This window comes from Passer montanus, unplaced genomic scaffold (assembly GCF_014805655.1).
Source record: "Passer montanus isolate IOZ18808 unplaced genomic scaffold, ASM1480565v1 scaffold5, whole genome shotgun sequence".
Classification (NCBI taxonomy): Eukaryota; Metazoa; Chordata; class Aves; order Passeriformes; family Passeridae; genus Passer; species Passer montanus.
Window position 1 is genome coordinate 10,504,429 of NW_024369929.1, and position 140,925 is coordinate 10,645,353.

The 140,925-nt window shown below is 48.8% G+C and overlaps 4 protein-coding genes across 6 annotated transcripts; 2 read left to right on the forward strand and 2 right to left on the reverse strand.

Moving 5' to 3' along the window:
* Positions 1 to 1,540: 1,540 nt before the first annotated feature.
* Positions 1,541 to 30,360, reverse strand: ABHD2 (abhydrolase domain containing 2, acylglycerol lipase). The gene is made up of 10 exons (XM_039723617.1): positions 30,275 to 30,360; positions 29,285 to 29,485; positions 19,445 to 19,620; positions 18,385 to 18,552; positions 15,425 to 15,608; positions 11,853 to 11,945; positions 10,081 to 10,194; positions 8,801 to 8,870; positions 7,989 to 8,073; positions 1,541 to 7,035 (listed from the first exon to the last, which is right to left on the reverse strand). Exons 2-10 carry the CDS (start codon positions 29,476 to 29,478, stop codon positions 6,839 to 6,841), a joined length of 1,281 nt encoding a protein of 426 aa, XP_039579551.1. The 5' UTR covers positions 29,479 to 29,485; positions 30,275 to 30,360; the 3' UTR covers positions 1,541 to 6,838.
* Positions 30,361 to 53,822: 23,462 nt separating this feature from the next.
* MFGE8 (milk fat globule EGF and factor V/VIII domain containing) lies at positions 53,823 to 65,085 on the forward strand. Of its 3 annotated transcripts, none has more exons than XM_039723247.1 (10): positions 53,823 to 54,200; positions 57,692 to 57,817; positions 58,031 to 58,156; positions 58,661 to 58,774; positions 59,190 to 59,371; positions 59,777 to 59,932; positions 60,821 to 60,965; positions 61,783 to 61,985; positions 63,243 to 63,398; positions 63,679 to 65,085. In XM_039723247.1, exons 1-10 carry the CDS (start codon positions 53,834 to 53,836, stop codon positions 63,820 to 63,822), a joined length of 1,719 nt encoding a protein of 572 aa, XP_039579181.1. In that variant the 5' UTR covers positions 53,823 to 53,833; the 3' UTR covers positions 63,823 to 65,085. The 3 variants fall into 3 exon arrangements, with proteins under 3 accessions (XP_039579181.1, XP_039579182.1, XP_039579183.1); XM_039723248.1 differs by having other exon boundaries at positions 61,801 to 61,985; XM_039723249.1 differs by lacking the exon at positions 57,692 to 57,817.
* A 3,537-nt stretch (positions 65,086 to 68,622) lies between these two features.
* Positions 68,623 to 73,496, forward strand: HAPLN3 (hyaluronan and proteoglycan link protein 3). Its single transcript, XM_039723603.1, has 5 exons — positions 68,623 to 68,722; positions 70,254 to 70,400; positions 70,643 to 71,023; positions 72,120 to 72,422; positions 72,574 to 73,496. Exons 2-5 carry the CDS (start codon positions 70,274 to 70,276, stop codon positions 72,852 to 72,854), a joined length of 1,092 nt encoding a protein of 363 aa, XP_039579537.1. The 5' UTR covers positions 68,623 to 68,722; positions 70,254 to 70,273; the 3' UTR covers positions 72,855 to 73,496.
* A 1,020-nt stretch (positions 73,497 to 74,516) lies between these two features.
* ACAN (aggrecan) lies at positions 74,517 to 120,964 on the reverse strand. The gene is made up of 17 exons (XM_039723171.1): positions 120,804 to 120,964; positions 99,764 to 99,840; positions 98,865 to 99,236; positions 98,032 to 98,206; positions 97,375 to 97,502; positions 96,499 to 96,792; positions 93,901 to 94,440; positions 93,223 to 93,397; positions 92,675 to 92,802; positions 92,271 to 92,564; positions 91,918 to 92,109; positions 88,612 to 91,797; positions 77,808 to 77,966; positions 77,381 to 77,463; positions 76,932 to 77,076; positions 76,217 to 76,399; positions 74,517 to 74,825 (listed from the first exon to the last, which is right to left on the reverse strand). Exons 2-17 carry the CDS (start codon positions 99,831 to 99,833, stop codon positions 74,737 to 74,739), a joined length of 6,213 nt encoding a protein of 2,070 aa, XP_039579105.1. The 5' UTR covers positions 99,834 to 99,840; positions 120,804 to 120,964; the 3' UTR covers positions 74,517 to 74,736.
* Positions 120,965 to 140,925: the final 19,961 nt, after the last annotated feature.

The window sequence follows — 140,925 nt, forward strand, 5'->3', positions numbered from 1 at the left end:
TCCTAAATCCTTCAAAAGCCTCAGCAAGGTTGTTTCTCCTAGCACTGCACTGTGAAAGGGATTTCATTCAGGGAAGCCCTACCAAAAGTCACCATGGAGGGCAAAGGCTGGCAGCTGTGCAGCAAACAGGCTGCACCTGACACTAAGTGCACCTTGCTCAGGTGGGGAGGAGGGAGGCATGAGTAGCTGTCCCAAGCAAGGGAGTCTGCTCTGATTCATGAGCCAGGCCTCTCCTCCAAAGAGCCAACTGGACACCTATTCCCAACTATCTCCTCCCTTGGCCAGCAGCAGGGCTCAGACAGGAACAAGTTCCCAGTCTGTGCCCAGGTTACCTTCTCCCTGAGCCTGTCCCCCCTCCCAGCTCCACATGGGCCCTTTTCATCAGCCAGGTCAGCCCCCCACCCGAGGCTGGCCGAGGTGGAGGGTGCTGACAAGAGCCACATTCATCAGGGCACTGGCTCAGGCTCAAACCAAACAGGACAGAGGCTCTGAAGCCGCAGGGAGGACAGGGCCTGTCTGGGGTTAGATGTTTGCTGCAGCCTCAGCTGCTTGGCGAGTCCATGCATGGAGAGCCCCAAAGCCTGAGGCTGTGCCAACCTTGTGCATGAGTCCAGAGACAGAGCAAAAGGCACTTCTGCACCTCCTTTGGCTCCTTTCTGTACCTGGAGCCATCCCAAGGAAACCACGTGTGACAACCCTGCAAGCATCAGGCCAGTGCAAACCCAACAGCACAGCTTGCCTGAGAGGCAGAGCAATTGCAGCTTGTGAAACAGAACAAGGGAAAAAAAAAACCATCCACACAGACAGGAGTATCACATTTGTGCCTCTGGGGTTTGGATTGGGATAGCCACAGCTCTTGGGAGGTGCCCCTGGCTGCTCACCACTCCTGTGACAAACTGTCAGCTTGCTTTGATGGGGAGACAGAGAGCAGCACAGCAGAGCTGGGAGCTGTGACTGAGCAAGGCAGGAAGGAGTTCTGAAGTGGATCTAACAGCTAATTCACAATGGCCCATAAATTACAGATGAAGGCCATTGTGTCCCACAGAGCACCCAGTCCAGCTGCCCCAGCAGGTCACCAGTGCCAGCGACCCTCCACAACTCCCTCCCTGGGCTGGAGGTAATAAATCACACAGTGGAGAGGTGCTAGGGTCAGGTGAGTAGTGCTTTTGTACACCCCAGGCTCGAAGATGTCACTGTCCTGGCCAGAGATGCTGGTTTGTGTTTCTTCTGCCAGCAGCTGAAAGCTTAGGAAATGCACTTGCTCTCACATAGGGAGAAATAACAGATGCTCTATTCCACTGGCAAAATCACTCTTTTTCAGTAGTTTCATGGCAGATGTGTTTTTTTAAAGCTGATGCTATACCCATTCTCCACCAGAGTGGCATCAAAGACCTCTTCTTGCCCAGAAGAGAAAAAGCAACCAGGACAGACCTGAGCACCATGAGTGCTTGTATCACCTTCCCCCCAGCCAGCTCCCCAAGCTGGGCCTCAGGGAAGACTAAGAGTCTCTGCCAACATATGGAACTTCACACACAGGCACTAGCTGTAGCACTGACTTCAATAAGTCCTTTATTTTTAAATAAAGAAACCCCACTGAATCAAAGATAACAAAATTACATTTTGTTTTGCAATGACTTCCATTTTACACCACACAAGAACAAAAATTAAAGAAAAAAATCAAAGACAGTTTAATATATATTTATATATAATTTTAAAGGTAAACATCAGCAGATATAGAAAAATTGCATTGCTAGTTGCAAATCATCTCCCCTGCAGCTCTCAGCTCCAGAGAATCTGACTCAGAACATGGCAGCAGGGAGGGTGTCTCAATATACAGGCTTCTTCAGGGCAGCATTTAGAGATAGTTACAGAATATAATTTTGCCAAATTGAAAATATTTTCATAGTCAACTGCTCACCAAGAACACTGGAAGTCACTCTGCCTGTTCTAACACAGCTGCATGAGAGAAACAAGGGCACAGGTCTCCTCTTCCCAAGCTCTTTACACACCTTTTTGGCTAGGAACTGTCAGAGAAAGAGGTTATGCTTTCTCTAGAAGAATGGCTAGAGATCTGTCACTGGGAATTGCAGTCAAGCTGTCATGTAACAATGAGACAATATGCCCCTTTGGAAAGTTGTTGACTTGGGCAAAGGAATAGGATTGGGTTATAACAAATACAAATGGGTTTTATTTGGCTTTTTTTTTTTGTATTTTAAAGACTTTTTAGTTGGCAGGGACCATGAGATGGGTCAACATCCCAGCAGAACTATAGTGGAGATCCAAGAAGAAAATTCTGTATCTCCTCTCTGGTCATGCAAGAACTTTGATTACAACAGGAGCTTGTCAGTCAGACCAAAGCAAGGGGGCTTTGTGCCACCTTGTACAGATGTTCAGGATAACTCCAGAAACCTTTCCAGCACAGCATGGGAAGCTGACAGCTACTTTGACTCATTGATGGCACTTGTGCCTAAGCTGCCCTGACAGCTGAGGAAGTCCAGGCCAGTGTCACTCCCACTGCCAGTGAGAAGAGGGTACAGTAACAGGGCACCCTCCCTTGGGCTGGTGCTGCTCTGAGGCATTCTAAGCTTGGAGAAAAATTCATAAAGTCCTCACACCAAGAAGGGCTGTTTGCTTTTCACCTAGAAGCCATAGGAGAGACACTGCTTTGAGTCACTGTGGCTCCAGCATCTTCCCAAATGAACCAACCCCCAGAAGGGATAGGGACACATGGAGTATGACTCAAGCCAGAAACAAGATGTTCTTTACAACAAGTGACTTACACAGGCAGCACTAGGCTCAGGCCTTCTCTGGTCTCACAAAAAAAGATTGAAGAATTTCATTAAGATCCAGAGAAGCATAGCATTTCCAGAAAAACTTGGAAGCAGTCCAGGTGACTAAACTGGCAATTAAGTCCTGAAGATGGTACTCTCTGCTCTTTCCTTTGAGATGTAGCCACTTGAGCAATTTACCTCCAGCTATGCCGCTGGAGTGTTAACAGACAAAAACTTTGGGATTGCAGGATAACAAGTCACACATTAAGCAAAGCAAACCCTGCTTCTATGACTCAACTCCTACTGCAAAAGGAGCAGAGAGTTGAAAGTGATCCACTGCCTATATACATTGTTATTTTCAGCCTTGAAACTGACTGTAGCCAGGTGTAGGCTGCCCACAAAGGTCCTTTAAGTCAGCACTCAGTTGTGCCCTGTGCATCACTGGTGTGCCTCAGTGTCTGAAAACTCATTTACCAAAAAGCAAAGCCCCAAAAGCTCTGACAGAGCTGTCACTGAAGTCTCTAGATATGCTGATGTCAGGGGAGGAGGAGGAAAAGGGCAAGGCACCACGTGTCAAAGGGCTGTGGTCTAGGAATTGTGACAGACCCAGGACAGATGACACACAGGTAACTTGGCTAAATTCAGTACTGGAGTTAATAGTTCCCAACATTTTTACTTAATGCCCTGTCTTTGTAACCCATACCTTCATAAACAGGAACTGCAGAAAAACACTCAGGAAAAGGATTGCAGGGAAGTTCACTGTTTGCCTTTATAGTGCAACTGCAACACTGCCAGACCCATCTGAAAACACCTTGATTTAGAACAAAGGGACTATTAAAAATGCTGGCAGAGCTCGTGTAGTGAAAGCTGAAGTTCCTTGTGCTCAGTCAGAGCAAGTCTGAGTTGCTTATTTACCATCTTCAGATATCTCCAGAAAAATGGCAAAGGTGATGGCTGGACCAGCCTAACCATCAAAGAGTAATTGTTCAGCAACTTGCTGTCTGATTGAGAGGGTCCTCAGGGCTCATGTTCAAGTGCTACTTACATTCAGTGATGGGGAAGGTGTGTTTACCATGAGACTACCCATGGAGGAGCTCTCCTAATGATTTTTCTAATCCCAGTTTGAAACTAAGCAGAGCACATGTCAGATTCACCAAGCTGTGATCTTGAACTGCTCTATCAGACCACACTGCAATGATCTTCAAGTGCACACTTCAGCAGCCTCATGTGTTTTGACAAGAGATGAAAGACTTCACCTCTACGACTGAAAAATTCAGACTGCATTTAAGGCTGGGTTCACTGGGCAAATAAAGACCACCTGCCCACATAACAAGAGTAGTATTGCCTTATTTTGGGAGGTAAGAGTATTTCAGATTAGGACTGGACAGTCTCATGTGTCACTAGGTATCAATTATCCATCATTGTCAGTAGCAAGATTTAATACATAATTTAGATAACATGAACTGCAGCTAAATTCTCTCCTCTCCTAGTTCCTCAAGACTTCTAAGTGACTGCTGCAAGTCTGACTACAAGTCTTGCTTTGAAAGAAGCATCAAATTTATTGAGATGGAGAGAACAGTTGTTTTTTTCACACTGCTTCCACCTACAGGCTTAAGCTGAACCTCAAGCTCCAGAAACCTTGCACAAAAAAGCCACAACAAAAGTTGTCCTTCCCCAAATAAGCCAGACTCAGTTAAGTCACAAGTGATTTGAACAGTTTTAGATTCAAGTGCAAAACCAGGGCAAAAGAGCAAGACAGAGACCCTCTTCTGTAGTGGAGAGTTTCAGAAAGTCCACAGCATTGGCACTTCTGCAGTATGAAGGCTTGGGTTGTGGGTAGGAAGGAGTACTCCTCAGAAAGGCTCTCCAAGTTTAAAGAAAAATCTCCACTTGATTAGAGAAAGCTACAGCTCCTGCTGCTTTGAGAATTGCCCAGTTGCTCACCTCATTTTGGGAGACTTAGACACCTAAATTTATACTGTATCTATTTGATGTGTACATGTGTTGTTTACACTTCACTTCTGCTAAAGCGAGGAGATATTTAAGTCATACCCAATGAATATTACATGAACACTACTTAAGCAAAAAAACTGAAATGTCTTTTATGACATACTTTAGTGATGCAGTATGAATAAGAACATAACACAGAGACAAGATATCCATCAGCTAAGAATATCCTTGCTAACTGATGCCCTAAAATAGTTCTTAAGGAACAGCCACAAGCACAGCCAAATCTTGCTGTAGCTTTACTTAGTTTCATCTTCTCTTTGAAGAAAAAAGAAGCCCAGATTTACTGACTAGGAGAATGTGCAGCTATCCACAGTTCATCATAGATCACAGGCCAAGGTGTTTGGCCTAAGGCAAATGAAAGGAATTTCCTGATATGACAAAGCATCTTTGCTACAAGAGTTAATTATTGCTTTATTAAAATGAAACTCCACCTACTAAACCTACTGAAGTTCAGGGACAGGGCAGTCCAGGAGGCTTGTTCCCCAGGTTTGTTGTTACCAGACTGAAGACTTGCAGCTTGTTTCACCCTTAAGCTATAAATTAAAGTGCCTGGAACACAGACCAAGGCTGAAGCAATAAAGTGCTGATGAGGGAAGTTGTGACAGGAAAAGAACTTCACTGACACTGCGATAAAGAAACCCTATGGATGGATTAATGACCCTACAATATTGAAAGAACAAACAATAAGGAAAAAAAAAAAGATTTTTACCACTAGTTTCAGTCTCCAGATTGTCATGGGACAACTTTCCTTTAATAACTATCTTGGCACAGACCACAGCTGCCACTTGAGGGAAAAGCACAGGTGAGTAGCCAGCTTTCCTGCAAACAGCTTTCACACTTCACTTTGCACATTAAAACTAGAAGGGGATGTCTGGTTGTAGAAAAGAAATTCTAGTGAGAAAGAGCCCAGTGTCTGACTGGAGCCAGTAATCCTACAGCATTACACAGATCTGGAAGTAGTCAGCCATGCAAAGATGTCATTTCATTTGCACAGGGCTGGGGACACCAGTTCCACATCAACTGTAAGGCAAGTCACATGTCTCAAACCCACCTGGAGCTCTGAAAACCAATGGGAAGCATTTTGGTATTATTTACCCTGACATAAGGGGAATAAATCTAAATAGATATACCCTACTCCTCACCAATTAATGCCTAAGAAAGCACAATAGCTCTCAATAAAATATTCTTTCAAGCAAATTGAGTTCACAGAAACAATCCTGCAGATTCTTAATCATGGGTTTCCATTTGGAAGCCAGAGCCAGCTTTAAAAAGACCCAGGTCAAACAAAGAATCCAGTACTGAAAAGATAACAGTATTTAAAAAGAGGCAAAGATGACAAGAAGATGACTGATCAGGTCCTGAAGTGAGAACATGTTTACATAGAAACATTAACTGGCATTACCAGGCTGCAGCTTTTCTCTACTTGGAGACGCAGCATAAAGCCACCCCAATCCACTCACGGCTCAAGCATGGAAAAATTGAATATTTTTAAAGTGATTCACTTGTGCAAGTGCATTCCTAGGTACTAAAAGGTTTCCCTTGAGATGGTGCAAAGCTGACACTACACTTGCAGTCAAGCATCTGTTTTTCTAAGCCACACTGTAGTGGCTTACAGACTGAACCACATGCTGGCTTGTGGCTTGGTACAGGGATTTTCCAGCACCCAGAGAGAGAAGAGAGCCACAGTTATCCCATCATCTACACCTAAACAAATGCTGCAGATCAAGTTTTTGACCAGCAGGTAAAGAGATTTTGACATGTGAAACTTCTGCTATATTAAAGCAAGCAGTCTTTAGCTCAGTAGCCCTGTAACAAGCTACAGACAGCAACCCAATTCTTCAAGCAGAGCAGTAAATTACAAATCCACGTGACTGGATATCCAAAGAGGCTCTGACCAGATGTTAACCTTTGCTTTAACTCAATTTTGGAAAAAAACACATGGTGATCAAACCCCAGCCATAGGATATCAAGGAGAATGGAAACCTGAAGCAGCAGGTGAGGGAACAAGATGTTCCCAAACAGAGATATACTGAAGTGATCCAGAGTCTTTGGGTTGATTACTCCTGGCCAGACACAGCCTGCTCAGCCTCTGAGCAGTGAGGCTTTGTCTTCTCCCACTGGCAGATGGCATTGGCATACTGCACCACGAGCTTATCCATCCAGGTAAGAGGTTCTGGGAACAGCACAGACCCCTCAAAAAATCCCAGGTGGCCTCCATGAAGGGGCAGCACATGCATGACATTCTCTTTTTTCTCTGTAAAAGAAAAAGAGGCAGAAAGTTCCAGGATAACATCTTCAAGCTGAGAATGAAAGCATCTTGAGCTGCCAGGACAAAGGCTGCCCAAGAGTAAAAAGAGGCAGAAAGTTCCAGGATAACTGAAGCTGAGAATGAAAGCATCTTGAGCTGCCAGGACAAAGGCTGCCCAAGAGATGCTGCTGACAGGGCCCTAAGAGCAATACCTGTACTGCTGTAAGAATGGTCATTCTTTAACAAATGATCACCTTTAACTCACATTCCCTGGAGCTAGGACTGTTTGCATCATGTCAAGCTGCACTAAGCTCTGACAGTGCATCAGCCATCTTGTTGTATGGACAGTGAAAAACTCTCTGTGCTTGTTCTGTCTGAAAGCAGCTCAAATTCTCTGCTCACAACCTCTGACCAGGAAAAGAATGAACCCTGTTTTCCCACCCTGTGCACCCACTCTCTGTGTGATGAAGCAGCAGCAGCTCCCTCTTCTGAGCTTCTAAGTGCAATTTATCTTTTTCCTTTTTTGAAGACAGACAGCTCCACTCCTTTCAAGGGAGAGATCCCAATTCCGTGCCAAGTGACAGAGCCATGCATGCACTGTCCCCATTTCATCAGCAAAGGGGGAGTTCATCTGTGCTTCATCCAGACTGTCACCACCACCCATCTTCCTACTAAATCCCAGTGAGCAAAGGAGCTGTGAGGAAATCTTTTTCATTCAAGAATGTAACCTGCTGCTATCAGCACAAGCAACAGGTGCCTGAAAGGACTGAAGCTCTTCCTGCTCAGGGTTAGCCTTGTTAGTTCTAGCAATTGGTGACTTAAAGAGGCTTAGCACACCTCCCACAGCATTACAGATGTAAGGAGGCAAGTCAAGCTGCTTTGAAATCAGGAATTGTGATGTGATAAGCAAGCTGTAGGTACATAAATGTGCCCAGCTGGAGGAGACTGTTTCAGCATACCTGAAAGAGCTCTTGGAATTGATAGAAGACTCTCATGAACAAGAGGGTCATCAGCAGCATTAACCAACAGAAGAGGAACATAGATCTGCATCAGGAAACATGACATGAAATGAAAAAACCAAAACAGAAAGGGGTTAGTATTTGAATGTCAATCTACCAACTGTAAAAGTATCTAAGCATAATTCAATTAAGATCTTATTTTAGAGTTAATTTTTTCCTCTAATCCAATTGTAAGAAAGAGGCAGACAGTAAACAGACTGAGTCCCCACTCTTAGAATTGAAACAACTGCACCCTTTTTTCGCTCTGCACTGCTTTGCACATCAGGCAGCTACTGCCAGCTCTGTTATGGACACCTTGGTTGAAGTCCAGGAAACTCCCTTGGAACATCTCCATTCTCTGGTTCAGTAGAAAAAGGAGAAATTGATCTCAGTTACACTTTGGCAAAACTTTGCTCAAGCATCTGCCTGTCAGTGTCCTGAGTCTCTTCCACAGAATCCAGCCAGCCTTTCTTGAAAGTACAGGCTCCATGCAGGCATGCATTTCCCACTTTATCCTTGTACACTCAGACCAGTTCAGCTGAGTGTGTGGCTTTGTCTCCATCTCTTGGGTGCTATCACCTGCCAGTGTTATATGCACTTAAGAGCCCAGAGAATTTAGCCCCAGTGTTTGAGGTAGCAAGATCTGAAATCCCACTCCAATATACTGTGCCTGATTATTTCTGAAAATCCCCTAAAGCATCTGCAGGTATCAACAAAAGAAACCACAGAGTATTCTCCTTCCAGTGCAAGAGCAGTCTGCTGCAAGGGCTTACCCTGTGCAAGTAATGCAGGCAACTTTCCTCTTCATAGTACTCCTTCAGTGAGCTGTAGCCATGGAATTTCCTGAAATAGACAGATTGTCATTAATATCAACTGTTTCAGCCATTACTGAAACATTACAGTCACTATTAAGTGAGGACACATGCAGAAACAGGAATGATGACTCAATTTCCATAGACAATTTTTTAATACCCAGTCTCTTTGCAAAACCCTTTGGCAGCACATGCCTCGATGGTTTCTGTGCCTTCTCAAACATTCTGAGAGCATGGGCAAGTCAAACATGCAAACTGAAGACCAGCAGCCCTCAGGGTGTTTCTTTTAAAACACCCCACTTCACTTAACTGTACACGTGGATGAAAGAAAGTTAGGATCTTGCTCATCTTTCCCTAAAAGTCTTTTCAAATACAAACCCAGCACAGCTTATAAAGCTCAAATTTACTGGACCAGTTCCCCAGAATTCACTGTGGTTCTACTTCTTTGCCAAATCCCTTCACACCATCCCAAACCAAGAATTGAGTAAGCCTATATTCAAGTGCCTTTTCTTTAATATAAGGGACAATATAGCTGTTGGTCCAAACTAGAAAGGTCTCCGTGAAGAGGGACAAGCAGGGAGATTTCCCAAAGAATGGTTTTATTATAAGCAGCCAATCATACTCCCACTTGGCCAAAAGTGTCACAGCTTTTTAGCTAACACTTTACAGCTTTATTTTGGAAAGGGGTCAGTGCCTGATATGGAACATGCCATGATATGAACACTGCCACTTAAAGTGCCATGTTGTTGTCAAGGACACAGGCAGTAACAGGCTACTGCTTATTAAAGCAGAGCACTTAATTAGGTGTTAGTATGACAAATAAGAAAGGTTACATTATCTCAGCCAGCCCTATTGTGTATTGAGAAAGCAGAAGTGTTTCATGGGGAGAAGATTTTTCAAACAGAGTTAAGGAAATCCATGAGCAGTTCTGAGTTTCTTTCCACATTCCCCTTTTTTTGTTGCTAGAATTTGGCCTCTTTCTACCTTAGTGAAGGCTTCAGGTTCAGGTGTTACCAATAAATGCCTCCTGGATGATTTTAAAGAAGATTTGACTGTAAACAGTAAGTTTGTTTTTCCCCATGTTCTAAGTTTTTTTTAATGTGGAGGCAAGTAAGAATTTCAAGTTGTGTTCACTGTATTTCAGCAGACTCCTGCAGGCACATCAAGGGGCATGCAAGAGCAACACTGGGAAGAGAAGGTACTTGGAGTTCTATAGGGGAGCAGAGAATTGCCCTTCATACCTCATAATGTTATCATCAATCTGCATAAGTGATGTTGCTGTATAGAGCTTGCCCAGATCAGCATCTGACAGGCTTTGTGGCTTCTTCATGTTGTTATCTCCAAAAAGAACTTGCCTGCAAGAGTGACATCAAGAATTACATCCAAATAACACAAGGGCAGCAAAACCATGATCTGTTCAAGGACAGCTGAGTTTACCAAATCTGACAAGATAAGATTAGAAGTGGGTTACATAAACATGAGGCTTCCTTGGGAGCCAGAACAGCTTGTTTGTCCACTTACCTTTGCAACAAGACATAACAAACCCCAGCAGCCTCCTTGTAGGAAAAAATGTTTTCCTTATCTACTGAAAAACTGCATGAGAGGGCCCTCTTAAAAGAAACTTTCCAGAACAGAGGGCACTAAGGGTATTTGGACTTGAGGCTACATGTTAGAGGGAGAGTTTTTTGGCTTCAGACCAAACCTGTGGGTGGTTTGGGTGAGAGCATTAGCAATGCTGGGCATAGCATCTCCTGCACCATCTGGTTCTAAAGCCCCCAGCACAGACTTAAGGCTACCCCACACACAGAAATTACTCAGGGTACTACCTCAGCAGAAAGCTATTTACTATGGACACTTGTCATCACTGGTTATTGCCCTCAGGGGAGGATGTGTTTCTTTACCAGAACAAACTTCTTCCCAAACAAACAGAACAAAAGCCACAAGTTGGACAGGGGTTTTTATTCCCTTTGAGAGGCAGCTGCAGGGCAGAGCAGGTTTGATTTGGGCAAGGTAGAGCACAAGTGATTATGGGAAAAGTTTGCTTAACACACTTCCCTTCAAGTCAGCACCAGCCTTCTCTGGGTTAAGAATTTAAGTAGCCTTTAATAGGAGCTTACCTAACTTCACTGGTCAAATTTGTTTAAGTTGTCTAAATATTTGTAAACCTGGAATGAATTACGTGGATCATCCTACACTGGCTACCCTCCTTCTACAAGTGTTTCATACTGCACAGGAATGTAAACAAAGAACCAGAAGTCTGAAGTGATACATGTTCCTTCAATGAAATAGGTCATAAGATATTCCCCTCAGTCAGGCATCTTCCAATACACACAGATGAGGCACTTTCTTGCCTACAAAGTACCACCCAGAGAACTTCTGATGGGGAAAACACCAACATCGAGCATGTCACCTGTTTAACACACAAATTTCTTTTGTTATGCAAGAGCCACGGATCAGCAACAGCAGCACAGGGATCCTACAGCACACTTGCACTCCAGAAACAGCAATGTTAAGTATTTTGCTGGCTACATGCTATTTCTAGAGGAACAGCTAGAAGCCAGAGCTACAGGTTTGACTATTTGCTTATTTGATAGGCAGCAACTCCATACAGCAGATCTGGAAGATCAGTCCTACCTCAGGTAGGTGGCAGAACAAGAGGCTCCTTCAATAGGGAATTCTTTGGCTAGAAGTGAAACAGATGCAGAATACTCCACTTTGAAGTCTAATTGCAATGTTTTCCTGTGCATGTCTTGTTTGTTCATTAAACAAGTTTCCACAGAACACAAAAAGACAACAATGTCTTTCTTCTAACAAAATGGCCAAAGCATATTTGTCTATTTTACAGCATAATGAGCTTGACAAGTGCTCACCTTCTCTGTTAGTTCATCTAAAGATCTACCAAGGAACTTGTGCTAAACCCTTCAGGAGTCCTGTATTAAAGGACCAGGCAGACAAATCCAATACAGCAATTGACCCAATCAATACTGTCAGTGTGAGTGATGTACTGCAGTACCTGTGAGAAAGGATGATCTTCTTCATGTTGTCTGCCATGAGGAAGTTATAAAATCTTCTACAATGATCCCACTGCATGAAGGTTTCCTGTGCCCTAGAAAAAACACAACAGAACAAACAAAGCTGTTAATGGAGCCCTTGAAAGATCAGATTAATACACTGTTAACATCTTATGGCAGTCTGGGGGCTGTGTAAACAAACCTCCAGGCCTTCTCTGCCACAGCTTAACCTTTTCCAGGAAATGACTTCCACTTTGATGAAGTTTGCTAGTATCAGAAAACAGATCTGCAGTCTCATCTTGCACAATGCAATTAGCAGTTTTGATCAGCGCATTTAAGAGCCATCAATCAAGATCCATAACACTGACAAGAGGATTTTAGTATCCCTTTGCAGAAGTTGAATGTAATTTACATAATGGGGCTTTCAAGGAAAGGGCTAAAACCTGTTGCTCAACAGTGTTGTCTATTGTGTAATACAGCTCTGCAGAGGAAATAATTTGTGCAGATGTTTCCAATATGTACAGATACTATTATTGCTTCAGTTCATTGGCAGGAACTGTAGGAATAAATACTAGTTGCAGCTGCAAGTGGCATCTGAGTTGAAGCCTTTACCTATTCTCAAAGCAGAAGAGCACTTCTCAGCTTATCTGCTGTTAAAACAGAATTTAAGCCATCCAGAGCTGTGTGAGCTCTGCCAGATACCAGCACTCCTTTGCTATGCAGGGTCATGGGCAGGTTAGAGCTTTACTCCTAGCAGGGTTTGCTGTTGCTGAGGGAACACACTATCATTTACTGGAGACTGAAGAATGCTGGGAGCAGTTTCAGCTACTGAAGCTCTCCTACCACTTAAACATTAACATACCATGAGAACTACTGTAGATTTAGCATGACCTTCCAAGCTACAGGCTGCAAAGTCCCCTACCAGGCAGGAGCAAGCTGTTTTCTTGTAATTAGCCATGCTGGAGAGTATGGATTTAAAAAAAAAGAAAAATCCATTACCTTTTTGTCTAGCCAGGCTATACCTACCACATTTATGCCAGGGCAGGGGAATGAAAGAAGATAGCACATTTCTTTCTTTATAAAGTTATCACAAGATGTTTGAAGTTAAAGCTACTACATTTCCCTGCAGTTCCTGTGGTGTACAGCAATACTCCTCATATGAAAAGCTGCAAGTATTAAAAAAAAACCAACACAGGCAACTTCCAGTATTTTGAGGACTGCCCAGGTTTCAGAGCTGAGGTCTCCCCACAGCCTGTAGCTATGATGAAGATGCATTCCACAAGATCAAGAAGCAGAATCAAGCCTATGCAGGCAGAGATTAAGGAATAAGGAGACCTGTCCCTGTTTGGCCTCAGGGAACACATTCCCTAGACTGTGTTAATTCATTAAAGAGTCTCTTTCCTCTGGCAGATCCTAGTATTGCTGCTGCTCTGGAAAGGCTTTCGGATTTGAAATCCTTGGTTCACCTTGCTCACTAAAGCTTTTTCCTTTGCTTATTAAAGTTATTTGGGGAATAAATGCTGGACAAGCCGATATAAAAAAATAGAACTGCAAACTAATTGGTCCTGGTAGTAATCCACTTCCATGTAGCCCTGAAGGCTGAAGCCAGCAATTTTCATGTACCAGACCAAGCCCAGGAAGGCAGTGGCTTCACCATTCTACCTGGAGGTGCTTTACACCTCCTCCCTCCCACTTCTATAACCAGGGCACAAGGCCCTCTCTCCTCCTGTCTTTTGCTCAGTAGATGTTGCTTTCCCCTAATTCTTCAGCTAATTAGCACTTACAGCAGATGTGGGTATTAGGAAGGGAGACACAAGACCTGAAAATCCTTCCTGCTGGCTGTCCAGTAATACAGAGCAGATGTTTTGTGGCAGGAGCTTTGCTAGGAGATGTTTACCCAGCAGGTGGAGGCAAGAGCTCAATAATCCACACAGCCCACACCATGGGGTGCATTAAACTCAGGGAAAAAAAGACCCAGTGAGTTGTTTTTCCACACAAATATCCAAGTGGAGAATTGTTAATCAGGTTGTCCTTGCCATGCAAGCATAACAGCATTACTCACAACAGCATTTTGGAGACCAGGAATACAATATTGCATAATTGTAGAAGATGAACCAAGTGGACCTCAGCCAGATATTATCCCTGCAAACCCTCTCTGATGGTTGCAATTAAGGATCTGGCTTCAAAAGGATGCTCTGTGCTCTATGCCAGAATCCCAGGACAGCTAAGAACATTTTACTTGAAACAAAACAGAACAGCTGTTCCTGTAGCATCTGTTCAGATTTTAAGGGTGTGAACTAGCAGCAGATTATACACTTTCTTAGCAGTAGTCACATCTGACCTCAAAAGGGATTAGATAGCTGGAATATTACAAACATATCAAGATTTACTCACATCTTAGTGCTTCCAGAAAAGCTTTTTGCTTTTACCTGTAAGAGCCTGATTCATAAAAGGTGTCTTCAGACTGCTGAGTAACAAACTGGTCCCTACACAGGCAGGGCATCATCAGCATCAAGAGTTCCAGCTATGCTGACCAGGCTGTGAGGCTGAATTCCATAGCAAGCCCCTCACAGACCTGCCACAGTTTCACCATTCATATCTGCCCAAGGGATCTTGACCCAAACACCTGAGTCTCAGCAGTCCCTTCTGGCTTGTAAATAGTCTCACAGCTCAAAACTGCAGGTAAATTACTGCAGAGTCAGCTGCACCTTAGTAATTGTCCATATGTACAGACAGAAGAAACTGAAAACAGCAGCTCAGCCAGTTAGAGTTTTAATCTCCATTACCTGTGCATATATGGCAAGGTTAAGTACATTAGTTGAGTCCAGTTTTCAAGCAGCATTGCTGTGCCTCAACCCTCCATCAGTACATGCAAATGAAGCCATCACAGCTCCTAAAGTGCCACAACCTTGTCTTCCAGGTGGGGAGACATTAATGTTTTCAGACTTTAGGGTTGTAATACTTTTCTCCCTCATCTTCCCCACTCCTATAACACAGCTGTGAGCACCTCTCCATCCCTTGATCACCCACAGCACTGTTTCAGTGACACACACTAAGAGAGAAGCACACACTGACAGAGACTGTGCTGTGCCTTTCCAGCCTCCCTGGGTAAGAGCTGCCAGATGAAACTGCACACTGAAGCCAAACAAGCCATTACAAACCATGGGATATTTCTCAGAGTGATGAGACTGTGTAAACTATTGCTTGCAGACCTGGCATCAGCTCAGCAGCTGGTCAGGCTGCCCAGCCTGCCTGGTTAATTACACCAGGACTGCACAGGGAATGCCTCCTCTTCAGACACTTCAGCATGAGACAGCATCACATGCACAGTCCAGAAGCTGCCAGCATGTACCTGGCCAGGTACACAAAACCTGTTTGCACTGCTGACAAAGTTTACTTGTGCTTGCAAATCAACAAAGCTTCAGGTGCTCCTTCAGGAGGTGCCATCCTGCACACTCAGTGTGCCAGACCAGTTCAGTGCAAGAGAAACACCCATCTTCACCTTGCCCTTGCAAAGTTCTGCTCCCTCCTGCACTCCCAGAAGAGAGCAGCACAGAGAAGGCTCCAGACCCACCTCAGTGCACTGTACCCCTGGCACAAGCTGACACAGCACAGGACTCGCTCCTGGTTGGCCTGGCTCTCTCCCAGGTATTTGCACACTATGTTTCCACCCAGGCTGAAGCCCACAACGATCAGCTGGGTCTGAGGGTAGGTCTTCTTGATGTAATTCACCATGGCACCAAATTCCCAGGTACATCCTAAAAAAAAGAACAAAGTTAAAAAACATATTTTAATATGTTTAAATTCTCATTTGAAGCTTCAGTTGTGTGCTTTGAATTCAGCTTCTAACCCTTTCTGACTTTTCAATAGCCTTAAGGTTTTAACAGCCCTGATTCACATGTGTTCATACGTCTGAGTCCTGTGGAGCTTAGCTCATGCTTAGTTCTGACAGAATGCCAAAGCAAGATGACATTTAGTTGCTTAGAAGTCGTGGTGACAGTTAACGTGACAATCAAAACGCTTTGTTTCTAAAACAGCTTTCAAAAGCAAAGTCCAGCAATTCTGGGCTTGACATGACCATGCAAGAGCAGCACACATCATTACTTTCCTGAGGCAGTTTGCCACTTCTAAAGTGAAGTGAGGTATTTGGAATGCAGTTTGCTCCTTTGTTTTTAGCAAGACCAATAGGATCCCTAAATCCACGTGGGGAGGGGGAAGGAGTGGCTTGTCAGGAAGAGCTCCCAGCAGACTGCTGCAGAGCCTGACTGAGCAGGTGATCTCTGGAATCAGGGAGAAGGGTTTAAGCAGAGACATTTAACCCTTTGTAACCACTGAAAAGGTGAAGATACTGGAGCTCCCTGAAAGACACATGGGTATCCCCACATCAAGAGAACAGTCAAGTGTCTCTAGAGAGATGTGTTCCACTGTCAGCAAATGCCCACTTGCATCCCACAGGCTGCAGGCACTGAGGGATCCAGTTTCTGGCAGTGCTGGCATCCTCCAACTGTTTGACAGACTTGAAGGCCTCCACATATAGAACAATCTGAGTACCTATAACCATTTCTCCTGCTTGTGAGTATGGGAAAAGGAGACACAGAGAAGCAGCTGCAATAGTGATGGCATTAGTACACTGGTTTCAAGTGTTTATGCAACTTGTTAACCTCCCCTTAGGGTTTAAGGCTGCAAACCACAGAAAGCATCACATGAACAACAGAAATAGAACTCCAGATGTTTCTTCTTGTCCAGAGGCAGAGACTCAGCTCTATTCTGTGGAACTTGTCCAGGGAGATAAATCCTAGGATTCCAGCATTCCACTCTGTACTAACCTGACACTGCTCCACTGTGCCCCCACCCCAGCTGTAGCATCCTCAGCAGACATCAGACTCCAACTTTACCTAGCTCTGGAGTAAACTCTGAGCGCCAGGGCTTGTTTGCTTCAGTGGAACATCAGCTCCTGTCTGAGTTTTTCAGCAGGGTTTGGGCACTTCCTTGTGAATATTCTTAATTCAAGACAACAAATTCTGCACTGCTCTGGTTTCCTCTGGAAGAAGCCAGTGGTCAAAACACTTTAGTGTTTGACCTTCATGATTTCAGGGCCAGCTCAGAAACCCAAAACTAGAAAAGCAACAGGTCAAGCTTGATATAGAGGCTGGGCTTCAGAGAATCCCAAATTTAGGCTACTTGCTCCTCAACAAGTATGCCTGGCATACAGCAAAGCTGAAAGGACACTGAGTTATTTGAGAAGGAGGCAGAGTAAAGTCTACTGGACTTGCTGGCACTTTACTTAACAAGCAACTCTGCCAAGTGATTTACTGTCTTACTCAAAGAAAGTGCTAGGCATTCTTTGCCCTTTCCAAGGCTATAAGAGACTCAGAAATGTCTCAAGAGATGCACTACAGAATAACACCCTAAGGCCTAAGCTCCATGAAAGCAAACCCTTAACTTCTATCAAAACAGCAAATGCTTTAACATTAAAATTTAGTTTTCAAGACATGGCAGTCTTGCACCCATAACAGCCCAGGGCCTCACTACAAATGAGGGTATTTGGTATTCCAGAAGTGTTTCCCAAAGAGGAGTATAATAATTCTAAAACAAGCAACAAAGCATTATTATTTGCCTGCCAGACTGTGGCATCTCAAAGCACAGTATTTCTGTTTTGACAGTTTAACTGTTCAAGATAACTACTCTGTTAATCCAAAATCGAAGCAGTAGCTCAGCTAACTTTTTAAAAATAAAGCCTATCACAAGTCTGCTAAACACACAATTGGCAGGGTACCTATAGATACTTACAGTACAGAGGGAGATGAGGGCTCAAAAGAGCTCAGGAACAAGCAGATTAGGTCACAGGCAAAGAGGCCCCATTTTACAAGGATCACATTACTCACCAAAAGGGCAATTAAGGCTGGAGTCACCCTTCACACAGTTTCAGATCATTTATTCCTTTTAATTTCTAGGTTAAGAAAGACTTCCTTATACTCAAGGTGAGAGCCATAATCATGGCTGTTTAGCACTACTCAGTTCTGCAGCTTTACTGTCACACTCCTGAGCTGTTCCTGTTGCTGACTTGTGTTACATCCAGGAGCAAATCCTCACATGTCCCTCCTAAGACATAAATGTACTTTCTGGATGGGCTAGTACAAACTCCTCTCAGGTTGCACTTTACAAAGCCTCAGAAGTGGCATTTATCCTTCAGAGACAGGTTTGTTTCACATTCCATCAAACTGGCAAATTCAGTATCTCTAAAATCATTTGAACATGCTCTGGGTAGGCACAAAAGGGCTTTTTTTCCCCAAATTTTTTTTATAAAAAAACTGCCTCCTTGATGAGAATACATGTGTAAGAGCTGGCAGAAGAGACAAAAGTGAATTTAGTATTAGCCTCCTCTCTTCCTCCCATCTAAGTTCAGTTTAGCTCCTAAGAAACAGCACAAAACTGTTTTACCCCCACCGGGGTACAGCACTTCTGTTATTCTGAAGGAGGCTGATCAATCCATAGAAGTTCCATGAGCTTGAAAATAAGTTCCCCAGTACCTACCATACGTGAACATCCGTGGTGAAGTGAGCTCAATGTTTGGCAGGGCTCCCAGGTGATTCAGGACAGCACATCTGTACCCATTTTTCTGGGCATAGTCAACAAAGGTGCGGATGTACTGCTTCTCACTGTGGTTAGCAATCCCCGGGCAGATCACCATCGTGACATCCTCTGTGCTCAGAGAGAGAGAGGGAAGTTAAGTAAATGTCCCTTCATGCAAATTAAGAGAGTCAGAAGGTTTCCATTTCAGATCCGTGGGAAATCACCTACCACAAGCAAGTCAGAATTCCTACTAGTCTGCCAAAAATCCCGTATGGGACAGGAGACCAGCAGCTCTAGTGCTTCAGATGTGAAAAAGTAATTCATGCTATGGGAGATGAACAGTTTTTAACTTCAGGAAAAGCTGTGCAAACAGTCCTCCAGGCACTGCCAAGAGACCCAGAGTACATTCTTCTGTTTGAAGGACACTTTTAATGTTACACATGTTCTGCCTCCTGACTGTGATGAGTGTGGAAGCTGTGGAGCCCAGCACTCCAAGGAGACTGGTTATGCTATTTCCCCCTCATTTCCCCTCCAGAGCTGGGTGTAATGCAGATGTTCCAAATGCAGCACTGCTAAGCACAGACATTCTGATCAGCTGACATTAACCATCATCTGCTTTGTGGCTAATCTAATGATATTTGATCTGCTGACACTGTTCACTAGTTTAACAAGATATCATTTCATCAACCAAGAAAGTAATTGCTGTAATTCAAGTAAGCACAGTAAATTACATTCAGGATTATCATATGCACTTCAAATTAACTGTAACTCTCTTGTGCAAAGCTCCAACATTACCAGCTCTAGCCACTGAATTTTTATCTCATTAGAAAAGCACTGCTCACAGCAATAAAGAGTCACTGTCCTAGTGCAGCATTGTACCATGAAGATCTCAACACTGACAGTTTTAAAAAAGAAATCTGCTTTTCCTGAGGGCCAAATGGAGGCCATGGGCTCTACCCTTATCCCCAGAGCACAGAATCAAGGTTAGCAGGTAGATGCAGCCAGCAGCTGTTGGACTGACCTCCAGTGCAGTGCTCAGAGCGGGGCTCAAAGAGATCAAAGGTGGCTGTTGCTCCATCTGGCATTGTCAGGTACTTGCGAAGTCCATTTGGATGTGGTGATCTCACTCTCCCCATTTTTCCATAAAGAGCTGTCTGGATATGTCCACTCTTTCCCCAGATGAGGGGTGGAATGTACCTGAAAGGCAGTAATTTAATTGCTTACCCCTGCTGTGTTAATGAGCCCTTGAGAACACATCAGCACTCCCATAACAAATCTCACCAGCTCCCAAACAGAGTAACAAATATGGAATTGTTTCTGCTCTGACTGAACTGGCAGCAGTGATCTTTGCAGCCTTACATAAAAGGAGAGACCAAAACACTCTCAAAGCTTAAAAATCAGCACTGATAGCAGCAGCAGAAGCCAAAACCCAAATATCCCCTGTATTGAGATGTTAGAGGAACAAATGCTTCTCACTAAATACACAGAAGCCTTGTGCCTGGGTGAGACTGGGAGTGCATGTTGCCAACCAACCAAAGTGACCTCCAGAACTGTATAGTGCTGTAAATCTGTTTTAATTGAAACACTGAAGCCTCCTGGGTTGAGCCACATGAACTTGTGTAAGCACTTGACTGTACAAGCCAGTTTCAGAAACAACAGGATTCACACCAAGTTCCAGAAAATGCAAAGCCCTAAGACTTGACAGCTGGGACCATTTTACACAGAACTGTTTCACTAAGTTAAGCAAAGAGCACAGTACAGGTTGATTTTGCCTTTCACAATTAGGTAGAAGTTGGGACAGTGTTAAGAGAATCAGTCAGAGCTGACCAAACTTCATTAAATAACAAATCTCTTTCAGTAAGAGGGGTGACTCTACCAATTACTTATGTTTATCAAGGATATATTTAAAGCTATGTGACAAAGCAGATTGTCTCTCTTTTCCTGGCTTACAGGGCCTCAAAAAAGATATGTGAGAAACACAGCTATGAGCTGGAAAGCATTAAAGGCTTAGTTATCAGATTTTTTTAGCACAAGCAGAGCTGCAAGTGGTTTAACAGGAAACATACTGTGCCCTAGCACCACCACCATGTGGGCAAGTCACCTGGTCACTCAGCAAAGGAGACTGAGCCAATGCCTTGAAAAAGAGAGTTACATCAGCTCTGAACAGGAAAGCATGAATGATTTATTGTTGAGGAGAACAGCAGGCTCAAGGGACACACTTCCAATTAAAGAACTGTGGTCTCTATGAACAGACCAGGGTACCCAGAAGAAGCTTGAGAGCTTCTAACTTCACCTTGGATCCTGAGGGATTAGCAACGCCCTCCCTGTTGTGTTTAGGGCTTCCTGCAATTATTCCTTTGGACTTTGAGAGAGCATATGAAGCAGAGATCGTGTTCTTCCCTGTTCACAAAAAAACTAGGCAGCTCAGCCCCCAAACTTACTACTTAAGCCCATAATCCACTAGAATGTGACAGAAACCCTATCTCTGTGCTCTGACACTACTTCTTCATACAGCTGGACCTTTCCCCATGCAGCTCTTATGTGTCATATCCGCAACTCCCTCCTCCCCCACACACTCCTTAAAAATGCTTCCTATCAAATAAAAACTACTTAGGGTTGTTTAGCAAGACAAGAGCAGCAGTATACTCTCTCTCCGTTCTTTTCCCTCATCTGTGAGGGGCACTTCTTACAGTCAAAGCAACACAACAACTGGCTGTAGTGTCACTCATTCTTGCACTTCCCAAAGAGATCTAAAACAGATTTCTGGAGAAGCAGATATTGCCTCAATAAAGGCTGCAAAAGCTGCCAGCTGATGCTCACAACCTTGTAAATCAGCCCTCAGTGCATTTTGGATTTGACCACTCAACCATAAAGCTTCTCAAAGGATCCAGGCAAGGCCAGGGGCAGCACCCCTCTTCTGTCAGGTCAGAATCTCTGCACTGGGTCTTGCCAGGCACAAAGTACAGTGTGCAGATTCCCAGCAGCGACAGAGGCTGGACGAGCTCATCCTCTGCAACAGCTGCCAGAGGTGGAAAGCAGTCAGTGGGTCCATTCTCACCATTCAGGGCAGATACCCACTGGCATAGGGCAGTCAGACTAAACCAGGCTGCACAGGAACTACACCTGGCCCTTCTCAAGTCACATACAGCTCAGTGCAAGGGTTTGGAACACAACTGTTATGCCAGATGGAAGGGACACTGCTCTCCTAACATAAGGAAAAACAGCTGGCTTCACACCAGTCATTTACTGTACCACCAGTTCATAGCAGTAGCCATACTCCACACCAGACTGTCCTGGACTGGTTTTTTGTCTTTTTTCTTTCACAAACATCCTTTACAGATAGGGTTTGCTAGCACCTTCTGAGGGGAGGTGACAAATACAAACTATAATAAGAATTTGCAGCTCTTTTAGAAGAGACTCAGATGTCAACATTGCTTCAGGGTTTCTAGTCTTGGGTGAGAGCATGCACTGGAAAGTTTTGGTGATTCTGCTTCCACATTTAGTGCTTTTCAAATCAAAGACTATCCCCAAATCATACCCTACAGGGCTAACAGGAGAGCAATTTGTCCAGCTATAGCAGCTAAGTTATACAGCTATTACTGATTACTGCTACCATGAAAAACACCCAAAAATCAAGGATCTCTGCAAGCACCAATCCTATCCTCATGTTTAACCTACAGTTCAGTTTCCAGCTATAGGTTACAGCCATCCACTGGAAGAGATGCAGCAGCACATACCACAGGATCTTGTTAGAGATGAATTAGAATAGTCTTCAAAGGCCTCACCACTACTGCCAGAGTTTAAACAAAGGCAAAAGGTTTAAAGCACACTGCTTCCCACAGCCTGCCTCTTTGGGTCACTGATGGTTCCTCCGGGGAAAGAAACCCCCAGACCCATCTTTGCATAACCCAGCTGGAGGTTACCCAAGTATTGCTCTGCAATAAATCAAACATTTATACTGCTTTTACAGGCAAACAGCACATGCAGTTTCCTTGACATGTTTTTTATTTAAGGCAGGAATCCCTTTTGCTCCGTCCATGATGATGGTCAAGTGACAAGTACAGTTTCCACATTTCCCTCAAAGCTGAAACTGTGTGGAACCCTGCAGAAGGCACAATGTTTGAGCATCCTATGGACCCAGCAAAATGCTCAGCTTATCTTTTATGATGCTAACTCCAATCAGCTGCTCAAGCATCACTGCCTGCAGCAAAGATGGCTCGTGTTAGTCACTCTGAATGTAGCTGCATTCTTTTAGATAAACATTCAAAGGCCAAGCTTCAGCATGAGTAATGTACATGGTACTCTGATGCAGAGATTTGTAACTTCATTACATGTATTTCTAGTTTGCACATAAGTTTTAAAGCAGCTGAAGCTCTGAAATACATGCAAGTGTTCAGGCAGAAGCTTGTTATCTCACCAGTCTTTCTGTTTAGGCCCATCAGCCTTCAAGCAACAGACTTGTGAGGCAAAATACATCCCTTAAGTATCCAGGCTCAGGAGACTGAACACCACAACACTTTAACAGGGAAGAAAAATGCCCAGATAGCACAGATCTTGTATTATCAGTGAAAAAACTAAGATTAGAATTTACCTTACCAGACTGATGCAAAACCAAGCAGTTAAAAATATTACTTCAGTTTACCAAGACAAGTTGCCAATCTAATCTACTAAAAAACTCTAAAGCCTTTAGAGTAAGAGTGATTCCTCTTTTACTGAATTCAGGTAAAATCTGTTCTCAGCTGAGGACAAGGTATCCTTCTAATCTATAGCAGACTCAGACATATGATCTGCCTGTCACACTATTTCTGTTGACCCTCCATTTTGCCAATGGGCAAATCTATTTTTGAAGTCTTCATGTGACTTTTATGTCTCTTGCTGAGACAAAAATCTACAAGAACTTGCAAGAGCAAGTACTGAGCCTAATGGTGCAAGACTGTACAAGGCTAAAGGATGGGTCATCTTTTTATTAATCTTTTTATTCAGGGTTTGTGTGGACTTTCAGCTTGCTTTTACTAAACCCACTCAAAGAAGAGAGCATGGAAAGAACTCTTCAGTCCTGAAGGTGCATGATACCCTGGTGAGAGAGAAAACTTGCCAGGAATTGTGCAAAAGCCTTTACCCTCTGAAAGAACAGATCAGATAAATTTTATTTAAGCCTATTATGTGAAAAGCAGTTCCAGAGACATTTCTATCCTCAACCCAGCTGAAAAAACCTAACTACCCAGTGCAGATAGCAAGAGCTAGAACAGATTGTTTTGTAGTGAAGTCAACATTCCTCCAGGCAAACAGCTGAAAAAAGATGCTTCTCCAAAACAACCATCCTGCAGACAGAAGGGCCCGTACTCAGGGCACTCTGCCTGTGGTTTACCTTAAGAAAACAAGCTCAGCAGGCTGCAACACAGGGAAACACTGCCATGCAGACTGAACAAAACTAAGTAATATTCAGTCTAAGGGGCATTTGAGTACTGTCCTTCAGATTTTATGCTAAAACTGTAATTACTTCTAAATTTACCCATGCCTTCCACACAAGGGTCCTTCACTCAAAAGCAGGTGGCTTTCCTCCAGCATTGATAACAAGTAGAAACAAGGAAAGCATTCAAGGACACAGCAGATTTTCAACTCCCTCCTCTGTCTGCTATAAACTCAGTGGTTCTGAAAAGCAATGTACTGCAGAGATTACTCCAGCACAGCATGGAGATGGTTCAGTACATACTCCTCAGTGTCCTGTTCCAGACAAGCTGCTCCCAGATGTACAAGAGTCCAGGAAGAAACACCGTGTCCATAAGCAGCATTTCCACTGTTATGCAACAGTGGCTTATGGTGACAGGATCTGAGCAGTGAACACCAGCCAGGAGGACCTCTTGCCAAGGCCTCCACATGAGGACAAGGACAGCATAACACAACAACCCAGACAAACATGTACTGATAAAAAAATTCTAAGGGAAAAGTTGTGTTGTACCAAAAATGGAGATTTTTATTTCTGTGAACCAAAAATGGCTTCTGAGCTTTCTCCAGACACAAAGGCTTTTAACTGATTCATTTCCCTGTTTTGGTCAGTTGCAATAGATAGCAGGCACTCTGAATAAAGAGAAATATTTGAAGCAGTTATGTCCTCCAGTAGCCAGCCCTGTAACTTCCAGTAACAGGAATCTGAACAGAAGGCAGACAGAACAGGCCTGGGGATGGCATTTACTCATTATGGAAGGTCACTTACATGGCCCAACAAGCACACAGTTCACCACTCTTAAGTGGCTAAGGGAATTCACAGCCAGTTACATAAATCTGCTCACCAATGTTAGTGTTTGAGCTCCAAACCTGCATTCCAGCTGTGCAGCACAGCCTCACATCTTGATAGGTGGCTGCCCAGAGCGCTCAGGAACATGACAATTCCTAGGTTTTCCCAAAAATTTCTCCTGGCATTTTAATATTTAAAACAATTCCAACATGTGATTGTAGATTAAGTTTAGTGCCTCTCAGGCAGTAGATTATCATTTTAAAGCACATACATAATCCAGTATGCAGGAATTTAGGAAAGCAGCAGCTGTATAAGCAGCTCACACAAAGCACATAAAAACCGTGCTATTTTTATTAGCAGGCATCAGCATTCAGGTCCTCAAAAATGTGAAGTGGAAGTTCAGCAACAGGCTTATTTCTGGTGCATTGCTTCATTTCATCTGAGGAGATTAACTCTTTAAGCATTAACTCTTACCTGGCCTTTATGTGCACACTGGATACTGATGGTGAGAAAACAGCCTATAACTTGTCAATGTCAGGATATTCTAAGTACTCTTGCCTGCATTACAGCAGGTAAAAGATTATTTTCCCCTTTACAGAGCAGTTTGGAGGTATTTAAAGAATGCTTTACAAAATGAAACTTTGAGCCTTGTCCTTTATTTGATGCTAGGGAATGCAAACTGAATTCCAATCAAGAAAACTCAGAAGTTGCAGGGTTCAGCCCTCGACTCCAAATATACAGAAAACAGCTTTTCCTGTGTCAGCTCAGACTGCTCAATGTGATGAGGACATAGCAACAAAATTGCAACAAAAAAAATTTAAGCAAGTTCTGTAGCTTCCACATTCCGAGTCTCAAAAAAAGAACAAATGGAGTAGAAGTGTTTGTTTGCTGCCCACAGTACCTGTGTGAAGTCAGAACTATTTAAAAGTACAGACTGGCCTCCTTGGCCAAACCACCTCCTTCACCATTTAAGAAGCTTTTATTTAGCAAAGTGCCCATCACACCCCTCCTCCCCCACCAGTGACTACAAGAAGTATTTTAGTCAAAACAAGGCATGAGGATTTACAGTTCAGAATTTTCCTTGCTGATAAGAGCTGGAGAACACAAGGCTGCTGCCAATGCCACAGCACCCAGCAAAAACTCAGACCCCCGAGGCTGCTTCCTCTGCAAGGTCAAAGCTTCAACTTACCAACAGGGAGCTGCCATTCTCCTCTACCTCTCAGCATGTTCACTTGCCAAAGCTTCAGGGGTAACACTGTTCTTCTAGTTTATTATTCTCCTGGAAGTGTTCCTCCCAGAGTAACACACCCAGGAGTTGACAGGGATCAAACACTGCTTGCTATTAGAGGGAAGAAAAGAACACTGAAAAGCTTGAAGACAGCTTCTCTGACTACTCATCTCCTTGCATCTAAGAGAAAAGCAGTGACAGTGTAAAAGAGTCTTCTGGTACCAGGCAGCCTGCTCACCCAGCACAGGCTGGTGTGCAAACAAAGGATAAGAAGGATCTAGGCTGGATCTTTGACAGTGTTTACTAACAGGCTTGACAGTCATTTGCCTCAATCTTTGAGGAGCTTGCCTTTACTGATGATAAAAAGTGTGCAGACAGCAAGGATAATTATTTTCGATATGGATGACACGTGCCACATCACTACAGAAATAAAGATACCCACACTTTGTTAGAATGAACCGTAAACAGCCAAAAATGTCTAGCCTAGTACAGCAAGCACTGGCCAAATTTACCCTCATGATTCAAAGAGCCAGCACTGCATTTCTACAGGAACAGGAGCAGATGAAGGACTTTCTGTACCCTTCTGAAAGCCAGGAAAAGGACACAGCTGCCACCAGTAGTTAGGCCCAAGTGCTCAAGGGCACCAATAGCTGTGCTGAATTGCAAGAGCTTCCATATAAGAAGCAGCAATTTGAATGGAAAAGGGTCTGATTATGCTGCTCCACTTGGTAAGCCAAAGTACAGAGCTGGACAGGGTCAGAGCAATGGAAAAAGAAGTAAGACAACATGAGGTCTAGGAAGACAGATTCTCTTGTTTCCCAGTGTTTGGCAGATATGTAGAAAGTTTCTGGCAGTTTACAGAACTGTAAAAACCAGTACTAACATCTACAAGTACAAGGTACCTGGCACACAGCCATCTCAGGCAGTTTTACAACTCAAAGTTCTTAAATTATTCATGCACCACCACTTGGCTTACTGAATGACACCACAGTTACAATGCACTGAATTAGACCAGAGGTGAGGATTGTGCCATAAAGGGAAAATGAAGTCCAAAAGTGTTTACACTAAGAATTTTTAAACACCTGCACAGATAGAATAACTTGGCTTTTTTCTGCTTTCTTTCTGCCAGCCTGTTTTTCATAGCAGTGCTCTCACCCCTTCCTCCCTGAACAAACCAGGTCTGAAAGTCAGTTCACAGCTATGAACATTCTTCTGCACAGAAGAATTGGTCTTAAAACAGATTTGACAACAAACCCAGTACTAATATAACAGAAGGGATTGCTGGGCTACTTATTTTGCTTTCATGGTAGAATCTGAAAAGAGCTGCTTAATCAGCTTTCCTAACACTCTGAATAATTAGCAAGTAATCAAAGCCTTGCAAGATTTTTCGGTGGAGTACTGCACAAGCTGTTTTCACATAGTTTTTTTTCCTAATTATCCTACAAACTGTTTCATGCATAATTGCAGGAATTTAAATACATTTGTTCCCCTGTAGTCTCTAGGTGACTTTCATGCCTAAAGACAAGACTTCTTTATTTTTAAAAAAATTTCTATATTGAAAAAAAGGTCTGTGATAACATCACTAGAATAGTAAAAAGAAATAATCACATATACATTTTGGAGCTGTCTTTCCTGTAAACTCTTTAAATTCCCAACAGCAGTTATAGTCCCAACAGCCCTGTCTTCCTTAACAGAGAAATAGGGGTAGGAGGACTGAACAGTTACCTATTGGCACATTTTGTTCTGGTTTGTTTCAGCTGAGTTTGCTTCCTTTTGTCGTGGAAATCCTTCAGATAATATTTTGCCCAAGAACCAGGTATTGGAGACGATTGCTACAGTTTTGAGAGAAGCTGGCAAGCCTGAGCTCAGCTGATCCAGAGAAAGCAAACAAACCAAACTTGCACACGACCAGCACAACACCAGGGCTCTGCAAGCAGCTCATCGCTCCTGCAATTAACGCACAACAGATGCCTAAATACTGCTGGACATGTTTTGCATTTTCACTCTTTTGGGAATGCTTTGTTCTCCAACTGAGAGTCAATAATACAGCAGTGCTAGGAGCCTGTGCTGTGAGAACAGAGCTGAAATGGCAGGGAAATGGACTCTAAATTAGCTTACAATCCATTTCCAAAGACTAGCCTGATACTAATATGCCTTCAATGCTGGTAATCAGCTTCATGCTTGCTCCTTCAGTGACTAGGGACATGTCATACTGCAGTGCCACACTGGGATGGCAACTACCTGAAGCACCAAGTAACTCAAGCCTCCTCAAAGTATTTAGGAAAGGAATTGCTTTGCAGTTAAGGCATAATCAAGAATCCAAACACATTTATGTTACCACTAACCTGAACCATCACAGAACTCTCTCTGGGTTCCAATTTCAACAGATAATGCTTTGTTTCCTCTAAAAGTTTACAGACCCCATGGCTTAACATCTCATACATTATGTAATCAAGGCACCAAACACAGCACTGCTAAAAGCCTCTCATCTCCCCAAAAATGACTATCCTTAAGTCAGCTTGACTTTTGAGATCCAAAAGGAAAGTTCATGCAGCTGCACTCAGCACTTACTATATAATTGATGTACTTAGAGCTTCTAAATAGGACTTGCAAGTTTTCAAAGTGATTGCAGAAGAGAAATACTGTAATCAAAGTCCTTGTCCCTCCAAAGCCTCATGAAATTGTACTAAATGCTTGCTATTATTGGAGAATATTCTTGGTGAAGCTAAGGGCAGCTGCACTGATTCTGGAGGTCTTGGAATGAAAGATCAGGGATCAGCCTGCTCAAATACACAGCTGACACGAGGTCATTTTGAAAGTGTATTCAACAGGCTTGGAGCTGGCCTCTATGTCATTACTTTATTAAACTAGTTAGGATGTGCTCTACCAGTAATAAATTTCATTAGTTTTCAATCAACTTGAAGTACTTCCGATAAGAGCAGGCACTTTAAAACTAATAGCCAACCCTGTGTTCATTATAAGGGCACTGACACACCATGAAAACGTTTCCTTCCTGTGAGCCCCAACAGACTCCTTCTCTAATAAAAAGGAGTACAAGAGCATGAACAAGTGCTAAGTGCATCCATCCCTCCCCCATTTCCACAGTGAGCTGTTGGTGCTGGTGTAGTATAATATCAGCATACAGATGACATTCTGTATCTCCCTCTATAAAGATGGACAGTGATGACTTTTTCTATGCATCTGTGGAAGACTTCACACAACAAGGCTTGGTCAAATCCAGGTACCTGAGACAAAGAAATGCTAAAAAGATTTATTTTAGTAAGAGTATACCCTGACATTCATTTGAACCCAAGTCTATGAAGCACACGAGGAAGAATGGATAAGTGCAGGTCTTCTTCCTACAATACAGGTCAGCATGGAAAAAATATACCACTTACTCTTTGGTCAGAAGTGGGCAGGATTTGAGTAGAAAGCGAGCCAAAGCAGAGTCCTGGTAAATGAGTTCAGGAGGGGCAGTCGGGCTTTTCAAATTCAAGCAGCGAACAATGACATAGAGAACAGCAGCAACTGCAGCTAGCTTCACCCCATCAAACACTGCTGGCAGCTCAGAGGTTTCCAATATTGCACTCATTTTCAGCCTGGAGATAAAAAACAACATTAAAGCTTTAAGAAATTTAGTGCTGGATATGAATATTAACTGTCATGTTAAATATACAACTAAATTTGTCAGTCAACACTGCCAGGAAATCCTAGCATACCAACATTTAAGTTGGAAGAAAATTTAGTTAATATTGTTCTAAACACTCAGACCAACAGAAGGAAAACTGGATGATCAGCTGTGAAGGAGATTTATTCCTAATCAGTGCTGCCCTAGAATTGCACCAGTGTCTCAGGTATCAGCAGCCAGTCAATACATGCAGGATCTTGGCCAAGACTACCCAGGTCAAACAGAAGCTGGGTGAAAAGACAGGCTATAAAGGCACCTTGGCAGTTTTGGACATGTGCTCCTTCACAGGTGTGCAAGCCAGACTTGGAAAAGAGCACCTGAAAGAACTACTGTGTTAGCTCCTCAGCCTGAGTCTTGCAGTTCCATGAGAACACTGGTACTAAATCCTGCCTGCACTCAAGATGGCTACTTTACGTACTGGCATTTTCAGCATTTCTTTTTATTCACTACAGTTCTGCAGCTGAAGGACTAGATGAATATCTAGTCTTTCAAGGGCTTCAGAGTAAAGGAACAGAAGCAAAGAAGTATAAAAAATATACCCTTCCAGATTGGAATCAAATTCTTAAACTGATCCAGCTTATTTTGAGCATACAGTTCAAACAGCTGGCTGCACTTATTGTTGAAGAGACAGGTTTTTCCCTGGGTCTTTCCTAAGTAACATGGGTAACCCAAGTAAGGTAAGTGACAAGCCAAGTCTTACCAATTTCAATTTCCTTCAAGCTAGAAAAAATTGCCAGTCCTCAGCAGACTTGTCACGGATCCACGTGCTGCCTGAACTACCCTGTGGGGGGAAAGCAAATTGATTATTACTGATAAAGCTGCATTTCTCAGCTGGAAAGGATGAACATAGATTTATACAAAGGATGAACATAGATCAAATTTATACAAAGGTCCCATTGCAAACATGGCAAGCTATTTGTGTAGTCAGTCATAACCAACTCTGATCCATCTGCATCAGAAATTCTTTGCCAGTGGACAGACTCCAGACTAGCTCACTTGCCTACAGTGTATTAACTCATCTGCAGTGTGCAAATGCAACTTCAAGAGCAGAGAGACTTCATCTCGGCAAGACAGTGAGACATTGTACTCACAAAACCAGCCCAAACCTCTTCCTATTTAAAGGACTAGGATTAGCAGGATACTCTTCTCAACTTTGCAATATCCACAATGTTACTGAAGTGTGAAGCCAGTCTGAAAGAAGTTTCTGCTACTTTTAGTCTGGCTTAGCAAGGCAGCTCACTCCTACAGATGGAAGCTTGTAAACAGTCTCTGCTTGTTCCCACACTTGCTTTTTGAGATGTTACAATATATCACACTTCAACACGGTGGGAGCCACAGGAGGCTCAGACACAGCCACCTAATTAACACCAGTGCACATGCAAGAAGGCTTGTTACAAGAATTTGCTGATGGCAATAAAAGCGAAAGCTTTCAGCCTGTGACCATACCAGTGTAAGCAATACTTGCCATTAGAACTGCCTTCCCACAGGCACAACAGATCGATGGGGACTCGGAGCTTCCAGGAAAAGCTCCAGAACTGTCTGCTCTCTACCAGAGCTGCTGCTTCCAAATGGAAAACACACTATCAGGACAGACCATACCAAAGCCTTACTCTCCTTTATAGCAGGAGTAAAGAGCCCCAGAAGCACTTTCTGTACCCAGTGAAGCTACACCAAAATCCCTTGGAAGAAAACACGTGTGACATCAGCTATTGACTAACAGCATGCTGGGGAGCTGCAAGTCTCTGCCACCACAACCATCTGCACAGCACAACAGTGAGGGAAGCAGAGACATTGCATCTTGGACAACTCTTCAGCTTTTGTTTTCCAACTCTGAGCATCACAGTAGAAGTGAGAGGATGGGCCACAAAAAGCCTTCTATTCTTCTGCTCAGAAGATTGCATGGGCATCATGAGAGGAGGTCGAAGACAATGTTTATCTGCAGGATGTTATCTCACATCTCTACAGGGTAAGATTTCACCAGCACTGCCATCAGTTCTGTAGGAGACAGCAGGCAAACTACAGCAATGGCTTCACCAGGGAAGGCACAACAGGCTGAAGAGCAGACCAGGTTCCTGAACTCAAGAACAATCAGGTGCTCAAGCAAATCTCCCTCACATCAAACTCCCAGTTCTGTTGACATCTTCCTATCATTGTTTTATTCAGAAAATTAAGAGGCACTAATACTTGAGAGCATTCTGACACCTGGATTTCAAGCTAGTTTGCTGTTTACAACTTTCACATTAGTGATTTTTTTAAAATAAAACTGAGCACAATTAGTCATTAGGATTTTGTACTAGTGACTCAGTATAATTAATCCAACTAAACCCTATCTTCCTGAGAATGTTCTCTCCCATATAATCTTCAGATTACAAACACACCACGTATTTTCTGATACTTTTCATGTTAGCCTGTCACTCCCTTAAAACAGCATACAAGCCTGCCATTACTTTCAGAAAAATCAGCTGTTGGTAGGCAGGATTATGTTTGACACTTATGAACTAGTATTTTCCATTTTAGACAGTCTAAAACACACATTCACAGAACTTACGCCACAAACATGTGCTAGAGGTTTATGTATTTGTCAAAATCTTTACCCAAAAGCTCAGATCAGCCTGTAGATGTAACACAAAGCTGGCACTGCTTCAACTGCACAGCTTTCTGCAGTGATTATTTGAGCAGAGGATGCAGCCCATGAAGACTCCATGCTCGATGGATTCAGCTGTGTCACTTGAGGCACTTGCTCTACAGCCTGGTATTTCTGAAGGCCTAAACAGACCTGTCTCAGCCAGGGCAGACGTGCAAGGGCTGAGTCAAGGCACTCGGCTCTAAAATTTTAAGGGTTTAGCTTACTAAAAGGGATTTGAGATTTGCCTGTAATCACCTAGGACAAATACCTCCCTCTTTAACCAGCTGGGATGAGGTCACCTTGCTTCTGTTTTGTTAAACCCTTTTTGCATTGACCCAATAAAGTATTCTGTTTAAACAAAAAAGATAAATAACCACAGGGTTGAGCCAGACAAATTTTAATCTAGAATCTCCTCTAACTGGGTCAGCATTAAGCTAAATGGACAAACATTTGGCTTTTTCCATATACAAAGCACTGGATTCACTTCTGGCAGGCTAGACAAAATTACCAAAAAACACGCCACTGGAAGCAATCAAGCCTTTCCATCCATCAAAGCATTTGAGATCCACATTGAGGAACCCAAAGAAGTTGAAGCTCTTGGCCCCAAGCGTGTTATTTTGAAGCATCTTAATTGCACAATTTTTTTTTAAAAATCACTTACAGGCATGACAGCCCCAAAAACCTGCAGGCCTCACAAGCAATGTTGTTAAATCCCAATTTTAACTGAGGGATAACTTTAAAATCAATCACTGGACAGCAAGTGCTGGATTTGTGGTCTTTCCATTTGCCCCTTCATCACAAAAAGCTGAAAATCATGTTACAGGAAACAAACATTTCAACTTTACTGTTAACAGAGTGCACTTCATCTGTACAAGTATAATGAGAAAAAAAAAATCCCAAGTCTCACCCTTTCCAGGCAGAAACAGACACAAGTACAAAAAAAGCCAATAGAGCTACAGCAAATTCTTTATGTAACCTTTCAAAACCACTGGGTTTTTGGAATAGCCATCATCAAAATATTTACTTGTACAGTAAGTGAATTCACAACTATCAACAAATCTAAGACCCAAACACATTTCAGTTTCAGGTTTCCTGTGGAGAGGAAACTTCCAGAGACAGAAATCACTGTGACTCAACAGGGCACACACAGGATTTGGTAGCTACCAAACTTTACAGCTCCTCCACCCACGAAAGCAGAGTCTGACTCCTCATACTGGAAAGGCAACACTAAAAAAGCAAAGATATTAAAGGGAGCCATTCCCACAGGATCCTCCCTCCTTTTAACAAGGCACTGAAAGCCTGGCAGACTCATTTATTTCACTGAAGCATTAGAAATGCTTTGGGCTAATGCAAGGATGCAGCTATGGGGAACACAAAGAGCAAAGGCTTCTTTGAAAGGGCTGCACTAACGAGAGCTGCTCTTCTCCATTACACGGCCTGAAGAACCTTGAAGGGATGCCATTTCCAGGAAGGGCAGCTTGGTACAAAAGGCTCGTGGATGCCTCCCCACCCCTCAGCATTCTGGCTCACTGATGCTCTCAGAGCTCAGCTGGACACCACAGCACTGGAAACATGCCTGACCAAAGTGAGTCCCTAACAATTCCCTTTCTCTTCAGTTACAGCTTACCAAGCAGAGTCATGCTCTTACCCACAAGGACTCAGAAGAGCCAAAGAGGCCATTTCTAACAGATTTAAGCAGGCAGACTTTGTTAACCAACTATATCAGACATTTCTCAGCCTGGTTTCATATATTTTAGTGTCTGTTTGGGAATAAAACTCTGAAAACAAGTATATCAGACAAGAGGAAAGCAAATCTACCCTACTTTAAAGAGTTGTGCCTAGGCAGACTGGGATCAGAAATAAGGTGAGGTTTTTTTCCCACCTTTTTAAGGAGAAAGGCTGAAATTACCTCTTTATAGAATGTTTCCAGGAAATTAACATCTTTAACGTCAGCCAAAGCTAATGATTTTTCTGAAAGATACAATGTAAAATCAGAAGGTACAGGCTTGTCACTACCAAGTAAGATATTTGGAACCACATTATGGGAACAGGAACTTCATTAAGGAAATGGTAAAAAGTACAGCAGTGCATAGTTTTTTAAACAAAGACAAGTTTTACGCCAGCATATTACTCAAATGTCACTCCAGGAAGTGTCACACTGCTGAGCTTTCAGCAGTTTAAATGCAGAGGACGATGTTTAGAGACCATCCAGATGAAGATGGATACACTTGAGAAAGGCTCTGAAGCATGTGTCCTGATGGGAAAGGCTGCCAGACTAAGCACTGAGGACAAGCTACACAAGTACAGAAACAGTGTAAGAGGACTCATGAGGAAAGCCTCAAGCTTTATTGCAGTTCCACAGCCTTTTACACAGCACCTGTATAAAAAATGCCTTTGTTTTCATGGCAAAGTGTTAAGTCTAAATGCTTTGTTCCCTGAAAATTACACAGGCCCAAGTATTTTAGGGCCACACCAATACTATGCCTCATCAGCTCATGCACAAAAAGCAAGTCATAACATCACTTATCTTGAGACTGGCATGTACCCAGCCCAAGCTCACCCAGTGCAGAACCTCCCATTACCTTCAGTGTGGCTCAGAGAACACGTCAGAAGCAAATGCTGAGATCTTGATGCATCACTCAGTACTTCTGGCCATTTAGGAGAGCCAGCTAAGTCTCAGACCTCAAAGCACAGAGGGCATAATTCAGAATTAGCTGAGCACTTAAGTGCCTTGAGTTTAGGGTTAGATGTGGCCATGAGAGATAAAGTGCAGTCCTCAGGAGTTTGGCAAAGCCCACCACAGGTTTGTTGTGACAGATTTTATCTCCAAAATAAAGAGGGCACACTGACATGCCCCATCACAAAGACGCTTAAAAGAACACTATTTGGACAGTCTATTGCAGTCCTCAGTGCAAATCCCTCCCTGGGCCAGGGCCATACCCAGGCCAGGATCTGGCTGGTTGGCAAGTACAGAAACCAACAAGTATTGTTTACACCCTGCTCAAAAAAAAAAAATAAATTCTTGGCTGGTGCCTTCATTGGAATTTGACCTTTTCATCAGTTACAAACTTGGCTCACACTAAATTTAGAGGTACTGTGAGGTTACAGGGATAAAGTTCATAGCACAAGGAACCACCAGCACAGTAAGAAAGACAGGTGCCTTGAACTACAGCTTTTTACCTTGCCCTTGAGGAGTTCTACACCTTCAGAGCAGAAATCAAGAATCTCAGAGGGCTGGGTGTACAGCCCAAGGCAGGTTGCTTAAAAATGCACCCAAGAATAAATCTATAGCCAAAAGGGCCAAGGGCTCTTCAGCACTCTCACTTCTCCAAGAATGTTAATTTGCAGTCAAATGAGATTTCATATTCACCTTCTTCTAACTACAGGAACTGCCTTTGTTTCCCCACAATACCATCTTAACTAATCAGAAGTAGTTCTATTTCAGGACAGGCAGCTTTTATACATTAGCTAAGGTTGCTATGTAGAGTCCTTGTTACATCACCTCATCCTGGTTCCTGTTTGTGTCAAATGGATTGGAAACCTCTGCATTAGCTTTTATTGCACACACCTCATGAACATGATTAATCCAAGACAGGAGCAGACACTAACTTCACAGAAATCAATTAATTGCAGTAATCAAATAATTAGGTTTGCTCAAATAACATGAACCTTTCCTTTAAGATAAAGTGCAGAGACTTGGGACTGTCTCTCCAACTACTATGTTACGTAACTACAGGTCCTTGTAGAAGAGGTCAAGATAACTTTTAGGTACAGAGAGAAATGTTGGATAACACCTTTGCACAGTCTTGCAGCATGAGCAGGTGTCCCTTGCCTATCACATAACTGAGCCAGGGAGCAGCATTAAGCTCCAGGGAAGAAATGGAGTAAACAGACTGTACAGAACTCAACAAACCATGCTCAGTAGCTGAGGGAATGCTGCTGGAATCAAGCCACAAAGACCTAAGTGAGCTAATAAAAACTGCATTATAGACCAACCCTCCTCAAGGAAGTCTGCTCTATTCCTTCATTATATTTTGAAGCATCACATTGTTAAAGCCTCATTTATCCTCTGACTGCAACCCCTCCATTCCCGCACTGCCACAGGGCTCAGCTGAACATACTGGAAGAACAGCTCAAGGTCCAAGCACATCACAGCTGTTTGCTCAGCTAGAGGGCTGAGAGAGTGGGGAACATGCTCCACACACAGCAGGGAGAGCCCACCTACAACAAATCACAACTCAGGTAAGAGAAATTTATTTGAGAACAGTCCAGTTCAAGCAGCCTGAAAACACCTATATTGAACAGGATGAAAAGCTGAGGTGCTGTTTCACTCAGGTCTTTAAACGCCTTGCTTACTTTGTTCCCCTGAAGAGCAGCTCCTCTCCTCAGGGGAGCAGGAGATCTGCAGAGTCATTCTCTCACAGCCTGCCCGTGACAGATAGAAGGCTGGTGCTAGAGGAGTAATGTAATGCACACAAGTAACACTGAAAATGAAGGAAAAAATGTCTCAGGACAGAACTACACACGCAGGGACAGCACCAACACACAGCTACCACCACTGCTGAATACTCAGGTTCTTCCAGACTGCAACTAAAAGAGAGGTTTTGGAGCATGACAGCAGTCACCAGCAATTCCATGTGCAAAGAGCTACATTGCCCTCTCTCCTGCTGAACCAGTGACAGGCTAGGGGTATTACAGGCTTGCGTTTTAGGACATTTTGTCCTTACCTCTTACAAGGAGGTTCACTGTAAATGACTGTGCATGTGCTTATTTCACTTAGTACCCTTCATATTCACATATGCTCAACCAACACTTCACAGAACTGGGTGTTCCAGATAAGAGAGCCAGGCTTGAGCCCCCTCTGCACAAGCTTTTTGGAACCTGCAGCTCTATACAAAAGCATCTTTGAGGATGCTTTGAGGTAAGTTTAGAAGCAGGACAAGCTACTCTCAGCAGCAGTCACTTGGCCCTTCCTATGAGGAGCCTGTACTATGCTTTTTGAGTACTTGATGCCCTGAATAGGGCTGTAGCTCAGTTACCTGCAAATAAGACATGAGACATTTCAGAAAAGTTTGGTGTTTCCAGGAGCTCAACCCATATTAGCTGAGGAAGCTGTCAATGTAATTTGTTTTAGTCAGACTGAACCCATGATAAGAAGAAATGAAAGCATTTCTCAACAGCAGAGAGAGTAATAGTCAACTACACTTCTTAGTCAGTCTAGAGATACAGATAAAAATCTGTTCTCTGCCAAGTCTGGCACTGCCTTCCACTGCCATTACCTCTAAGAGCTCAGGCTCGATGACGTTTCAAGCACCTGGTTTGTACTGAACTGCTTTGCAAAGCATTTTCAATTACTGCTGCCTGACACTGGCAGAGTAAGGCTGGCAGTCAGAGACAATCTTTATTATTAAGTCAATTGATGGAGCTGAAGGCAAGATAAGCCCTTGGGTGTAGAAGCCCTCCTAGAGCCAGCAAAGGCTAAGACAGCTGCCCCACAGGTACCATCAGTGCCACCCACACATACTGGGCAAGTGGGACTTCGCTTCTCCACAAGGACAGCATGCCCTTGCACACTGAAATGAAACCAACTGAAATTCAATCAATCAGCTGAGTTTGATCAGATGTTTAACTGCATATATGCTTAAACCCTGCAAGATATATAGGCAGAAGAAGGTTAAATACTTGCACAGAAGATCAATTGAACTACAGTACATTAAGAACAGCAATTCAGAGCTGCAGCACATCATGAAAGACACTCTTCCAGAGAAGCTCAGAAGTGTAGATGAAGACTCCAAAGTACTAACAATCCACGATTGTTTAGGCTTTTGCTGAAAAGTCCAAGTGATCAGTTTCAGGCTGGTCTTTGCACCTTTCAGTAGGAATTACAAGCCCAGCACTTACACTCCTACCAGACACTGGAAGATCCTGTTCTTGGTTAGCTTAACCCAAGTTCTGGTACTGCCAGAGCTGGCAGTGTGAAAGTCTGGATGAAAAGGCAAGGGATATGGATGAAAAAAGGTAACAGGACAATAAAAATCCAGTAGCACCCAGGGATTTCACAGCTTTAAAGCAACCATTCCCTATCGTACATCAAATCCCATCTGGAGTATAGCTGGAACTTGGACTCAGAAAACATCTTCATATGCCTGTGTCAAGGTCAAAGGGTGTTTTTTTTGCCACCTTTCCTTCCCAGTACAACGCTTTCAATGTGTTAATCTCTGAGTTTTCACATGACAGGTTTAATAAAGCAGCTTTATGAAACACTAATAATTTAAGCTGCTATTCACTCTCTGAATAAAGAAACACAGCTTTTACAGGAAGAACATAACAAGTTAATTTTTAAGTTTCTTCAAAAACAGTTACGCAAGATAGAAGGTTTTATCCACAACCTCCACACCTATAAGAGACAGTCTGGCACAATCTTAGGTCAGCTTCATCTTTTGTGCAGCTAATTCACTCAGTAACACAGAGGACCTCCCATGCAAAACTTTTAAGACTAAGACAGGAGAATGGAAGAACTCAAACATTAGCTTTTATTTCTCTTTTCATACCCTTCCTGTTCTTACTCTTGACTTTGAGACCAAAATAAGTGATGCTTAGAATAAGAAGAATGGCTGCAGGTCCACTGATCTAAGAAGGGACAAGAGAAGCTATTGAAACTTCTCTGGTGATATGAGAACTAAGCAAGCACCTCAGAGAGATGGTGACTCATGAACGATAAGACAGCAACCCAAGACTACTCATCAATAAAACTCCCTGCACAGGAAATACACATTATCAAAGAAAGCCTAAAAACAAGATAACACAAATGCAAACAACTGAACTGAGTGTTCTATGGACACCACATCAGCAGGGAGTACAACATGTCAACCTAAGCACTATTATGAACATGGCTGAGCACGATAATAATTGATAAATGAGGCATGGAAGATGAACACACTGTACCAGTTAGCCAGGAACATTTGTCACAGAAGGACACACCAGTGCTGCAAAAGCCAAAAAGCAATCTAAGAGGCTGACAGGAATCTTTACACTTGCCAGACCAGCGACAATTGTTCATCAACAATAAGAGGAAGCTGACACAAATTCTCTGAGGGAACCCACATGAGACTGAAAGTGGAGAAGGCAATCCCTCCAGCCATAACTGCACCAACAAAGCTGCTCCTGACATACCTCTGCAAACAAGCTAGCATCAGGTGAGACATCCCAGCAGCTGTAACTCATCGACTGTGACAGATACAGGGACACTTCCTGCGCTGAGGAGATGCACAAGTTACACCTGAAGGTGCAGGATGGAGCACAGCCCCATCACACAGGGTAACACACAGAGGCAACCAAACGGAGTCTGAGGCTGATGCGAGATGCTCGCAGCAGGGTCAGGACCTTGGATGGTGAGCACTACCAGGGAAGAGCCCGCTTTAGCAGGAGCAGCACGAGCTGACAGGGCACGATGCCCCAGGCTCTCACTCCCCGAGGACCACTCTCCGCTCCGTGTCCAGCTCGGCCCTCGCTCCCTCCCTGCATCCCGGGGATGCGCCGCTCCCGCCGCAGCCCCTGCCCCGCACAGCCCCGCACCCAGCCAAGGTGGAAGCTGTCACCTCCCAGAGCTCCCACGGCCGGGGAGAGCCGCGGGGAGCCCGGGCAGTGCCCGCCACAGCCGCGCCGAGGGACCCCCCGTCTCCCCGGCAATAAACACGCGGGGCCGCAGGCAGCGCGCGGCAGGACGGCGGCCGGGCAGGCACAGACGCGGCGGCGGGGCAGGCCCCCAGGCGTGCCGAGAGGAGCGGGAGGGAAGCCCGGCCGTGCCCGAGCCCTGCGGGAAGCGCTCCCGGCTCACCTGCAGCCCCGGCCGGGCGCGAAGGCCCCGACAGCTCCGGCCGCCGCTCCCGCCCGTCTGCCCTGGGCCCGCCGCCCGCCGCCCTTTACCGGCCGCCCTCGCCCTCCCATTGGCCACCGCCGCGCCGCTTCCGCCCAGGCCCGCGCGGCGATTGGTCAGAAGGCGAGCTGGGGACGGGCGCTGCATCACTGAGGCGCGGGTGCCATTGGCTGGAGCAGGAGCGGGGCGCGGGACAGCGCGGGGGCAGTGGCTCGGGCACCTGTCAGTCAGGCGGAGGGCGGTGATTGGCGGCGGCGGGCTGGGGGCGGGGCTATGGGCACAGCGGGGATGGCGGTGCCGCGGCCATGACAGAGCGGGGCCGGGGGCACGGCGGGCTGTGAGGGGTGCGGGCAGCCTCTGCCTCAACCTCAACCGCATTTTCTGTCCGCCGCACGCCTGTTCCTGCCGCCAGAGTCACCGCCCGTGGCGGGGACGCAGCCTGGGAGCGGCCCCAGCTGGAGGACGCTGTTGCTCCTCAGTGCCAGGGAGCTCGGTGGTGCTGAGGGCCAAAGATCCCTCCAGGCTGCCGATAAGCCGCGTGGTGTACCCAGGGCTGGTTACATAATTACAAACAGGACCTTCGAGCCTTAGAAAGGGTGTGTGGCCGTTGTTTGGCTGTGGTGGGCCCTCAGGCCGGCTCTGGGCCCGCCCTTGGGCTGTGCCAGCAGCCATGAGGGTCTGCCCTGGCCCTCCAACACTGTCCCCCCAGCAAAATCCACCCAGAGGTACATGGACCCTGCCCCAGCTGAAAGGCACTGGGAGGAAAATAAATTCTAAGATTAAAAAACTCTCCCCGATGCGATGTTTATAAACCTACTTTTTTTGTATTCTTCCAAAAGAGCCCTGCGTTGCGTTGTTGGTAACATCAACTGTTCTGAGCTGTGCTAATGGTTGCTTTATATAACTGGATGGAAAAATCCTTCCTCTCATTTCAGATATTTTAAATGTTTCCTCTGTTTACTGGGTGTTGGAGCTTCCTACGTGGAGAAAGCTCTCAAGGAGCAAGTCACATTTTCCAGGGCGCTGTGTACGTGGAGAGATGAGTAACTGCTGTAGCCTGAGTCACAGGGAAGGAGGGAGCTCTGGGTAAGGGCAGAGAGGGAAACTCTGGAATGAAGGTGGCAGAACAAACAGCGTCCTCCTCTCTCCACACTTGCTGCAGGTGTGATCCCACACCACTCAGTCAAACAGAGTTGCATTCCTTATCTTTTGATCAACCTTGTGAAAATACCCGTGGTTTATGGTTGCTAAATTTGTCAGTGGCTCAGCTGGGCTGTTTGGTGTGTCTCAAGGCAGCTCTGCTAGTGATCAAGTGAACAGATAGGCTCAGCAGATAAACATCCGGTATCAGACTCAACTTCAGGTATTTGAGGAATGTGTTTGAGTTTGATTGCAGAAAATTGCAGTCCAATTGATTCCAGGTGTACCTTAGCTCTTTCACCATCTGATCCAGGCAGGAAAAAACAGATCCAGGCAGGAAAATACGCCTCAAACCAGAGCTGAGCCTCCAGGCAAAGCTTTTATTTTAAGTCCTTGGGAGCCAGAATCCTGAGCTGTGTTCCCAAGCAGGGAAGTGATGGAAAAGGTGCTGTGTGCCCAGAAAGGGAGGGAAGAACCAGTGCAGGTCATTGGAGTTTTACTCTGGGAGTGTTGAGGGGTTCCAGCTGCACCTTGTAGTGTGGGAGCAGGGATGTCTGGGAGGAAGCAAGCACATTTTGGGAATGTGATTTATTTAAAAAATATGGATATTGATCTAGTACTGATATCCAGCTGTGACGGACAAAAACTCTCAAACAGTTTAAAGTTAGAAAGTGTATGTTGTGACGTGGGCAGAGTGTGGGATAGCTCCCAAACACACACCACACTTTACAGGTGATTACAGAGCCTTTTTATCTATACAAGTACTGAATACCCAAAATACAAATACATATTCATAATTTTGGTACATCCCATTCCCTGCCTCATATGCTAATTAGTTCAAAAGCTATTAAGCATGCTTAGTTTGTTCCTTGAAATGAGTCGGTTGTCCTTTTCATGGGGAGGAGTCCCAAAATGAGGAAGTAAATGAAGTCTTCCTCATTCTGACATTTCTACCTTTTCAATGCAAATATGACAAATGAGCCCTTGGTACAACTCCCATTCCCTGTCTTCAATTGGTTTCAAAACAGAGGAGGCCCACAATTGTCTTGTGTTACTAAAAGCTATTTGTCAGTTTCTATATTCTTCATTACAAACCCAGCTAACCAAACGTTGTGTTGACAAGCAATCAATTATTAGTTAACTACTGACTCTTAACTTCATCAAGGCCTACCCATTTATTTTAATCAACTCCAGTAAAGCTTATTTCTAACTTAAATCTTCGCTCCTCTAAAATCTCTAAAAGTCCTTAAGGTTTATGTCTCAAATGCCAATCCGACTTTGGGCAGTCAGAAGAGCTGGTGAGCTGTGGCTGGTGCAGGAAGCTGCCCTCCCTCTGGTGTGTGGGAATTGCCCTGGCTGATTGCTGGTGGGCTCTGCAGGGTTGGTGCTGCAGCAGCCCCGTGTGCCTGTGCCGTGGGTGGAGCACCCTGGCCAGAGCCAGGGACAAGGCTGTGCCACTCACAGTGACAGGTCATAGCCAGAAATGCCAGCTGAGCCTGAGCCATCCCCAAGGGAAGAGTGCTGGAAAGAGCTGGGCTTCATTTCCAGCCTTCTAGGGAGGGATTTAGCTGCTTCAGCCCAGCAGGTATTTCTGCCTGCTGGTATTGGGAATGTCCAGGAGCACCCTAATGCTTTGGAGGCAGGAGGATCCCTCTCTGAGCAGTGTGGCTGCTGCAAAAGTGGACAACTGTACATGCTGGAAACTGCAAGCACAGGAACAACGCAGCTTTGCCTTGTGCTTTGGGCAGGCAATTACCTCTGTACAGAGAGGCCAAAAAAAGACTCATGAAAATCCCACCTTTTTAAATGCAGATGTTGGAAAGGTACCAGGCAGAGAGAACTCCACGTGCTGCTGAACCAGCCTGAGACACCCCCGTGCAACACCGTGGTGACAATCACCTTTTGTTCTTCACATCCCTCTCTCTTTTGGCTGTTGCTGCTGCAACCCTGAACTCTTTTTCTGCTTCATTTCCCCCAGCCCAGCTTTTCTCCTGCTCAGCAAACATGCTGTGTGCTGAAGGACTCCTGCGGACTTTGCACCCCTGAGGAAACCTTTTTGCCAGAGGAAACATCAGGGTGTTCATCTATGGCAGTGTGTAGCAGGAGCAAAAAGGAAAACACCTCTTAGGCAGGGTTTGATTGCCAGCTGAAAATAAGCAAAGTGCCTGTCAGTGACATGTGAGCACAAAAAAAGCTTTACAGATGGAAATAAAGGCAATGCTTTTTCCTCTTCTCCTGCTCTGCCTTCCCTGCAGTGCCAGTGAGGCTTTGGCTTGTGGGCTGCAGAGCCGTGCTGTTCCTGAGCCTGTTGGATCTGGAGGCACAGTGCTCTTTGGACTCTTACATATTTTCTGAAAATGGTGTCTAAAAGAGTAATGGGCACTTTGCAGAGCTCTAAATAGACCAGCCTCTGTCCTGAGGAGCTGGCAATGTACAGAGGCAAGTGGCAGGGATGGGAGAACGGCTGCATCATACAAACCAGCTGGGGAGGTGGCACGTGGCCCACCTGATCAGTATTTTTCCATCACATTCTCATTCAGCAGCTCCTTGCCAACTTCCAGCTCTGTCACACTCCTCAAAAGGTTCTACTCTGGGTTTATTTAGCATGCTATTTATTTCCTAATTATAGAACTGAAGTGACTGACCTCAGCCCTTCTGGGTACTGCTGTGCACCTTTTTGTCCCCTCCAGACCATCGACTCTGGTCTCCTCTAATGGCTGAAAGCCATTACTAGAGACTTTTATGACTCATTTTTTTTTGTTTTCCTCCCAAACCCGAGAGGGCTCAGACTGCTTGTACAGAGAGCATCACTGATCATTTCAGAGCAGATGGGCTATTGCATTCCCAAATTCTTTAGGCCAAAAGAGAAATGCCACTGAGCTGAGCACTTTACCAGGCTGTGTTGTTCTGCTTCTGTCCACAATTTCCCAGCAGCCAGCTCACTGCTTTTATCCCACATGCAGCCACAGCTGCTGCCTAGAGGAAGAGGTTTTGAAAACCACTCCCTGGCATCAGCAGTGCTGCTGGTCCTGCTTTTGTTTGCTCCATGTGTTCCATGGCACTTGAATCCTGCCTGGCTCCACAAACAAACTCAGTGGTCTGGGAGAAGGATCCATCTGTATCTCCCTGAAAACAATCTGTGCCATAACACTACTGAATTTTCCAGGGAGTCTGGTTAGGTGAAATTCCTACCTTCAGGATACCTTCTGCACCAAAAGCTGCCAGGCTGAGCAGACCTGTTCCCTGCAGCCACCTCTAATGCCACCTCTTGTTCAGTTAGAGCTGTGTCTGCCCCTTTCACACATGTTGGTAACTTAAGATACAGCTGCAGGAGCCAGGCGGTGCTTTGGTGTGGCACCTGTCCCTAAAGCCACCTGCAGAAGCAGGGGGTTTTGTGTAGGGAGGGTGGCATCAGAGCAGCAGGTGTCTGGCAAGCAGTGAGAGCAGGGAGAGGAGGCATCTCTGGGGGAAAGCAGGATGGATTCAGATAAATGGATGTACTAGAGCCAGAAGGATGTATGAGCTTCTCCTGGAGAGTTTCCAAGATGTCTTGCTGAATAAAGGAAACCGCTGGTCTTCTGTTTCATCCCAAGTGGTCTGTCTGACATTTGCCACTATTGCCTCAGTGTGTTCCTGAGGTTGGAGTCTGGAAAGGCTGTGATTGTCCCACCTCAGAAAGCTGGCAAAGGAATCTGCTCAGGCCACAGTTTTGTGGGGTTTTTTCTTCAGTGGCTGCTTGCAAAATGCTTTATGTGGAAAAGCTTCCATAGAAGTAGTGGTGCCTGAGGAGAATGCAGGAAACTGAAATGCTCAATGCACTGAACAATGGGATTAGCAGCCCCTTGTAAAAATCCAAATTTTAGTATTGCCTGAGGATGGGGAAGGGCCTTTTCCTAGAGAGCAATATTCATGAAAATAAATTGAGTGGAGGCGGAAGACTGATTTTGTGCCAAAATAGTGGGAATTGGGATAGATCTGGGAGGGAGGGAGGGAGGGACAACACAACAGTGTTTGGATGATGGTGAGTACAAAAGAAATAGTTACAGTTGTGATTTGGGAGAATGAGTGATGTTTTTGGGAGCAGAAAGCTCTGTTTCCTGGAGGTGTAGAAGGAAGGCAGGGGTGAGAGGAAATAGGCTTGATGCTGGTGCAGAGAGGACGGCTGTGGGTGAGGCTGGTGGGTCCACGAGAGCATGGTTTGGTGAGGTGGATGGGTGAGCAGGAAGCTTCAAAGAGCAGTGGGGTGGCTGGGATGAAAGGCTAATCCAGAGCATCTTCATCTGCCTGATGGCTTCCTGGAGATGCACTGGCAGTCACAGCCAAGCAGTGAATGTCTGCCACCATGGCCAGGGGTGAGCTGGAGGTGACCACCCTTTTCCATGCACAGGCACCTGGAAGGCTGCAGATCAGTGTCCCAAGGAAACAAAGCAGCTGCAGAGCGACTGCACTCCATTCCTCTGCTGACCTTACCTGGCTTTGCAGGAGCAGCACTTCCCTTTGTACCATCTCTGAGTTCAAGTATTGCACGGGCCGGAGGAAATGAGCAGTGCTGCTGATGCTGTGTAATGACCCCATCTCCAGGCTGACTCCACCTTGGCTCATTGCGGGCTCCACCTTGCAAAACTGATGTCTCAACTTTGGGAAATGACGTCTGATTTGCCACATGTCTCCTCAGAGCAGAGCTTTAAGAACCTGACCTTCAGAGTTCCCATGAAATCCATCCTGGGATTTGGCAGTAAAGCTGCAGGAGGATTTTGTTGGAGTTATGCAGGGTGGACATGCAGGGAGCATGGCTGGATGTGTGGGGAGTGTGGCAGGATGGGAGGATGCGTGGCTGAGTGATGATGGTGAAGGTCCTTCCTTCCTTCCAGCTCAGGAAAGAGCTACTGCCCCGGTGGAGGCTAGAGGGTGCTGTGCTGCAGGGAATGGGTGTCCTCCTCCTTCCCTGCTCAGCATCCCTTCAGAGCCAGGTAGAAATTTGCAGGAAATGCTGCCTCTGAGCTGGGATGAAGACTAAGGTGCTGGCTGGAGTTAGGAACAACCTCCAGGGTTTTTTTTTCAGACCAGAATAGTTCATTAGTTCATTATTTAGCACCCAGAAGGTGACATACAGAAAGGAAGAGTGTCTTCTCACATGGGTATAAAAGCAAAAAGTGGGTAAAAGGAGTGAGAAAATTAGGAACAGATCAGAAGATAAGTAAGCTGGGTGGAATAAAAGCAGAGAATAGAAGGGTGAAGAAAGAAAATAAAAGGATAAAGAAAGAAAATAGAAGATGAACCAATGCAGAGGATCACATCCACTGCTGTGTCTAATTAAGGGCTTCAGACCTGCTGAATGATGAAAGGGAGATTTACTTGGGAGAAAAATAAAGGAGCACTTCTTGCTTGCGGCAGCTGAGGCTGCAAAGCCCCTGGCTGATGGGGCAGGATCAGCTCCTGTTTACCCAGCTGAGGTGTGGCTAATCCTGAGCACCACAAAGAGCCGGGCTGAGGAGTGAGAAGAGGCCGGGGGGAGACAGGAGACAGGGCTGTGTTTGTACAGCAGCTGACAGGCAGCTGCAAGCCCAGGCAAAAACACGACATGCTCCCAAACAAGCAGCTCTGTGAGCAGAGGGCTGCTCCCTGGAAAGCCTGCCAGGAACCACAGGCAGCAGGAGCAAACGTGCCTCCTGCGTGGGGCTGCACGTGCTCTGCAAAACACAGCCCTGCGGTTGGGGGGTCACTGTCCTCACAGCTGGCAGAGCTGCTCTCCTCTCCTCTGCAGCAGGAGGGGCAGATGTGCAGGCGTAGCTGGAGCTCTGGAGGAAGCACAGGTAGATATGTCATGTTCTCAGGTCTTGCAGAAAACAACCTACCCAAAGGGAGAAGATGCAGGCAGACAACAGAGGAGGAAGACTGCAAATAAGCCCCGTTCACAGATAATGGGACTGCACCTCCCTCTGGGCCGTGGGGAGGTTCTGGGGTTCTTTCAGGTGAGTGGTGTGTACAGCACAGTGTCAAGAAGCCAGCCCTGCTCATAGAAATGAGCCACATCAGATCTTGGTGCAGGTAGCCTCCATTCTGTTTTCTACCTCAGTCCTGAGGTGGATTGCAGGGAGTGGAAGAGAGCTTCCTGCATTGGACACGGATTGCCACACAAGCCCCTAATAACTGCTCTGGCCCCACCACACGTGCTAAAGGAGGTGCTGGGGCCTGCCTGCAGTAGGAGGGGCAGATGTGCAGGCGTAGCTGGAGCTCTGGAGGAAGCACAGGTAGATATGTCATGTTCTCAGGTCTTGCAGAAAACAACCTACCCAAAGGGAGAAGATGCAGGCAGACAACAGAGGAGGAAGACTGCAAATAAGCCCCGTTCACAGATAATGGGACTGCACCTCCCTCTGGGCCGTGGGGAGGTTCTGGGGTTCTTTCAGGTGAGTGGTGTGTACAACACAGTGTCAAGAAGCCAGCCCTGCTTATAGAAATGAGCCACATCAGATCTTGGTGCAGGTAGCCTCCATTCTGTTTTCTACCTCAGTCCTGAGGTGGATTGCAGGGAGTGGAAGAGAGCTTCCTGAATTGGACACGGATTGCCACACAAGCCCCTAATAACTGCTCTGGCCCCACCACACGTGCTAAAGGAGGTGCTGGGGCTGCATCTGTGGGTCCCTGAGCGACATCTTAAAGAAGTACAAACAAACCTGGCCCAGAACATGGACCAAAGGGAATGCTGTGGTAAGCTGCGAAGCTCTGTTAGGAACTGAGGGGCTCTTGAACCCACGTTTTCACTCTGTGTCTACTCTGGCTGTCTGCAGCAAGAGTCACTGGTTTACTGCTGGGGCTCTCAGGGCAGCAGCCCGTTGCCAGCTGGGGACATGTAGAAGGACTCAGCACTGGAGCTGCAGCTGCTTAGCTCTCCAGGAACACTGGACGAATGCAGAATAGGTGGGATCTACTATTATTAACTGATCTGTGGGGCAGAGCAAGGAGATGAGAGGGAAGAGTGAAATGTGAAAATGCCTGGAGGGGGAGTTGATTGCAGAAGGCAAATGGGTTCACGCTCTAATAAAGGCTCTGTTGGAGCCTGGACAAAGTAGTTGGTGTGATGGGAGATCCCACTGAGAAGGAGGGGTGATTGCAGAGGACATATGGAGTATGATTAACAATGCCTGTTGTAAAAACATGTTGGTATAAACCTCCTGGCAGGGAGGGGGAGACACCTGGGAGTCTTTACGAGGGTCACACAAATAAGAGCTAGGAAAGATCCCTTGGAGGAAATTTGTGAAGCAGGTAGGGGGGATGGGTAGTGGATACTCCTGCCCATCAGCCCACTCTTGTTTCTTCTAGAGAGCTCTTCACCACTCCAAGCAGTGTGTATGGGAACTGTATGGAGACATCTGTGGATGTGCAGAGCTATCCGCTGGCTCCTTGCCTGGAAGTTGTTGTCGCTGCTGAGAAAGGAGGTAGCACAGCCCCAGGCAGAGTGCTCAGAGAGGACACAGCTGCCTGGCCATCCCGTGGCACCCCCTGCTCCAGCCTCGTGTCCCCCTGGGTGCGTGCTGCCCCTGGGACTGGCTACGTGCGCTTCTCCATGGCGGGGCTGGACCCTGCCCGGGCCAGAGCCCCGGGAGCCCGTGGCGATGGCTCTGACAGATGGCTTTCACTGAGGACACATGTCTGGCTTGGAGCTTGTTTTTATTCCCTTTTGAGGGAAGGAGGAGCCACGGGAGAGGAGTAACTGAGTGGCTGAGCCGGCTCTCCTGGACACAGAGCGTGGTGCCAAACGAGCTCCTGCTGCGGTTTCCGCTGCGGCTCTGGAGGCTGCAGCCCAAGGGGCAGGAAGTGGTTGAGAAGGAGCTTCAGCTGGTGTGCCAGCAGTGCAGGATCGATCCCGGATGCGAGAGAGACGGAATCATAAGGGGAAGGCTCTGATGGGTCACGGGATGAGTGGGATGTTTGGCTGCAGCACAGGAGCTCCTGCAGCAGCTCCAGCGGAAGGCAATGGTCACCAGGAACTTCCTTCCAGAGCAGAGGTCCTACAGCTGCCAACATCGTGCACTGGTGGTCACCAGCCCCTCCACCTAGGGGCACAAGTGGCTCCAGGTGGCCTCTGAGAGCTGCTTTGGCCTGGGGGAACCAAGGGGGAATAAGGAGCTGCTTTTGAGGTGTGGTCACCCTGGATTCCCCCACAGGGTCAGGTGTGTGTGTGAGAGGAGGGTGTGCAGAGACTGATGCTTTCCTGCTACATCAGCCATGGTTGTGGTTACCGAAGTGTATCTTAGAAGGCCACAAATATGCTTCTCTCCAGGAAGAAGAGAATCCTAGAGCTGTGGCAGTTCTCCCCTCGCCTGCCAGGTTCTGGGGGATCAGAGCAAGTGGGAGGTATGGAGAGGGTGGGACGGGCAGAGTTCAAACCTTCTCATTATGCTTCGAGATACAGAGATCAAAAGAGAACTTTACAAATTAATAAGGCTTCCACCTGGGCATAGCCTCTCTCGGCATGGATGGGAGGGAGGGGAGCTGCAGTAATGAGCAAACTGCCTCTTCTCCACCAGCCGGTAGGACAGGTTCTGGGCTCTTGCAAACAAACCCTGTGGTCTAGCTCATTAGAGTTCATTAGTGTTGTTCCATATTCATACAGCATTAGCGCCATCAGGCCCGTGTTTAATCAGACTGTGAGCTTGCCTTAAGCCCTGCAGGCGTTGGAGGACCTTCCATCAAGCATATGCCAGAAGCACATGCACCAAATTGGTGGCTTGAGTAAAGAAGGGTCTTGTGAGTGTGATAACAGGGTGAGGATCAGAAACCTGCCACAGAAACCCGGGTTATCAGAGGAACCTGGATAATAAAGCTATCAAGTACACAATTTAGTGCTTTGTGTCAAGGCAGGAGCTTGCAAAGAGCTTCCTGAAAAGGAACAAAAGAGCCATGGTTTATCTTCCTGTGGTATCTGCTTAGTGCTCAGGCTGCTTGAAGTTTCCAATCCATCAGGGATTAAGCACCCTGGTGTACCACGGAGTGTGGGCTCATGTTACAGGTTGGTGCTCCCAAGCAACAGGCTGCAGAGGGACATGGACTGTGTCTGTCCTGGGCAGTGCCCTGAGATGAGCACCCCAGGGAGCCACCACCACAAAGGGCTTTAATCCTGGCCTGAGGTCGATGCTAATCCATCATCAGTGAGGAGACAGGTATTTCCCAGGGTAATTCCTGCTGTAGCATTTACAAATGACCTTAGGAAGCGGTGCTGTTACCACTGGCTGATGAGGCCATGTGTGTTAAGCCGCCAAGCCTGCATGTCTAGCTTTGGATGGACAAAATAAAGGGAGATATGTCCTTCCCTCGAGCCCTTCCAGCCCTTGATTTCCTATCTGCCAAATGAAGATGAAGGCAACACCTTTTCTGCTGGAGATAAGCATGGATAAATCCTTAAAGACTGCAAAGGATTCAGAGAAGGGGTTATATAAAGGTGCTTATATTAAGTACCTTACACAGACACACCAGCTCTAAGCTGGGTATAATCTTGTTTATTTAGGTTAGAGCAAAGGACTTGAAGTTAAACTGGCTGGAATCTCATCTGAGCTCCAAGATCAGCAGCGGGCAGCAGAGCAAAACCAGGGGATGGTGCTGCCCTTTGCCTTCTTCCTTTTAAATCAGAAAGTTTTACATATCCTGAAGGGCTCTCAGTAGCCTTATGGAGTTTTCCATGCCCCAAGGATATTCAGTTTGGTTTTTTGATTAGTCCTGAAGTTCCCGATTCCTAAACATTAGCATCTCTATGTGTACAGCTGTGTTTAAAGAAACTATTACCCTTTTGGTGGAAGGGCAGAGAGTGTGGAAGCCTTTTGTTCCTCAAGAAACTAAACAGAGAAGTCTGGCTACTTGCAAGGATTGTCCCAGCCAGTGGATGTCTTCGGCAGCTGTTGGAAACCTCGTGCTGGTAGGGCAGCAGGCAGTGACGCTGGCTGGGGCTGCAGGAGGTTAGAAATGCTGGCACAAGCCCTTGGTTATCCTGTTAGAGGGATTAAGAGCAGGCTGGGGCTTAATCCACTGCTGTGGTGCCACAGATCATTTCTCCTTCCCACTTGGAGTGGGTAACACGTGTGGCAGGATGGGAGGCTTGATCCCACAAGGCAGGAAACTTTCCCAGGACCTGTGTTGTGGCCTGAACCACAACTCTGAACTCTAAAAAAGAGTCATGCCTGCAAAGGATGAGGGCTACCTCTGTCAGGGATTTTTTTTGGGCTCTCAAAACTGGGGTGCATGCTGCAAGGAGTGTTGTGGGAGCGTTTTGGGTGGGGAATCCCTCTGGGGTGTAATAGCTGACTTTTGAGATAGACCTAAGCTAGTGAACTCCTTTACAGAACAGATAGTTGAAACAATAGGAGCTGCTACCCAAACCAAGATCTATTCACAGGCTGAGCAGGGGGTGGAGGGGCATCTTTGCTACCTGATTGTGGTGGGGAGAGGTCCTGTGAGTTTCTGAGAGGGAGTGGAGAGAAGGAACATGATACTGTGCTGATACCAAAGCTGTCACTGCACATTCATCAGCCATGAGACGCACCCTGGTCAGTTTTATGGCTTTATGCTTGGGCAAGGGATCACCTGTGCATTGTTCACCTCTCTTGTTCACAGGAAAACACCTTTGTATAAGCTGGAAAATAAATAAGATTGCATCAGAGAAATGCATGGCCCCATCTTCATCTATTTTTCTCTTTATCACCCCAGCTACGGGAACGAGGCTATCTGCTGTCAGCACAGCTTGGAAAGGGTTACGCGCAGCAGAATCTGGCAGATCTCTGCAGAAGAAACCAAACCCAGTGGTAAATGCTGCAATAGCAAGGCCTAAGTAGTCCCTGCAGAAGGGAGTGAAATTATGCCTGACCTTCGACCTACCCAACTCTTTCAAGCAGAGCCATCCCTTGCAAAAACTTGGCGGCTGTAGGAGCCCGGGCGTGGTGTTTGCCTGTGGGAGCTGTCTCTGTTCCTCCTTTCTTCCCCGTCCTTGACAGGTTGTTCCTTTCTCTTCTCTGCCGCCCATGTCCAGAGCTTCCCTCTGCCCGCTGGGACAGCAGACACTTCCCTAGTGTAGTTTCTTGTGGGATGCCCCTCTCCATCGCATCATTTAAAGAGCCACTGGAACTTGCAAGATGCACTGTCCCTGTGGATTGCTCATTGCTCCATCTGGCCTCCACAACTTGCTTTTTAATATCCTTTCCCATGCACGCTCCTAGGACATTGGCATTCATGCCTCTGGGGACAGAAAGAAAACATTTTGCTTTCTGTTTTTAGAGAGGCTGATGCTTTTTCTGCAGCTCCCTCTGGGTCTTGCATTCTCTCTGAGACTAATCCAGGCAGTAGCCCCTCAAAAGGCCGAACAAACACCCTTGTCCTAGTTGCTTGTGCACAGCCCTGGGAATCTTGCCCTGAGCTCTCCTCCTCCTGACCTTGTTTTCCTCGGAACACCACAGCAGTAATTACCCTGAGGTTGAAGGGTTATTCGAAAGCAAGCACTGTGTCTTGTGTGCTCCCTCCTTTCCAGCTGTTGTTTCTCCCTACACTGGAGTTAAACTCTACCTGGAGTTTTCTTTGTGTTGTTACTAATTTAGGGAAACACCAGCAGCGAGGGTGGTGGGTGTGGGTGGGAATACGTGTCCAGCTCCATGTGTTTCTCATTCTCTGGTGCCCTGAGAAGTCAGGGGGCAGCTGGACCTGCCACGGGTCTCTCCCTAGGGTGCTCTCATGGGCGCTGCATTTGACCAAAGCATTAGCTGGACACTGGAGTGGAGGTGGCAAGACTGGTCAAAGTGCATGGCATGCAGCTGGACTGCCCAGCTCACGGGTGGCTGCGTGGCTGCATTGCCAAAGGCAGAAATGTAGCAACACTCGCCAGAGTCAACACATAAATATGAGCAGCCCAAGTGTCTGAGGTGGGTTAGTTAATGCTGAAATGGAGGGTTTTGCAAGAAGAGATAAAATCAGCTTCACGTTTAGGAGGAGGAGAGTTTGGAGTGGATTTCCATGACAGGGTCAAATGATCCAGCATTCCTGTGCTGTGCAGTGCTCTTTTCCAAAGAATTTGCTGCTGAATATGGATTTAGCTTGAATATGCTTTAGTCTTCCAGGGCTAAATATGTTTTTGCCTTCCAGGCCAGAGCTCCCCACAGGGCACCAGCTCCTCTCAAAAGCGTGGCTGGGCTTTTCCAGCTCTTGGTGGCCAGGCACAGCTCAAAAAGGAGCTAGTTTGTGGCCAAAGCAGTGATGTGGTGCAGTGCTTTGGGCAGAAAGCTGTTATGTCACTCCCAATCCCTTTCCCATATTTGCTGGACGTGGCTGCAAGCTGATTTCCTTGATGCTAGTTAGGAGGAACTTGGGAAAACCCCATGCCACTGGCATGCTGGATAACAAGGACGGCACAGGACTCTTGTGTTCACTGTCCATCCGAGGGGAAACCCTCTCCAGCTTTCATCCCACCCAGGTAGAAAAAAAGTGGGGTTTGTGCTGCAAAACAGCTCTCCCTTTGCCAAGTGCTGGCAGCCCCCAGCACATCCCGGTCCAGCTCCGCACCCTCTGCCTGCCAGCCGGGGCCAGGAGCCACGGGCACTGCCAGGCTCGGGAAGTCCCTACCGCCACCCGAGGCCAAGATGGGGCGAGCCAGCGGTGCCCCTCGCTGCAGCCCCATCAGGCTCTCTCTCCCAGGGCCACCCTCGCTGCCGTGCTGCCGTACCCCCGTGCTGCCTGCCCCCGAGGCTGCGGACCCTCGGCCGGGCAGGCCCCCGCCGGTCCCGCCCCGGGGGCGGGCGCGGAGCACGTGGGGCCGCGCCGGGCCGGGCCGGGCTGAGTCACTGCCCGCCCCGAGCCGAGCCGAGCCGAGCCGAGCGGGGCTGAGCGGGGCTGAGCGGCTCGGGGGCAGCGCACGGCACGGCTCGGGACGCAACATGAGCGAGGCGAGGTTGTTTCGGGTGCTGCTCGCCGTGGCGGTGGCGTTCCCGCTGCTGCTGGTCGTGTCCGGTGAGTGCCGGGGAGGAGGAGTGCTGTCCGGGACACAGGGCTGCCCGGGAACCGAGGGCAGGAGTGCCGGGGAGCCGGGATCCCGGGGAGCTGGGGTGCCGGGGAGCCGGGGCTCAGGGGATCCGGGGTGCAGGGAAACCCGCGTGCCAGGGAGGCTGGAATGCCGTGGATCCGGAGCGGTGGGGATTTGGAGTGCAGGGCTGTCCGGTGTGCAGGCATTCCGGGGTGCAGGACAGCCAGAGTGCAGGGAATCTGGAGTGCGGGGTTGCCTGGTGTGCAGGGGATCCGCGGTGCAGGAGAGGGTGAGTTTCAGGGCATCCAGAATAAGGGGGAGCCCGGAATGCTGGGGATGTGGAGTGCGAGGGATCCGGGGCGCAGGGGCTGTCCGGGGTGTAGGGGGTGTGTGTAGGACTTGTCTGGTGTGTGGGGAAACCCGTGATGCCAGTGATGCCAGGGATCCGCGGGGCCGGGACGAGTAGCGAGCGGACCTGGGGGTGCAGGGTGAGTGGGTCCGGGCTGCGGGCGGGGTGCAGGCTCGCAGTGCGAGCAGGACAGCGTGGTGCAGCCCCAGGGCTGCTGCTGCCGGAGCGGGGGATCTCGGCCCTGGCCCCGTCCCTTCTTCCCAGTCTCAGCCGGGCTGTCCTGCGCTTTGAGGCTCAGATAACCGTGCTCGCAATGTAAACAGCGTCCCCGGGACCGCCTGGTACGCGCCCAGCTGGCCTGGCCAGGGCAGCCCCGGCGAGCAGCAGCTCCACCGTAACCCCGCGGGCCATGCCTGGGGCGCTTGGCTCCGAAAGGGGCGGACGAGACCAGGGAAAAGGGGAGCAAAGCCTAAGTGCAGGCTCCAGGTCAGGGACAAAGGGCAGCAGGAGGGGGTGAGAAAGGCCCTGTTTATGTTTGCACTCCCTGGATGGCTGAGGTGCCCTTTTTGCCCTCCCAAGACCTGACTTCCCCCAGCCCCGCTGGGATGAGCTGTCCCAGTATTTGGAGGATGTTATTTTTGCCTCCCAGCCAGCCTGTGGGTTCATATAAGCAAACATTTCCAAAAGCAGTGGTTGATCTTTGTTGCCTTGGTTCCTGAGTGTTCAGCCTGTGACAGCTCTGTCCTTGACTGGAGAAAAATGTGTGTGTGGAGGATGGAGATGCTGAACAGCTCTGAAACCAGGCCTGAAACAGTCCAGAAACAGGAGCATCCAAAACTGCTTGCTACAGTGGAAAAAGTGACCTGTGTGCCTCACTGCTAGCAGGGGGCTGGCTACCAACGCCCACCATGTGAGGGATTATTCCTGGGAGGGGATAAAAGGGAGTGCAGTTACTTGCAATAACTGAAGTATAAAACTTGAACCCCTCCTGCCTCAACCCTGGGAGGAGACCTTGCTGCTTTGCTGCCATGTCACACCCCAGACACTCCTGTGCTGGAGACAGCGCTGGTGCTGGGGAGCATCAGTGTTCCCTGACACTCTGTGCCTGGGGAAGCAGCCATCTCCCACTGCTGAACAGAGTTAGCTCAGTCTGTGCAGCCTTGACTGGCAGCTGGGAGAGATCCGTGGGATGGGGTGGATGGATGTGCCCAAGACCTGTGGAGGGGTGGAGGGGCGTGGAGCAAAGGCATCCCCACTATCTGCAGGAGCCCTCTCCTCCCATGCTGTAGCTCATGGCAGCGCATTGATGGAGCATGAGGTCATGCAGAACAGGCTGGGCAGCACAGGCAGTGATTTGAACTGGTGCCCAAGTTTTTCTGCCTCCCGAGGCTGGGCTAAGGGAGCTGCAGCATCCTTATGGAAACCTCCACCTGATGCTGGCCTGCCTGCCACCAGTGTGTAGCCTACACATGTGGAGTGTCAGGAAGAGTAGGATTAACTGGACGGAGTCCTGCTATTAAAGGACTAATGAGTAGGAGCTCGCTGAGTAGTAGCTTAGGCAAATGAGAACTGTGTTGCTTGGTGTTTGTCTGGGCAGTGAGCCCACAGCTCATCAACTTCCACCTTCTCCAGGTCATGCAGGTAGTGAAGGGTTATTCCTAGGTCCCCACCTGGTTTCAGCCCTTGTTCTGACTTCTGCAGCGTAGCAGAGAAATGCCTGACATCAAGGGATGTGTTGTCCTTTTTGACAGGGAGTTACTGAGGCTTTTAACCAGTCCTGTGGAAATCTGGTCTAGGTTTATGGAATGTTGCTGCCTTGCAGCTTTTAGGCAGAATAAGTTGAGGGTGGGAGGAATTTCAGCCCAGCTTTTGCAATCTGATTCAGCCCTGCAATGGAGCATAGAAGGTTGGAGGGTGCATTGGGTTGACATCATTCACTTCCCTCCTCAACAGGACAGGGTGGGGAAAAGAAGGAAAAAATCCAGAGTGGGTCCTTCCCATGGGCTGCAGTTATTCATTAACTGCTCTGGTGTGGGTCCTTTCCATGAGATACAGTCCATGAGGAAGAGACTGCTCCAGCCTGGAGTTGTCTGTGGGCTGCAGTGCGGGTATCTGCTCCCCTGTGGTCCTGCACAGGCTTCAGGGAGACAGGTCTTCTCCATGGGCTGCAGTAGAATCCCTCCTCCTGGATCACTTCCTCTCCCTCCTTATTCCCTGCTGGGGGTGTTTGCAGGGCTGTTTCTCTCACATTTTTCTCACTCCTCTTCTACAGCTGCTGCACAGTATTTTTTACTTTATCTTGGGTATATTATCACAGAAGCCGTGCTAGTGATGGGGACCTGCTTTGAGCAGCAGAGGGTCTCTTTTGGCATTGGCTGGGACTGTCTCCAGCATGGGAGCAGCTCCTGTTGTCTTCTTGCTGAGCCACCTTTGCAGTCCCCTTCCACCACCACCTCACCACATAAACCCTACACTGTGGCAGATGCTGGAGATGGATGAACAGGCAGGGAAGATGGTGCAGCCCCACCAGCTCCCTGGGGGAACCTGCCTGTGAGCCAGGGCTGCCTTGTGGGAGCTGCTCGGAGAATGATGGAGGTCTGGCAGGCGTCCTGCAGAGATGGACCTTGTGCTTCCTCCTTGCCTGACTCCAGCATCTGGGAACTGAGGAATGCGAGCTCCCCCTACAATGAGTTTTTTTTAATGTTCTTACAAGTGCAAACTTACTTTAGCAAAACCCAGCAAGAGCAGCTGCCCCATTCCCTTGAATCATTCTGTCCTTCTTGTGCCTGAGCGAGCCCCAGCCTGGCCACTCACATTTCCCAGCCAAGTGTGAAAAACATTTAATGCACCAAAACCTGGGTTTCCCCTGTCTTCACTTGGTCATATAGTGTCTGTTAAACCTCTTTTTTAATGTGCCAGCACAAGGCAGGTCCTTGCTGCTGGTTAACGTCCAGTCTCAACCATTGCTTTTGAATGTCCAGCAGCCTGTCCCTGCCAGGTGCTCCCTTCCCTGTGGGATTTGCAGCAGACCAGTTCCTGCTGTTGGGCTGGGATGTCTTTGTGTGCATGGGGCTCTGGTGGATGGCTACCTTAGGGATGGCTTGCAGTGACACCTGGCTTTACTTCCAGGTGACTTCTGTGACGTGAACCACTGTCAGAATGGGGGCACCTGCCTGACTGGGATTAATGAGGCCCCCTTCTTCTGCATCTGCCCTGAGGGCTATGTTGGGATTGACTGCAATGAGACAGAGAAAGGTGAGGAGCTGACCCTTTCCCAGGTGCTCCCCTTGTCCTGGCCCTGGGGTTCAGCCCTTCTGGTGGCTGATGGACACAGAGCATGGATCTGAGTAGGGATATGGTGACGGGATGAACTTGGGGGAAATGCGATGTCTGTGGGGAGTGGGAGCCCACTGGATGCTCTTATTTTCCACCTATGCCTATATTACAGTTGTTTTTCCCCTTTCCCAGGGCCGTGCCACCCCAATCCTTGCCACAACAATGGTGAGTGCCAGCTGGTCCCAAACCGGGGCGACGTCTTCACTGACTACATCTGCAAGTGCCCTGAGGGGTACGATGGGGTGCACTGCCAGAACAGTGAGTATAGCGGGGGGACAGGGGAAGCTTGTCCACTGACAGCCTGGGGACCCCTTGGGTGACAACTAGGGGCTGTGAGCAGCTGTGACTGTGTGGGGCACCAGGCTTACAGGGATCACGGGCTGTTTTGGAGCTTGCAGGGTGGAGGGAAGGACCATGGTGTGGGGATGGGTTATGTCTGAACCTTGCTCTGCATCTCTGCAGGGACTTGGTGCCTCAAGTAATAACACAAGGGGTGCCTCAAGGCTCAGCCTGCTCTATGCAGGCTCCCAGCCTTGATGTGACTGTGTGTCCTGGTGCACCTGCATGGTTGCACTCTGTGGGGACACATTGTAGATGGATCCTTGGGTTAGAGCTTCAACATGTTCCACCCTCTCTTCAGGGACCCTGCCATGCCCTTGTTCAGGGGATGCCTCCCCCACTTCTTGTTGCACTGAATGAAGGGTCTTCTCTCTGAGACTGATTTTGGGATTGCCTCTTGAGCTCCTCCTCTCTCTCTCCCAGACAAGAATGAGTGTTCCTCCCAGCCTTGCAAAAATGGAGGCACCTGCCTGGACCTGGATGGTGACTACACCTGCAAGTGTCCTTCTCCATTCTTGGGGAAGACCTGCCACAGCCGTAAGTCTTTGCACCAACTGTACTGAATTCCCTTTCCCTCCTGTTCCCTACTGCCTGTCCCTCATTGCCAGGAGGGATCTCACCAGCTGCTTTAGGGGATCTGGAGGGCAGCTGTGGCTATCCTTGGTGCCAGCAGGCCTGGCTCTAATGGAGGGAACATCCTCAGGAAGATGCTTTCTCCTTTCTGGAGTGCCCCAGGAAGGTCCTTTCTCCTCCAGACCTCTGTGCTGTGAGGGGGACTGATGGATTGTGTGGTTCTGGCTGAGGGATGAGGAGGAGAGGACACCGTGAAGACAGCCAGACCCTAGGGCTGACCTCCCTCTCCTGTTCTGCCCCCAGACAAGAAGCAAATTACCCCTAGTTCTGCTCTCTGGTTCCTGTCTCTCTTTGATCCTGATCTCCCCTCTGCCCCCAGGCTGTGCTGTTCTCCTGGGCATGGAAGGAGGAGCCATCTCTGACGCCCAGCTCTCAGCATCCTCTGTCTATTACGGCTTCCTTGGCCTCCAGCGCTGGGGGCCAGAGCTCGCCCGCCTCAACAACCACGGCATTGTCAATGCCTGGACCTCCAGCAACTACGACAAGAGCCCCTGGATCCAGGTACCTGCAGCAGGATGGGAATGCCAGCACAGAGAGCAGCCCCAGCAACCACGGCTGGTCTCGCAGTGCTGCTGTCATGGGATTTCACTGCTCCTGGTGGCAAGTGTGGGACTAAATTGCTGCATCAAGCTGTCACCCAGGGGTATCTTGGGATGTGCCTGGATGAGGCAAGGCCATTGGAGGAAAGTGGGACATGGATTGATGATCCCCCTTGCTCTGCCCACCTTGGGATGCAAGGCTGGAGGGACGAGGGGCTTCTTCCTCTGGGGAGTTCCAGCGCCATGGGCAGCCCCTTTCCTTGTTCCAATGCCCACCCTCCCACCCTGGCTTGGTGGTCCTGGTGGGTGCAAGGGCTGTGCACCCCATGCTCACTGCACCCCTCTCATCCTCTTCTCCCCTCCACAGGCCAACCTGCTGCGGAAGATGCGGCTGAGCGGGATCATCACGCAGGGCGCGCGCCGCGTGGGGCAGCAGGAGTTCGTCCGCGCCTACAAAGTCGCCTACAGCCTGGATGGGAGGGAGTTCACCTTCTTCAAGGATGAGAAAAAGGATGTAGACAAGGTGGGCTGCGATGCTCTGTGCAGGGGATGTCCCAGCTCCTCCCAGCCAGTGGTGCTGTGGGTGCTGAAGTGGCTGTGAGCTGCATCCCTGTGTGTGGGAAAGTGCTTTTGACCTGGGGCAAAGCTGTGTTGGGAACTGATGGGAACTCTCCTAGCAGTGAGATGGCATAGGCAGTTCCAGTGCCAAGCAATACTCCCTGCCTCTGTTTAATTGACCGTAATAAGCATAACCAAGAAGCAGCACTGCCTGATTTAGGTCATTCAGATAGTATCTTTATCACTGACACCCTGTGGGAACTGGGCTTGGTCTGGGAGTGCTACTGAGCAGCTTGGGCAGCTCAGTGTTGTATCTGCAGCAAGCACCAGCTGACAGTGTCTCTCAAAGTGGGAATATTTGTAGATTGCTGTGCTCTCCACTCACAGTTCTTTATGGCAAGTGTCTCCTGCTGGCTTTCTGAGCATCCAGGGAATGGTTGGGAGTATCTACTTTGCTTTAAAAAAAATGGAAAAATTCCTCTTGTTTCTGCAGCAGTGGAAAAAGTGCATGAAAGGCAATTTGATTCTATTTATTATGTTAAAAAGGAAGAAGCGAGCCACCTCTGTGCTTGTCATGATTTGAGGAGCATTGTGGTAGTGGGAGTGGGTGTTGCTGCGTGTGTGGCTCTGTGGAGGTGAGGATGAAGCAGGGAATGTGGCAAAGCTCTGTTGGGAGTGTTGGAGCTCCTCCAAGGTCCTGCACTGTTCCAGGGCACAAAAACAGAGCCCAGCTTCCCCCTCTGTGCTCTTTTGCCATCGGCAGTGCCAAGATCTCTCTCTGTCTGCAGTGCAAGGGATTTGCTGCAGGAGACTGTGGGAGAGCTGGGGCACTGAGCTCTGGTCACTGTTGCAGGTTTTTGAGGGCAACGTGGACTATGGCACCATGAGGACCAACATGTTCAACCCCCCCATCACGGCGCAGTTCATCCGCATCTACCCCGTGATGTGCCGCCGCGCCTGCACGCTGCGCTTCGAGCTCATCGGCTGCGAGATGAACGGTAAATGCCAGGCTGTCCCCTCCCGGGGGCTGCAGGGCAGGGGTGACACGGGGCAGGGCATCACCCCTTGGCCCGCTTCTGATCCCTCAGCACAAGGGATTTGGCGGTGCTTGTTTTTCCTCATGCCTGGGAATACCTTGGGGAGCACAAGCTGTTAATCCATCGGCTCAGCCAGCTCGAGCTGCGTTCTCATGCTGCTAACACCTTCCCAAGCCAGGAGTTTTTACTGTGCCTCCTCCCCGTCTGAGCTGTGAACCCGCTGCTTCTCCTGCTGGAGAGCTTGGAAAGCAGTGGAGGATCAAAGTCCTCTGGGGAATGTAAGGGATCATCAGCCTGAGCCCTTTCCCTGTGCCTCCTGCCTTCCTGCCCTGCAGCACATCCCTGGGAACTGAGAGGGACTCGCGTGTCGGTGTGGGAGTGGGATGTTATGGGGGCTTGGGTCCTGTCCTGCTGCTGCGTGGGTGTGGTGCCATCCGTGCTTTTGGCTGGGGATATCTTTGCGCTGCTCTTTCCACATCCTTCTCTGCTTCCTGCCAAGGCTTTCTGTATTCCGGGGCTGGGCTGGGCTGTGCTGTGGGGACAGCTACTCATCTCTGCAGCAGGAGGCACTGTGAGCCAGGGAATAGCTGGGAGCTAAAAATCCCGGGAAAAGACCGCCCTGCTCATCTGCTGAGCATTTCCCTGCCTGGCCCTGGTGCCGCTCAGGGCAGTGGAATGAGAACGTGGGGATGGCTTCTGACAGGTCTGTGGGGTTTTGCCTGCAGCGGAGCTGTTGTCTCTTTCCTTTTCACTGCCTGTGTAAACTGTTGTGTTACAGTGTATTTCAACACGGCAGGTTGCTCGGAGCCTCTGGGCATGAAATCCCGCCTCATCTCCGACCAGCAGATCACAGCCTCCAGCGTCTTCAAGACCTGGGGCATCGATGCCTTTACCTGGCACCCTCACTACGCTCGCCTGGACATGACGGGCAAAACCAACGCCTGGACAGCCCTGAACAACGACCAGTCCGAGTGGCTGCAGGTGGGTCTCTGCTCTCTGTAACCTCATGTCTGCTCACCAGCTCCTCAGCTGTGCCTAGGGCCACCTCCTGTTTCAGGGTACAGGAGCAGCTGGGTTGGTGTGACCAGAGCCTTGTTGTGGGTCACAATATCCAGCAGTGCTCTCCCTGAGTGGGGATCACAGAAACAGATCAGGATGGGACCACGGCCACTGGTTTTAACAGTCAGAACCAGCCCATAGGAACAAGGTGGTGCTGTATCTGCACCTTCTTTGTGGGGTGCATCAAGCCTGCAGCGCCCCAGTTCTGTCTCACCCCCTGAGGAAATGCCATCCCAGCCTGGAGTGACCGTCCCATCATCCTCAGGCTGCCCAGGACACCATGTTTCTGTTTTGGAGGAAAAAAATCAGGCTTGCTTTTCTCTTCTCAGTCTGGAATAGAAACAAATAGTTTTGAAATTTCCTTCTCAGTTTCCCTTGTTCCCCTGTTTTTGTACTTTTCACATGATTCCATGACATAATAGGACAAAGCAGTTTAGATATTTGTCCCGCTTTTTATTTGGGAAATGATTAAAAGCAGCTGTCTCACAACTCTAAATAAACCAGCTTATCGAGACATTGGCTGATGACGGGGTCAGGATGACACGCTGAGTTGGGCTATTGCACCACAGGCTGCCTGTTTGTGTATGTGTCTATAGATTTACATGTACACTCAGGATTTATGTGTACTGTATAGCTGGAATTGCCCTCTATGAGCACGAAAACAGAACTAAATTAATGAGGCTTTCAGCTCCTTTGGTGGTTTACCCTGTAACGTGCCAGCAGCAGTAAACACAGTGTGGCAGAGTAAAGAGAATAGAAAGCATCTTGCTTAGAACCCAAGTGTCAGATTGTGTTGAACTGCATATTTTCTCAGCTAGAATTACTTTCCAGTGGAAATGCATTTCCTCTGTGAATCCTGTATTTTTTTTTTTAGTTTAGATTTTTTTGCTGTCCTTCCCACACTGGTGTTTCCAGCAAAAAATGTGAAGGTGGCAGGAGTGGGCAAGGGAGCTGAGATGGGTTTGTGCCCACTTTTGGTTGCTTTGAGGGATGCTGTTGAAGGAGTGTTGAAGGATCAAATCTTTCACAGTTATGTTTTATGATTTGTCTGGCATGGGGTCAAGTGGTGTTTTCTCCATTCTTGACCTCTGAGGGCCAGCTCTTCCCAGCTGCTTCTGGAGCATGAAGGGTGGGAGCACTGCTCCTGCAAGGAGCTGTGACGAGCCTTATCTCTGACAGATTGACCTTCGGGACCAGAAGAAGGTGACAGGAATCATCACACAAGGAGCCCGTGACTTTGGGCACATCCAGTATGTGGCAGCTTACAAGGTGGCCTACAGTGACAACGGCACGTCCTGGACCCTGTACCGGGATGCCCAGACAAACAGCACCAAGGTGGGTGTGGGGAGGGCAGGGCGATTTCCCAGGGCTCAGGCATGCCATGGTGGGGAGGGATGAGTGGTGGGGCTGAGGCCACAGAATCACAAAAATATGCTGAGTTGGAAGGTACCCACAAGGGTCATTGAGTCCAGCTCCTGGCCCTGCACAGGACACCTCAAGAGTCACACCCTGTGCCTGAGGGTGTTGTCCAAAGGCTTCTTGAACTCTGTCAGTCGGTGCTGTGACCGCTGCCCTGGGGTCCTGGCAGCGCTGACAGCCCACCTTTCCCCTCTAGATCTTCCATGGCAACAGCGACAACTACTCACACAAGAAGAACGTGTTTGATGTGCCCTTCTACGCCCGCTACGTCCGCATCCTGCCCGTGGCCTGGAACAACCGCATCACCCTGCGCGTGGAGCTGCTGGGCTGCGATGAGTAGGCACGGGGAAGAAGGACGGGGCTGCTCTTCCCCGCTGCCCAGCCTGCACCCTGCCTGCCCCTGCCCACTCCTGCTCTGACCTCACGCCCCCCTCTCCATGTCCCCACACTCAGGAGGCGGCCAAGAGGGCTCCCCTGCCCCGCGTTGGTGCTGGGGCTGCAGCACTGCACTTTATGGGGCCCTTGCAGGTGGGATGTGGGGATGGCTCCTGCCCTCTTGCTGCTCCAGCCAGGGCTGACACCCCCTCCTGCAAATGGGGCTTTCTTGGGGACACCATCCTGCAAATGAGGCCTTGCTGGGGGACCCTGTCCTGCAACCAGGGCTTGGCTTTCTCTTCTCAGCTAAGCCTGGGGACAAATTTTCTCCTTCTTGCTTCTGCTTCCAGCAGAGAATCTGCAGCCAGTGGCAGTCCCTTGCCTGAGCTGTGTCTTGGGGCTCAGCAGTTTTCAAGGTCTTAGGGCAGGCTCCCCTGGCTTGCAGCCTCCAATGTCCCTCCTGCTCCCTGCTTGTCCGCAAGCAGGGGCTGTGAAAATCCTCTGAAAAATCTCAGCTGTTGTCCCCTGCCCATTTTGCCAGGCCCTGAGTCTCCTTGCCTGCAACGTCAGCACCACATAGTGCGAGTGGAGTGATGAGACAGCTCCTGTCAAGAGGCACCAGATCCCCACTGGTGGTGGCTCTACCTGCTGGGTTACTCTGGCAGGCACCACGGTGGGCATTTTGGCAGGCACTGCCCATTCCCCTTCCTGGGATGCCAGCTCCAGCAGCCTCCCAAGTGTCAGCATTGCCGTCATCAACAGTTTCCTGCAGTTTGGCATGCCTGGCCATCCCTTGTCCTCAGAGCCCAGTGGTGACCGGGGGACAATGATCTGGTAGTGGGGAGGGTTGGTTTGTAGCCAGAAGGTTGAGAAGAAAAGATGGGAAAGGTGGTAATTAAACCATCCAAATGTGGTGGGCAAAAAGCCATGCCATGACCCTTTTTGTAACCTGATTTTTTCCCTTTACATGGGGTGGAGGGGAGCCTCTTGCAATGCTCGAGCCCTCGGGATTAGCAGTAGGAGATGAGTGAGCCCCAGGTGGGAGCACGGGCAGGCTGTCCTGGGCTGGCAGCAATGCTTCCCCTGCCTGCTGGGATGTGAAGCAGCCGTGGTGGGGCTGGGCTGGCAGTGGGTTTGCTTTGGCAAGGGCTGAGGGAGCCCGAGTGGGATGGCAGTGATGGCCCCACTCTGGGGTGTCTCTGACAGTATTAAAACCAGCTGAAACTTTTGGGGGTGTTGGCTCGTCTGCTCTGTGTCTCCCCAAAGGCCATCTCCCAAAGCCTGGCTGGTCTGGTGATCCTCCAGGGTTCCCTCTGAGCCCCTCAACTCCTCCACCTGTGGGCTGGCCAAGTGCTGTGATGGCCCTGCACCTCTCCTGCCTTCACTGACCCTCCTAGCTCCCGTCCCTGGCTGAAAAACAGGGTATCTCAGGGCTTTGTGTGCATCTTTCCCACCGTCTCCACCCTGTCCCAGCTGCTGGAGACTGCTCACAGCTGGCCAGGCGTGGTGGGATGGGACCTGGGGAGGGGAAGCCTCTATCAGCACCCACACCCTCTGTCTCCTCCTTTGGCTTTGATCCTGGAGCAAATCCCCCAGCTTGGAGCTAGATCGGCTCTTACACCCCAGCACGCTCCCAGGGCTGGAGGGAGCTGTGAATTTTGCAAGAGCTGTGGGGATGTTCCCAGCAGAGCTCTCTGGGGGAGGGCTGGGAATGGATGCTGCTGGAGCAGGATCTGCCTGCATTGAGGGTGTGATCCCATGTAGGGAGGGGGCATTGTGGTGAACAGACAGAGGAGCTTTGCTCATGTCCAGAATCTGCCACATTGGGCAGGGACCCTGAAGGTGGCATGAATAACCAAGTGTCATCTATGTCTTACCACAGCTCCTTGTCCCTGCAGCTCTGGACAACCTTCTGCACCTCCCTGTGGCCAGCAGTGCCCTGCTCAGCCAGGCATCTCCTCCTTGGGCCTTGCCTGTGGGAAGTGGGCTCTTGCCTTGCCCTGGGAGTGCCAGCCGCGGGCATCAGAGGAGCTGGGGATCTGCTTGTGAAAACTGGGCTGAATTCATTGTGTCTGTGGCTGCAGCTGCTTGGTGACAAATAGCAGCCACAGACAGAGACAGGGACAGGGGGGACAGTCTGCCCAGTTCACCTCCAGACATGCCACCCTTATCACGGGGAAGCTGAGGCAGAGATAAGCGCAGTTCGCTTCGAGTCCAGCCAAGGCAGCCGTGAGCCAGGGATATGGCAGAGGCTCATGAGGAGCGTGACGGGAGCAGATGCTGCACATCAGAGTGGGGGATGCATCCTCAGCCCCCTGCTGCTGCTCCCCCTGCCCATTGCTACCCCCAAGCAAGCCCCTCTGACGGATTCCGAGCCCCTTCCCAGCCTTGTGGCATTTCCTCATCCCCCAGAGCTGCAGGATGGAGGGACTGGGAGAGCCAGAGTGCCCTCCCCGCCATGCACAGCCCTCACAGCTTGTCCCTGTCCCTCGGCTGCTCTTCCTGGACGTGGCTGGGTTGCTGGGACAGCAGGAAGGCCGGGATGGCCGGCATGCTGTGGCACCCTGCTGGCTGCTGCCAGCTGCTGGGAGCTGGCTCCTCAGGAAGCAGCCATCGGGGAGAGCATCCTCTCACTGCCACCCGGAAAGCCCGGCACAGATCACAGATCCTCCATCCCTCCAGGAATGTGAGTGTTCCTGCTGGAATCGTCCTGTGCAAGCAGCATTTCATGGACAAATCTCTGGCGAGGCACAGCAGAGCTGTCAGGCGCTGGCTTTGAGGTGGGGAAGATGGGGATGACACTTTTATGGCTCCCATTCAGCCAAATGCTCAGCCAGCCCTAGGCACGTGCCCTAAACATGTGCTCCCAGGTCACAGCTTTCCTGACCCTGCGCAGCTTTGCTCAACCTGAAACCTGTGGTCACACCCAGGGTACATATCTGGGAATATAAAACAAAAAGAGGATGAGAGAAGGAAGGGAAGGAATTAAGGAGATCCCTTCTTCCTCAGGGTCTGCTGGTGGCCAGATCCTTCCTCACTCCTCTGCTCCCTAGGAGGAGATGGTGAAATCACTGGCCACGTCCAGACAAGAGTGGCCTAAGGTGAGGCAGGAGCTGTTGCTGAAAGAGGTGCCAGGAGGCACCCCTGTCTCCTTTCCTGCTGCTGCTCCCCTCCTCAGGCCGGGCAGGGGATGGCTGCTGGCAGGTGCTGAGGTGCAGGCAGTGCAGGACACCGTGGGGCTTGTTCCTCGCTTCTGGAACAATGGGATAGCCATGCCAGGGAGCAGCGTGCCCCAACAGGGCTGCCTGCTTTCTGCACAGCCCGGGGATGGAGGGAACCATCCCAATTTCTGGATCACTAGAACAACTCGGGCAAGCAGCTGCAGCGGGGCACTGAGGGCCAGGATGCAGCTGGGACACCATCCCACCACCTCCCCCGGCCAAGGGGCAGGGCCGGGGGTAGCAGGGACCCTGGGCCAGGATGCAGGCGGCAGTGCAGCGGCCCCATGCCGGAAGGTGTAATTGTCCCTGCATTGTGGGCAGCGGGGCAGGCTGCTCCGGGCCGTCACACTCCCGCGTCCCGGGGCAGCCCGGCTCCGCCGCGGCTGCGACTGTGCAGGGAGACGGAGAACGAGGAAGAGCAGTGCCTCCAGAGCCTGCAGCCATGCCTGGCCGGGGCTCCCACGGGGAGCACGGCTGCGGTGCCGGCGCTGGCGGCAGATAACGCCGTTTCCTCGCCGGCTGCTCGCTATCAGCGCGGCGGCGACGGGCGGGCAGGATCGCGCCCCGAGCGCTGCGGGCTGGGCGCTGTCGGGAAGGGCTCCCGGCCCCCTTCACCCCGCAGCCAGCCTCGGGCCGTTTATTTTTACACCGGGTTGTTTTCTTTCCGGCTTGAAGCCATCCTGCACGGCGGCGAGAGCTGGACCGGGGCCCCCCACGCCTCATTTCCTTGCCGTGAAACAACAAAGTGGGGGGTGAAGCAGCGCGCTGGACTGGGACAGCGGGTCGATGGGTCAGGGCACACGCCGCATCGTGGTTCCTCTGTTTGTCCCTTCTGTCTATCCCCTGACCGGCATCCCCTGGCGGTGCTGCCCTTCCTGAGGACTCGATCCTCATGGAGCTGTATCTGCCTGCCTGCGTGCCAGTGGGAGCTGGCATGGAGGGCATCGCCCAAGTTTAGGGATGATGCCCCCACAGATGGGTGCAACTGGGCACGCCAGAGTTTTTGCCCTGGTTTCTGTACCTCTGCTTTGTCCCCACAGAGTCCAGCAGACCCTAAAGAGGCTGAACCCCGCAGCTCAGCTGTCTTTCCTGAATTGCAGAGCTGGCAGGCACTGGGCACAGATCACTCCGTGCCACAGCCCACCTGTCCCGAGCTGCTTGTGCCTGTAGTGCTCCTGCCACGTGTGTTGGGCACCTCCTTTGTCTGGAGACGGTGGCCAGTCCCCTCCAGTGGGATGTGGGACAAGGGATGTCTCATCTTCCCTGGCACTGTGGCTTCGGCGGACCTTTGCTTGGGACATCACAGGATCCCAGCAGCCCCAACAGGGCATGTTTCTCCCCACTGCTGCCCCTTCCAAGCCGGGGGCAGTGCAGGCAGCTGGCACACCGCAGATAAAGTGTGTGAACAGCGTGTGGGCAGTGTGTGGATGCACAGTGAGGCCATCACCCAGGCATGGTGGGCAGGGGGGGCCGGGGGCACCCACCCCAGCTCCGGGCTGTGAGCAGGGGGTTGGGAAAGGCGTGTGTTTCCCTTTAAGAGGCAGGCCCTGGAGCTGCTTCCTCTCAGCCTTGCAAGAGCCCTAAACACAGTGCATCTGCCTGCAGCCTGCCTGCACGCCTGCCTGCAGCCTGCCCGCAACCAGCGTGAGTAGGGCTTGGCCCCAGTGCCGGGACTGGGGAGGGCTGGCACCCCGGGGCGATGGGCACCCTGCTTGCCGCGAAGGGCAGGGGGGGATGGCATTGCCACGGAGGGAGCCGGGCATCGCTGCGATGGGTGCCAGGCATCGCTGTGCTGGGCGCTGCAGCACGATGCCCACAGCGCTGCAGCTGAGGGCACTGGGCAGGCTGCACGTCACTGCAACGCTGGGTTCCGGGGGGGTCACCGGGCATTGGGGTGCGGGGGGACCAGGGCTGGCTCCCTGCAGACCGAGGTGTGGAGCTGCCGTGCCTCGAGCCCACCCTGTGTCGCGTGGGCAGCACGTGGCGGTGTCCCCGCGGCTGCGGCGCCTGTGCCAGCTCCCGGGGCTGTGCCAGCTCCCTGCGCCCTCGGGCACCGCCTCTGCTGGCCCCAGCGGGTGGCAAGTGCGGCTGCACCCCACGGTGGGCAGAGGCACTGACTGCAGAGGAGAGTCTGGGACTGAGCAGCCTGCGGTGGGAGCAGCCGGTTTCATGCCCCCGACCCTGGAGAGCAGCACCGAACCCCGTGTTGGACCCTTCGGGGCTGAGCATCTGCTCTCCCACAGCCCCCTGGCCCGGGGTATGCTTGCAGGCACTCATGAGCTCTGTCTAAGCAGGGCACAGATGTCAGAACCCCCCCGGTGTTGGAAGGGGTCTGCCGGAGGCTTGCCGGGTGCCCTCTGCCGGCTCCGGGAATGCTCACAAGTAGCCAATTCCGCTGGTACCACCCTGGGTGAGCCCCTTGCAGGGCACTCTTGAGTGTCCTGGCCCCCAGAACTCGGGACAGTGCACATTCCTGGTGTCGTGGGGTAGCCAGGCTGCTCCCCACCGATGGCACGTGCTTTGGCAGCCAAATGTGTTGCATGGGGTTGGTGCCAGCCATGTCTGTGATGCAGAGCGGCAGCCCTGGGTTGGATTAGGGGGTCCTTGGCCAGGACGGTGAGTGCTGCTGGGCTTTGTCGGGAGCCGGGGCAGCGCAGGCAGCCCGAGCTCTCTCCCCCACTCGGTCGGGTTGCACGCTCGGCTGCCTCTTGTAAACCGAGCTTGCTGCTTTACACTGGGGCTCAGCCACTTCTCTCCCCCTGCACCCCTACGTGACCTTTTCCCAGCACTCGCTGTCCAAAGGACACCCTGGGATCCCATTCCTCCAGCTGCCCCTTCCCCGACTTGCTCTCGGGCCAGGTGCTCCCCGTGATGGGCACCTCCACAATGGGCAGCAGCGGGAATGTGGAGGTGTGCGGAATGTGGAGGAATGTGGAGGCTCAGCCAGGCGGGAGGATGAGGATGGAGGGGACTGGGAGCACCGGCTGGGGGGCGGGTCTGGGGGCATGGCTCAGGTTGCCTGCACTCTCCCCTGCGGGCAGACAATCTGCTCTGCTGGTTCTTCCCACCCTCTCCTTGCACCCCTGGTATGGAGTCTGATTGGCACCACTGCCAGGCAGTGCTGGCTTTCTCCTGGCTATTTGGGGGTGTCACAGCAGTCCTTTCCCCTCTGCAGCCCGGGCTTTCTTCCCAGCCATGCTGCTGCTTCCACTCCTCCTGAAGGCCACACTGCTGCCCCTGGCCAGTGGCTCCTACCACCCCTTCTACAATGGCTTCTACTACAACCACGTCATGAATGACAATGGCGACGAGCAGGACCAAGGTATATCGGGGACAATGGGGGCTGGCAGGTTGTCACAGGAGGCTGAAGTACCCCCCTGCCTCTGGGTAGGGTGGAGACCCATCACTTGGTGGGATGTGGGGCCCAGAGGAGCAGGTGGGAACGCTTCAGGGATACGTGGGGGATGCTCATGGTAGAAGAGGTGGTGGCTGGAGGGAAGGTTTGGGGATGCTGCCCAGCCCTGGATCCTGACCTGCCCATCACACCTTCCTTCTTTCCCCCAGTGGATTACTTCAGCGGATCCAAACTAGTGGTGGAAGCCTCCAAGGACCCTGTCTACAGCTACAACGGTGCCAATGTCACCCTGCCCTGCCACTACCGCTACGAGCCCGACCTGGGACCCAAGCGCAAAATCCGCATCAAGTGGTCCAAGCTGCGGGACGACTACACCAAGGAGCAGGATGTGATGGTGGCCATTGGCAAGACCTACGTGGCCTTTGGGGACTTCAAGGGCCGTGCCCACATCCGTCAGGCTGGTGAGGCCAGCTGGCACGGGGCCTCGCTGGTCATCAGCGACGTGCGCTTGAAGGACGATGGCAAATACCGCTGCGAGGTCATCGATGGGCTGGAGGATGAGAGCGATGTTGTGGACCTCCGGCTGCAAGGTGGGGGCATGCTGGGGACCACACCACCCTCTGCGCCAAGCCAGTCAGCCTGGCCTTCCTGTGGCACCTTCTCCTTTGGGGACGCAGCAAGGCAGGGGGTTGGGGAGCTTGATCATGGCAGAAAGGGGCTGGTGTGATGGGACAGTGGCTTGGGGCTGTCTGGCTCTGGCCTCAGGAACAAGTGAGCCCAGAGCTGTCTGCAGGGACACCAAGGCTGCTGTTGGAGCCAGACTTGGGAGTGACCCCACGGCCGCAGCATTTCCTGATTTTACCCACCCATTTTCCCACTGTGCGGCATTATGTGGAGCTGTCCCCTCCCCTCCCAGCTCTGCATATCCCAATGCATCTTGTGATGATCCTTGGTGACTGGTCCAGCCCCTCTTGCTGACTTGTCATGAGGGACCTGACTCAGCCCTGACATTGCTTTGGAGCTGGGAGCTGTGGAAATGTCCCCATTGCTTGTCCCTGCCCCACCCCTTGGTCCCTGGCCCTGCCTCCCACAGTGACTCGTCCCTCCCAGTCCTTGTGACTGTGTCCAGAGTGGTGATGCCCGTGGTTCAGTTGTCCATCCACCCCCACGACAGAGGTTCATTCATCCCCATGCTGGTGGTCCATGTGTCCCCTGGGATCATGGGGATGCTGACCCTTGTATCCCTGCTCCTGAAGCCTGTGCATCTCCATGACAACGATCTCTCCATCCCACAGGGGTGGTCCATGCCTCCCTGGGATCACTGTATGTGTGTTCCCAGCACTGTGGCCTATACAACCCCGTGGTGGTGGTCCCTGCATCCCCATTATAGTCTGTGCATCCCTGTGTATGCAGGTGCTGTCCCCGTGAGGGGGTTCTTGTGTCCCCAGGACCGAGCCCGTGTGTCCCTGTGCCACCAGATGTCGCTGGCAACTCGCTGCTGGCTCCTGCATGTCCAGCGCGGCCCCATCCCTGCATGCCTGAGCCTTGCCTCCGCCGCACGGAGGTGGTCCCTGTCCCAGAGCCTGAATTTGACAGGGGTCAGGGACCCCTGTGGCTCCTGCTGGGGCTGGGCTCGGGTTGGGTGGGCTGCCCACGGAGCCAGCTGAGTGTCCCATCTGCCTCCAGGCATCGTGTTCCCCTACCAGCCTCCCCGCGGGCAGTACAGGCTCAATTTCCACGAAGCCGAGCAAGTGTGCCAGGACCAAGGCGCCGTCCTCGCCAACTTTAACCAGCTCTTCCAGGCGTGGAGCGAGGGGCTGGACTGGTGCAACGCGGGCTGGCTGGCCGATGGCACTGTGCAGTACCCCATCCGCCTGCCCCGCAAGCCCTGCGGGGGCGTGCACCTCGCCCCGGGCATCCGCAGCTACGGCCCGCGGCACCGGCACCTCCACCGCTTCGATGCCTTCTGCTTCTCCTCCGCCCTCAAAGGTGCGTTCTGGGCCGGGGAGGGGGGTGGGATGCTGGGGAAGGTGCGGTGCGCCCCTCCCTCTTAGGGCACAGGACTTGGCCTGGCCGGGGTTGTTCCAGATGGGGATGCTCGGGATGATGCTCCGCTCTCACGCTCCGCTCTCCCTCCTAGGAGAGGTTTTCTACCTGGACCGCCTGGCTGGGATGACGCTGGAGGAGGCCAAGCAGAGCTGCCAGGATGCAGGGGCCGAGATCGCCCGGGTGGGGCAGCTCTACTCCGCCTGGAAGTTCGTGGGGCTGGACCGCTGCAATGCCGGCTGGCTGGCAGATGGCAGTGTCCGCTACCCCATTGTCACACCCCGGGCCAACTGTGGCCCCGCGGAGCCCGGTGTCCGCAGCTTCGGCTTCCCCAGAAAGGGCAGGTTTGGAGTCTTCTGCTACAGAGAGAGATAAGGAGCCGGGAGGGATCCTTCTTGGACAAAGGATGTTTCCAGCCTGCCAGCGCCCAGTGTCGGGCATTTCCAAGGGCTGTTCTGGGGGTGACTGGGGGGAGGTGGGATGGGGGGAGGTTTCTTTTTGTTTTGTTTTGTTTCCTTCCTTTATATTTTCCACATCTTGCTCAGCAGCTGGCACTTGCAGCTGCTTGGGGTGGCTGCCAGCCGGGCAGCGTGGGACAGTCCCTGTCGTGGGATGTGTTCAAGGATGATCCCCATGGGCTACTGCTGCCACCCCACTTGGCCGTGCCACCCCATGGGTGGTGACCCCTTCCTGCGGTGGCAGGTTGTCCCTGACACCCACCTGCCCTTCCAGGCTGGTCCTGCCTCCCAGCTCATGAGGCAAGGCCATGAGGGAGCGAGGCACGGCTGGATTTGGCCAGAGCAGAGAGCAGGTATCTCCACTGCATCCTGGCCCCTCTTCCAGCCCCATCCATGTCCTGCTGAAGGGTGCCATTGTGCCTATCCCTGCTGGAGCACAAGTGCCTTATCTCTATGTGCCCCTTGCCTGAACTCCATTTGACCTCTGGTGCCTTCTTCTCTGAGCATTGGCTATGAATAGATGTGTTTTTCTGGACATCTTCTAATAAAATGGTGGAGAAAGCCCTGGAGTGACATGGCTGTGTCCCCATCTCTGTCCCAACACGAGAGAAAGGTCTGCTCTGGAGAAAGGATTTGGGGATCCCTGGCTGTCTCATCCTTGGCTGAGCATTGTCTCATTAGAGCTGGCTCAGCTCAGCTCCTACAATGAACTCGTGTTCCCTCATTAGTGAGCGTTAATTAGCCCCCTGGGTGTCAGGACTGAAAGCTGGAAGGTGAAGCAGTTCCCACTGGTCATGGGTTTTAGATGGGTTTTAGGCATGTGGGTTAACCCCTCCCAAACTGAGAGCTGAACAGGGAGGGCAGCATCCTTCTCCAGGGTCCTTCTTCAGTGAGGGCTTGGGACACCCCTCCCACCTCCGTGGTCCCTTAGGTGCTGCCTGGGGCCGAGCCATTCCAGTGTAGCTTGGAGCACCCTCTTTGGGTTCCCTTCTCCTTCCTTCCTTTTTGCCTTGCCATGGGAGACCCCTGTCTTCCCAGCCCACCAGCCATCCCTCTTCCCTATAAAAAAAACCAACACTGACGAAGTGCCCACTCTGATTTCGCTTTCTTTATTATTTATCATTCTTTCAAAATAGGATATGTTCAAAAATATAAATAGGTGCAGGGAACGCTGGTGCCCCGCACGGTCCCCTGGAAAGAGCACGTTGTCCCAGGACGAGTGCTGTGCTGCAGAGGGGGCAGTGGGGAAGCAGAGAGGGGCCACAGCCCCCAGCACCTGGGTCCTGGGTCTCAGCATCCCCTCACCTCCCTCCTCCCACAGCTCCTTCCACCACAGCCCCCCAGCCCTCCCCACCCGTCCTGACATGCTGCAGCAGTAGAAGGATTCTGGAGAAAAAAATAAAATAAAACCCCAAAAGGTGCTGTTCACCCTGGAGATTAAATAACAGAAATAATTACATTGTTCGTGGATAAAATCAGGAAAAAATAATCATCTTTATTATTTAACTTAACCCCCTGCCCTTTGCAAACCCACCCCCCTCCCTGTCCCCAAAGGCACGAAGATAATTGGAACCGGACGGTTAGTAAAAATGCTGAGATCTAATTCGTTTTGCTTTGGTGCTTGGAAAAACAAATTTTTTTTTATATATATACACAAAGGTGGGTTTGTCTTTAATATAATTTTTTTTTTCCTTATATGACAAAAAAGCAACAAGAAGAAGAAGAAATCGACTCTGTTAATATAACTGTTCCGTTAAAAATCTCTCTTTCTCGCTTCCCCCTCGGTCTCTCGCCCCGCTCTAATGGGTGCGTCTGTGCGCGGCGCTGCCGCTGGCTTTCGACCGGCTCCTGGGGCTCCTCTTGTATAGCCTGCGCTGGTAGCTGGAGGCTGTGGAGGAGAAGAAAAGGCACCTTGTTGGCAGGAGCCGGGACAGAGAAGCTGCTTGTCCCACGCTGGCCGCCGCGGCCCCCGGCTGCCTGGAAAAACACGGGCAGCCCGGGCAGCGCTGCGTGCGCCCCGGCGCCAGCGCGCCCGCACACGCACAATCGGCCCTTCTCTGCCGGGCCCGGCCCTGCCTCGCCCGCGGAGAAGGTGCCTGCGGCTCGCAGAGAGCCTGGGCAGGAGCATCACCTCCACGGCTGCTTGTGCCATCCCTTCCCTGCGCCCGGCCGGGAGGGCAGCTCGTCCCATCTCATCCTATCAATCCCTAAATCCCCAGTGTTCATTAGTAGTGGGATGTGCTCAGGGCACAGGAGGGGAAACAGCCCGGCCTGGCTGGCAGGGACAAGGTTTCTGCCTGATCTTTGCTGTCGGCCTCCCTGGGAGCTGGCGTGCTCTGGTGTGATAATTGCAGGGGGGGTTTGGTGGAAGCAGCAAAAGCTGGTTGGGAGCAGACCAGGTCTCTTGATCGCTGGCAGTCCACGTCGGGAACAGCCTGCAGCTCTCCAGACCCACAGCACAGCCAAAGGAATCAGCATCTTAATCTGCCCCAGGCAGCCGCCCTTGGACACCTCCTCCATCCCTCCTCCTTTCATCTCCTCCCTGGGCAGAGGTTTGTCCCTTAAGCCTGTATCAGCTTTCCCTGGCTGAGGGACCATTGCTTAATCTGCCTTATCTGGAATTGCCCAGCAGGACCAGAACCTGGCAAGGAGGCCACTGGACAGATGTGATTTTTCTGAGGCCAACGAAATTCTTGGGAATCTGCAGGCAATCAGGGATGGGACAGGGGTGTAGGCAGGCCTGGGAGTGGGCTGGGACACCAGTGGAAGAAGGCTGACTGCCATCAGCTGGAGGCCTGACAGAAAGAGAGTCAGGAACCCAGCCCTGTGCCTTGGCTTTTATCTGCTGCAGGACTCCTTGTCTGCTCCCAGGGCAGGGGGATACCAGGGAAGGGCTTGGGGGCCCCACAGCTCTCCCATCCTCTTCTCTCTGTTGATGCATGCTGTGCCAAAACTCACCATTTCAGAAGCCATTTATTTTTCCTTCTCTGAGTACCCTGGGCCATTGTAAACTCCTTGTTGCTCTTTCCTGACTCTGGAGCTGCCCCTACTCTGCCTTGGTGGATCTCCAGGGCAGTCCTGCAAGCCAGGCCCCATGGTCCCCACCTGCCCCAGAAGACATCACTCCCATGGCCCCATCCCAGGGGAAACTTCCAAAAAGTCAAGGGAGCCCTGGTGTCCCCTTCTGCCTGGCTCAGAGCTATCCTGCACCACGATGCCCCTCATTCCCAGCTCCTTCCAGGGAGCCACCAGCCCCAAGCCGAAGGCGCCCAGACGTACGGTTTAGGCAGGATATCCGTGGCTGCTCCCACTGCCCGTCGGGCTGGCAGCGGATGGTGGGCACGTGCCGCTGGATGTAGCCCTGCTCGCACTGGTACCGCACCAGGGAGTTTATCTCGTAGCGCTCCTTCTTCCGACCGAAGGTCCTGGCGTTCTCCACCGCAGGGGGGTCCCCGCAGGCCACTGTGGGAGACGGGCAGAGACTGGAGAGTGAGTGACAGGGCAGCAGCCTGGCTGAGCAGGCAGCTCACACCCAGGGCAGGCTGGCCGTGCAAAGCCTCGTCACTCTTCCTCAAATAAAACCTTAACTTTGAGATTGCCTCTGTCCACAAGGCTTAGGGGCAAGGGGATATGGAAATTCTGTGATCTGAAATTAAGCAGGGGTCTGCCTCAGTGCTCCATTCCTGCCTCCTGGAGAAGTGTGAGAGCTGAGCATCACAACAGCTGCCTGTGTCTGTGGGAGGGCACAGAGCTGGTGTGTGGGAGTGATGCTGCAGCCAGGGTATGTTGAATCTTAATGGCTTGTCCTATTTAGTTTCAAATCCTTGTGAAACTTTCTCCTAAAGCCCTTGGCCAGCTTCTGTTTCTAATCTCTTTGATCACCCTTTTGCAGTAACAGAACCCACATCCCTGGGCACTGGGCACTCTGCTCCAGACCCACAGCCCCACATCTACTGAGTCCCCCATCCTTGCCAGTACGGCGCAGGGTGCTGACCTGTTCCTTTCTTGCAGGTGAAAGGGAGGTGGTAGTTGCAGGGAACGTCGTTCCATTCGCCTTTCTCGTGCCAGATCATCACAACGCAGTCCTCGCCCGCAGAAAAGAAGTTATCGGGTTGGTTGGGCCGCCAGTTCTCGTATTGCTGCCGAGAGAGGACAGTCCTTCAGCTCAGGTCTGTTCTCTCCTACTCCCTCCCTCATCCTCACCCCACCTCTCCTACACCTCTCTCCAGCAGAGCCCGTGAGTTGCCAGCACTGCCCCTACACCAGTTATTTCTGTTGTAATTCTGCCCAGGACCCAACCAGATTTTCTAGAGGCTTGAAAAAACCATGAGCCCTACAAAGTTTAGGGTTGCCTCTACTCAATGCCCAACGCATGTAAGCCATGGGGCCCTTCCCACCATCCCGAGAAGCTGGTGCCTCTCGTGCTGTGGGCTCCAGGCTCACCAGGGAGTGCCCGTCAGACCAGCGGAAGTCGTTCTCCACAGCTCTGTCACTGAGGCCGATCCACTGGTAGTCCTGTGCATGACCTGGAAGGGCAGGAGAGGGAGAAAAGAGTCATGGTTGTCCTACATATTGCTGGAAGCATTTATTTGCCATTCCAGCTGACCCTGGCCCTGGAGCTTCTGGTTCATTCAGCTACCCCCAGTCAATATTCCCTGATGCTCTTTTCCTTCACTTCATGTTTGTCCAGCTCCCTCCCCACTCAGCTGCCATGAGCATGGGTGCACCCATACAAGGATGAGGCTTTGTTAGGATTCCTGTGAGCACCAGTGGAGCAAATAGTGGTTTTTACACCACTTTGGACGATCTGTCTGTATCAGAGTCCAGTGGCTGGACCCATGCCCAGTCTCAGGCTGCCCTCAGAACTCACTGTTCACAAATTCTTGTTCCTCTGGGGTGATGATACTGCTCAGGTGGGCTTGATGTTGTCGGCACCTGGTCTCTGCATCCATCCAAGTCTCCCTCTCTTCAAAGTGCCTGTAGCAGTGGCCCTGGAACTTGGTCCAGCCCTCCTCACAGTTTTCCAAGTCTGAAACACACAGAGGAGGGAAGAAAAGGAGTTGGTGCATGTGTCTGAAAGCTTTCAACTCACCTCTTAGCAGCTCATGCTCCCACGTCACGGGACAACACATGGCCACTTTTACTAAAAAGCACATCCTGACACTGTTGCCTGTAGGAATTGACTGGGAAAGCTGTCAGAAGGCATCCAAGACATGCAGAGAGGGCAGCCTGTGTGGAAGGCCCTGTGTCTGCAGTGGCACAATGAGTGCTACTAGAAAACTTGGTGATACAGACTTATTCGTGAGAGATTCAATCCCTGGGTAATGTTCCTGAAGTCTGCTTTTGAGGAACTGACCAAGCAAGAGCACCTCTCTTCCCACTTGTGCTGGCCTGCAGAGTTTTCTTGCTTTGGAAAAAACCCTCCAAACCCCATACGCAGATGTCCAGGATCAATGCATATGTGTTGAAATGAAAGAGGGGACCATCAGAGGTGGCTCCATCACTTGATGTGATTCTGGAGCTCTGGAGGAGAAACAAACTGACCAAGATGCATGAAAAGAAATGGAGACAGAAATTTACCAGAGTAGAGAGAGAGAACTAAGTCTCAATGAAAAAATTTGGAAGCTGCTAAAGAAGTACAAACATTTCTCAGCTTTTCAGAACATCTTTTACTATCTGAGAAGTATTGAAGAACTGAACACACTTATTAAGAAAAATAAAACCACAGGTGGGGGAAAGCAGAGAAAAATAGAGAAACCACCAGAAAAGACAGCAGTTCCCATAAAATGCAACACCACACATCTGTCTGCTACATGTGACTGAAGGAAACAGAAAATGAAATGTGTTTAACCTCAGCCTTTCAGATGCCTGATCTACCATCCTTTCTCAGGTCCTTGCTGCTCTGAGAGTGGTGGGCATCCAGAAGCCCTCATGCCTTCCTCTCCTTTCAGTAAGGTTTCCTCAGTTTCTTTCTTCTTTGTTAAACTTGGTAGGTCAAAACACTTGTCACTTTCAGTAACACTAATTCCTCCTAATCCACCTTTCTGGTGTTCTTCCAGCTGGAGATTGCAGGCACTCCACAGATGTTGGAGTGGTTTGGTAGTTATTTGAGACATTAAAAGCATTTATTGCCTTCATCAACAGATCAAATGGGTTATCTGGAAGCGGGTGAAGCTCAGAGTATTCTTGGGTTTTGCAGGTGGATCTCTTGCAGAAAGTTAACAGAGAACTTGTTCTGTCTTTTGAGATTAAGACTTTTCCCCATTATCTTTAATGGCATCCCTTGTCATCACAGTCTGGGGATGGGACAGCACATGATAAAGAATCTCAGCAGGCCATTTTCTAGGAGCAAGGTCATGCTTTCTTACATAATTTTTCCTTACAGGTAAATATGACAGCAATTTTCTTGGAAAAGAATGATGAAAATCTTGTTCCCTGGTAAGGACACTTCCATGGTCTCTGTGCATTGTTCACCTACAGTGTCCCATTGTTCTTGGAGACCAGCAGCAAGGATGGTGTGCATTGTTCACCTACAGCGTCCCATTGTTCACCTACAGTGTCCCATTGTTCTTGGAGACCAGCAGCAAGGATGGTCTGTCTCAAAGGAATATGACGATTTACATTTCCAACAAGTTTTGGAGCACTGGCTTCCTCTTGCATCTCCCAGGCATTAGAGCCCATAATTCAGAGAAAAGAGAAATTAAATCTGGCTTGGATGAAACAAGATCATAAGCAGTTACAGGGTGGAGAGGTTCAAAGATCCTGAGCCTTCTCCTTATGGTCTACTCCATATGTTCATATTGGAAGCAGAAAGAGATGTGGAGAAAGGGAAGGAGAAAATCCAACATCTATTATCATTACTCATGCCAAAGTGAAGAAGATACTGCAACCTTATTTCTCTTTTGTTTGAGCAAGGCAGGAGAGCTTCCCTTCAGCTAAGCTGGTAAAAAGTTGGACTTTCACCAGCTTTAAGGAAAAAGCTCTTTTTCTTTCTTTGTAGAAACAAAAAGAAGTATTAGTGCACTAATTTTGATGGAAATATAGGTTGCTTCCCGTTTTCTCAAAGTTACATTCCCTACTGATTTTGCCACAGGAAGCTACGTTGTGGAGATGACAAAAATGTCATGCTCTGTCAAATCAGTGGAGATTCCTGGAGTGAATGATGCTTCTCTCAGCTGCATCTTCCCCAAGAGAAACACAATCATTTTTCATGGCTCAGTTGAAGAATCCTTCCATGAAGTTCCAGTCTAGCAGAGAAAGTTTGCCTGGGGTGAAGATGTACTCAGAAAGTTCCCTACTGTTACAGAAGACCCTTGACCCAAAGAGACAGCAACTTCTGTGATCAACGTTGTTGTGATCTGTGTGGAGCTTCACCAGACACACTTGAAAAAGAGAAAGCTGAAGAAGACACCAGAAGCTCCTGCTTAGGAATCTTAGAGGACATGGTGCTGTGAGGAACAAACTCATCAAATTAGACACTCAAAAGCCTCAAAGCTTTCCCCTGTGTGTTTCAAGCTGCTGTTAGAGGTTAGCTCGCTGAGGCGAGGGCAGCGCTGATGGGAGCACTGGGGATCAGCTTTTTTGGGGGCAGTGTGGGAACAAGGAGGTGCAGCAGTTAGTAGGATTAGCTGAAGCCGGGGAGGCCGTACCGATCTCACACAGGTCCCCTCCGTAGCTGGGAAGGCAAAAGCATTTGAAAGAGTCGATGCCATCGACGCAGGTGGCTCCGTTCAGACAGGGGCTTGGGTGGCACACATCGGTGTCTGCAAGAAATCAAGGGCTTCCATTAGGGCTCTGGGAGGCAACTCCTCCAACAGGAGAACTTGTTTCCTTGTTTGTGTAGGAGGGAATATCTGTTGTTTTGGGGGGACTTGGGAGGGCTGTGTTTCATAATATACTGCCACTGCTGCAGCTGGAAGAATGAAGGCAAGAGACCCAACCCACCCTACAAGGAAGGCATTGGTTTTCTGATGGTTGAACACCACTCTGAAGATATCAAAACAAGGCTCAGCAGGATGTATCCAACACACAGCACTGGCTGTGGTAATTCTTCCTTGTCTGCTGCCTCTGCCTGATGCATCAAACATGTGAGATTGTGTTTGTGTCTCCACCAGGTAAAGGTCTATGAGGAGGCATGTGGAATTCTTCCATAAGTCAGAAACATCCTCAAACAGATCTCTATCTCCTAAGCAGCATTCCTGGTTGTCCGTCCTCACTAATAGTTTCTTCCTAACCATAATTTAGATGAAGTTCTGCATCAAGAAATCTCTTCTTAGTGAAGATGAAGAAACTGCAGAGAAGAAAAAAAGTGGGTTCAAAGGTGGTTCAGAAGCCCTCAGCTTTTCCTCTTTGAGGATCTTAAACCTGGCTATGGGTGCTTATTCCTTGGTGAGGGATTCTGGAATGCAGTGACACTTTCTCCAGACCTGTTCCCACTATGTGCTCTTCTGCTTGTGATGAGGATGGAAGAAGCTGCTACATCTTTTCCAGCTGTGGACTCCATCTTGGTGGAGAGAGCTTTGGAATCAGAAGAAGGGTCATTCAGAATGGAAAGATTTCAGATACATTCAACTCAGAAACAAGGAAGGAAATGGGAACACATCCACACAGGCTGGATTAAATGATGGCTGGTTAGATCCTCATGTGAGACAGCATTTCTTTCACACTCAGGAGAAATGTAAGGCTTTAAAAGGGATGACTCCATGCTCTTCTTGTGGATGACAGGGTTAGCGAGGAAAGATTCAAAGATGATAAACATACTGGCTGTGGAAATAGCAGAGCATAGCAGTGACTCCCCAAGATCTGTGTTCATCTTCTGACTGGGGTGTTTTCGGTTGGATGTTGTTTTCTTGGAGCTGAGGCCCAGCTGCTCAGTGTCCCCAGGCACAAGAGAACAGACGGGCGTTATTCTCCCTGTGGCTGTCTGGTGACTCAGTGGCCAAGGCCTGATACGTCATTGAAAAGCTGACATGTTCTGTAATGTGCCTAAGTGATGGAAAAAATCCTTTCCGACCTTGGATGGTAAATCTGTGTGTGCTTTGGAGCAAAGAGATTGTCATCTCTACTCTAGGCTGTGTCACTGTGAGCAGTGAAATCATTCCTCAGATGGCTGATGAGCCTCTTACTCCAGTTTTGCAGTTCTTCTCTGAGAGAACGAATTTTTGACTCTGGATTGCCATTCTAAATCTCACGAAAGCTTTTTGGATTTCTTTGTTCACTGCAAAATGAAGATAATCTCTGTTTCCATGATACTAGTGAATACTTTGAGACCTTCTAGAACAAAAAGGAAGTCACAAGTCTAAAGGAAGAATAGAGGAGCTGAACTTGGCTGAGTATTGCTTATTAGTCACACTTGGAGTTCCTAGAAGATAGAGAGCATAAAGAAAAACGAGGTATCCTGAGGGGTAATTGCAACTCAAGAGGCCCTTTGGGCTTCTTCAACAGCAGTGGCAGCAGAAGTTCATGTTGATTCCAGTGGGCTCCAGCTGAACACGTAAGAAAAGGTTTTCCTTCATTCGTCAGGCTCCATGAACTGGAAAGGACACTGCAGAGGAGGGAGGGAAGCACTCACAAGAGCTGAAGCTGAATGTTTAGCAGTGGATAATGAGCCTTCAGCTGTCTTCGGCCATGTGGAATAAAACTTGGCGTGTCCAAGATCTCTTCTGAGATGCAGGAGACCTGCTGCCTTCCCTGGTCTTGGAGGAGGGGGGAGCAGGCACACATCTGCAAAGTCATTGCTACAAATTTCTAGCTGGGAAATAAGTCTGGAACAGAGTTTCCTTTTACAGATATTGCATATAATATGGTTGCACATATTATATATGCAGTAAAAACAAATCTCTGATTATAATATATATGTTACATATCTGTCCATACATAGACATATATATTTTTGTATATAACATATAGAGAAAGGGTGTGTACTTGTAGTTAATGTTGGAGAAACAAACATCAAATACAAGTGAGACATAGGTTTTTTTCCCCAAAATTGTTCTTCAAATGGCTGGAGAGAAGATGTTTTAAACACTTGATTATCATAAACACAAAACTCCCCTTCAGCCTGTTGGGCTGCTGAGGCAGTGACCCCCTCTCCATCTAGATGTAGAATCACCTCACCAAGCTGATATTGAAAGACTCAAATATATCTGTCAGGTTGGAGAAACTGTTGCTGATTCTGATCCTCCCAGAAAATCTGGATTTCAGTGGTATTCAAAAAGGTCTAAATGGTAAATTTGGCAGTGACATTGCCTCTGGAAATCCTGGCAAATTGGTTTGTGGGTGTTTCTAAGATAAGGCATGTAAGCCACAAGCACAATTTACAGGAGGTGAGAACTCCATTAAAAAAAAATCCATCTATCACACAACACTTAGTGTTTGGGTTTCTTTTTCATAGCCTTTTATAGGCTATAAATGTGTCTACTTCCACTTTGTTTAGAGCTAGGTGAGGTTAGCAAATCACTGCACACCTCTTGAGCCAGCTGCTGGGACAGCACGGAGCCCCCATCCACAGCTCTGGCTGCCAGGGATGAAGGATTTGGACACCAGCTATTTATTTGCCCGGCTGAGCAGTCATCCAAAAAGCCAGCTCTGCTTCGCGATGCAGCTCAAGCGCTTATCAGCTGACAAGGAGACCAGACCGCTGCTATTATTACCCCCAGCTCACAAAGGACAGCGATAGTCGACAGCCGAGGAATGCAGGAGGGAGGCAGCCCTCGCCTTCAAGGGCTGCAGCTGTAAAACAAAGACGGGGAGAAAACGCCTCGCCGTGCCAAGAATAGGAAACCCGGCTAGAGCGTGTTGTTAACTCACTTCTTGAGGATGATGCAGAGTTAGCAATTCTTCTAAAGAGCATTCGTGCTGCACTTAATATTGCCCAGAAGTTGCAAAAATTCCCCAATTCTACTGCCACAATAGTTTCTATTTTTTGCTACTAACAGGACCCAAGGTCTAACTTTTAGATGCCTTTTCTTTTCTTTCTTAATAAACCAATCACAACAAAATGGACAATGTAAACCAGGTCTTGCATCTGGAAAATGTAAACTGTTGGCTGGAGAAAGCAAGGGGAGTTACACAGCTGCAATGTAAAGTTTGAGTTTGTTCCACCATTTTATTCCTAAGACTTCTTCTCCAATGCCAGATATACACTATATTTAGTCAGAATAATTTTCTTTTTGTGCAACTAAAACCAAGAGAAGTATTCTTGTCATTGCTACCCTTGGTAGGGGGAGGTTCAAGCTAGATCATCTTTAAGGTTCTTTCCAACCCTGACCATTTTATGATTCTATGATTCTCCCAATGCCTTTGAAAAAAATCTTTTGTACTAGATCATGGAAATTGGAAAGAGAAACTGGAAGAGATGAAAGAAAAATAGTTTGGCCCTGGTTTTGCTCAGAAGGCAGTGTAAAATGAACATGCAGTGTCAGTGGTGAGAAGGAAATGCTTTTGAAATTCTTCATCTCAAGCTGAGACAACAATACCAGAAACAATGCTACCATTTCCTAAAACAGTGCAGTCTGTGCATTTCTCTCCATGGCTGCATATATGGAAGATGAGCAAGAATATCCATTCAACAAGGTCATCTTTGTGCTTAAAACATCTCCTAAGGAGAAGCAGCCGGTGAACAGAGAGGATGCTGTCACCCAGACCCTGAACAAACTGTAGTTTCCCTGAAGCCGTGAGTAACAGGTTCAGTAACATATTCTATGATATTTCTATATCATCCTGCTTTTGTTCTACAGAGCAGAAAAGGTCAGAGAGAAGGGTAAGGCATTTCAGGATGCACAACCTGTTGTGCCCCTCACCCTTTCTTTATAGGCTCCTTGTAAGTGCAATTATCCAAACAGAGAATCAGAGACCAACTAGATAATTATCTCCCAGAGATTGGGTGAAAAAAAAATCCAGGTACAAGTTAAATTTGCTTTTCAGAGTCTGCTGGGTAGTTTGAACTACTGATCGAATAGCTCAAACATCAAAGGAAAACACTGGAGCAATTGTAGGGTGACTCCTAGAAGAAAAGAATAGGAAGAGTTGGGGAAACCAGTTCTCTCACATTTTAAGTTAAATGCTAGTATTGAACATCACATAGCCAGCCACTGACTTGCAACAAGCAATTAAGTAATTAAAATAATTAACTACAATAATTGAACCAAAGCCTCCATGCAGCAGAAGGGACAGGCATTGCTGTAGCCTTAATAAAACTATTTTACTAGAGACCAGGAGTTTCCAGGAGGACTTGTTGATCTGCTGGAACCTTCAATTTGTCCAACACTCTCGTGGAAGAAGAGCTCAGGAAATTTGCATATCTCTGTCTCAAAAATATTATGTGTAAAAGTAAACGAACATGGAAATAACATTAGTCCAAGACTGTAGGCTAGGTTTTGTTTAAGCAAATTAACTTCTGATGCAAAGAAGACAGTGTGTCCAGGAGACATCAAATCACCTGCTCAGCCACAAAGGGTCTGTGCCTCTAAGCACAATTTAGACATCTCCTTCTTGAGAGCATCATTTGCATTCCACATTGGGTGAAACATTCTGAATCAGGGGAATATCTTCTTGACTTTTTGTCTGGGTGATTTTCTCTGGACCAACAAAACTCAATGCCTTGGACTTCCAGGTTGTGAAGAATGAGGAAAGCCCATTAAGACCTTTCCTCATTTGTATTCTAACCTTCTGCTGTGTGGGGCCATAGGCAACAGACTTCATGGACTTGTTTCACCAGAGACAAGCAAAACTTCACATAAAAAGATGCCATTTCAGCACATTTCTCTTTCCCCCCACAACTGGAGTGAAGTTTTTAAGTAATTTTTAAGTCATTGACTGGACTCAGAGTTCCAAACCGCAGCCTTTCACTGAAGTGCCAGCATGTTTTTTCAGCTAATAATTATTTGTCTTCAAATGCTACCAGAAGCAAAAAGACCTGCTGAGTTGGCAAAACCCTGGGTGAGGAAGCCAAGCCTATGGACAATTCCTTCAGCTTGTGGGGTTCCTGTCCTCTTGGAGGAATCTAATGCTGACTAAAGACATGTACATGCACAGCCTTCAATTTGGTTAAACACTAAAACATACTGGCACTCCAAGTGTTAATCTTTGGTCTTCTGGCTCTGGCTTTTAGAGATACATTTAGGCTCCAGCAGAGCAGAATAATATCATTCTTCTTAAATCATCCCACTAAATAGACTGCTGGATCTAACTGGAACCTTCCAACAACAGGGCCAGAGGGCAAAATCCACATTTCTTCCTGTTCCTCACTCTAAGCTCCTGTAAAGCTGAACCAGCTTCACCCGTGCTTTAATGTCAGTGAAAATCCACTGCAGTGCATGGGCACATTGCACCCTACAAACCCCGAGCACAGCACAAGGCATGCCCATGGGAGCTGATAGTTTTTGCAAGAGATAAATTTCAAGACTGGGAAGCTTCAAGTGAACAGGCAGGCACAACATGGGAAATGGAATTAATGGAATTTTGGGATCTAGCCTACAGTTGTTCCTTGTAGACTTCCCATGTTCACAATCCCCAGAGCTCTGTAAAAAGTAACAACCCAAAAAAGGAAACCTAGGAATTCTTTTATTTCTTTTTCTTTTTGTATTTTTTTCTTCTTTGTCATCTCTTTGCTGTAATTCTCTAGAAGAGGTTTGCCTTGTTTTAGGGGTGTTCTGAGTTCATGGTCAACAAACTTTTTTGCCACGTGGATGAGCTTCCTTCATACCCTGACCAGGACTGCATTTAACTCTGTAGGGACATTGTAGTTAAGTTTACAAAAAAAAAGAGAAGTTTTACCTTAGAATATCTTCCCTGGTGGGACTACCAGCCATACACATGTGTTCAAGCCCATTTCTAATTTATAAAGTGTACACTTAAACTTCATGCAGTGGTTGCTTACCTCTTGCTGTCTCCTGCTAAGAAACCCCAGCTGCTACATTATCCTCTCTGTGACTTGCAAATACATATATTCCAATTTCAGAACATTTTTCAAGATTCTTCACACATGAGCTGCTGAACACATGGTTTTCTTTCAAAATACTTCACAAAAATGTTGGCTAACAAATGGTCTGAGGAATCTGGCAATCGCCTTGTGGTTAATTTTTAAAAAGAAAAAGCAGTGGAATAAAATCCGTATTTTGAGGCCAATATTTTTTTTTTTAAATTTTTACTAAGCCTCACTGTCTTCCTTCCTTCCCCTCAATGCTGCCTTTGCTGGCTTATTTTTGTCTCTGGGTTTGGACGTGGCAGTGGGCATGGCCCAAAAGCAGAGCCTGCTTTTGCAGGGGGGGTTTTTGGGTCCATAACTCCTGTGCCACCCTGTGCTGTGCCAGGCTGGCCCAGTGCTGTGGGAATGACCCTGCTGCTATTCTGCCCTCACCCACTCCTGCAGCGTGCCCAGGGCAGCTGCTCAGCTCAGCAGAGGGGACCGCAGGTGTGCGGTGAGCAGGACTGAACAAAGGTTTGTGATTACCTCTGCTTGCAGGGGGAGAGAGCAGAGGGAAATGCAGTGACTCATTGGGAGCACTTAGGGGATGGAAATGACGTTAGAAACCAGGCTGAGCTTCACAAAGCCCTGCACTTACAGACCCTTACTGAGTCCAGAGCTGCCTCGGCTGAGCGCTGTGAATTGACCCAAAAGCAGCAGTTTAGGAGGTAACGTGGGAAGGAGTAAAATTGATGACACTTTTGCCGGAAGAAAGTGAGGAAATCTCTTTGCACATCACATTTTGTACCATACTTAAGCAATGTGTGGCCCTACAAGAACATGTGGCCCTTTGAGAACTGAAGACATGCAAGACATTCATACAACAGCAGTGATAGCTTTCCAACGAGACTTGTCCAGAGGTGCCAGCTCCTGATGGCAGCAAAAGGAAACCAAGCTGTGTCCAGGGATGCTGCAGGATATCCTGTGTTACCAGGACCGGGCATCTCCCTTGGCCAAGAGGCACAATGCTTTGCATTTTGTTGTTTTTTTTTCCTCACTGCAGTTCACTGATGCTTTCACGGCATGCAAATTCTTCTCAGAAAATGCTCCTCATAATGCCAGGAGAGTGTTTTTACCATAAATGGTTAATCAGGCTTAAATATTGTGTCTCTTTGTACTTGGCAACAAGGGGGCCCAACCAAAGACAGAGCACTAAAACACTAAAAAGGCAGGGTGGAGAGAAGGGCATTTATCAACAGGGCTGACAAAAACTAGTGATGCTCTGAGCATTATCTCACACGTTTATCCCATTGTAGCTGCAGAGAGCAGCATAAGACACAGACCAGAGGGTGACCACATGCTGAGCAATACTTGGGGCTAGGCAGCAAGTCAGCCCACCATGGAAAGAAAAACAGAACAGGACTGACACTAGCAGCCCATCTTCTCCAACTTCTCAGCTGCATGCAGGGTGGAAAGCTCTGGACATGTAGAGGTGGCACTGAGGAACATGGGTTAGTGGTGGACTCAGCGGTGCTGGGTTAATGGTTGGACTCTGTGATCATAAACATATTTTTCAACTTAAACAATTCTATGATTCTGTGATCATGACCTGTGGAAAACCCCATGTGTATGGCTTTCCATCAGAACAATGTTCTGTTCAAATCTGTTTCCGTGATAATGTTCTCTGCTGCACAAAAACAAAAAAAGTGACAGCCATGCCCCCTCCTTCCCTCCCACAAAGCTTTCCCTTCCATATGAGACACATTACCTTCTGTAGTGGGTCCTAATGCGTCAATTGCTTCTTGTGAGACTTGGGGCAGGGCAGCAGTGGTGGTGGCCAGCAGATGGGGATTGTCTGGAGCAGCAGCTGTCTCTGTCTCTTGTTCTGACACCACAGGAGGGGAAGGCTCCATTTCAAGCTGAGCCTCTTCAGGGTTCCTGAGTCCCTGTGTTGGTTCAACATCTGGAGTCCTGGTACTAATTACAATGTCTGGGACAGAGGTTTCCCCTGAAATGCCTGTGATAGAGTGTGTCACAGCTCCAGATGTTGGGTCAGGAATCTCCTTCTGCTCAGGAGTACCAAAGGACTCCCCGCTGGCCAAAGATGTGGCTGCTGTTTTGATGTTAGCAGCAGGCAATGCAGATGCTTCCCCACTGGTTTCATGGACTGTGGATGCTTCTAGGCTGATCTCAGGAAATGTCTCTCCACGGGCTTCTTGACTTGTGGGTGTTCCTATTCTAATTTCAGGAAATGCAGAAGTTTCCCCACTGACTTCTTGAACTGTGGATGTTTCTATGAAAATTTCAGGATAGGCAGATGTTTCACTCCTGGCTTCTTGACTTGTGGGTGTTTCTATGCTGAACTCAGGGAATGCAGACGTCTCCCCACTGATATCATGGACTGTAGAGGTTTCTATGCTAATCTCAGGAAATGTGGATGTTTCACCTCGAGCTTCTTCACCTGTGGATGTTTCTATTCTAATTTCAGGAAATGCAGGTATTTCACCACTGGTTTCATGGATTGTCGAAGTTTCTATGCTAATTTCAGGAAAAGAGGGCATGTCCCCACTGATTTCATGGACTGTCGATGTTTCTATGCTGATTTCAGGAAACGCAGAAGTTTCCCCACTGGTTTCATGGACCGTTGAAGTTTCTATGCTAATTTCTGGGTAGGCAGATGTTTCACCCCTGGCTTCTTGATTTGTGTATGTTTCTATTCTAATTTCAGGAAATGCAGAACTTTCTCCACTAATTTCATGCACTGTTGAAGTTTCTATGCTGATTTCAGGAAAGGCAGATGTTTCTCCACTGGTTTCATGGACCGTCGAAGTTTCTATGCTAATTTCAGGGTAGCCAGATATTTCACCCCTGGCCTCCTGGCTTGTGAATGTTTCTATTCTAATTTCAGGAAACGCAGACGTTGCCCCACTGATGTCTTGACTTGTGGATGTTTCTATTCTAATTTCAGGAAATCCAGATGTTTCCCCACTGATTTCTTGTATTGTGGATGTTTCTGTGCTGCTTTCAGGAAATGCAGAGGTTTCCCCACTTGCTTCTTGACCAGTGGATGCTTCTATGATAATTTCAGGATACCCAGATGTTTCACCCCTAGCTTCCTGACTTGTGGATGTTTCTGTGAAAATTTCAGGAAATGCAGAGGTTTCCCCACTGATTTCTTGAATTGTTGATGTTTCTGTGTTAAATTCGGGAAATGCAGATGCCTCCCCACTGATTTCATGAATCGTGGATGTTTCTGTACCAGTTTCAGGAAATGCAGATGTTTCACCACTGATTTCATAAGCTGTTGATGTTTCTAGAGCACTTTCTGGCAGCGCAGATGTTTCCCCACTTAGTTCACCAGATCCAGAGGCTTCACCACTTGGCCCCAAACTGTAGGGAAACGTGACAGTTTCCCCACCCAGTTCCTGTGATACTGTTGGTCTTGTCACCACTTCTACTAAATCAGAAGTGACTAAAGTGACTCCTGGAAGCCCTGAGGCCTCGCCACTGATATCAGCCACTGTTGAAGACTGTCCACTTAGATCTGTGGCTCCAGAAAAGTCTCCGCTGATGTATGGAATTCCAGATGGCTCTTCACTCAAGTCTCCTGAAGGAAAACCACTGGTCTCCACAGCTCCAGACCCTTCTCCAGACAGTCCTGTGTCCCCAGAAGTAAATCCACTGATTTCTATCATCCCAGATGGTCCTTCTCCCACTTCTTGTGCCACTGATGTCTGTGTTACAACTTCCACCAAAGTGGTATCCACAAGAGACACCGTGGGAAAGCCAGAGGTGAGTCCACTTTCCTCTCCAGAGAGCAGACCACTGGTGACATCAACTCCAGAGATGTCCCCGCTGCTGTCCGTCACTCCACTCGGGTATCCGCTCACCTCCAGCACTCCAGAAGCACTCCCACCAAAGTCTACATGCCCAGAAGGCTCACCACTGATGTCTAAACTCCCAGATACCGTGCCTGATCCATCTTCATCACCTGAAGGCAATCCACTGGTTTCCAAAGTCTCTTTTGCTTCTGCTCCTGTAACTGGTGAAGCTGTTGTCACTTCCTCCAAAGTGGCATCTACGAAGGTGACGCCAGAGGCCTCAGTGCTTCCCTCAATACCAGAGGAAAGGCCACTTAGGTCCACCAGGCCACTGATATCAGGTGTTCCAGATGTTTCTCCACTGCCATCCAGTCCTGAGGGCAAGCCACTAAGTTCAGACCCTCCCGAGGACAGCCCGCTGAGCTCGGGTACCCCAGAGGGCTCCCCGCTGGGCTCAGCTCCTGAGGGCAGGCCTTGGGTTCCACCACTGCTGTCCCACTCAGAGGATGGGAACCCTGACAGATCTCCTTCACCGCTGACTCCAATGGACCCTTTTCCCTCCTCTTGCCGTTCTGTCACTGCTGTTACAACTTCCACCAGTGTGGTATCAACGAGAGAGACGGTAGGAAAACCAGAGGTGACTCCGCTTTCCTCTCCAGATGACACGCCACTGACTAGCTCGGTGCCAGAGATTTCTCCGCTCGCTCCAAAAGGCAGCCCGCTGCTTTCCACTTCAGGTGGCATCCCACTAATCTCTGGTATCCTTGAAATAGACACTGATGGCTCCTCCTCTGCAGAAGGCAGGTCACTGATGCCAACAACGCCAGAAGACACACCAATCAGGTCTCCTGAGGGCAGCCCACTTCCTCCAGGTGGGAAGCCACTGGCATGCAGGTCTACTGATGGTAATCCACTCTCTCCAATGCCTGAGTGGTCTCCACTAAGTTCAAAACCTCCAGAAGTTGGTTCTCCGCTTGTATCTGGAACTCCAGGGACCCACCCAGATGCTGAAGATTCACCACTGCCTTGATGCTCCCCAGATTCAGTCACCTCCCCTGACACTTCGCTGACGGAAGCGTTGGTACTGGCTTCCTCTGGCACTATGGTAGCTGGAGGAAAAGCAGATGGACTTGCTGGAAAAGAAAGAACAGACAAAGAGAAGGAGTTGGGAAACTTATTTATACTTTGTGAGGGTCCCAACCCTACAGCACCAGCCCAGCATGACACAGGCTACAAGGAAGCTCTGAACCCACCTGAGAGCAGTGACACATCGGTTGGAAAGACCTCTGAACCCCAGGCTGTCTGATTCTCTGTTTGAGTGGCAGACTCTGTCTCCAGGGTCACCTCCTCCCCTGAGGGCACCCCCTCCACTCCAGGGATCACTTGTGTTGCCAGCACATCTTCAAAGAACGGGGTGACCCCCTCCTCCTCCACAGGAGGCAGAGCTGGAACAAAAAAGCATTGGAAGGAATTTCCAAAAATTCACAATCTAAGATGCTGGTGAAGCGCCTCGCTCAAACCAGCACCCCAACATGCCCAGCCTCCCTTTTGAGACCTCTTTCCCCCAGGAGCCAGGTTCCTGTGCCCTGCAGGGGCGGGAGGGTACCTCTGAAGCAGAAGGCGTGGTGCCGGGACAGCGGGTCGGGGAAGCCGGTCTGGTTGTGGTGCTGGTACACGGTCCTGACGCCCGGAGCATCCCCTCCGCAGGCGGGGCGCGGGCTCACGATGGGGTAGCGCAGGCTGCCGTCGGCCAGCCAGCCCGCGTAGCAGCGGTCCAGGCCCTGCTTCCAGGCGGCGTGCAGCTGCCCAACAGAGGCCAGCGTGGCGTTCTGGCTCTCGCAGTGCCGCTGCGCTTCTGGGAAGGTGAACTGCTCCGGCTGCGTGGCGAAGAACACATCGCCTGAGGGATGGGAGGGAAAACACGGGTGAATCCCTGTATCCCAGACACAGGTGGAGGTGTGGGGAAGAATTTTGCTCCACAGCAGTGCCCAGGGGCAGGGGAGGATGTACCCTTGAGGCTGTCGATGTAGCAGTACACGTCGTAGGTCTCCGAGGCCGGGCGCATGCCGTATGACCGCACGCCTGGAGTGTTCTCTTTGTCTCCTATGCAGTTATTGCGGGGATTCACAATGGGATACCTACCAAAAAAAGGAAAAGAAGAGGTAATCCAAAGTCAGCTTTATGTAGCCAGGACTGAAGAACCTCAGTGCTCTTGGGAGCGGGACATGATCTCTTCACTGTTTGAGGTGCTCACAGCCCGCAGTGTGACTTGGAGACAAGTCCATTTACAGCTCAAAGCAATAAATACAAATTTTCTGCTACTCTTCCTACACACCAGGACGGCTCACTGATGCAAAATGTATACACAGGTTAGGAAATGAGGAAAAGAATTGGTCAAAACACATCTATTGGCCACTGAATATCACAGCCTGGAGAAAATTTTGGGTCAGCAGAGCTTTCGATGTTGATGAGGAGAGCAGCAGGACAAACCAGAGTAAAGCCTCAGTGGCTGAATGGCCATTTTGAAGGATGCCTTCCCCAAGTCAGTGTAACTTTACCTGACTGTCTGGTCCCGCAGCCAGCCAGCGTCACACTGGTCGAAGCCAGCCTCGTAGGCAGCCTGGAGCTGCTGGGGGGTGGCGATCACAGCGCTGTTCTCCAGGCAGGCCTTCTGGGCTTGGACAAAGGAGAAGGCGTATCTGCTGGTGGCTGCACGGTAGTGAAACACCACACCTGGGGGAAGAGAAGCTGTGGTGAGACAGCGGGTACAGGACTACCCTGCACTGAGGTGTATAACCAGAAATGGTCTTCCAAAAATCAGTGCAAGGACCAGGCCCTCTCAAAACCATTTTGATGGAAATGCCTCATTCATAGAGCCTTGCTACCATTGAAGATGATGTTCTGGGGATCTCTTTAGCCTTCCTCTAAGGTCTTCTTGCCTTGACTTTCCCCTTCCCTGGAGTCAGATGAATATGGGAGAGCTGAGTGTGGCCACTGCAGCCCAAGCACCAGCCAGCTGAGCTCTGGTCAGCACAGGGGTGGTGCACAGCCTTCTCCTCTCCCCTCCTGCCCTGATGTGATGGAGGGGCTCAGCCTGTCCCTGACCCCTATCCAGGCCTGTGCACCTCCAGGGACCTGGATGCCCTCTGAGATGGCAGAACCTCAGGCTGTTTTCAGCTGAGTGGTTACCTCTAGAACGAAGTGGCCTTCAGGCTTTTGGAGTTCTGGTGCCTTACCTGTGGGGGAGATGGGCTGCTCGGGAAGGTGACCGGCACCAGGGGCAGCTGTCACTCGCACAAGCTGATCTTCCACTGTGAACGCCGAGGCAGACTCCAGTCCTGGTGTGGCAGTCGCCCCCACGACCTCTTCCACCGAGCTCACCTCTGCTGTTTCGGTGGTGCCAGCAGTGCCAAAGGCTAAGGTGGTGACGGCAGTGCCTAAATCTATGGTGGTGGCCTCTTCAGGCACAGTCCACACGGCTGTGACATCCTCCCTGGTGACATTTTCCTCCTCCGTGGCAGCTGTCTGTGCTGTGAGAGCGGTGCTGAGGAGATCGGGCAGGGCAGTGAAGCCCTCGTCCAGCCCGGTGGCGGTGGGGGTGATCTCAATGGGCTCCAGGGTGGCGATGCTGCCGCGGGCCTCCTCCTCCGTGGCATTGCGTGACAGGGGCAGCTCCACCTCGGTCTGGGTGACAGTCTGGACGGTGAAACCACTGCCCAGCTCGCTGCCTGTCTCGTCGATGAACTGCCCTGGGACCAGGCTCTCAATGTCGTCCCCTGCAAAAGCAGCAATCAGAGAGGATGGTGTCAGTCTGATTGGGTGAGCTGCGCTGGCGCTGCCTCCAAGGAGCTGCTGGGTATCTCTGGCGTGAGAGGATTAGGGAAATCGTGACAGTTTGATAAAAGCAATGGTTTTCCTGCCTCCACTGTGGCTCTGTACAGCGCCTCAGCACGGAGGGCATGTGACGAGGCACTGAGCCAGCTCATGCTCCAGATCTGGTCAATCAGCGGGGACACTGCCCGCGCTCCTGCCAGTCCTTCCCAGGAACACCTTACCCATATCCAAGTCTGCACTGACCCCTAGTGCCTGCCGCAAGGAATTTGGGTTGGAAGGAGGGAAGTCGGGGAGCTTGGATAACCTCCAGGGCAGATCTGTCTGAGCCGTGGGAGAAAGACAACTGGATCCTCACACTCGGTGCGTGAGACCTCAGCAGGATCACGATCTCCTTCTGCTCTGCCCAGGCGACGACTTGAGAGCTCATCCCATATGAGCATCCTAACCCACTGCCAGGACAGCCAGGGCCACTTGCTGTACCAAACACATTGAAAGAGCTCCCACCTTTCCCTTTCCAAACCAATTTCCTGCTCAAGTCACACCTCTTGGGTCTAGGACAACGTGCTTAAGATCACACTGAGCAGCTGACAAGGACACTGGTTTGTAGAGCACCATGAAACAGAACTGTGAGGGCAGGTAAGGGAGGGATGGGTCACATCTTGGATGTGCAGCAAGGCAGGTCTTGGCTGGGGAGGGAAAAAGTATGAGACGGTGCCTGGGTTTTCCTCTAATAATTCTTTCCCTCCTCTATTTCCACTTCCACTTTACTGCTGGTTCATTTTAGGCAGTACCTTTTAGATCTCAAGGGATTCACACATTTCTACAAAGATGCTCAGACAAGGACTGACCATATGCAGGAGTTTCAGAGGCAAACCCTGAGATAACCAGAAGGCTGTGGCTTGGTGACCCAGTCTTTAGTTTGGCCACATAACTGGGTACCTCCATGAGTCTGGGAGATGTATCTGGGCACAACAGATCTGATCATAAGGGTTTCAACACATATTTAAAAATATTGTTTTTTTTTAAGCATGGCAATCTTATTTGAATGTTGGCCTCTGGTTGCCCTGAATAGACAATATATCACTGTGTTTCCCCCTCTTCTTGCTGCAGGGAGAAGTGTGTAGTTAGAAGAAAGGGGGAGCAGCTGGGATGCTCTTCACTTCCCAGGTGCAATTTTAATCCACAGTTCCCAGAGACTGCATCGGTCTCAGATTTATCCCAGCATGGAAACTCAGTCACGCATCTGTACCACACCACGTCTCATCACTACACACATCTTCAGGGTCAGACCTGTTCTCTTTCACTTCCTTCTCCAGCATTCAAAGTCTTCTATATGAAGCAGCTGAGCTCTGCTTCGTGTCTCCAGGAGAGCTTTAGAAGCAGGAGGGTGTGGGAGGACTGGAGAGACGTGAACTGTGTTATCCCCACCTCCACAGAGCCTCCCATGTACAGGTCAAGCAGCCTTTCTAGATCTGCTTTCTACCTCAACACGAACAGAGGACTTAGTCCTTTGCCAAACCTGCTTTCTCCCCTCTCTTTTTTAAAAAAAACCTGAACATCAAAGAAGCAAGAGGCTGTCTCTGGCCAGGGAGCTCCTCTGTATTGTAAAAGCAGGGTGCCCCTACAAAGGGGAGAGAATGACTGCATCTGACTCCATTGATATCAGAAGGCTAATTAATTACTTTGTTACACTATATTAGTCTATGTTATATTACATCACATCTAAACTGAACATGCACAAGCACCCAGCTGCACTCAACTGCGCAGAATCTTGTGACTGTCTCCTGACTGACGTCTGGGCACACGCTTGGCCCTGACAAGCTGAGGAAACAAAACCCCATCACTCTGGGTAAACAATCTCCACATTGCATTCTACTTTGCCACAACAGAGGAGCAGCGAATGAGATAAGAACCGTTTTGATCAGTTTTCTCTGCTTCTCTCTGGTTCAGAGGTGTGAATTCCCGAGCTCTGTGCTGGCTGCAGGGGCACTGCCACTCACCGCTGTAGCAGATGGCGTCGTAGCGGGAGTCGGGGTGCGGGTATCCCGTCTGGTTGACGTACAGGTACACCGTCCTCACGCCCACCAGGTTGCCCCCGCAGTTGGGGCGCGCTCGGGAGATGGGGTAGCGCACGCTGCGGTCGGCCAGCCAGCCCGCGCTGCACATGTCCATGCCGTCCTTCCAGGCCAGGTACAGCTCCCCCGTGGTGGCCAGGCGCGCTCCCAGGCTGCGGCATTTGTCAAAAGCTTCCTGGAAGGTGAACTTCTCCGGGGCAGTGGCATAGAAGACTTTGCCTGTAATCACATCATACGTTAGCACAGGAATTACCTGTAGATTCTCATCCCCATTCCCTTTCTGTCTCCCTCCCACTCATAAGAGTTTGGATAGGATGAAGGCTCCTGTGTATTAGAGCTGAAATGCAAGCCCACGTGGGTGACTTTGTGAAGACCAGAAGAAAGTGAGTCTTACAGACCGAATGTAGATTTGAGCAAAACACACCACACCAGCTGGAGCCACAGGGTGAGGGGGAGATAAAGGACAATTGCAGTTCTGTTGTGCTGAATATTTCAATGGATCCCTGTCACAAGCATGAATAATTGATGCATCTGAATGTCACACACTGAAATGGCTGACCAGGCAGGATGGCGTGGACTCTGGTGGAGGTTAGACGGACTCCACCCTCTGTGCTGCATTAGTCATTTGACATTAAAATTGTCCAAGGTCTAATAAAAAGACTGTAGAGAACATCTGGGCTGGCCAGGGAATGTGCTTTTCCAGCTTTAACCTGTCTTTTCTCTATTTGCTGTTGTCCAGTCTAGGCATGATCAGGGCTTTGGCTGCTTCTGCGTCTAGCAACAATAAAAGCCTCAAATCACCTTGCATTTGCTCTGCATAGCAGTAAACATCATAGGTTTCATCTGGCTCACGGACACCGTAGGTCCTCACTCCTGGAAATTCATCCTTGTCGCCATAGCAGCGCTCCCGGGGCCAGTGGATGGGGTACCTGAGGGAGAGATTGTGGATCAGGAGGGGGGGCAGGACCCTGGCAGCCACTGAAGGCTGGGAGGGAGCTGCAGAACACTGCTCAGTGTGGTGATTTATGGCTTTCCCCAGGTTATGGGAAAGGGAAAGGACGATCTGCTGTCCTGCCCTCACTCTGATGGTCCTTGGATCCCTGACCAAAGACATCAGGACAAGGTGCCTGCCCAGAGAGGGATGCACAGCTCAGTCTGGTTGAGCCAAATTTGTGCATCTTGGCACAGCACTGGTTTTGTTCAGGGAAGATGGAGGATCAGGATGAAGCCATTTTTCACTCAGTTGTCTCTACCAGTCCAGCAGGACAGTGGTCACTCTGCTTTCCTACTAGAGATTCACCTCTAGCAGAGAATGACTTGCAATCCACCACCCCCCTCTGCACACCAGCAGCTACAACAGCGGAGATTTAGCAACCATTTTCAGTTGGTGGCTTCATCACAGGTGTCATTCCCTAACAATGCTGCTGAGGCTTTCCCTTCCCCTGCGTGGCTTCTCACCTGACAGTCTGATCAGCCAGCCAGCCAGCATCACACTGCTCGTACCCATCCTCGTAGGCAGCCTGCAGCTGCTCGGGGGTGGCAATGACAGCACTGTTCTGGATACAGGCCTGCTTTGCCTTCTCAAAGTTCAGGGTGTACCTTGTGGAGATTGCTCTGTAGTGGAATACGATGCCTGGAAAAGACAACGGACATCACTCACAATCACCAGCCCCTTACCTTCCAGAGAAGGCACAAGAAAAACACAAAATTAAACCTCATCCTGTAGAGTCCTGCAGTAGAAGCTCTCTCCCTCTCTTATACAGAAAACAAAAAACACAAAAAAAGAGAAGGGTTGTACAAAACTTTTGTACAAAACTTTTATCCACCTATTACTAGGACAGACTTTGCAATATGGCAATGGAAGTTTTTCCAGAACAGCCCAATTCTCCAGATGAGGGCATCCCATCTCCTAAAATGTTTGGAAAAAATGAAAGGTCTGACAAGGGCCCTGTTCCAGCTTTACCCGCTTGAGTAATAGGCCAGTATATCCAGTACCACCTCCTGCCAAGGATGTCATCTTGCTGCCTCTGTAATTCACCTTCTGCCAGAAGAGACATTTTCTTGCCATATTCTGCCATGAGTCATCTTACTGGTTTGTTTAGTCTGGTCCTAGCCTGCTGAAATAAATGCTTGGCCCACGGCTTCTCCACCCATCACCCTATCTGTGACCTGAGAGAAAGGGCTTATTCCTACGAGGACAACACTGCATTCTCTGCCTGTGTGCCCTTCCTCCCTTCTGCCCAGGCCAAGCAGCAGGACACTGAGAGAAAAGCGCGAGGGCAGCACCCCACCTTTCACTAGGACCTCTATGGTGTCCTGCCTGTCCTCAATGCCGTACATCACTTCGCAGCGATAAATCCCGGTGTGGTTGGACCTCAGTGCCTTGATCTCCAGCGTGGCGTCGGTGGGGATGGCGGGGTAGTTGGGCAAGGAGATCACCTCCCTGTACTCGCTGTTGAGCCGGATCTTGCCCCCCGTGGCCACCAGCAAGACAACCTCGGTCCCGTTGGAGAGCTTGCTCCACTTGATCCGCGGGGTCAGCATGACACTGGTGTCCTGCTCCTCTGGGATGTTGAAGTAACACGGGATGTTCAGGGAGCTTCCCAGGATAACACGCAGGGGAGACTGCTCAGGTATCTTGACTTCCAGGCCATCACTACTGTCTGCCAGTTCCCAAAGAGAGCAATGTTAGATCAGTGACACATGTAATAGAAAATATCCCATGTTTGCATCTGATGCAGTGCCTGTATCTGCTGTGCAAACCTCTACCCACATATTCAGACATGATCTTTCTGCCTAGTCTAGAAAGGAAGGTTGTGGCAATGACCACTGCACCATGGCTGCTTTTGAGATTTGGACCAGTGCTGATTTGGGAATGAAGGGAACAAAGGGCTCTGCTGCAGCCTAGCTGCTGCCCCTCACACCTGGTAATGTTTTAGAATGTTTTAGAAGGGAAATGCTGAAATTCTCTTCATTTCCCACAAATCTGCAGCTATGTCCCTGGCTTCCCAAGCACCAGAGCAGTGAGAGGCTGTGGCACAGCAGCCATCCGAATAGGGGAGCCTTGTGTGTGCACAGCACAGATCTTGGGCACATTTTTCATTTATTTCTGGGGGCTGCCTGTCCTTGGGGGTGGGACCAGAGTGCAGCACATGGCTCAGTCCTGCTTTGCCATGCCCTGGGCACGTACCTGAGAGCTCCACAGAGTCGGCTGCGGCGATGACTTGCAAACACACAAACACTAATAGTAAAGTGGTCATAATTTACCTGCAAGAAACAACACAGGGAGAAAGGATTTGTGTATGTTCACAGGGAGCTGTGATGAGTGCTGGGAGAGTGCAGATTCACAGGGAGCTGAGTGCTGTGGATGCTGCTGCAAGGCAGTGCAATGCTTTCAGCTGCCCCTAAAGCCTCCTACACTCCTCACAGCAGCAGGGAAAACCTGTCCTTGGGGAATGATTCTGCCCCAAAGTGCCGCTTGCTTTGGGACATCAGTCTGTGGGATAAATAAATAAGATGCTCTGCTATGTACAACAGTCTGAAGTGTTATCATACAACACTTAATATACTGCTTTCCCACTCTCTCTCTTGTGATTCAGTCTTATCTATGGAGCAGAAAGACAATTTTAAAACAGATCTTCGCACACCTGTTATGTATTTACTTGAGAGGGACATCACATCCACTAAGCCTTTGTCTCAGAACAGGAGCTGTTCCTCACTAGGCATCCCAAATCAAGCCAGCACTGGCTTTCAGGCCAAATGCTTGGAAGAATTTTCTATTCCTTAAAATGCTCTGAAGGGAAAATTTCCCTCTTCATGGGGGAAAAGTAAAATGTTACTACTCTTTTGTCCAACACTCCTGCACAGAGAGCCAGCATATCTTCAAGAGCAAATTGATCCAGAACTAATACAAGAAATGACAGGATACAGTTCTGGGCATCTTAAATCTGCCCTAAAAATATCTTCTTGGGATCCTTCAATTAGTCAGAGCAACCTGCTTCTTCTGAAGGCTTCAGGAAAGAAAGGATTGTCCTACTGACATTGAGTGACAGAAGCAATATAGGGAGGCCAGCTAATTTAATCCTAACTGGATTACCATGCATCATAATATCATGCTGTGTTAAATCACCACAAAGACTCAAGTTGGTTTCAATATTTCAAATAAAAAACAGGTCCTCTGGCAACCCAGAATAGTTTGGCTTCACTTTTCAGCCCTGACTCAGAAGGAAGAACCACACCTACTGAATCACTTGTGTTTCCTTTGAGGTCTGAATATTGGCTGTTTCACTCCTGTGATCTAGAAAGATTCCAGATGACTTCAGCCTACAGGTATCATTCCAGGTATATGCCTACTGGACTTGAAGAAAACTCCATTACATATTCTCACTGGCACAAGAAAAGGTCAAAAATAACCCCCATCCTGTACAGTTCAGCACTAACCTTTCACCTATGAAAAAACTGACCTCCATGCTTTCATTCATTTTAATCTGACACACCACAGAACCTTATCTTTAGTGAACAGAGACAGCTATACTGGCAGAAAATAGGAGAGAACAGGGATGGAACAATTGGCAGAGGAGTGTGGAGACTTCAGTTTGCAGCTGTAGGGCTGAACAAGATCAAATGGAGATATCCCATTTTCTGCTGTGCATGGGAATAAAATTCCAGGTAAGTGCTAAGCTCAGGGACAACTCTGGGAGCTGTACATGTGTTTGGGCGTCTCTTTGCTGAGGGGTGATGTCTGCACAAACAATGTATTACAAACCTCCCCTGCAGATGACAGCTGACTTCACCCTTTCCCTGCAGGGACGGGCAGTGCAGAGCCACTGCCCCAAGCACAGGAGCTCAAGGCTGGCAGCCAGCCCTAGGGCACTGGGCTGTGCCCACAGGATGGGCTCTGGGGGCTATGGAGGGCTGCTGCTCCTCAGTAAAGCAAGGGGAATTGGAAACACCATCTGCTGCTGCCAAACAGCCTGAGATCAGCTTGGCCAAGCAGTACCCAGGAGTCCTTAAAGAGCTGGCTGAGCGAGCTGCTGGCCCACTGGTGCTTGTTCATAATCTCTGCTGGGGCAGGTCCCGAGTACTGAAGCTCTGAGCCCACAGTCAGCCAAGATACACAATGATGAGCCTCATAAATACGTGCTAGTTTGATTGACATAAATTCCAGGCAAAATAATGGAAAATCTGATACAGAGTTCAGTTCACTAAGCACTGAAGAATAGATGTAATGATAATTTTAGTTAAGGCACTTGTGTATAAAACAGGTGCTTCCAGCCTTTTATTATTTGGCATGATTCTAAGCTTGCTTGATAAAGCTGCCTGCATGGCTGCAACACAATGTAATTAGATCTTGATAAGGTTAGAATTTTCCAGGGTTCTATGATATGAAGATGTGTAATGCCAGTAGTTCATCATAAAAATGGCTTAGCAGAAGCCAGGCTGGTGGGTCCCTAATGGGATCCATCTGAGGGACCTTGAGGGAAATATTTCTAATGGGCATCTACAGGAGTTGGTATTAGATCCAGTGGGTTTTTATTTTAATAGAATTTTAATAGAATCAAATATAAAATTCTACAAGAAATGCATGCCTGACAATGGGATGCTGAGTCCTAGAAAGAAGTCACTCAGGAGAGTTTCTGTTATCCAACAGTAAACAAAACAGAAATTCCTCTCTGTGCATTAGAGGTGAACAATGGGAATACTTTGCACACCTCTGGGCTGTCATGAACATATCAGAAAAAGGTGGTGGAGAAATATTCACTAGCAAGGATCTGAGGGCTGGACAGAATGCTATATGGGGGAAGACTAGAAAATAGGAAGTTTGAACCTAATTATTGTAACAAATAGAAAAACTAAGCAGTTGACAACTGTGCACAAATAGTTTCAAGCAGAGACTGCTGGTGCTAAAGAGCTCTTTAATCTAGCAGAAATTCATGACCAGAACTAATAGCTGGGAGACATATGCTGAGTAAAATCAAATGGGAAACAAAGCCCACATTCTGCACAGTGGGTGATGGATCTCTGAAACTGGTACCAAAGGAAGTGCTGGAGTTTCTGTCAGGGTGGATCCTGCAGTGCAGAAGGGATTTGGGTAGAGGACATCATCCTAATCACTAGTAAAATACCTGTTTGAGTATTAAATAAAAACTCCTACTTCTCCAGACTGCTTAGATGAGGCATCTTTCACTGACTTGCATTTTGCCAGAATCAAAGCAAACTGAATAGCCCTGAGTGTCATGAGGTAAACTCAGCCAAGAGAGGCAGGCAGCTTTAGGCCTGAGTTACCTACTAAAGAATAGAAATATCCTAAATCAAGGAGACAGATGTTTAAATATAACAGGAGTTGACTGCTGAAAACGTTTCTAGGGTCTGTGGCTACAGGAAACGGGTATTATTCTGAGTTGATATTTCTGTGTACATTGGTAGTGGATAGGAGGAGAGCAGGTAGACATCACACAACAGAATGCCCTAACCAGAAGACATTTCCTTTGTCCCAAAAGCTAAGATAAGCTCATGTACTCTTAGTCTTATTTGAGCTTTATGCTGATCTTCCACAAGGGAAAACAGCCTCACATGACAACAGCTGAGACCAGTGGTGTCTTTGCAGTTTGCTTTAGCTATGGAGGAAAAAACCCAACCTCCTCCTATCCCACAGAAGCCCAGAGGAAATGTATTTTCCTTGTGAGCAGTGGTTAACAAATCAGAATAACAATGTTTTGGGTGTATTCCGCGAAAGCGTTGAGTCCCTGCCAGCAAGAAACCCAACCTACTCCTCAGGGTGCTGTTTGCAATGTTGATCTTCATTTTTCACTCCCCTGAAGCATGCCAAGGAGATCCAGCCCTGAGTCTGCAGCCCTGGTAGGGATTCACTGTGCTGGGAATGCCTTTGATCGATGTTGTCCCAGCAGTGGTTCCATGGTGTCTCTGGGGGATGCCCAGGCACAGGCTAATGGGTGAACAGCTCCTTGAAGAAGCAGCTCTGGAAGCAAGTGAGTAAAGAGGGAGGTCTGTGTGAGCAGATGTGGACAGCACAGATGATGGAGACCTGGTCTGCCTTGGCAAGGGAGCTGGGGAGGTTGTTCCTGTAGCTAAACAGACTGACTGTCGGGGCAGGGCGGGGTGAGTAGATCAGGTGTGGAAGCTGTCTCTTACTGAGGTGTAGGTTCAGGCTGAGCAGTGCCCAAAGGTGCAGTTCGGTGTGTGGGAGGGTCAGTGTGTGCTCACTGAGAGGGGACCTGGCACAGAGGAACAGTTCTCAAGGATAAGTGAAGGCTCAGTACAGTCTGGAGCAGGCTAAGCAGTGGCAGGAACATCCCCTGCTCTGGATCTCACTGGCTGGCCCCAGCTGCAGCTGAATGGCTAAGGAGAGAAGCCTTGGAAACATGCTGGGAATACAGCCAATGCCCCTATCATATGTGTCATAAATAACACAGGCCTCTGGACATATCCTCCTTTGATTACTTTGAAAATCATTGAGGTATTCTGGCTACTAGAATAAGGTGAGCTCCTACACCCACAGAAACTGCCAGATCACTGCTGGCAAACTCCAGTTCAGTTGTAGGGTCCTTCTCTTGTGGCAGAAGTCACCCTGAAGAGAAGTTGCTCTGCACACACTTTGGTGGGGCTGAAAAGAGAAGTTTGTCCAGGCTCTAGTGGGGAGCACTGTGAGGGGTAATTCTTGCAGCACAGAGCCTTCCAGAGAGGCAGCAGTGATCACACCATGATTTCTGCCAGGTCCATGCCTCAAAAACACCTCCCATCCCTGCAGACTGCTCTCCTGCAAAACTCCATTTGCACTTTCTGAGAGAGCAGCTGGAGCAGGCAGGATTTGTGGTGAGAAGGGAGGAGGAGGCAGGAGGAGTTACACAAGGTCAGGGCTGTGCCTCTGTCCCTGTGTGGGGTACCGAGCATCTGGAGCAACAGGAATCCAACCAAACTGCCACAAAAATTCCAGCCATCCTACCTTCTCTAACCAGTGCCCAAGACAGAAACAAGGCCCTCTCCAATTCACCCTGGGCCTGGAAGAATTCAGGAAAGAACTCTTGCCTTTCTGAGAAGGACAGGGTTGGGAATTGCTGGTATGCTCAGGAGCTCCCCATCCTGGAGTACAACTGTCCCTTTCACTGAAGTTTATTGCCACTCTATTTCACTCCTAAGACTGTGCTTCTGTGTCAGGTTGTGTGCAGTGTCCTAAATTGGCTTTTTTATAAACATATAAATATGTTTATTTGAGAATCCAAGTGTGTGTGGAGGGAAGTGTGTACCTATGTGCAGACAGGCTTAATCCCTTGCTCTTCCAACCACATCCCCAGCTTTTCAAAGGGCTGAAGAATGTAGAGGGAGCAAGAAAAGGAAAGTCCTCCACTACAGTGGAAGTTCAACAAAGTACCTACGCAGTCAGACTGAACTGTGGAAAATAGCCAGGTGGCCCATTTGTAGCACAGTCAAAGATGTTTGCTTGCTGGAAAGCATTTTCTGTTCTAGTCTATTTTAATTGAGTCCCATCTGCAGTTTTTCCTGTGGCCTTTGCTTGCTCCAGACCATGTTAATCACCCTTCTTGCAATTGTTTTCCTTTTTTTTCTTCTTTTTTTTAGGAGCAAAGGTGTCATTTTAAGCTTCCTTCTTTCTCAGTTTTGGAAAGCCTTTAGTACACTTACATTTTGCTTCTGCCAGCTAATAAAATGTCACTCATTACCTAGAAGATATGCCTGGACATAAAGGCATGTCCAAAGACAATATTTCCTCTAAAATTATGGATATAAAGAGGCTGCTGAGCTAGAGTTAAGTTCATCTCTGTTTATTAGCCTTGGATTCTCTTTCTTCAACTAGTTTTCCATCCCCAGTTTATTCCCCATAAGGGAATGGACCTTAATTTCTCTAGGACGTGTGGTCACCTCCATCCAGCCTTATCTCAGCATTATTATTTTCAGGCACCAGCACTTGAGGCCAGGGGTCTGAGGAGACCCCATGACCCAGCAGGAGCATCAGGAGAGCACATCCTATGCCCTTGTAGGTTTTGGAATCAAACAGTGGTTTATGCTCTCCTCTGTGAACCTACAGACTGCTCCTCTGTGATTTCTACAAACAAACACTTTATTGTCTCTCTGTGTGTTCTCAGCCTCTGTGCTGGACTCAGGGTTTTTCAGTTAAAAAACCTCAGCCAGGTCCACAAAATGGGAGAGAAGTAAGGGGAGGTGGGTGAAATGATTGAGGTGGGCAAAATCTGTTTTATTTCTTCTTCTTCTTTTCTTTTTAAATAAGGCAAAACTTTGGAACAGAAATATGGCAATAAATGCACTCCGGTGATTTTTCATGTTTGTTCAGCTGTAAAGAAAATAAGAGAAATATTCCATTCTGTCTGGCTTCCCAACCATTCTGCAAAGTCTTTATGTGCAGAGCAGCTTGGATGCTGCTCCTGCCTGCTCAGTTTCTGAAATGATCCCTGCAACAATAAAGCCCTTTTTTTTTTTTCTCCCAATCAAAAAGACACATGGCAGCAACTGCTCAGACATTTTGTCATCCAGGCATGTGGTCCTGACAGCCCTGCAGCACTGGCTGCCTGGATTGCTCCAGGTGGCACTGAGGCACTTTAAGTGCAGCAAACAGAGAACATTTTTTGAAGATTAGGGATAATGTGAGGTTTCACCTCAAGCCTCAGCTGCCTCCTGTCCTCAAGCATCCCTTGCAGTGCAGGTGTGGACATGGTGAGACACAGCTCTGTTGAGGCACCCTGGTGGTGGTACCAGGGTGCCTTTAGCCATGGCATGAGCTGCAGAGCTCCTCTCTGTCCTCCCACACAGATAGCAAAGCTGGTGCTTGCTCTACCCTTCCCAGTGGCTTCATGACTTCTCTTCCACTAAAACACTTGCGGTCTGTTATCTCTGACTGTTTATCTGATTATGCTGCTCACACACTACAGGAACAGCCAAAGTGCTCAAGGTTGTAGGCTCATGCTTTCAATGAGCAAGATGCCAGAGGAAATCTTAACAAAACCTAAACAGTCCCGTGCTAGGTTCAGTTAGTGGTCCAAGCTCAGACAGATGGGCTGAACAAAACTCCTACTGAACACAAAAGGTTTCCCAAACATTTATCTGATATCTGCCACAGGACAGCTCTCATCTTCCCCTGATGTACACTGGTTTTACATTACATCTCCACTGATTTCAGCAACGAGTTAAACACACAGGCTCCAGGACAGCAGAAGCCCATACCACCAGTCATTCCAAAACCATCCCTCTTGCAGGAAAACCAGAACTGTCTGCCACTAGCAACACCCACCACGGCAATTTTTCTATCCTTCAAGGACAGAGAAGTTGTAAAACACCCACTCTATGGCAAGCAGATGAAAACTGGAGCTTTTCAGGCAAGGTGTGGGATCAGCACCAAGCCCTGGGCTGCCATGGCTCCAAGTGTCTGCTTGATATGGAAAGCCAGAGCTACACTCAGACAGGCACTGGAGCCTCTGAATTCAAGGGAACAATGAGCCTTTGAGACCGGTGGAAGCTCACACTCAAAATCTGCTCTAGTCCAAGAGAAGGAACTGAAAGTTCTTAAAGAGCAGTTAATCTCCTTACAAAATAGGTGTCTCAGCTGAGAACCTTTAAAGAGGAGTTCAGCCTTTTCTGTCAGCTAGCAAGGGAGCCTGGAGCATTGTTAGACATCTGATTTTTAGAAATTGGTTGGTGATTACGCACTCCATAAAGTCTCCTTGTATTCTGTACACTTTTTCTGGAGCTGCTGTCAGCCTTAAGTGAAACTCCCCCAGACATGGGAAGCAAAACCAGCACAACACAAAAGAAGAGAAACCAGATTTTCCCCAGATGTGAGGTGTGAAGATGGCAGCTTGGGCCATGATCCAAGGAAGTCAATAACAAGTCCTTCAAATGGTTACAAATTTTCCATCCAAATACACTGGTTCACTATAAATCCCATGAAAACCACAAAAGCTGTTTCAGTGCACCCAGAATCTGAGCTACCAAAGCCCAGCATGAAGAATGAGGAAGAAAAGATGGAAGGGCCTTGAAAATCCTCTGAGGGAGCTTGTGTAGGACAGGTAAAGCTCATCTGAATGGCAGCATCCCCTTGCCCCCACCACAGGATGTCCTATTGCTCTGCTGGAGCGCGTGGATGATGCACAACTGCACTGAAGATTTTCCTTCATGCAGAATTTAACTTCGCACTTGTTTCAGGACAGGACTGAAACCTCATTTGTACAAAGATGTAGCCTTAACAATGAGAAACCATCCTTCTCTGGCTGTGGAACAAGGTGTGAAGGTGACTACAGAACAGCAAACCTCTGCAGCACTTCTATGCTGGCAGAAGATTCCAAAGAACCATGGAATGGTTTGGGTTGGAACAGACCTTAAAGGGCTCATGGACAACCCTCCTGCTCTGACCCAGCTCAGCCCTTCAGAAGGATGGCTCTCCAGAAAGTAATAAAGTGTTTGAAACCGTGTTTTATTAGAGAATCTGTAGGCATGGAGACCTAAATCTTCACAGGCTCTGCTCATTATTGCCCAGATCTGGTAGCTGTTAATACTCTGCTACCCAAAATCACCTTGGATGCTCCTGAGAAATACCATGTGGAAGTTCACCCAACAGGGCACTGGGTGGCACTGGAAGAGACACTGCAAAGCTGGTTCCTGCCAGCTTCACAATGATTTTTCCAGGTGGACAGAAAGCATCCTGCTAGCTTGGAATAACAACAACCTCAGGGGGCTCAAGGTGAGAGCCACAGAACCATGTGTGAGGCTGTAGGGTCTCTACACATCCTGTCACACTGATGACATGGTGTAACCCCGTGGCCCCATTGCATTAATGTCCCTTCAGGGGAATGGACTTCTCTTACAAGATCCAAAACTGCCCCAACCTCTGGCTAAGGACATTTTCTACTGATGTGCTACACACATCAGACTCCACCACGATCTTGGGTGAGGCTGTGCATGCTGGCAATGCACACAGCTGGTGATATTAAACCTCTCAAAGTGTCACACCTTGGACACAAAAAAGATAGGTGAGCAATCATATCCTATCTGGGCCTTGACTTTGAGAGCACAGCATGCTGCTGGTGCTTAACAGCAGTAAAAGCAACCTTTCATCCAGCTTGGAGGAAGAGCTTCCAGCTTCATCACAGTCTCAGTATCTGCCTCTTTTTGCTCCCCATTTTCCCTTTCCAAAGTTGGCACCTGAAAGTTTTCTCTGCATTAATTCCAGACATTGTGTAAACACTGTGCTTAGATTTACTTAAATGAGGCTGTTTCAGCCCCAGCTTTCCTCCCAAGTGGATTTCCTGTCTCATAAATTCAAGACATGAACAGTTTAGTTTTGCTAGGAAGGTGGAATCTCAAACTGATCCTCCCTTTGGGATGACCTGGAAGACAAAAGGGCAAATGGCATGGGAGAGGGCCTGGGGTTTTTTGGTTGCTGGCTGAACAAGGGGAGCCATCCTGCCATGTGCTGTGCAGGATGTAGTGCCTGTGCTCCAAGAGACTGTTACTGGCTGCCATAAATAATCTGCAACTTTTGAAATTTACCAATTTTATGGCATTTTTTTTTCCTTCATAACTCCAGAAGATGGAGAACAATCTTTTCTTACTGAGCAGATCACTGGCATTTTCATTGGAGAAGCAAGGGATTACTATTTTTTACTGTACCCAGATCCTCAAAATATTTGTGACTCCTTAGAAAGGCACATGCACATCAAATATTCCCACACACTCTTTGTGCAAGGCAAGAGGAAGTCCTAGGAGTAAAAGAACTTTTTCCTCTCAGCCTCTACTGACTGGGACTCCAGGTAATTCCTCTGGCAGCAATGTGAACCCCCAACCACAATGAAATTGTGAGTTTTGCTGCTGCTGCTGAAGGATGTGACACACTCTGGTGTCAAAAGAAGGGTCTTTACCAGACCATTGGGGTGGGTTTTCACCAAAGTGGTCTGTTATCTGGGGATTATATGATCACTCTCAGTTCTGAAGGTACTGGGCTCACTCTGCCTTCCAGCTTATGGAGAGGGCACACAGCACAAAGAGACCACAAGCTTCACATTCAGACTATAAATGAGGGTTTTGCTGCCTTGGCTGTGTTGAACAAGACTCTCCTACTTCTCCATTTCCTCTGCCAGCAAACCTCTGACAACTAAATTGAGCACAAAACATCCATGCCAGCTTGTATTTCTCCAGGAGGTTGAATGGTACAGGAAGGATTAAGGAAGAGAAGCAGCTTTTCACTCCCATCTCTGGTTCTAGGAAAACTTAATCAATGGCTGGGCACTGCACCCCCTGAAACTGCCTCATGCATGACAGCAGGAGAATGGTTTGCTGTCTCCTCTCATTTCCTCCTCAACCAGCTCTCCCAGACCACTTTGTCCCCCTCTTGACAGCTTCAGCAGTGGTGACAGATTTTGTGGACCAAGGACAAAGCGCTGCCTCTTGGTCCTGTCCAGGGCTGGAGCCAAGCAGCCCTGAGTGCTGAGCAGGGCCAGTGCCCCAGGCTGCTGCTGTCCTGCAGACCAGGGGCTTTCCTGTAGTGTGGATGGCTTAAGGCCCTGTTGGAATCTCACCAGCTAATCTCTTCTTTCATGTTTTCCCTTTATATTCATCCCCAGTCACTCTCCCAGCCGTTGCCATCTCATGGCACCTGGGAGTCATAGAATGATGGAATGGTTTGGGTTTGATGGAATGTTAAAGATCATCCAGTGCCAACCCCTCTGCTGTGGACAGGGACACCTTTCACTAAACCACTTTGCTCAAGGTCCTGTCCAACGTGGCCTTGAGAAGTTCCAGCCATGGGGCATCCACAGCTTCTCTGGGCAACTTATTCTGGCTTCTCACCACCCTCACAGGAAAGAATTTCTTCTTAACATCTGATATAAACTCCCCTCTGTCAGTTTGAGTGCATTCCCTCTTGTCCTGTCACTACATGTTCCTGTCCAAGTCCCTCTCCAGCTCTCTTGTAGCCCCTTTAGGCACTGGAAGGTGCTCCAAGGTCTCCCTGGAATCTTCTCTTCTCCAGGCTGAACACTCCCAGCTCTCACAGCCTGTCTCTAAAGAAGAAGTGCTCCAGACCTCTGAGCATCTTCATAGCATTGTGTGCCTCACAGTTCCTTCCTTTTTTCGTGTGCTCAAACTGTTCCTGTACCAGAAGACTCTCTTCCCTCTATGCTAAGACACACAGTGTGTGTTTAACTTAATTTAACTGGCTCAGTCAATAAGTTCTCTGTTTAATTTAGTGTTGCTCCGTTCCTTTTGGGGAACAGAGTGCAGTCAACTGTCCTGTCCTGCACCAGTCGTTCCAAGGGGATTTCACAGTGCAGGGAACACCGAGGGATGCTCAGCTCTCCGTGCTAGGGACACTTCTCCATCGGGCACAGACACTCATCCCCTGCTCCTATTCACTTGTCAGGTCACTTTGTCCAAACAGTAATTCCTGCCTTTGGTTCAGACTGTCCTTTTCTTCTTGGGAAGAGACCAGCGGGGACTCCAGGCAGAGAATAAATCTCTCTCTTGTGTTTTTCTACTATGGTGATGCTTTAGAGCAAAGCCAAATTGTACAGCAGAGAAGAAACCACGACAAGAAAGAAGATAAGGACAAAATGGTTCACAGCCAAACGAGCTTGTTTTGGGGCTGCCACAGAGAAGGACCATCCATCAGAGACCTCAAAAGCTTTAAGTCCTATTTTATGAGACTGGCAAGGGAGCTAGAAAGAAAGGAGAGATGTGGTGGAAAAGATGCCTAGGAAATTGTCCTCCCTGCAGTGGATGTTGTTCTCTGGATGATGTATTCACCCACCCAGGAGGAAAAGTAATGGGACTCTGCATCATGAGAGAGAATAAGTGGCAGAAGAGTTTCAGTGCCTTGCCTTGAGATTCTCATCTTGGCTCAGGCCAAAACTTCACCAAGAAAACCCTTCAAACAAACACTTCCTGAAAAAAGCAACAAAGATAAAAGAATAAGATTTTAATCATATGGGATCCATTGCTCTGTCCAAAACTCAATCACAGCCTTTTCTTATTTTTTTTCCAAAGGTGGTCTTAGTACCTTCTTGAAACTGCCACCCTGAAAGGTCTGTTCCCTTCAAACACGTGGTGAAACTACCCCAAAGAACAGAGACACTGCACTGGAAATGCAGCCAAACTCTGTGACCTGAATGTACATTTTATATACAGACATCCTTTAATCTTATAAGTCTTATAAATGGGTTTAGGTATGGTATAACTTAGGAGAAAACTGTGTGGATGTGACATTGGAAGAGAGAGCACGAGGAAGACAATTACCCTTTCCCAAATGGGTTTCAGTCTGGGGTCAGTGGATGGATATCAATAATCTTTTCATTCCAGCTCACACCTCTGGACTCCACTGAATAACCCCAGCAGAGGCAGAAGACAATCCCTGCTTTAGAGATCTTGGAACCTAGAAAGGTGCTGCTGGCCAAGCATAGAGAGCCCAAATGTGAATTTGGGGAGACCACGGGAATCCTGAATAAAAACAAGGCTCTAACATGAAATATGAAATTATTCTGTAAGGTGTAGACTGTGAAGGGAAAGAAATGTAACCTTAACACAAGCCACAGACATTTGGAGAGCTGCTGCTGCTATGCCCAAATTTGCAGTTTGCTGAGCAAAGTCTGTATGTCATACCTTCAAAAAGAGAAAGTGAGGTATGGAGAAAACCCAAACAGCAATTAGATGGGAAAAACAAGTTTTCTGAGCGGTAAATAAATAAATTCTTGTGTATGAGATGTGGCTGAAGAAGAGCTCCAAACTGTTGTCCAGTGTTTGCTGAAGTGTTCTGTAAGGGCAACAGAAAATGTTTTTCCAGAGATATGTGGAACATCTGAAAACCAACAGTGCCCACATTTTGAGGAACAGAAAGGCACCAACACAGATCCCCTTGTAGGCAGAATAACTGCCTAGCACAGTGTTTAAAATATGCACATATGGTCCAGCGTTGATGGAGGAGATGTGGGCTTTTAAATGGACCCTGGAGCATGTTATGATGGTACTTTAACTCAAATATGCAACAATACTAAGGGAAACTGTATTAAAGTAAATTTGTTTTGTACTATTGGCATAAAAGACCAATTCAAAGGCAAGTAATAATTATGATTTATTTTAACCTGTCTTGTCATTCTTCCAATAAGACAGGCAGGTAAATTTTCTTGTGGCTATATCCAGGTACCAATGGAATCAGTAGTAAAGGTGCCATTTACCTCAGAGGTTGGGAACATTAAACCCAAATTCTTCTATTAAAATCTAGTCTAGACAGGTAACTGCTTGAAAGTCCTGAAAAGACAGCAGGGAGAGCCCTCAAAAGGATGTCTAAATCCCCACAAGCTGGCACAAAGAATACTGCTTGCAGACAGAAGAAGAATTGATTCCTTAAGACAATACAGCAAGGAAAATGCTCTATGTTTTTTACAAAGAGTGTGAGGATGGGATGAAATCATACATAACATTTGGGCACTGTCACACAGCAGCCTGCAGAGCATGGAAATTCCACAGCTGCAGCTGAACAACCATCACAGCTTTAGTGGACATTGATGCACCACTGAAACAAACCACACAACAGGAGAGATGTTCAGCAAAATAGCTGACAGCTAAATGTTCAAACCAAAAATATTCTCTTTAACATTTAGGATGAGCATTCCTGCAAACATGGTTGACTGAGTCATGCTTTCAGTTCATTATTTTTAATGAAAGCACAATGGGAAGGTGAGGGCCTACAGTGAGATTAATTTTGGTCCCTTAGGTTTGGTCCATACAGACTCCAGCCTTGTCCAGCCAATATCTGGAGTCCCTAAAACCTCCTGTGGGCATTGGGAATGTACAAAATCCATTCTGGACATCCTCCCCCCTCAGGCTGTGAGCCCTGTGCTTGCTCTCTGCATGACTCAGCATAAGGAGGTTGCAAAAGGGAATGAAAATTAAAAGCAAGTATTATGGAAAGCAAGAGACACCAGACCCACTGGCCATCAGCAAATTTAACAGATTGCTTCTATATGGTGCTTTCAAGGATCTTGAGTACAAGCTTTGGCACTATAGCAAAGGGTATGGTGCTCTATGAGATGCTGTGAGATTTCTGGGGATGTCAAAACTGTGTAGTAAAACTCTGATGGTCTGCCCAATTGTGCACAGTATTTCAGAATTTAGAGATGCAAATGGATGAGCAAGGCACATAATGGAATTTGCAGAATTGCTTCTCTCTGTCTTTGGGTACTCTGCTGTAAAACTGGCTTTGAATCCCTAAAGCAACTTCTGGCAAAGGACTGATTTTATAAGGGAGATAAATCCAATCAGCTATCTGAGCATCTAATGACCCTCACACCCAACCAGTTTAGCAACATTACTGTTTAATTATACCCAACAGCACAGAAGAGAGAGACATCTCTGATGGGTGAGGTACTGCATGCAGATTTACAGAAAACCAGTCAGCTACACTTGGTGTTACAGAGCAGAAAGCAACCCAGTTGGAAAATAGAAGAAACTGGAAATGAACTGTGCCAGGGTTGAAGAGAAGATGCCAACCAATGTATTTATCTTCACTTTTGCCAATACACACAATGGAGAAATGAGTAAAGCTTGAGTGTTAAACTGAGAGTGCAGTGTGAGAAAGTTTCCATTGCAAGCATAAAAAACCCCAACCTTCTTGTCTTTTCTGTTAGACTGTGATTCTGAAGTTGCTAGAACACCCTTTCTCCATCAATACCTGGGCAGACAAAATGCCATTGAATATGCAGGAGGAGTGGAGAACCTCAGCATCTAGGAAAGAATGAGCATAACATTCACAAAGTACGTGTTTATGTCAGTGCAATGTGCTTATCCAAGTAGGAGGCCAATGGCAATTGCATGCAAACAACCAAAACAAGAGCACAAGTGAGGTATCCTGTGTGGATTTAAAATCTGAAAAAGGGCAGGGTGATATTCAACAAAGGCCAGCTCACTTGAGGACTTATTTGAGGAAGGCTTCATAGACCACACTGAAGCCATATTTCTCAGAGGGGTGATGGTGCCTGGGTGAGATAACTCAGGTATCTTATTGGCCAGTGAGAGCTGGAAGCACAGCATTGGAGGTGAGCTGAAATGGAGATCTTGCTTGTCTCTGAGTTCTTCATGTCTGTAACCCACATTCCTACCTGGATATGACAAAAGAATGGCCCAAATGGCCCAAACCACATTCATCTGCTGATGGGTACATGGAAGGTGCATGTGCCTGTCTCTGTGCTGATATGGGAATGATTTTGCAGGTGAAGTGGGTACAGCACTGCAGAGGGGATCAAGGGCATGCTGGGGTCAGTCTGAGCATTTCAAAATGCTGGATAGATTCAGAGCTGAGCAATGAAGACCCTTCTGTTCTCTGCCAAACACATCTCAACATTATTGGTGGTGCTGAATCCTACCATGTCTCCTGTGACAGGAGGAAGCCACACAACAGAACTAGCAGGTGACCTCTGCTGTAAGCAGCATCAAGGGTTTTTTTTTCCAAGAGACAGACTGCAGGGAATCTGGGAATTATGAAGGCACAAGGATTTTGTCCTGACTCTGGAAAAGTGGCTCCTGGTCTTGAAGGACACGAGGAATGGTCACAATCCCACGGGCTGGCTGGCTAAGCAAAGGGGTGATCCCTTTTCCTGCTGACACACAGTGATGGTTGCAGGGTGGCCTTAGCTCTGTGGCCACTGACCACCCTGTTTCTTGAGAGGAGGCCCAAGTATCAGTGGTGAAGGGCTAAGCTGGGAGCCCAGTGTCCCTCTCTGCACAGGGCTGGTGTAGCAGGCAATATTAGCAGGGTAAGAACCCTGCAGCCTGATGGGATCACTTACATATCAATTACTATGAGGCAGCAGGGTATTATTTATACAATAAGTGCTATACAAAACAGCAGAGCAATATTTAGAGGGCAAATACTATGGACAGGAAAGCTACAATTTGTTCTGCACCAGCAGGATGTTCTGTGCACTCCAAAGTGCCAGGCAGGATGGGGGTGATGCTTACATGCCAACTGCTGTATGAGGACAGGTTATTATTTAAACCCCAGATACAATGGTAGGGAAAGAGTGTTATTTACTAACCAGACCAAATGCAATAGCAGCAGTGGCAGTAACTGCATGGTATAATTTACAAGAGGGGAAAAGACATAATTTGCAGACCAGTTATTACAGATTGGGAGGGTGTTTGTTGTGGTAGAGCACTGAAGTCTTACTTTGAAGCTGAGCACTATAGAGGTACAGGGTATTATTTATACACCAAACACCAGAGAAACTATTTTTTTGGGGTAAGTAACAGTGACAGTTAATCATCTATATGAAAGCCATTCTGTAATTTCCAATATGTAACCTACATGATTATTTCAACCTTGAAACTGTGGTACAGATGATGTAATGTTAATTATACTGAGATCTACAGCTGCTCTACCACAGGACTGCTAAGCTGGAATAATCTTCTGCAGTCAGTAGATTTAAGCCAGCAAAACTACTGACTCTGGCCTGCCCTGTGCAAAGCCTGTGGTGCCTGGGGATTTCCAGGGGTGTTTATCCCTGACCCTGTGCAGGATCCCAGCAGGAGCTGCAGGTTTTGCTGTGGATTACAGGTTATTCAATCACCAGCACAGCGACTGCTCTCTCAGCAGAGGTGCAAATGATGGATGGGAGCTCCAGCTGGAAGGGATCAGCAACATTTTCATCTGTTTATCAGCTGCTGGCCTTTGCATTTTTTTTCCACACACCTTTCTCATCCAGTCTGTGATCTAACCTCAGGCAGGAGATGTTCCTTGGTTATTTCCTTTTAGTTTCCCCTACAGATTTTTGTGTCCTGTCAAATTATTCTTATTAAGTAAAATCTGTATGTCCTACAGCCATGACAAATAATTCCTTTTGTCTTTCAGTGGTGGTCTACACTAAAAAATAAACAAATAATAGAGTCCCCAGGTCTTCTGCCCACTGCTAACCAAGGGCACTGGAGAAGCCAAAAGCACATGGAAATTGCCAGACCAGATGAAACCAATGGTGTGTGTTCAGACCAGCATCCTGTCTTAGACAAGACCTTTATTACCAGCTTCAGAGCAAAGTTCTCATCATCGAAAAATAGGGAGTAAAATGCTGAGGAGGAAGTTTCTTTTAACATGAGGCATTTAGTGGTTCCCTTCTGCCTTGAAGCATGAGTATTTACATTCCATATTCTCCCACTAATGTACACTAGGTTTATTTGGCATGGTTTAATAGACAATTTTACTCCTCTCAGGCCTAACCCGTGAGCACTACCCTGCCAGAAGAAATTTCCTGTCCTGATCACCTCATCCCCATGACATGAGGTGGCTGCTCTTGCAGATGCCCTTTTGTCTCCTGCCCCTTGATGTGGGCTCTGTTGAATGAGTCCCTTTCCCCCAGGGCCTGCCCTACCCCACACCAAGGTGTCTCAGGAGATCCCTGGCTCCCAGGTGGCAACCAGGACTACCCAAGTGTTCAGGAGTCATGTGGTGCCTCACTAATACCAGAGCAAGCACCAGGGTCAAGGTGTCCAGACCTGCCTCTCATGGACATCCCCTAACCCAAGCTGTTCACAGCAATCACTGCTCCTTTCCATCACAAGCCCCCAGGCAATGAGGACACAGTGACAACCCGGCAGGAACTGAGCAGTGAGGAAGGGCTATTCATTCACCTGAGTTCATTTTGGGTCTTGTCCAAAATTTTCTCTACTTAACTGCCCCAGATATCCTCTGGCTTGATCTGTAAAGTGTATTCTATGGAAAAGTCATGAATTGCTGTGTCTTGGTTAACATAAAGAGCAACTACAAAGGTGAAAACCCAAAGGATTATATTTGCCAGAGATCTTTAATTACCCTACTTTCATCTCTTGCTCCCTTCTCTCAGCAGAGCTCTTTCTGTGGCTCTCCTCCTGCCCAGCTCCCTAGCACAGCAAGGTTTTCCCCTCAGCCAGCCTCAGGAACTGCCAGACCTACGGAAACCCACAGGCAAGGCCAGCTTCCAGGCTGCTTCCAGACAGCATGTACAGCAGGAATGGGGTCCTGGTGGCTCCTGGACATCGCTGTGTGACCAACATGCTCCAGTCACAGCATCTCCCTTACCCTTGCTTGGTCACTGCAGCTGCCTCCATCCGTGTGCTGGAGCCTTTGGAAGCACTGGATCACTACAGCACAGCAGTTGGGCTTGTAAAGCAGGGGAAGGAAGTGGGAGCAGGGCCCTCCATGGGGCTGCTACTTAACACCTCAGTGCATTTCAACAGCTGGAGCACATGGAGGGTCTTGGGGTGCCAAGCAGAATGGTTCTGGTGTTTCTCATCCTTCCCCCACCCCTCTGCTCTCTGCTCTGTATGGATCAATCATCAGGGAGGGGGGGCGTTCTGCAAGGGAGACGTGGAAATTTTTCTTAAAAAAGGAAAGTCCAGTGAAAATCACACGGAGGGAAAAAAAAAAATCTCGGTGTGAAGCGTCTCAAAAAAGAGTGCGCGGGTAGCGCGACAAAACCCCCTGCCTATTCATCAGGCCAACAAAAAGCTTCTTTAGATTTATACTGTGAGCCCATTGAGAGGGAGGGGAGGGAGGCAGCTCACACACCGCCCTTGTGCACACAGCAGAGCCCGCAGACCTGCCCCGCACACACAGGCTGGGCTGTTCTGCCCGCTCACAAGGAAGCTCTGAGTTCTTAAAAGTAAACTGTAAGATTTCCGTTGTTGCACTGGGCTCAAGTAATTTTTTTTTTTTTTTTTTTTTTTTTTTTTAATATATAACAGCTCCCTCTCTTTGCCGTCGCTCTCTCTCCTCCACTCTTTAAACAGCCCCGGTGCTCTGGGCTGCTCGGCAGCCGTCGTGCGCTGGCTCCCTATGTGGTCCAGCGCCGCTATGAACACCGCTTTTGTTAGTGATGCTGGGAAGCTGCCTGAGAGCGGCACACACAGCCCGGCTTGTTCCACACGTGGAGGCTGCAGAGGGCTCGGGAAGGGGGGGAAAGGAGGAGGAGGAGGAGGAGGCGGAGGAGACAAACTTGGGTTAGGATGGCTTGTGGTAGAGCAGCCTTCCCACCACTGGCAAGGGAAAGGGGGAAGCAAGGAGATGGAGGCGGGTGGTGGTGGAAAAGATGCCTCAGGCAGCTAAGAAAGGTCCCGTTGATTTTTAAAATGGGACCAGCTGGCCCTCCACCAGCCCACGTTGCTGCCGGGTGTCAGTCAGCATGGGAAGGCACTGAAGTCACCGGCTCCGTGCAACTTGCAGAACATCTGCCCGGAGAGGGAAGAGGAGAGTAAAGACTAAAAACAGAGTGGATTTTGGAGTTCTGGAGCTCCTAATCATTATGTGCATTTCTGGGTGAGACCAGAGCACTTAACAACAATCTAACCTTTTTTCATGTACATTCATTTGGGTTTTTTTAAGTGATACCATCCATTCTCTTTTCCTTTAAACCCCTTATTCTTCCTCACTTATTGAAAATGTTTTACAGCAATGAGCTGCAGTTTGCTGTGATGGAATCTAAGTCTGCTGAATTTTGTTTAGTGTCCTCTTTTCCCTAGTAAGTTTTTCCCTCCACCTCTTTTGCACCCTCAATTTCCTATCCTGTCTGCTCTCTTTGTCCATCCATCCTCCAGGCCTCGTGCTGCTGTCAAACCTGGCCGCTGTGCACGGAGGTGATTATATGAAACATTAAACAGCAGCTCAAGTGGAACAGATGGAGCGCCCCTCCAAAGACTGCCCAGGCTGCAGAGAGAGCTCAGCCTCTGTCCCAGCCAGTGATGGTGGGAGGTGATGCCTCCCCTTCTCCACTCTGACAACATCTCAGAACATCGAAACATCTCAGAAAGGGGCAATGTCCCCTTTGACCTGTCAGGGTAGATACAGCCTCTTCAAGCCAGCAGGAAAATATAACATCAAACAACCAAAGCAAAGAAAGGAATAGTTCAGCTTCCAATAGTGCCTTTGCAGGACTTGAAATCCCACAAATTTCAGTCTCCAAACCACTGGCCCCTCTATCCAGCCAACATCCTTTACCGGGAGCTTATAGATGGAAACCAAAGTCATGAGGAATGCTAAGAAATTCCTCTCTCCCAACTATTTCATTGTGGGATGTTTCCCCCTTTCCACATCTGGCAAAGCTATTTCAGAAACCAAGGAAAGCTTAACAAACTGACGTCTTTCTAGCTAAACAACTCAAAAGGGAAAGGTTAAAATGCACTCTTTATTCTGTGTGCAGAGCTCTACTGAGCACAAGATTTAAATGAGAAGTCTTAAAGAGCAGCAAATGAATGGAAAGAAGTAATTTCTGACCGAGATTCTGAGAAATAAAACCTTTTTTTTTGCTTGCTCTACTTCTGGAGAAGAGCTCAGCTCCCTGAAAACTATTGCTAAAAATATACTTCATATGTGAATGGCTTTGGAAAACGGGCAGGTACTGAGGAACACCCGGAGCAGCTCACTGGAAACAACCCAGGGGACTCTGCCAGCCGCCAGCCCTGACATCCTCAGTAAGGGGAGAGCTGTCAAACCCTCGGGCACCCTGGTTCTTTTCATTCTCTTTCTGAATTTGCCAGTCCGTCCAGAGCTCAGCACCCCTCCAGCTCAGGGCTCACCCTTTGCCTGCCCTGTGACACCGAGCAAAGCCAGGACCACAGGAAAGCCCAGCGCTGGCTGGGACACTCGCCACAAACCAGCAGGACAGCAGCCTCTGTCCCCAGAGCTTGGGAACAGGATCAGACACATCACCTGAGCTGCAGCAGCAGCTGAAATCCACCACAAACAAACGCTGATGGCTCGGAGGGAGAACGGGGATAGCCGTTCTGCTCTCCCACCTCATGGTTCTGACTGTGGGATCTCTGAATCCATCCTTGCTTTCCCTCCCTTACTGATGGCTTGGAGGGAGAACGGGGATAGCCCCGTCTCTGCTCTCCCACCTCATGGTTCTGACTGTGGGATCTCTGAATCCATCCTTGCTTTCCCTCCCTTCCCTGAGCCAACCAACAAATCTGGCACCCAGCTGTTGCCCCTGGCTGTGGGGCTGCTCCCCAAAAGGTGTGGGGTGCTGGTGGAGCCCAGCTCCCCTCCACAGCAGCGCTGCTGGCAGGAGGGAGAAGCTCCGGCTCAATCAATTTTACAACTTATCTCACATTTCTCTGCTGGTTGCTCAGCAGGGAAACAACCAATCCACTGAGAGCCTGCTTCTGTAGAGCACTTAGGAAAGTTGAGGAAAAGACACCAAAGAGAGAGAAGGGAGGAAAGTGCGATACGTTACCTTTAACAGTTCAGTGCAGTGCTTCCAGAATCTAAGTCCCATACACCTGGCAGAGAAATGAGGTCTTTTTCGGTGTTCAAGAAGTAAAGAGCTTTGCCACTTCTTGCTGTTACTGTATGTCTTCTTCACAATCTCCAGATGAGTTTTCCTGCGTTTTTTGATTTTTTTTTTTCCTTCCCCGGCTCCCCAGAAGAAATCAAAATTCCCTATGTGGTATTTCAGGTCCTTTCAGGCAGTGGCAGCAGCAGCAAGCTTGAAGAGTAAGTACTGTGTGTGAATGGCAAAAAAGAGAGAGAGGGTTTCAGACCACATTAGCTGCCACTGGCTGCAAAAGAGACCATCAAACTCCTGTCAGCCTCCTTAGATACCTCTTGAAGAGCTGGCACTCTAAGTGTATTGGATCCTCCTCTGGATTTTAGAGTAAAGGTAGGCAGGCATCCAGGGGGCAGGGGGAAATAGGAGGGCTTATGGACCAAAAAGGAAGCCCAGCCTCTTGGAAAGAAGGAGGGAAAAAAAAAAAAAGCAACCAAAAAAACAAAACCCAAACCAAACACCCAACCCAGTAAAGAAAAGAAAGGGGGAAAAAAGCATTACTGAAAAAAATACTGTAAATGGAGAAAGCCAAATGGGGAGTGGGGGATTAAATTTAGCCTTCTGGTTTGGAAGCAAACTGGCTGGGGCACCACAAGTGGTTGAGAGAGAAGAAATAGTTTGTGTAATAAAAAGAGAACGTGGTTTATGCAAACTAAAATAAGATGAAGCTAATTAAGGAACCTGAGCAAAGTATGTGCGTCTGCAGTGCAGTCAGTATCACTGCAGTCTGAGCAGAAAGGAGCTGATCCACTGGGAAACCCAAAACAGCAGCAAACAGGACAGTTCAGGGAACTTCTGCATGGCCCCACTTGCTGCTGAGGCAGGGAGGCAGGTGATGGAGGGAAGGAAGGGATGCTCCTGGAAAAGGGAACCACCTGGAGCATCAGTAACTGATAAGTGATATAAAGACAGAGAAAGGAGGCATTTGGGAATAAGTTTGCTTAAGGGTTATTTGAGGTGAACTGGGGAGAAAGGGAGAGCCTGTGCACACACCTAGTAATGGTGGAACCTGAGGAGATTACCCCAAAACTGAGGAGCATTCCACAACTGAATCCTTGGCAGCAGTGAAGTTGTGAGAAAGTGCTGAGAGGACTGTAATGTGTTTTCTTTTTCTCTTTTTATTCTGTGGGGATGCTGGTGCCTTTGAGATGGATAAAAAGCTGTGACTGGGGAGGAGGAAATGGGTCTGTGACTGCAGACATACACCTTGGCTTGTGCAGGGGCCAGATGACAGCTGGGAGCAGGTGAGAAACTACTGAGGTGTTCACAGTTGAGAAAAATCTGTTGTTTGAAAAATCTGTTGTTTCTAACATGGAAGAGAGTACCACCAGCCAAAAGTAAAGGTAAAGTCTGAAACTGAGCACAAGCAGGTCCTCCTGTGCACTAAAACCACACGGCTGCCCTCAGTATCTCTCCTTCATTTCTCTTTTAGTATGATCTTTAATATCTGCACTTCCTGCTCTTTTCCCAAGATCCTGATTTTCTGTCTGATTTGTGATATAATAGTTTCTCCTCTCTCCATAAATTATTTTGGTCCCATGCCTCACTTCAAAACTTGCTTCCTTGACTGCCTCACTTTTTAACCTGAGGCTCATAACCACCAGCCCTGCATCCATCATCCTGACAGGTAATGCTCCCAGACCACAGAGCATGGAGCCTCACTTCTTCCTGCAAGTACCTTATTCCATCTCAGAGATTCAATACCAAATTTTGGTTGTGAATTTCCCTTTGGATTATCCCCCCACACCTTTTTCCCCATGCAGCACTAGATATCAATTTCAGAACTTTCCAGGTGTCCATATGTTAAAAGTCCAAAGGGCAGTGAGGAAAAGCTTTGGAAAGGGCCTTGCAAAGGACCTGAAACTTTGCCACCTGAAACACTGTTTTTGGTGCAGCCCAGGACATGTTTGGCTTTCTGGGCTGCAAATGCACATTGTTGGGTCAGTCTGAGCTGCTTATCCACCAACACCAAGTCCTGCTCCTCAGTGAGAGCAAACTCTGACTCTGTTCTCTGCCCAGCCTGTATTTGTGCTTGCTTCCCCCACCTCACAATCCTGTCAGTCTATACAAATGCTGTCTGCTCATATCAAATTTAATCCTTCATCTGCTGAGATAAACTCCAAGGGCATTGGATCCACCCAAGGGCTGCCACCACCTGCAGTGCTGGGTGGGTTGGGACAGCCGGGGCTGTGCTGGATCATCACCTGCCTCCCCCCGCTCTAGCTGGGGTGTTTCCTCATGGGCAGCACAGTGTAGCCATGGCAATGAAGGGAGACAGGCAAAACACACTGCAGATGGGGCATGACAGCTCCAGCTCCAGGCAGGACTCGGTATTTCCAGCTGGGTATAAAAGACACATAGACAGGATCTATAAAATGTGACCTGCCTGATTTTGCTCAGACTCACGTACGTGAGACACTCTGAAACAGCTCATGCCTGACCACAGCCCTTTCTCCCCGTAACATAAAGATCTTTTGGGAAATGTACATGTTTAGTTGTTTTGCTGTGGAATAACTGAGCCCTCTGTACCCTCTGCTGCTGCCGTGGTTTGGCAAAGAAAACCTCATTTGAACCTTTGGTGAGCTTAAGCCAGGGAACAGAGAAAATTCCACTTCAGAGCTGACCAGTTAGGAAAATGTGATGCTGCACACATGGTGGTTTCTTAGCAGCTTCAGGAAAGGGATAGAAACTGCTCAGTACCTGCTGGCTGTCCCAGCTTTTTGTCTGCATCAGGAAGGATTGGAAAAACTAAATATGTTCAGAGAAATTGTGATTCATAAACTGCTCTTGTGTTTGTTTGTTCTTTAAGCTGAGGAGCGGCCAGGTCAAAAAAAAGTCACATAGATGACTTTTGTTTTTTGTTTAAAGAAGGAAAGCAACAGTTCATGGCTCTTTGAAATACAGGTAACACATTGCAAAAGTGCTTGCAGTTAGGTAAGATTTTTACATGTCATTATAAAGTTAAAAAGAGGCTTATGTCTATTCCCAGTCAAGTTTAGCCTTCAGGGAGCATGAATATTTGAACAGAGAACAAACCCTGTGGCCAAGGAAAAGTAGATAATAGCTTTTCTGTGAAAACTATTGAATATCCAGAATTTATATAGTGGAAGCAGTCACTGAATAAAAATGGCCAGAAAAGGGAAAAACACCAGACAGAAGAAGGTTGTGTCAATTAAGGTGATAGTCACAGTTTCTCAAAAACAATCTAAAGTGGGCTTGGGTGGGTTTTCAGCCAAGAGAGAGAGGGAAAGAAAAAATAAATAGAAAAATATCAGAATGAAGAATAAACCTTTCAAACTGCTTTTAAAAACTGTGCTAATCAAACCACTCATGGCTGTGAACTGCTGCTCCTTTCCCACAACTACCAGAGCAGTCATCTCACAGCTCTCAACTTGTCTTACTCTCAGAATGAAAAGGAAGGTATTGTGTTCCTAAAACACTGAAAAATTCTGGAATTTTTGTGTTATATTAAAGGATAATTTGGCATTTTTAGAAAACCAAAAAAGGGCTGTGGGATCCCAGCTGCTCTGTGCACAGGTAGAGTGGGGTGCACAATTTCAGTCTGTGCACGATTTCAGTCTGTGAGCACTGAAGATGTAGGGTCAATCCATGAGACCACGAGACCTTTGGACTCGTGTCCAGAAAGTATTGTTCATGCTTTTACAGTCAGTTGTCTGACATTGCAGCAGATATTTCTTGATCAGCTGCCACAATTTCCTTCAGTGATCAATATTTGAGCTCTCCCTGCCCCGCGGTGCTGCCGAAGCTCTGACACCACGCTGAACCGAGGCACACAGAACAAAGTGCCTTGCCCAAGGCTATGGGTGAAGGCAGCAATACAGCCAGAACATCTCCATTCCCAGCCGTCTTCCCTCTTTCAAAGCCAGCAAAGCCCTTATCTGCTGCAGCAGCTCAGGAATGTGTTTGCTGCTCTGCTAAGCTGTTGTTATGGGCAGTGGTGCTCTGTAGAGGTGAAGCTGCCACCTCAAATTTGGGTTCTGCATTTCTCCAAGCCAAAATCCCATGATGGGAAAAGCATGGTGTAATATAGAAATGTCCATGTCATTGCTTTAGTCACAATGAGGGGGGTCTTGTATAGTTTTATTTTGGAGTTCCACTGGAGGGATGAAAAGGGACAGTGCTGACACACCTCTAGCGAAAAGTTAGGAGGGGCCTAAAATCTCCCAGAAGAGGCTTTGTCTAGTTAAATTTTATCCTGAAAGCATGAAAATGGACTAAAAAGAAATGAGTCAACATCTGGGGGTAAAAGGGACACAGAGGAACCTCCCCACCAAACACAGCACCTGTGCCCCTTTATTCCAGTGTGAATATCAGCCTTGTGGGTGCAGGTGGAAAACTCACCCCATATTTAAAGAACCAACCCCATACACACAGACAGATCTTCTCTCAGCCCTGTTTGCATCCCGGATTGGAAACGGTGCCCTTCCTGAACCTCCCGAGCTGGACAAAGCACCTATTGAACCTGCAGTGGCCAGGAGGCTCCTGCTGAATGAGCTGCCTTCTGCTCTCAGCCCGTCCCAGCGCTGGCAGACGTAAACAGCGGGGCTCGCCCCCACCCCGATATTGTGGCTTGTTCATCCCCTGACCAAAATAGAACCCCAGGCTGGAGGGTGGGATGGTGCACACAGACCGAGGTTTGTTTGGCGGTGGACTTTTAAAAAAATATTTTCTTATTTTTGCTTCTCTTGTCCCCTTGGTGTCTTTCCGATTGCGCAACGGGGCCGTATGAAGGCAGTGGGGATGGACACACTTGGTTAAAGATTTGGACAGCACCAGATCACCAAGATGAGGCTTCTTATGCTTATCCTGGCTGCCCAGCATCTCATCTTCATCCTTGGATGGCCAAAGGGAAGGTCTGGAGGTGATGGGCACCACCAGCTTAAAATATGTGGTGTCAGGGCTCACAGCAGCATTAGGGCTGGGGCTTGGTGCACAAGGGGGATGGTGTCCCAGGGCTGCTCATCCCTCTGTTCTTCTGGAGGGCTCCCCAGGGATACTTGCTCTTTGTTTTGAGGTGCAGGGAAGGGCTGACATCTCCTAGGTGAGGGGAGTGGGCAGTGGCGAGGTGGCAGCCTGGGGTGGCACAGGGCTGTTCATGGGATGAGACATGGCTCCACAGTCCATGGTGCACAAGGGACTTGCTGTCCCTCCCGCTGCCCAGCTCCATGCTCACAGTGTGTGACACATGCCCAGCCTTCCTGGCCATCCCTGGGTGGCAGTGGAACAGCTTTTGCACAGGAGGCACAGTGTGGATTGCTCCCTTGGCCAGGTGAGGCTGTACACAGCTCCCTGCCCTCACACACAACTCACGGCCGTCCCTTTCTCCTTTTTCCCCCACTTGCCACATCCATGCCCTCACCTCACCTTGTTAATCAGCTGCTTGGACTGAACCTAACTTCGCCCCCCTCCCAGCCTCCCTGATGGAGACTTGCAGGCTCAGCAAGGAAACGTGGGGGTGGGCACGGCGCAGAGTGTTTGTACAATGAATAAATGAAAACAGTGCTAATTTTATGTTCCTCCCAACTTGGGACGGAGCAACACGGGAATACAGCCCCTTTTGTACGGGCATGGGACATCTCCTCTGTTTGCCTTTCTCCCAGAATGCCTCTTCTCACCCTGCACAGCACAAACAGGTCCCTGTTGACCTTGGAAGCTGGGCAGGGGTTACGTCAAGCCCGGCAGGTTTGCTGGGCTGGGTATTTACGGTCTCGCACCCTTGCTCTGGCAGGGGTGACGTACCCTGAGCGCTCCCAGCTCCCTGCCTGGCTCCCAGTGGGGGCTGGCCACCTCTGCCTGCGGCAGCAGGGGAGCCTGGAGGTCTCCCTGAGCCCCCAGTGAAATTTGCTGTTCAGGGGAAGTTCCTCAGAGAGTTTCTCCTGTAGCTTTGTTTGCTCTTTCTGTGCAACAAGGTTTTTTTTATGGCATTTGTGTTGTTCCAGTGGAAAATGTTTGCTTGTCTGAGGTCAGCGAGGAAGAGGCAGGGAGGGGATGCGGGAGTGCAAAGAGCAGGAAGCAAACAGGCTCTGGTAGCAGGTGTAGCTTCATCTGCCTCCTTCCAAAAGCTTCTCTGGCCTTGGTGGGCTGTGCCAGGTGCTTTGGAGGTGGGAGAGTTCACTGGAGAGGCTTTTGACCTGGGCACACCAATGCCCCTTCACAAGGAAATATTGAGCTGATTTGTTGATGGTGAAAAGAAAGCTCAACAGAAACACCAGCAGGAGCCTGACCCACGGAGAGGGCTGCTCCAAGCTCTGGGTATGGCTTCTCTTCTGGACAGGCTTTGCTGAGAAACAGGAGGGATAAACCTGTGCCTCTCAGTGCTGAGGGCTGACTGAGGTGCTCCCCACCCAGAGTTGCTTATTTCTGGAGGGCTAAAGGCTTTCTCCTGAAAGCTGGAAGAAACACCTTCTGTATTCCCACCCTGCAGGTCATGGCCACTGTGCTGGTAATTTAAAGCCTCTGCAGAGGACCAGGCCAAGGCACTTGGTGGCAAAGAGCTTTCCAGGAATCCTCCAGGCTGAGCAGCTTCAGCTGAGGAATAAAGGGATTGCAGGGAGACTTGGCTCTGCCGACATGCAACAGCCCAGAGGTCATTTTTTAAGCAGACTGTCCAAGAACATTCACAGCAGGCAGTGGGCTTTTCTTACAAACTGGTTTTCAGCCCTCGGCAAGAAGTGTATACTCATCTCTTGGCCTCTTCTGTCATCTCATTAACACAAGAATCCCCTTGAGCCTCTTAACCCTCTCAGTCCTGCCCAGAATATTCATTTTCCCTTTCCCATTTATATCTGACTTCTTAATTTGCAAGTGAAAGAGGTTTCATTCTGGTAAACAAGAAAATGTTGTAAAAAAGTCAATCTCAAAACCAAAACCCCACTAAAAGCTTCACTCAGCTGGGCAGTAATTACACAGACCCACATACAGCAGATGTGGATGTAAGATCAGTGCTGGATGTTGCTATCTGCAGCTGCTGGAGCTGCCAGAACTCAGCTGCAAACCTGTACAAATGGAAAAGAGTGTAGGGGGCTTCTTGAGACATGACACATGGAAACCTCGATAAATTATCCAACCTCAGGGATGGCAGTGAGAAGATAGCTTGTTCCTTCCACTTCTCTTGCATTTATTATTAGTTCTTCTCTTTCTTTTTCAGTTTAACTATGAAATCTCATCCTCTGGTTCCATCATTTCACTCTTTGTTTTCCAGTCTTCAGAAATGTGTCTTTTTGTTTGCTGCTGAAGAGAGGACATTTCTCTTTTTGGATTGTAGGTTGGGTAGGTGGAGCTGGAGTTTCAGGTCAAAAGGCCCAGAAATATCCTCAGGGTTACTCCTAATAGTACACCTCTTCTTTTTCTGCCAGTGGAATATATAACTTGCCTCACCTTTTAGCTCTGAGTACCCAGGGGGGCAGACAAACCTTCCATTAACAAGACCATGGTTAGAGAGGAGGTTGTGACCCCTCTCATCCTTTCCCCAGCACTGGACTGGGGCTCTCAGAGAAGCATCCAGAGTCAGGGAGATGCTCATCTGGGTCTCCATTATTAAACACACCTCCAGACAGCCTCCTGCTTTTCCTCAGCTCCCTGCTGCTGGGCCCTTCCCTCAGGCTGATGTCTCTTTCTGCCCTCTGCTGAGTTTCTGGGTGGAAAAGATGAACAACAGAGGTTTGAGCCTGGCTTGGGGCACACGTGGTGTGGCTGGTAAGAAAAACTTGCCTTGGCTTGTGCTTGTGTTAGGAGGGAACATTTTGAACTGCCCCAGGCGTTTGCGTCCGTGCTGGATCAGATCTGCACTCCCTGCTGGACCCAGCAAGGGGAGAAGTCCTCAGAACACCTTCCCAGCAATCTGTACACTTCTGCTTCACTGACTGCTTTCTTAAAAACCCAGCTGGGACCGTGCTTGGAGCTCTAAACAGCTCTCCCTTTGACAACTGCTGCCTCCTGGCATCTGTACATTTTTGGGAAACATCCCCCACTGGCCTGCAAAGAGGTGGCTGCAGCTCCAAGGAGGCATTTCTGTGCCTCTCTCCAGAGGTTCCTGGGGCCTGAATCCGGGTCAGGGTTGCACAGGTCCACCTGAGGAGTTGCTACAATGGAGAGGGAAGCAAAGGACTAAAATCCAAATCCCCCTATCTTTATCAGAGCTGCTCTGCAGATCAAGGGCTCTCTGGAAATGTTATTCCTCAGCTGAGATGTTGAGATCCCAGTGTCAATATTTGTGAAGTGGGAAGGGCCCTGCCAGATGCAGCATTCCCAGAAACAAGCCTCTGTGCACAGGGCTGGGGCAGCTGCTGGGGCTCAGCCTGGGACACCCCACGCTGCTGCAGAAGCCCCTGGCCAGTCCTGCCTTGAGGGCTGGGGGAGGCAGAGGGATGGCTCTGCTCACAGTCCTGATCTGCCCCTTTGAGGTTTGGGTGAGATTTATCCTGCTCTTCAGAGAAGCAGGCAGCAAGCATTGCCCTGGTGCTGTAGAGTTTCAGCAAAATGCACGAGTGAGTTGATTTTGATGCTGCAGCAGAGCTGCCTGAGGGCCTGGGGGCAAGAGCCTTGATACCTGCTCAGGAATGGTGCTGCCCCAGCACAGTTCCTGTGACAAAAGCGTGTCAAAACCACTCCCTCTGAGGGACAAGTTAATGGTGATTGACTCTCACAGCCCTGGGAGTGGGCAAGAGGGTGAGACTTGATGTAATGACGCTGATGTCAGGCTGCAAGGGTAACGTCACTGTCCCCAGGAGGGGACCTGCCACCTCAGAGAGGATGGGCTGGGAGCCACACATGATGTAATGCCAGGGCTCTTCAGGTGAGCCTTCAGACCTGGCATAGCCACAGCACCAAGACCAGCTGCTCCCACAGCACTGCACACCTTCCTTCCTTCCTTCCTTCCTTCCTTCCTTGCTTCCTTCCTTCGGGGATAGTGTTCCCTGAAGTGGTAAGTGCTTGGTATTGATGTTGGGGAAAAAAGAAAGATATAGATAGGGATATTTTCTTGCATGGAAGGAGTGGTACCCATCCATGCTTTGTCCTGTGCTTCACCTTCTGTCCCTTCTTTTCCCAGGCACTGTTAGAAAAGCTGGATACATGTGCTGGGTGGCAAGGAAAAACCAGATCCATGGCATGGGAAGGTGGAGCTGAGCAGCAGCTGAGGCTGCAAAGGTGGAAGCAGAGTTAGACCAAGGCAATTCCCACACTGGGGAGCCAGGGCTGGGGGATGTGCTTCCCTACCCCTGTCCTCTGCTTTCTTCAGCCCCCACACGTAGCACAAACACTCAGCAGACAGCCTGTCCTTTGGCTTGGGACTGCTCAGGTGGGAAATAGTCTTTCAGGGCTTTTGATTTGTTTTACCCTTTCCTTTGTTGGGTCCTTTTACAGGAACCCAAAAGTAGCTGTTTTGAAAAGACAGCAGAGACTGTGTGGACCTTTGGTAACTTTTTTGACGACTGTGAGACCTGCCAAACAGCCCGAGAGAAAGGATCTTACTGTGTTGATTTGTTTTCTTTGGTTTATGGGGGAAAAAAATATTTCACACATAATTAGCACAGCCACAGAGAGATTGTATTAAGGGCGCTTTACTGGAAATTTCAAGGGACAGAACAAGGGAAACCTGTGTTAACACTAGCAGCCAGGAGAAGGACCTTGCCTGCAAAACCGTGGGGAAGGACAATGTGGAGTGTTCAAGCTGCAAGAAAGAAACTGTTCAGGAGGGCAGCATGTGCATCAGGGGCTGGGATTACACTAAGCTGCTGCAGGCCACGATGCTCCTGCCAGGGCTGCAGGCTGCCAGCCTGGGTGGTCAGCTCTGGGGGACACTCCACTGCTATGGAAGGGGACAGCAAGGGCCAGGAGCCCAACTTACTGCTCTGTATCAAAATCCTTGGTGCCTCCTTCAGCTAAAGCCACCCAGTTTCAGTTTTACCCCCCCAGTGTATAAACCAGCCAGTTCTTCTATCTTGGAGACCTCTTCAACATAATAGAAGAGCTCTCGCCTGCTTCCTCCATCTGCTGAACCCATTCCGAAGAGAGCAGGAGTTCTTTCAATGCAAAAACTTCCAAGACAAACCCAAGTTGCTCAGGTTTGTCCGTATTCTAGTGAAAAGCCCAATACAGGCCTCTCTCTCCCTGTTTCCATGAAACCAGTCACTGGGGGCTCTGCATTCCCTGGAGTTCCGAGTTTCCTGGTGGACCTTGCTTATGTTCAGAAAGAGATTTATGTGAGTGATGTATGATCTTATTCAGGTGTGATTTTTTGATCCATTTGGCTCAGTGAGATGCTTGAAAATTAAGTTTTCTGTTTGAAGGACACTGATACAGGAGCAGAGGACTGATGTGCCCATGAGACCCACACTGGTACCTTACTGCTTGGCACCTTCTGTTGAACTGACTGAGCTCTCCACCCACACTGAGGTGTCACTTTAACTTCAGACACACAGGAGTACCATTATTTAAAAGCAGAGATGTGAAGTGCACAGCCCTGCCCAAGGCCATGTTAAAAATCTCTGCTTCACACGTATTTAGCTGCCCACAAATCAACCTACAGTGCCCCTGTACAATTGTTCCCAGGCAGGGGAAGCAGCATTTAGACTGTCCTACTCACAAATCCTGCTGTTCTCTATGAAAATAATGTGCTTGCTGCTGGCTGGTTTGTCTTCCTTATTGTTTCTGCTTGTTTGGTTTTTAAAGCTTACATCACTCTGCGGCCAGCAGTGTCTTGGGTGTCATACAAGAGCCACTCTTCCCCAGGTTACCTGAGGGCAATGCCAGGGCTGAACAGCAGCTCCACAGAAGGCACGAAAATACTGTGGCCATTTATTTCCTGCTGTGCTCTGGAGAGGAGTGAGGCATATTTGTGGTTATTAGACATCAGGGAGGAGCAGTGCCTGGTGGTTGGCAGAGGGATGGGCGGGGGCTCTGGGTTATATTCGCAGCAGTGCCACTGACTTTGAGGGGCAAAATGACACGACCTGGGCTCCTCATCCCCGACAGGGACATCAGTATATTTAACTGTTCCACAAGTGAGCTGGCAGCACCTGGCTAGTTCAGTGATTCAACAGCAGCTCAATTGTTTGTGTGTCACCTCAGCTGCCACCGAGTGTTCTCTGGCTGTATGGTGGTGCTTGGCACAGCACACACACTCAGGGGTGCTGAGCAGGGAGGGCTGTGGAAGCAAAGCAGTGCAAAAAGACACTCTACACTACATTCAAGTTCTGCCTGTCCCTTTTTCTTGGGAGCTCATCTGTCCTCTTCTCCTTTTGGACTTTAGACCTTTCCCTGTACAATATTCCCTGCTGGAATATCTCTTAGACTCTCCTGAAGCTTCTGACCTCTCTCCAGTCTGAAAGGTCATTTTTTTGTGCCCATCTCTGACTCTCAGCTCACCTTCCCTCTGCTTTTCCATGTGCCAGCTTTACAGCAGAGGGCAAAAATACACTGAGGCTGTTTATTTCCTGCTGTGCTTAGGAGAGGAGTGAGCCTGTTCGTGGTGGTTGCTATTAGCCTTGGGGAGGAGCAGTGCCTGGTGGTTAGTGCAGGGACTGGAAAGGTACCCAGGCAGGAGGATCTGCCCAGGGAACCCTCCTGTCACAGGGGAAGTGCTGCACTGCTGCTGCTGGGGCTGGGAATGGACCTGAGGAACATGGCCAAGGAGAACTGGGCACTGGGAACATGATTAAGCAAATGAGTGTTTATTGCCATTACTAAGCTGTTGCCTGTAACTCAGCTTGCTGATTAATTGGGAAGCAGTACCAGGAGGCAGGGCAGGCCCTGGGGCAGTGTTTACAGCACTCCTCCTTGGCACAGGGCGAAGGTGGCCAAGAATAACCCTCTGTTAGCCACCAACAAGGTGTGCTGGTTGGATTTTTCCATCTGCCCTGTGTGTGGCTCTCATCTTTGTCCCCTGACTCATGCCAGCCCTGGAAAAGCCCCGGCTCCAGTTTTCCCCAAAGAGGCTTCTCTATTTAACACTGCTCAGGCTGTGGGGAGGTGGCTGGGGTGGGAGGAAGGACAGCACCCACCTCTGGGAGCCCCAGAGACAAGCTCAGTCTGTCCCTTCGCTGCCATTCTTCCCTCATTTAAGGACACAGTGTTTACACCCCAGACTGGCTGCAGGGGTGAGGGCTGGCTCACGGTGGCCTCGGGGCAGGAGACAAAAGATGGAGGAGGGAAGCAGGGCTGATGGCAGAGGCAGCCAGGTCGGCAGGGATTTTCCTTTGATGTGTGTCTCTGGCAGCACTGCTCCACGCTGCTGCAGCCTCTGCAATTATGGCCCTCTCTTCCTTGCCAATTTTCCATGTCCGTTAGTGCTGAGGTTGGTTTGTGACATTAATTCCTTCTCTGCTGACGTGGGCAAATAAGCTACTGGTGTGTCCCTGATTTAGGAAAGCCAGTGGTCCAGCACTTCTGCCACAGCCATGCAGAGTGTGGCACACCACATGCAGAAGAGAGCAGGCACCAGAGAAAAGCAGGGCAGCACGAGTGGTGGGAAAGGGGGAGCTGGAAAAAAAGCATCCTCCCTTCCCACTGCCTGGGAACTGCTGCTCACACCCCAGGGGTCCTTCCCACAGACCCACAAACCACAGCCCTGCTCTCAGGGATTCCCTCCCAGGATTACCTGGGCCAGGTGCATGGTCCTGCCCCAGCTCAAGGCTGGCAGTCCCCAACCACTGAGAGTAGGAGTCCAGCACACTCCCTGCCCTTTACTCAAGAGGATGCTGAGAGCATCACCTGGCCCTGCCAAACTCTCTCACTTTTGTCCACTCTCCTAACAAAGGCACCTTAATTTTATCTTGCTTGCATCACTTTAACCTCAAGGCAGCTTGAGCACGGGAGGAAAGCTGCCTCCTTTCTATGTGACAAGGAGTGACTCAAGGACCCCTTCTGAAACCCAGCTTTGAGCAGGAATCTCCTTTGAAAAACACCTGGCAAATGAATACAAGCATATTATATGAAACAACAGTTCAATTATTTGAGGTTCCTCAAAGCAGCAAGTCTGGAGAGAGTTGATGGGAAACTTCTGCCTCAAGATCAAAATCAGAGATCCAGGATCAGAATCCAGATGAGAGAATTTGAGTTGATTGGGAATAAATGGTCACTTTTCAGTACAGCAAAAGAGATCACATGAAATTTTAGAGGCTGGAGGAAGAAAAGATTGGTCTGGTGTAACAAGTTCTGGCTTTCTGGACAATACATTTGCCTCCCCACCCTGGGTCCAGCCTGTCCCTGGGGCCTCAGTCTGCAGGGAGCTCCTGCTCAAGGAATTCAGGGTGTAAAGATGGAGAAGGAGGTTTCCTTTCTAGGCATGAGCATGAGCTGCAACGGATTGAAGGAACTGGTTAATAAGAGCTGAAGCCTCAAGGAGAGGCTTGACAGAGCTCAGAGCAGACTGACCTCAAACACACTCAGACAGAATTTCTGTCCTGGGGTGATTGCTAGCGCTGTCTTCTGAGAAGCTGCCAACCTGCCGCTGCTGGAGACTCACAGATTCTGACTGCAGGGCCTGTGGCTGCCTTCATATTTCACTTCACCCATCAGACACCTCTGCACAAGCTCCAGCACTCAGCGGGACCAGAAAATACCAGCAGAGAGAAAGAAAGAATAAGAGAAAAAGAGATTTAGAGGTTTGATCGGAGATGCATTTCCCCTCGCTGGAGAAGCACCTGCCTGGCCAGGTGTGTGTTTGGGGTGAAGGCTGGAGGTGCAGCAGGCAGCAGAGTTTGGGCAGGTCTGCATTACTGCACTCACACATTAAATTAAGGTGGCCCTTAATTCAGGTGGCCTGACTGTCAAAGCCCCAGACTGCAGTGATGTAACTGTGGGCTCAGTGGTGTGCTGGGCTGTCTCTCCTGGTGACACTGGTGACACTGGGAGCCTCCCAGCTCCCTGGGGTGAGCCTGCATCCTGGCTCCTTACTGAGGGGAGAGGGCTGAGCCCACAGCACTGAAAGCTGCACACCCGGGGCTGGGCTCCTTCCAGTGGTAACTCATTTAAAGCTCCCTGGATAACTGAGCCTGGCTGTGCTGCTGGCAGTGCACACATGGCCTGAGAGCAGCCTCTTCACAGACTCATGAAAAACTGACTCAATGGCTTTTAAGGATGGGACCAAAGCTGCAGATAACCCTGGGGCTGAAAAGTAAGAGTCTTCTTCCCAGTCCAGTGCTTAGTTCACTAAACAATCCATTTCAGACTGTTGAAAAGCCCCTCTGAGACCAAGGATTGTGTTAGTGTCTCAGCAGAAAAGCCTGCTGAGCTCTAATCAGCTGTAGAGAAGGATTTTATGGAGGATGTCTTTTCACCAGGACCTGCTCCAGCTGTTAGGCATTTGTTCCAGCAACTTACCAGTGAATCTCCCTAAAAACATCACTGAGTCTGTTAGGATAGGTATCATGAGGTGTCCTGGCTGGAGAGGAGGTAAACTCCCCAACTTCAGAAAATCAGGAGCAGAACTTAAAGCAGTAGGGTGCTCTGTCATGAAAATGGCCAAAGTTTCTGAAGCTCTTAACCAGAAATCTATGGAGGTTTTAGGGCAGTCTCCTTAAACAGTGCCTGTGTGGGGAAAGCAGCAGAAATATGATGGGAATGCAAGAAGTGGCCCTAGCACAGCACTCATGCTTAGGGCTTGAAGGTACCAACGAGGACATAAAAACCCAGGGCTCCTGCCAGTGATGGCAGGATGAAGTCCTTTGGGAGAAGGTTAAGATTCATCAGAAAAACAGCGTGAAAGTGCATGGAGATGGGTTTCTGGGTGATAAAACAAAAACACTGAGGACTATGTAGGCTTAGAGTACAAACTGGATTAGCTCTGCCTGTTGGCCATGATTTGCTTCATGATTTTCTTTCATGCCCTGGGCAAGAATTTAACATACCCTCTTGGTCTTAGTGGTAACACAGATAGCACTGCAACCTTCAGGTAAAGAAAAAAAGAAAAAAAAAGGAAAAAAAAAAAAGAGACATCTATGTTTAATTTAAAGCGGTTTGTTAAGCCACTGTGCAATTTGCATAACTCTGTGATTTGAGGAGAGGCAACTCTGGTCATCTTGTCCTGGCTGCCAGTGCCCTGGAGCTGGTGACCACAGGCATCTGGCAGGGAACAGCGACTGAAGACCTGAACTTCTGGAAGAACTGGAAGTCCTGCAGCTCTCTGTGCACAGAGCACTCTTGTCTAGCAAGGCTCAGAGTGGGCCCTGCACTTTGCTGCATGCTCCTCAGCTTAGTTGGACAGCTGTTTTCTACCTGTCACCCTTCCTAAATCAACAGGCTCCTTTGCTTGCTGCTTTTGTATTTTTCCCCGTAGAACTCAACAGACACATGCTGTTCAATCCTTTAATGGAATTCAGTGGGAGCTGAACTGTTATCTGGGGTTAAATGGTTATTTGTGAAGTCTGAGAGCAGCCTTGAGCTTGGGCAGTGCAGAAGTCAGGCTACAGCCACCCATGGCATCTAGTGGAGACACCACTGCTTCTCCTGCTCTAGCAAAGCTGAAGGCTTGGTGAGGTGGCTGGAGGTGTGAGGAGTGCTGCTCTCCAGTTCCCTCCCCTCCCATGTTGGCACCCCAGGATCCTCAGAGCAGGATCACTGATGGCATTGGGAGATCATAGAATCACAGAATCACCAAGCTTGGAAAGACCTCTGTGATGATCAAACCCAACCATTAACCCAGCAATGCCAAGTCCACCACTAAGCCATGTCCCTCAGTGCCCCATCTACACAGCTTTTAAACACCCCCAGGGATGGTGACTTAACCACTTCCCTGGGCAGCCTGATCCAACACTTAAAAGTCCTTTTAGTGAAGAAATTTTTCCTGCTATCCAACACCAGGAACCTGACTGACAGCAAATCACTGTCAATAAATGACATCATACAGCAATAAATGACTCCAAGGAGTGGTGTGAGTCAGATTGCAAGTTGCATTAAGTGCTTTGTACTTAGGAGCAGTTATAAATTGCAGTGCTGCTCCCTCCATGGGTTTCCCCCACCCTGGTAGGAGGAAGGATGTCTGTGTCATGCAGTGTTGACCTGTTCAGGTCCCTGCATTGCCTCTGAGTGGACATTGTGGCCTTTGTCCTCTCAGGAAATGGATTTCCTATTGCAAAAGAGGGGTGGCATCACTGCCCTAGCACAGGTATGTGATGGTAATGCCTTTGAAGAGCAGAGCCACAGGAGTAGTGAAAACTGAGGAATGAAATCAGAACTGACTAGCTACTGCCCAGTGAAGCTGAAGAGGGAACCAGGTCAATGATTTATCACTTGTGCAGCAATGCAGCACGTTACCTTTCCCCTCCCCTTGCCCAGACAGGGGACAGGCATTGCACAGTGTGTTTCTGTGACAGAGAAGGGTGACTTGCCCAGGCCCCTGCACTCCTTGATAGCTGCAGAGGCATGGAAGGGGTAGTTGTGACATTAAATGACAGGAAAATCATGAAGCTAAATGTTCTTGATATGCTGTTTTGAGTAGAGGGCAGTGACACTTCCAGTAACTCCCTTGGAGTTAGATGATCTCTCATCCAGCTTACCAGAGTCTGTGGGACCCAGTTCAGGTTGGGAGAAATGGCCATAAATAATGAGCTGAAAGAGCTAATTCAGATCCAAAGCATTAAAACTTCAAAGACCCCCTCTAAGGATGCTAAAAAGCAAGGAACTAGTGTGGCTGCATTCACTAGTGTGATTACCTGCAAATGAAGGCAGCAGCTCTGACTCATGTGCTTATGGAGAAGAATTATAAAGAGATCTGTATTCCCAATTATTCCCCAGGCTGGAGGACAGGAGCTGGGAGATAATGGGCAAATCAGATTCAGAGGTAGAGAAAAGCTGTTTCTCTTTCTCTGCATGGCTGCATGAAGCCCACAAACATGAGATTTGAATTTTCTTATCTCCTACACAGCATCAGCTTAAGAAAACATGGGCTTGACTCCACTGCCAATATTCAAACACAGGAGCTGTCTTGGCAAGCTTTTGCACTATATCACACCACAAACAGGGCTTAAGGCACTTGCTGCTGGTGGGTCAGCACCCTGACCTGTACCATGATCCCAAAACTGGTTCTGAGGCTGCTCAGCTGCTGAGCTGGGGAATAATTTCATAAATAAAGGCAAATGAAATTTGGTTTCACACAATTCCCTCCAGTTTCTCTCCTGCTTACTGACGGAGAGGAAATGCTTTTCAGATGCCAGCTGGTGACACTGCTTCATTATAAATTGCTCATGTCCCGTTTTTAAATAGTGACTGCAAAATATTCATCCAGCTCTTAGATCAGGCTGTCTGTCCTCTCTGGGGCATCTCCTGCTTCTTGGGCTTGGAGTTTGGTAAGAGTTGTCTAAAGATTTAACACCTTTTCCTGCAGACAGGCTTGGAAATCTTGAGGCTGTCCAAGTGACCCCTCCATTGTCCTGGTAATGTACTGGATCAGCTGTGGGAGTAGGGCCAGCTGGAGACCTTTTCCCAAGGCAGCTTTGCAAGGAGCAGGTCGTGTATTCCCTGCGCTCTCCCTGCTCCCACTGCAGGGGTCAGTGACCCCTCGAGGCCCTCTGAGAGCACCAGGGTGCCCACAGCCCCGTGTTAAATACCACAGCAGGGCAGTGTGTGTGTGCAGGGCGTCTGCAGAGCCCCCACGGGAGGAGGAGGAGGGCTGGGAGCGAGCACTCCCTGGTACTTTTCCATCCTCCTCCTCGCAGGCTGCTGGCTGCCTCGGTGGGAGCTGCTTGTAGGGCTGCAGCCAAGCAGTGCCCGTGACGTGGCAACCCCTCCTGTGCCAGGAACCACCTTTTGGGAGCGTTTTCTCCTCATAGTCATCTGTGTTTTCATTTCTCTCTCCCAGCTCTGCAGGGAAGGGAAGGCAGCCAGCAAGCTGGTGGGGATGGAGATGTCAACTGCATGGGGAGAGGCAGGAATTTAGCAGTCCCTGGGCAAACTCAGCACTTCTGACAGGCTGGCTGCCATTTGCACACCTTTGTGGATTCCAGCCCCTCAGAGGGGCTGCTGGTTTAACTCCTCCAGTGCCAGGCTACCACAGTCACAGGGGTGACCATGGTCTTTTCCCTCTAAAAAGGATCTCCTTTCATCTGCTTGTGATGCAAGGTTTAGAAAGATGGTGATAAAGTAGGAGGTTGGGAAGTTCCCCAAGGGCAGGGACAAGCTCTGTGGCTCATTTCTGAGCCTTTCTGAGTGGCTGAGACAGTTTTTGGCCTGTGTTTGGGCAGCATTTCAGAAGCAATATGTGTCACCTTTGGTCAGAGGTGTTTTATTTCACAATGGGACCCTTCCATGCTGAAAAATCAATAGAAGCAAAGAGTCACCTGTCAAAGCAAAATTGAAAAAAGGTCTTGAGAAACCATGTTAGCCTTAAGACCTGGAGATTTTTAACCTAGTCCTGAGGACACTGGTGACATTGTAGATGGGAGCACTGATGTTTGTGAAGATTCTTATAGAACCCTGCTTGACCAAGTTGGCAGGGTCCCATTGTAGACACTTCACAAGCAATAAGCACTTCAAGGAGCACAGAAGATGTTATCTAATTCTTTAGCCAACTTCAGTGCACCTGTTAATTGCCGTTGGGTTATGAGGTTTGTCCCAGTGCAGGTGCAGGGTGTGGTGTATGGATGGCCACCACTTCAGGGCTTTACCCCTTCAAAGTTCCCTCAGTGGCTTCCATGGCAGGGTCTCTTGTCCCTGTGTGAGGACAAAGGCTGTGCTTGAGGCAAAGAGCTGGATCCTGTGCCCACCTCCACCACAGTCCTCCACATGGTCTTGGGTCCATCCCTTCCATGCAGTTCTGTAATGGCTTTTAGCAGAGACACCATCACAACCTCTGCATTTACATGATGCGGCAGAAGAGAGTGACAGGACCAGGCTGCCACAAGGGAGCCACATTTCCTGGGGAAGAAAAGCAAACCAAACCACCAGTGTCTCATTTCACCAGAGCACGCCGACACCAGCTTACACACACACACCACAAGTGACAATAAACAACAGGAAAAATACAGTCAAAACCAGTCCTGGATGAAAAACCCAACAGTGAACAACACTGTGTTTTGTGTTCTGCTGGCACTTGTGATTTGCTGGGGTTTTTAAAAAACATGATGTTCCTTTGGGTGGACAACAGAAAGCTGTTTGAGGAAAGTGGAGCTCACCCAGCTCCACAAACCCCTTGGGCCAGCATCACCACAACCCAGTCCCCTCCACTTGCCTTATCTTTTATTTGCCTGGGTCTGTCAGTCACTTCTGCTCTGTCACCATTTTCCCTCTCTTCACCACTCAGAGCACTCCATGGTCTATGGCTCTGGCTGGAACAAGTGAGGACCTGTGTCTGCTCCAACTGGAGCCAGCTGCTGTGTGTGAAGGGATTGAATACAAAAATTAGAAATGAAAAGGCGATTGGGGTGAGGCGGCCAAAGAAAACACCAATAGCAGGCGCATGGGGAGAAAAAAGCTTGTAGGATCCCTGGAACTGGGCAGCACCTGGAGTGCTGTGGTAGATGCCAGGGAGACACTGTGGCCTGGTTTTGCTCTTGGGGGGCTGTTCTGCCAAGCTCACCAGGACAAGGTCTGGCTACACCAGGGCAGGTAGCAGCACTCTTTGCTCCAGGGTTGTTTTGGAGCCTGAAGATGGGCTGGGATTTGTGAGCAGTCCTCAGGGGATGGTGTAGCTCTGGGTGTTGCTGTGGGAGCAAAGAGCTTTGTGTCTTTCCCATAGTTTGGTTTATTGCAGAGCTTCCCCCCAGCTTGCCATTACTCCCTGTTTCCTGTGCAGAATCTTGCACAAACCCAGCTTCTCTTTCTTTGTCTCAGTCCACCTGGAGAGGACATGCAGCTTGGGATTGAAATGATGGGAATGGCTGTTCAGCATCCTGGCATCCCCACCACAAACCCTGGCATGGGACCAGGCCCTCAGCATGTTCTTCTTCATGATTTTAAGGAGTTATTGAATCACCCAGCCAGCCCATGGGCAATCTGTGTGATGCATCCTTCACTCACTTGGCATCCACATTTGGCAATTGGCCACCAGAGTCCAGCACCCTGGTTGTATAAA

Excerpts from the sequence above, each read along its gene's own strand:
- ABHD2 (XM_039723617.1), bottom strand. The coding sequence starts at position 29,478 with ATGAGTGCAATATTGGAAACCTCTGAGCTGCCAGCAGTGTTTGATGGG. Across the intron at positions 18,553-19,444 it reads CTCTGAGCACTGCACTGGAG|AGGATGTCACGATGGTGATC; the intron begins GTCAGTCCAACA and ends CTCTGAGCACAG. Across the intron at positions 15,609-18,384 it reads ACCACGGATGTTCACGTATG|GATGTACCTGGGAATTTGGT; the intron begins GTAGGTACTGGG and ends TCTTTTTTTTAG.
- MFGE8 (XM_039723247.1), top strand. The coding sequence starts at position 53,834 with ATGGGGCGAGCCAGCGGTGCCCCTCGCTGCAGCCCCATCAGGCTCTCT. Across the intron at positions 58,157-58,660 it reads TGGGGTGCACTGCCAGAACA|ACAAGAATGAGTGTTCCTCC; the intron begins GTGAGTATAGCG and ends TCTCTCTCCCAG. Across the intron at positions 61,986-63,242 it reads ACCAGTCCGAGTGGCTGCAG|ATTGACCTTCGGGACCAGAA; the intron begins GTGGGTCTCTGC and ends TATCTCTGACAG.
- HAPLN3 (XM_039723603.1), top strand. The coding sequence starts at position 70,274 with ATGCTGCTGCTTCCACTCCTCCTGAAGGCCACACTGCTGCCCCTGGCC. Across the intron at positions 71,024-72,119 it reads TGTGGACCTCCGGCTGCAAG|GCATCGTGTTCCCCTACCAG; the intron begins GTGGGGGCATGC and ends ATCTGCCTCCAG. Across the intron at positions 72,423-72,573 it reads CTTCTCCTCCGCCCTCAAAG|GAGAGGTTTTCTACCTGGAC; the intron begins GTGCGTTCTGGG and ends TCTCCCTCCTAG.
- ACAN (XM_039723171.1), bottom strand. The coding sequence starts at position 99,833 with ATGACCACTTTACTATTAGTGTTTGTGTGTTTGCAAGTCATCGCCGCA. Across the intron at positions 93,398-93,900 it reads GCAGCCCATCTCCCCCACAG|GTGTGGTGTTTCACTACCGT; the intron begins GTAAGGCACCAG and ends CTCTTCCCCCAG. Across the intron at positions 77,464-77,807 it reads GGAACAAGAATTTGTGAACA|GTCATGCACAGGACTACCAG; the intron begins GTGAGTTCTGAG and ends CTGCCCTTCCAG.